The sequence below is a fragment of the Trachurus trachurus genome, assembly GCF_905171665.1.
Source record: "Trachurus trachurus genome assembly, chromosome: 17".
Classification (NCBI taxonomy): Eukaryota; Metazoa; Chordata; class Actinopteri; order Carangiformes; family Carangidae; genus Trachurus; species Trachurus trachurus.
Window position 1 is genome coordinate 25,991,100 of NC_139900.1, and position 144,179 is coordinate 26,135,278.

Consider the following 144,179-nt stretch of genomic DNA (forward strand, 5'->3'; position numbering starts at 1 on the left):
CCCTAAACAAACACAATATATACACTAAAAATGATATTTAAGTCATTAAGTTGTTAAAAGGTCAAACTACTTTTGTACAAATAAAACTCCTTGTTTATAATTTAACCTGGGTAAACTTCCACAAAAAGTGTAGAAAGTGAAACTAATAATGCAGAGTAACTGCCAGGAAATTAAGGTGTGTACAAGATAAGCTTTAACATTAATGTTGTGAGGGATTTCATTTTGAACTTTTAGTGATGAACTAAAACTTCAAACTTAATCAAGTCACCGAGGATAAAAACCTCTGATCTTTAAACTGTGGAAGTTGTAAAAAAAAAAAAAAAGCTTAGAGACAGGGACATATGCTGTTCTTCCATCAGTTTTGAGCAAAACAGAAACAGTAAAGTTAACTGACACTGTTGAATAAAAAGTACAAGTTGCATTTATAAAGGGCAAAAAGAGAGAAAATTGAAACCTAACCTAACAAGCAGCAGGGATACCAAGACAGAAAGCATCATCCAGATCAACAGTCCATATGGACAATGGAATTTTTAATCTTCTATTAAACACACACTGTAGGCTACTACATGCTGCAATCATAAATGGTGAAACTCATATATTATATAGATTCATGATACGAAGACTGAAATATCTAGTGTCTTTATTTCTTTGAATTGTAATGATTATGGCTGATATTTAAAGGTGTTCAGAAATGGCCTCCTAATAGCCTACAAGTTTCTACAAGTTGTGCTGGGCCTGTATGTGTTTTTACTGTGGTTATGATGTTCTGTTTATCCAGATACAGATCTAAATCCTACATCGGAGCTCTCTCCAACTTGTCTGAAATGCATTCTGGGATAGGTTGGGATCCATCCTAATTTGGGAAAAGAAGGCTGCATCTCTGGGCCGTAGTTGAAGGAGCCTGGGCCGTGGTGTGGTGATGCCTTCAAAGGACGCAGCCTCTGAATTGGGACACGGCTACGGTTTCTTCTGAAATACACTTCCAGTGGCAGGCATGCTGGATCTCAGTTGTCATGGTTATGATAAGAAACACTCCAGTTCTTACTCAAAATAAGAACTTGCTCAACTTCAGACAATGTTTGTTGTCATGGTTACAGTGTTAAGGTAGTTTCACATCAAGCACTGCTCTCCTGTATCATATTCATCCATTCACCACAACCTAACTTGAACCCTGACACTCTGTCTCTTTACATCATGTCACTGCTCCTGTCATAATCACTATGACCTCTAGATGTCGCCTAGCAACAACACCTAACTACCGCTCACAAGAAGCTGCTGCACAGATGAACTATGGGCTTGTTTTTGACAGGATAATCATTATCAGACAGTCTGGTTCCATCAGAATAGTATGAACCATAGAAGTTGAGATGTAGGCCTAAGAATATTTCATCTAGTGATTTTACCTGATGACAAATGGAAGCAGGCACAACAGGTCACTGATGGGTGGACGAGAGTGAAAATGACATGAATCATAAGGAACATCACGGGGAAGATGGTGAACAAATCTCAAAAACAACAATAGCCTTCACTTGACAGAGCTGTTCACAGGAATTCTAAATACATATTAGTGATGATTCCTCCGGCTCCCAGCCACTGCTCTGAGTCTGAGCTGCTTGTGTCTGGCTGTCAGCTGAGGGCCCCAAGGACCTGGAGCATAGACAACAAGTATTTTATCCACTGTGTCGTACAACCAGTGAACATAACATAACAGTATCAGGGAACACCTGTTACATTAAAGATTCAAAGTGTTTATTGTCATTTGCACAGTAGAAAAACAAGATTCCCTGGCAATGAAACTCTTAGGCTACTTTGTGTCCACATCACAAATGCCAGCATAAAAGGTATACAAACTATGTATAAAAATAGGCAATTGAAGAGCAACAATAATACAACAATAGTAATAATAATAATAATAATAATAATACTACAAAAAATACAAGATTAAAAGCTAAACACAGCTGGCGAATGGTATGATAATGTGTATTGTATGCCCAATATGTATAATAAATAATAAATAATGTGCAAACTGAAGGTGCTGTTGCATGAGGTAGTATGAGTGTATACTGTTTTTATTAACAATTATGCATAATACTGTTGAGCCAGGGGAAGAAAAAATATAAAAGTATAAATATACAAAGAGTATAGAAGTATCATGTATAAAAAAATGCATCGATGTAAAGAAAATCATAGAAAAAAATGTCCAAAATAAAGTTTGTTTTAAAGCCTTTGGCATTTCCATTGATGTCGGTGCTGTATTGATAAAGTTCCTTCAAAAAAAAGTGTAAAATTTGGTTTGCTGTCAGTCCATTTCTTTTTGTGGATATGAAATTTACCTAAAGATAAAACAAGTTGTACAATAATAATTAAATCATTTTCCATCTGGTTGTTTTCAAAGTAAAGAAACATGTCCTTTTCATGCAGCCTACTGAATGTCCAGTTTTCTTTTTAATATAATTTTGTACATTCAACCAAAACATTTGACAATATAAACAGTGAAAAAATAAATGTGCAATAGATTCATCACACAAGCCACAGGAATCACAAGAGTATTCAACATCAAGTTTAAATCTTTCTAATGTTTTTTTTTTTTGCTGGATATATTTTGTGTATATGATTTTGAAAGATAGGCTACTTCCTTGATCTTATTGTTTAGACAAAATGTATTACTGATCAACCACATTTTGTTCCATTCCACATCCCTATAAATAGGTATTTTTATTGAACAGACTAAAATCAATCAATCAATCAATCAATATGGTTCCTCCATTCAGGCACTTGTATTCATGCTGGGATTCTCCTTTAATCCATGCGGGCTCTCGAGCAGCAGGACTCTACCGTGTCTAAATGAGTTTGGCTTGACGTCTCCACGGAGCGCGAGCGTGGAGTAGTAGTGAGTGACGTGGAGCGGTGTGAAGGAGGCGGGTCTTTTACTACTAACTCCCCGCGCTCACTCAGCAGCTTCTTCATTCACCTTTCCCTTTGTCCACCGACCAGCACCGCGCGTCATGGCGCCCCACCGGTACACCCCGACCCACACAGCCGCCGTGCGGAGCGAGACCGCGGCTGGAGCCGGAGCCGCAGCGCCGGCTCTCTACTACGGTGAGTAGACTAGCCTATAGTCCACCAGAACCGATGAGTAGGGCTGACAGCTGGAAGGCAGAGGGCGATTCGGGTCGGTCATCTGAGCCCGAGGTTCAGCCAGGATGTGTTGTGTAATACATAGGTGTGATTAGTGCAATAAAGCTGACAGGTGATTGGATAAATTGCAGTAATTATTTTTGATTGACTTTTAATTAATTGCAGTTTGTTTTCACAACTTGTCACAATGAAACTGATTTTTCCTCCACTTTAAATCACTTCAATAATCAGCTGACTGACAGAGAAAACATCAAACTGCTCTGTTTGATTCTTCAGAGAGCTCGGGCTCAGTGGATCTGATGTTGATCTGAAGCATCTGCAGGCCTGTGCTGGGTGGTTGTTGATTTTCCACTGAAATGTTAAAAATAATCATCAGCTTGTTGTAGCAGGTTTGTGTGTGTGTGGTGTGTATGTGAGGTTTTCGCTCTGTTAGGTTTAATATTGAGAAGATAATTGTGTCTAAGACGCTGAGTACTTGTTGTCAGAAATTCAGTGCAACAAAAGATCTTGTCAGCATCTCAGCATCCTCTTTATTTGGACAGGATAAAAGGGGGTTATTTTCACAGATATGACACAGTAGAGTAGCTTTTGATTTGAACCTCAAAGAGCCCTCACTGTAATGACTGCATATAGATGCTGTAGGTGAGATCATTTTGGGTTTGCTCCCACAGCCGCACTCCTGCACACAGTAAAATTGCATTTGCGCCCCCGTGCTTGTTTGATTTATAGAGATTGTCTTTGTTTGACATCATCTCTCATACTGTTTCCACAGATACCGTAGGCCTGCATAGTGTGAGGGAAATCTGTGATGTGCAATAATAACATGGATCTTTATTGGGATGTCAGCATGACATGTAATGAATAAACACAGACAAAGGGTCGGTGGCAGGTGCAGGAAACACAGCTGAGAGGGATGGAGGCATTGTCACATGAAGCCACAGTCTACACACACAAAGTTTTCCTCCTCAGCTTGTTCATAATAGTTCACAGCCCAACGTTAGCAATCTACAACAGGTGAAAAATGCAGCTGGTATGTGATAAAGGATGCTAACTGTATTATTTTTTTTCATCCCAAAGGCTGTGTTGATGCTCACAGAGCTAGTACTGTAGTTGTTATCAGCTCCAGTTAAGAAAATCGTAAATCGTGTGAGGAAAATTATTATTTCCTAATTTGTTGCCTTTGAGTCAGACTTTTGCAATGTGTTTACTGCACTTGCAATATTCCCATATTGCAATGACGTGATCAAAGTGTGATCATCGGTCGACACTAGGCTACTTTAAACACAGTGTCTGCCGTTAGTGGTCTCTGAATCAGGACAATAGCAAACGATGACATCATGAAGGAGCATGGGCTCATGGGAGTTGTTGTCTTCAACATCACAGCAGATTAAAATGAATCTCACTTGAAAAGAATAATAATACTTTTTTTTTTTTTTTTTTTTACACATATTTCACTTGCTGTTGTTGTGTTCAAGTGAAATAGTGCAAGAGTGACTGCAAGCGTGGTGCTTTTAAACCTGAAATGCTGCTGCTGCACTGCATGGGGTGAGTGAGCTGCAGCTCAAGATAGTTTTAATAACACAGACTCATGATTCAAAGTGTGAGGTTCCACTTAACCAGTGCACACTCAGACATATGCACGGTGTGTCAGGTGACCCAAAGGACACGGTGCATTACTGTAATAACTGAAAAATGATTGCAAAGATGATGTAAGGGCATGACCTCGGAATATGGTATATAACACTGGCCTGTTCAGTTACATATTGTAACTTTAACATAGGAGTCAGTGGGGACTGGTTAAATTTTTGGAACCAGACTCATTAGAGGAACTGCAGTTTTTTGTACTAGAGTGTTTAATTTCTTTGTGTAATGAAGTTTAATAATAGCCAGTGACAACACTGCCACCAACAAAGGTGTCGTTGCTTTGGATTAACCATGACTGAGGCTATTCTCATCAGCAGCAGGATAAAGATTAGCTGAGTATTACTGCTCACTAATGCCATCAGCTGCCCTCAGGTCTGCTTTTGTTGACAAGCGTGTTTCTCACTCAACCTGCTGTACACTAAGAGGCCTGCACAGTAAATGAGTGTGTGTGTGACAACATCTAAATCTATATAAGATAAATAAATACAGAAATACATACAAATGAATTAGCTAGTAAATGTAAAAAATGGGATTCAGTGCTGTTCTTCTGCTGCTGTTGCTTTGATCAGTGAGATAACCACACCCCCTCATTTGAATATAACAGAAGAGCTGGAAAAATGTGGTGTTAGAACATAAATAAATGTGGAGTTTTAATTTCAACAATTTAAATTTCTCATCAATAAATGACTAAGCTATTTATTTACTGATATATTAATATTTTCACTTATATTCCTACATTTAATTTGGAATTGAATTCATTTATTTTAGGAGGATTTATAGCTGTAATACTTAAATACTTCATATTTGTCTTTCTCTGGAGTCATAAAGAAAAATCTGTTCATGACGATCATTAGACAGGATCAGTAAGTGATGACTGGTACAGCTCTATAACAGTCAGATCACACAGTTTAATAACGTCCTGAACTGCCAAAGAGGAAGCTCAATACACCGTGGTTGATTCCCTGCACGTGAGTTCACGTGCAGATGCATTACCATGGTTACAAAAACGATTTGCAGAAATAGATGCTTCACTTGTAGAGAACTTTGAAGATATAGCTTTCTGAGCAGTTCACCATCAGCTGATAGTAAGTCAGCTTTTCAGCTTCCATATTATTTAAGTCTCATTATGATGCAATGCGCATATCATTCTAAAACCAGGACTCTAGTCACAATCATGATTTTAGTTTTTTTTTTTTTTTTTTTACAATTTTAGTTTTCTGCTCTAGAACACTCACTGTACTCACTGCTGTTTGGTAAATGGGGCTTCATACATTTGCAGTGACACAAATGACTTGAAATCATCAAATGAGGATGATGTGATGTGCATTGGGTCACTGTCTAAACTCTGTAGACTAGTAGTAGACTACTAGTAGTTTAAGTTTCTATATCATCCATTGTCTTATTTTTCTCTACTGTTGTTGGTGTTGTTAGTGTTTTTACCTTCTGACTGTTTCCTCTTCCTCGTAACATCAACCTGCTAAGGGACAACAGATGGAAAATAGCCTGGGGTTACAACCTGGCACATTTTACATTCAAATGTTCATAAATATGTGTTGTCCCTTCATTCTTAAAGGGATAGTTCAACATATTGGCAAACTGGCCCATTGCCATAATCCCTATAGTTTTAGGAGTAGGTTCGTTACCTTCAATTCTTGGTGCAAGCTATTTTTAGAACGGCGGAGCAGAGCTGTGAGCTGCTCAGAGCTACGCTACGGAGGCTAATGGGATTTATTGGTTTCCCTCATCAAACTCATCAAATACACAATCCAACAACTCCAAAAAGCTCTGGTGGACAAGTTGCAAACACACCGGCAACAGCGACTACTGATCTGTACTGAGACTGTTGTTGTTCTGTCACCTGAGTTAAATGATGCTGCGGAAAAGCACGCTGTGGTCCGTCATCGAAGTACAGACAAGGTGCAAAGAGTTGATACTGAGCAAGATAGTTATCTGTAGTTTAGCTATACTAGCGAGTACCCGACCCAGTGCAGGACTCTGCTGTGAAGGTGGAGACATGCAGCGGTGGTGTATTTGCGACAATTAAAAAAAAAAAGAAAGAAAGAAATTTGAAGGAGCGGCGGCTAGGATTTAGGAATGGCGGCCTGCCGCTCCTAAATGAATGTAGAGGAAACACTGAATAATAATGGAACATTACGGGACATTACGAGTCTTTTTCGAGGCAAATGCAGAGACTGCTTACCGAAAAACTGCCTCCGACGGGAACGCGCATCAGCGGTTTTGCATGAATTTACTATCTCTTTAAATAAACACATTGAAATTGAAAGTACCAAACATACCTGTTGCTTTTTGTCTGGATAATATAGTTTGTTGACTGAGGGCTCTATATTCCTAGACTAGGTGCAGGCGGGGCGGATCTGCCTTGCGCTTCGCCTTCGCCTCGCCAACGGGGCGTGTCCAGGAGCAGTTTGCAATTTTCCTTCAATGCACGGCGAAGCGCATCCCGCCTCCTTCCCTCCCACCGGCGCAAGTGGCATAGAGGGCGGAGAGAAGGCATGGAGTGGGTTTAACACAGCCGAGTCCGTTCTTCACCAATCAAATGAGCTCCTCTCCTCGCCTTTAAATCTGCCACGCGCGAGGCGCAAGTTTGATTTCACCGTGGAAGAGGGAGGCAGCAGTGACACGGGAGGAAACTGATGTTCTGGTCCGGTCCAAGCTCGCAGTGTCTGGTCGCGCGAACAGACCTCACGGGCTGATGATGCAAAAGTAGTCTGGGAGGGAGGAGGTTATGATGTTATCCAGGTTTGCTCTGACATATTGAGAGCTGTTGCCCAGTAAAAAAACAAAAAAAAAAACACACACACACCCCTTTTCCATTAATAAAGACACTCATATTTAGTAACCTACTATTTAAACTCGTGTGCACAGATCACAACATAAACAAACAGCTGTGCGTAAAGGAGGCATCACGGAGCGTCTCTCTTTTTCTTTTTTCTTTAGAAATTACCTGAGATGGGAGATGTGAATATCTGCTCACTATATGATGCCGAGGCTGATTGTGGTTTGCTGTGAGAGATGATAGTTTATTTGTTTATTTGTTATGGTCGTGTGACGATGTGGCCGCTAGCCGGCTAATAAATCAATAAGTAAATAAATAAATATAGCGGATCATCGCAACGGCACAGTGCGTAGTGTCAACACAGCAGCAACATGCAGTCATCCACCCTCACTGTCCTGCTCTTGGGACATCCACGGCTGCTTTTTTGTCCCAGTCCCTCCCTGGGCATAGTTTTCATAGCACCAATAGCTTTTACACTTTCATATTGTTATAATAATAATAATAGGCTACTCACTTCAATACTGTAACATAACTTTACTATGTCACCTGCTAGCTAGCAAGTTAATAGTGTTGTTACTTGCTGCCAAGGAGGCCAGCAGATAACGTTAAGTTAACCTTGCTCTTTTTTTTTTCTTTTTTTTTTGTCACTTAACGACCGTAACCGAGTGGCGCACCAGAACTGCACGCACCGAGTCCCTCACTCCAGTGCAGTCCCACTCGCTAACGTTAACTAACTGGTCACCGCTGGTCTGAAGCTAACATTAGACTATTGTTCAACAGTTATTTACTGCCCACGTTACACTCTGCTCAGTGTGCGAAATACCCATCAATATTCAGGGGGGTCCCTAACTCGCGATTGTTGCGCAATACCGTTATTTTTTTTCTTTTTATACAGTAGGACTATAACATTAAAATAAGCCAAGAAAATTAGCGTATAGCATAAAAAGGAGAGGCAAAGTTGTGCACTACAATGCAGAAAGTAATTGACAATAAATAGACGATAATTAAAATAAATAAAAGACAATAATTGGCACCACACTGGCGCACTTGAACAATGAATGCCAGGTATAGGAGACTGGCGTGCGATCAGGGCGATGCAGAAACGAATAGACAATAAATAAAATACAATAATTAAAATGAATGAAAGACACCAAACTCGTGCACTCGAATAACAACCAACTGTATACATCTGGAGATCGGAGACTGACGTGCAATCAGTGCACGAGAACCTCAGCCTGCAACTATGACCGATCATGTAACCTTATCTAACCACCCATCTAGCAAATACGTTTAAACACAGCATTGAACACATCCACAAATCACATTCGTATAACAGGCCTCGAGTATGCTGAAGCAGGCTATAGCCTCTTACCATTACCCCATCTGCTTAGGTGTAAAAAAAAAAAAAAAAAAAGAGAGAGAGAGAGAGAGAGAAAAAGAAAAAAAACAGCGGCCAATCACCAGTGCTAGCAGCAGGGGAACGTCTTCAGAGCACTCGGCCTCAACTTCACTTTCTTCGGCAGAGGGTGGGAGAGGAACGGGATCCTCTGTTCTGATAGCGAGTGGGCTCACGGTATCTCTTCATCTCTGAGTGCCACCCTTTTGGATGTGAATCCAAAGTGTGCGAGTGATAAGTTACACTCTGATTTAGCTTTCGCTTGCTAGCCATTGTTATTGTGACTTCTCAACCAGCCTGCCGACGTCTCTTGCGCTGGGCTGGCGCACATGGCTAATTTGCATAATGCACAGGCGACATGGTTCAGATTAATGTTAAACGAATAGGCCTAAATGTTTTGAATTATGAATACTGTATGGTGATCTTAAAAGCATTTAATTGACCACAATAAAATTATTATATTATATTATATTATTTAGCCTATTTTTTGACAAGTTTTAGACCCCCCTCAGATTTTGCTTTTGAGTCTTTCAGGGGGTCTCAAGGGGTTAATCGGGGGGGTCCGACCCCCCCAAACCCCCCCGTATTTCGCACTATGACTCTGCTCCACTCCACCACCACTGTCTTGCATTCATTTTTACTTCAGCCTCTTTTTTCTTCTCGTCTTGCTCCCAGGTGGACTCTTCTTTTTCCCTCGGCTTCATTAGAAACTCCCAGTGATAAGGTGCATCATACAGGTTGACGTTAGATGGGATCAGGTCCGGAGAATGACATGGGGCCCCGTTAGGGGGGTTTCCTACTGAGATGTCATTGCAAATCGACGCTATACGACGATACGGGGAGGGGGGAGGGGTCACTGCGGGTAGCGCATTTTGAGATATTTCTGTCAATAAAACTGCCCTCGGGGGCCCCCTAATGGCTCGGGGCCCCAAGCAGTTGCCTGCCTTGCCTGTTCACAAGCGGCGCCTCTGTATCCAAATGTCTGTGTTGAATATATTTGCACATCCAGAGATTAGCTCAGGGAGGGGGGCACTCATGGAAGTTGGTTATCTTACAGTAGATGCAGCAGTTTACCTGCAGTGTTCCTTTTTAAGATGTTGAATTAGTTAAAGCGACTAATATTTATGGAGCCGACATGCGAGGATACACAAACATATCCCCAGTGTGGTGAAGGCACTGCATGGTGGTTTGATTCACAGACACAGATTCACAACTTCCTGTGACCTGAAAAAAGTTTGGAGCGAGTATGAAATTTCCTCAGACTTTCCCAGTCATGTAAAAGTCTCCTGTCAGTGGAGACATTTATATATTTAAAACTCTTCTTCTGTTTACAGACTTAGTATGAAAGTAAAGAAGCCATGGGAGCAGCACTTATATGAACATCAGTGTCTTTGTGTTCCGATTCCCTCAATGGTTGAATTTTAAAACTCTTCAGATTATTTTTTTTCTCGAAATAGAAAATAATATATAGAGGGTGTGAAGTAGAGGTCCACAGTGTGCAACATCTAGAATGCAGTAGTGCTGTGTAGAATACAGATGATTACAATGCTAACAAAAAAAAGCCTACAACCAGACATTTCCAGCACAGAGCTGTCACAAAGGCTCTCAAAACAGGTTCCAGACAAACACCAACTCCTTGCTGGTCTGAGCCAAGAACCGATTACACCAGGGGCTGGGGGCGGGGTCATCTGACCAACAGGACCCACCCCAAAGATAGATGTTATCAATATCTGACGTTAATTGTTACATATTGCATCAGCTATTAGTGTTGCACTTTTTGTATGAGGAAAAAGCTTTATAATTTAGTGCATTATGTAATAAACCATCAAAATGGATGTCCTAATTAGAAAAAACATTATATCATCAGAACAACATTGACTTTAATACCAGTATGAATCGTAAATAAGAATCAATTTTAAAAACTAGTACTGTAGGATGTTTCATTGGTCAAATCTAAATCAAACATATGAATTATAATAGAGAATGTGTTTGAAAGCTCATAGCTAGAGGGTTAGGGTCTTTCTGTGTGTCTGTATCTGGAACTTAGACCAAAGAGAGAACTGTGTTCAAAAAATGCAGCAGCCTGTTTTGTGTCAGTGCTGATCTAGTAACAAGACAAAAACTGCACTAAGCGATATCGGTGCACTGAAATGTTGGAAGACATACACATGCAATCTGGATAATTTTATGCAAATATTGTAGCAGACAAAAGACAACAAAAAAAACTATATTCCAGCTCCATTTCTTTAATGCAACACTTTCCTATAGTGGAAAGAAATAAATGACCATCAAAACTAAACCAACTAAAAACAGCGTAAATAATCTTTCACATCAGAAAATATATCTCTAATCATGTTTTTGCAATTAAAAAAAGAAGGCTATTGCCTATTAACGAAAAGATTTGAAATATTTCCAATATACAAGATTCACTTTAAACTTGATTTAAAAAATAAAAAATAACTTCTCTAGTAGCAACAATAGTTTTACCTCTTTACTTAAAAAGAGGAACTTTCATAGCTCCCCTTTAAGTTGCTAACTTAGGTTAGCATGCTAAATAATTAGCTTCAGCCCATCTTTTCACTTCCCAGTAGCCTATAGCGACTGACTGCAGTCTCCTCTGAGTGATATGACATGTTCATTTGCTCAGTGTTTACCCCAAACCACCTTATACCACTTTAAGAGTATATTTGTTGCTTGGAAACAGTTTGGCTTCAGACAACATAATACAGGACAAAACACATTCGTTTATAACAACTTTGGGAAAATAGCATGGTTGTGCAGTCTCTCTGACAGCGCTCAGTGAGGTGGGAGAGACAGGTGGAGGCTGGCGTGCTGAAGTCAGGTTCACAGAAAAGATGAACGTTAGAATGAGCTGGAGTTGGTCATTAACTCCTGGCATTTTCTTCTGTATTTCTCTCGCCTGGTCTCCTTGTGTATTAATGCTTTTCAAACCTCAGCCCTGTAATGCACAATCAAGTAATTGACTTCCTTTTTTCAGGACCTGGGCTTTCAGAATATTCATTCTGTAGTGGTGTCATGTGAATGTAGAAATAGCTATATGACCAGAAAAAGAAAGGAAAACAAAAAACGGAAAACAAATGTATTTGTTGGAAACACAGAAAATGATTATAAACTTATTTTAAGACACTAGGCTATATAGATACTCTTCGAGGTCTTAGGGATTTGGGGGAAAAGAACAAGGGTTCTAACTATGATACAAAATATATTCTTTACATTATTTACAAAAATGCCCCACTCGCCTGGCATGAAATCAGTGTCAAACTGTCTCGTTCCATATGAGGCCCATGTCTTGGTCTTAGCTTGCATAAAATGGTTATCTGTGCATTATTTATTGCGTTTACGGCTGATTTTCTGATAATCATGATCATACAAGGCAACAGAGCAACTATCTTGATGTAAATGAACACTCTTTGACACATTGTGTGAAGGCACACGGCCGGGTCTCATTTAGGACTTTGTCCCATCCTGTGATGGGGCAGGAGTCTCCTATTGGACACATATGTTTGAGGCAGAACTACTACAGACTACACACCAGTAGACTCTGTGTCCTGCTTTCAATAAAAATAAAGAATTACATCGCTATCATTCGGCATTCCGGAGATAGACACAAAAGAGTAAAAGAATACTCCACCATCATACACGATGGTACCGACCTCAGAGAGTTAAGTCAGAACAGCCAAGCATGTTCATAAGCAAATAAGTGTAGTGGGCTTCACCCACAGGTTTCTGAAGACAGGTTTTCTAGCTCAGAGTGAGCTGCTCCACTGTTGCCATCTTGCCTGGCTGTATGCCCATATCTCTAAGCTAAAATGGGCAAGGAGGTAGTGCAAAGCTACCAAGGATGAGGATGGTAGACACCAACACTTGCTAATTGAAATCATACAAACAAACCATGCACAAACCTCTTTCACATGCATGTATCTGTCCAATATTTGCATGAAAAGAAAGAGCTAACACCCCAAACACAGGAAGGACACGCTCAGTGACTCCAATTAGATGAGGTGATGGTGAGCAGACAGCTCATAGACACTGAGGAGCTGGCCAACTGTAACGGCATCCACCTGTCACTCACAGAGAAAATTGCACTTTAACCACATGCACATTTTAAATAGTTGAGTAATTGTCATGAAGAACACTGAGGGTGTTGGGCGCTGTGAACGCTGAACTTCATATCTCTGTAGAAAGTATCATCTGTATAGAAAGTAGATGCAAAAAGCCAGTTTGGAACCAAGGAATCAAGAAAGTGCTTTGTCCAAGGTGCCCGACAGAGCAGAGACAGCAGGATGGGGTGGTTTACTGTCAGTGGTCCCAACAAAGATAAGAACTGCAGACTGAGCTGCAGCTCTCCCCGTCACAGACAACAACGCCCTTAAAGCCCAAGTGATTTGGATCAAGAAGGTCATTCTGTGAGAGGAAGTCGGAGACATGCAGAGAACATTCTCCACTTGAGCAGAGTCAAGAGAAGAGTTTTTCAGGATAGGGTTTTTTTTAACATGAAGCAAGTGAAGCATTTATCACATTTACATTTACACTGTTATCCACAATGACAGACAGGTGAGTGACGGTCAACACTACAGCTTCACTGCACTAGTACTAGTACTACATCTATTCAAAGAGCAATATTATTTGCAGAGCTTGCTTAGAAATATTCAACCTGAATGCAGTCGACAGAAAAGGGGTAGATAGTGAAAAGATGTATTTAATTAACAGACAGAATCTTACAAAACCAAGAACTCCAGAGACAAAAACAGAAAATCCAAAAGAACTCAGGAGGACGAAAATGGAAACTTCACAGAGGGAAATGGGATCACAGCTCAGAGAGAAACTGGCTTTCCCCAGTAGGTCAATGGGCAGACTCAGTATGTTTACATGCACAGCTTTTAATTTGAGCGTCTTGTCAGACTTCTGTCCTTGTCCCAGTTTACATGCAACTGAGAGAATGGAATAACTGACTGTGTCCGCCTCCTCAGGCAGCAACATGCGTCGTTTCAGCAGGTTAATACGGCCCCCTGTCCTGTTGACTTTTCTGTCACCGAATAAAAACCTGAATACAAACAACTTGATAAGCTTAAAGAGCAACTAAACCCCTCAGTTTTGGCTGACGTGCATCTAAGCTGTAAATTAAAAAAATGTCTTGATTATGGGCTGGGCTCCAGGAGCCGTTAGATTCGACTCTCCAACAGCCCCCAACTGCTAGCCTTGCGTCACCAGGCTCTTCAGAGAGGCAAATAGTCTGGTGTCTGTTAACTGCATTTTGGTTCCCGTCTTAGTGGATCCGGAAATCACCAAATTCACCAAAGTAAAAGTGTTCACCAACATAAAACTTATAAAATAGACATTAATTTGTAATACAATAAAAGCAAAAGGTTAACTTATTTTATCAGCTTGGTGCGTTTATTTTGATTTAAAGGGACAACGAGGAGTTTTGGAAAAGCGAAGCGTTTTCACACTACATTTATGAGCCTCCGCGCGCACCGTGAAATTCTTTGACCGGCGCAAGACAGACTCATGTTTTCATTCATCAAGAATTAAAGTCAGAGGTTCGAAGACGATCACATACCGTCGTAGTTCCGACCATAAACGGCGATTCGGCGGCGTTATTCTCATGACTCGCCACGAAACCGAAAGTAAGGAAACGCTGGTCGGCTCGCCCAGCATTTCCGCCACCACTAATAATAACAAAATAACGATAGAGACAAAACGATATATTTATCAAAAATGGGCCCATTAAGAAGTGTGGGTAGCGTAGATTCATCCACATTAACGTGAGACTTTTTTATAACCAAATAGAAACTCCTCGTTCTCCCTTTAAAGGCCTGTCTCTCTTGCCCTGGTTCCGGTTGCTTATCAAAACAGCGAGTCAACGGCCCCAGACTCCTGCTGCCGTGCCAGGGCAGAGCCGCAAACGATCCGCATCCAGCGAGCCGTTAGCCGCAGGCAGCAGCCGGTGCTGAGGGGGCGGGGCTAACAGTGGTGGCTCGTGACGAAAGCTGCCTCCAAAAACGTCATCGACCTCCATCTCAGCCAATTGCAAAAGCGATTGTAATAGCCGGGTTTCAACCCATAGAGGGCAGTCACTCTGACATTTATACAACAAAATACACCAAACTGACTAAAATGTCAAGAGTTGGACCAGAATCGATCGACAACACTACTTCATACCCAAATATATTTGTTTTCAGCAGAAAAAAGTGGTTTAGGGGTTTAGTTACTCTTTAATAAATTCTCAACTAACCCCGACCAGACCTGCCGCCCTCCTTCCTTTCTCTCTCTCTCTTTTTTTCATAAAACACATCCTCTCACTGGTCACATGTTTTTTTTTCTTTACTTGGCCGGGTTCAGGCAGCTTCTCTGCTTCACTTTGTGTCTCTTCTGTTGTGGAGCATGCGCACATGCATTGTCCAGTTTCAGTCCGATTAATTAATATTAATCAATTTCCAATTGCATTATCTGGGTGTCTCTAAGACAAAAGAGATGGTTATTGACTTTGGAAAATCCCCCTCAACCATCTCTCCTACCTTCATTAGAGACCAGCCGGTGGAAATTGTCCCACAACATAAATACTTGGGCATTGTGTTTGACCACAAGTTGACATTTTAACACCAGGTGGATGCTGTCTGTAAAAAGGCCCACCAGCGGATGCACTTTCTTTGCAGACTTCGAAGTTTTAACATGGATAACACTTTTATGAGAATGTTTTACACTTGTTTTATCGAATCTGTTTTAACCTTCTCTTTTATCAGATGGTTTGGCACACTAACAGAATTGAAAGCATTGTCAAGATCTGCACTAAGATCACAGGTACCAACCTGGACAACATCTCTGACCTGTATAAGACGAGAGCCCTTGCAAAGGCCCAGGGAATTCTGGCTGACATGTCCCACCCACTTTTTAAAGAATTCCCACTTCTCCCTTCAGGTCGTAGATTCGCTCTCCCCAAGTGTAAGACCAATCGGCATAAAAATTCCTTTATCCCTGCGGCGATAGCCCTCATGAATTCTTCTTCTTAAATGTACCCACTGTATGAGTATTTATTTATCTACTGTGTGACATGTATTATTTTGTAATGTGTTGTTTATTTTTATTCTATTTTATTCTTTTTCTGCATGTGCGTTGGGTGTAGTGTATGTGTTGTCCACTGCTGCACAGATAATTGCCCCTTTGGGGATAATAAAGACTGTTTGAACTTTGAACTTTGAACCTTGAACTTAATCGGCGTTGGAGAACTCCAATACTAGTCGGACTAACGTGTTTACATGCACTTCAGTTGTCCAGTTATAGTCGGATTAAGGCAATAATTGAGTTTTTTCAAGTGTCATGTAAACATACTGACTGATAAAGACAAGCGGTAGTACAGAAAGAGGGAGGCAATGGGGACAGGACACAGGTAAAACACATGGGGGAGGGGTGGAGAGTCAGCAAGGTGGTGGTGTGTCCTGGCTCAGAGAGCAGCATAGTTGTTGTTGCGTGAGTTCTTGGTTTTCACTGTGACAGGGATCAAGGCTATCGGACACATTATATAATATCCTGGCCTTCATCTGTCTTTCTTCTCCTCTCTCCATCTTCCTCCCCTCCACCCCTTTCCCCACTGCTGAATAATCTGAATATATTTCCATCTCATTTTTTCCCCTACCTCTCCGTTCTTTTTGTCTTTTCATCACTTGTTTCTCTTCTTAAAAGTCCTCTGTGATTCTCAGAAGGACTGTCTGACAGGCAACCTCAGGGGCTCTCATCATCCCCGTCTCTTGTGCTTCCTTTGTAGACCCGTACACACTCTGCAAACTGTGTGTGTTTGTGCCTGCGTGCCTATGTGCGTGTCTCTCATTCAAACGGTCTCTTCTGTATCTGGAACTTGGACCAAAGAGAGAAGAAATGCAGCGGCCTGTTTGTTGTGTCTGTGCTGATCCAGGTACCAGTAACAAGATTAAGTGTAATCCAGGAAGGCCAGTAAGAGTGCTGACTAACTGACTGGTGAATGAATGTTATTGGTCTGTTATACAGAGACAAGGCTGTGTAAAGCCCTCAGAAGTGTGTCTTTTCTCTTGACAATGATGAGGTAGTAAACAGTCTACCACAACATTTTAAACCTCTCTTGCAAAGAATGAATTCATATTCAGCCAGTCTCTAGAGTTCCATTAATATAGGCTAAATGAATATGGACATACCCTCTGTGGAATCACCCACAGCTTTGAGGAGTGGTTTTGCAGCTCAGAGTGAGCTGCTTCACTGCCAACATCCTGCCAGTACCTGACTCCAACAACATCTGGATAATACAAACATCAACAGAGGGGGGCGCCTGTGCTTCCTAACTTTTTTTAACACCACAGAACAGTGACTCGCAGGACAATTAGGATATTCAACCTTAATCCAGGACATTGGGAGATTTTTTTCTGTGAAGTGATGAGATGGTGGAGAGCCAATCACGGTTTGGAGCATGTCAATCACCTGTTGCAATTAACCCGTAATTTAAATTTAAATGTTTGTTATTGGCAGTCATGGGGTCTTCGGTCCGTCCCAGCAACGTTTGTTTGTTACTCTTCTTTTGCAGCGGTGAGCTTGTGGGCCTGTCAACTACTGTATACAGTGCTGGAAGCAGGAGGAAGAGGCACAGACAGAAATGGCAAATTTTCCAGAATAAAATCTCATGCAGTGTAATGTAGATAACATATATGGGTCCAGTGTATAAATGGGGGGAAAACCGTGACATCCATCGTTCAGATTGTAGATTGCAGCGCTCACTCACTCGCTTGCTCGCACTCCCCCTTCCCGTTGGCAAAGTGACTCCGAGGACAAAAAGACTTGTTTACCAAGACTGGGACAACTGGGAGTATTTCAGGATCATGGAGCAATGAGATGAAGATCTAAACTTATCTTTACGATATGTCTACTGTTTACTACTCCTTCTTTTTTCCTTCCGCCTTCTTCTTCGTTGGTTTATTTAATTTTTAATTTTTTCAAAACGTGCTCTCTGGCTGGCTGGATTTTTCATTTGGGCTGCCGTACAAACATGGCGGTGCAAGATGGCGAGACCCTTGCTATATGTAGATATAAAAGAATAATTATAAGGCTACGAAAACCAAACAAATTTTACTTTATGGTGATTATACACTTATACAAATATATTCATGGCTAGTATATTCAGATTTTGCCAATAAACCTTGTTAATTATTACACACTGGACCTTTAAACCATGTGTCTGTCTTCTCATTTCTTTTTCTGCTCTTAAATTAGAAAAAATCAAGGTGGTTAGAGCACATCCCATGTGGGCATAGCCCGAAGGAGGGAGACTACCTTTACTGCATGTCTCTATCCCTGCTCCCTGTCTCTTCACTGTCCTATCTAATAAAGGAATAATATGCCCAAAGAACAACTGCTAAAAAAAATTAGCAAATGTGGAAATGGACACAGACTAAAATTCCTGCATGGATTAGGTTTTGTAGTGATGAGATGGATTGGTGATTTTAACGACACAATCACTGTTCCAGCAGAGCTGTGAGTATCACATGTACAATTACTTCAGTATCAGGCCAATCAGAGATTGATCTTTGACCCACATGAGAAAATTATATTTATACACCGACAAACCCCAGTGCTGCAGTCAGTTTAAAGGTTCTCTAAGTGATTGTCACTGCCATCACAGGTATGTCACATCATCCTGATCATCATCATTGATTAGTAGACACCCTGCTTTACACCTGTGCCCAGCCAGATATAAAGAGACAGTGCAGGTGAGAGGGAAAACAACAAAAAGTTATCTTGCTATCTGGAAGTCAGTGATGCTGAGGGAGACGGTGTGAGCTCTGACTGTACATTGCATAACAACCCTAACTTTGATGGCTGACAGGAAGCAGGAGGATGAAAGGATGCAGTGTTGTCTAAATGTTTCCTGTTAGCCCTGAGATAAAGCTAACCCTGAGAGAAGTTGTGTGTGTGCGCACATCTCCTTCATTACGTGTGTGTTTGTGTATGTGTGTGCTGTCTTATACAGTATGTGCCAGTTGTTACGGTTTGTGTGTGAGTGCGTGTGTGGTGTGAATATGAAGTATGTTGTGGCTGATGTTTAAATTTTGACAAGCTGCGTCTCATTTCCATATCTTCATCTTCGGTAACACTCAGTGTCTGTGAAGGAGGAAAAGAGAGAGGGAATAAATTAGTTTTATCTGCAGGTTCAGCTGTAAACTCACATACCGGACCGGTAGATCACAGTTGCACTATATAAGACTTTTTTAGTTTAGGTTAGTTTTTTCAGGACCTTTTACACTGGCATCATAAACATGAGCTTCAGCTGGTAGCAAAGTCTGGTAGCTCTGAGGTTTTACTCAACCTTTGCTTTATTTTTGTTGTGCTTTTGCATGTTTTTGTCGTATTTTGTCAACTACTGATGGATACTTCTGTGGGGAGAGGAGATTATTCATAGAAGAGCTTCTTTCACTGAAAATAAAGGAAAAGGAAGTCTGGAGGACGCCACCCTGTTCCACCTGAGATGAAGAGGTTTTAAACTTAAAACTTAAACTTAAAACTTAAAAGACCTTTATTGTCCTTGCGGAAATTTGTGCTGCACAGCAGCTCAACAATCATCACAGTCCCACTCAACACATATCATACTTAAACAAATCATACATTAAAAAGAAGCATCATACGTATAAATAAAAGTAAAAGTCAAGGTGTATGCAAGAGTCCAGGGATCCCGTAATGTGTGGGTGTGAGTGTGTGTGCATGATTAAGGGGGGGGGGGGGGGGGGTCAGCGCGAGTTGTTTAGTAGAGCCGTGGAGTGAGGAACAAAGGAAAACTTATATTTGTTTTTCCTGCAGCGTGGAACCCTGAAGCGTCTCCCAGAGGGCAGGAGCTGGTACTCCTCGTGTAGCACATGTGCAGGGTCCAGTGTGATTTTCCTGGCCAGCCTCAGGGAGTGCTCAGTCCAACTGTGGAGAAAGCCACTCTCCACAGATACATGTGGTTGCCATGCTGGTGGTGTAAAGGTTAAAGGCCTGGGGCCTCATTTATCAAACAGGGTGTAAAAGTGCTACTAAATTTGACGTATGGCGAAAAGCCAAAAATGGCGTACACCCAAAATATTTACACCCTTTTCAGCTCTATCAAACTGCGTACACACAACTCTCCGCAATTTCCATTGATAAATCACACCGGACCCAAGAAAAGTGTGGCTGTAAACACGCCTCATATTCTGCCCCCTAAACGGCCCAACACAACCATATATGGTCAATGCAAATCAGCACATGCATATTAAGTAGCCATGTGCACTCTGGAAATTTGTGGAGTGACGTCAGACGGTGAAGACAACGGACGGAGAGCGGAGAAAGAAGCGTAATTTCTCTGAAAGCGAGATACACAGCAGTATCAGTCACAAAACTCAGCTTGCATTGAAATGGGCTACAATAAAAACAAAGAACTCCCAAATCTGAGTGAAACAGAGAAGAAAGAAGAATAATCATATTTAATCTGCCCCTTTATCCCACAAAACCTTTTTTTTTTAGATGATGTGACAAATAATTTAAAGCAGGGTCTCCACTACCAGTTACCATTACTTTGCACCCCTTTCCACTAAGTTAGCTCAGCTCTACTCGGACTTGGGCTCGGTCTTGCTCTCTTTTTTCTCTCATCTTGTCAAAAGTGTGTACACACAAAACCGGGGAAAGAGCATGTAAAAAACAAACGTGTATCCACATTGATAAATGAGGCCCCTGGTGGAGATGAACTGGGTCCTCTCTGCCGTCCGTCATCATGGGAAATGTCAACTCTCTGTCAAACAAGAGTGATGAGCCAGAGATATTGGTGAAGACTCAGAAAGGAGACATCACACCAACGGTTGTTGCTGAAGTTCCATGTAAAGTTCTTCATGAAGTCGTTGAGGATACAGGCCAAACATCCTGAGGCACTACCATCATGTTTCCCTGATGGACTCACTGGGGGATGTGGTGGAGAGATGAACACTGAAGATGGTGGAGGCCATTCTGAACAACTGGGATCATCCACTTCATGGCACCTTGATGGAGCAGGAAAAGCAGCGGTGGTGGACGGCTCCTCTCTCTTGGCTGCAGGACGAAGAAAGAAGACCCTTTGTACCTTCAGCCATCAGGCTTTTGTATTCTTCTGCAAATGGTGATGAGCTGACAAACAAATGAATTTCCCTTCAGGGATTAATAAAGTAATTTGTATTCGTACCTATTCATAAAGGTGGCATTAAGGGATAACAAACAGGACAAACAAAACACATTCACTAATATGACAACACATAAGAAAGCTGGACTTGATTTCCAAAATGCATTATGAGTCCATACAGTATAGAGGTAAAGCTCCATACAGTATAAAGGTAGATGTTTGTATTAAAGCTCCATTCAGTATAAAGGTAGATGTTTGTACAGTATTAAAGCTCCATTCAGTATAAAGGTAGATGTTTGTATTAAAGCTCCATACGGTATTAAGGTAGATGTCCATGTGTAGTGTGACTTCACTGTTAATGGGGCTCCATCATAGTGGATGTAGACCCACAGTTGGTCCTGATTCTCATTACAGTCGGTCCTCCTGTATATAAGTCCACTTTACAGTTGCTTCTTTCCCCTCCATGAAACACACATGAACTGCCTCTTCTACGGTTGGAGTTCTGTCTGTCAAACAACATGTGGAGTTCTGCTTGAGCAGACCAGTCAAGTGCTGCTCACCTCAGCCTCTGTCAGCCCCCCCCCCCCCCCCCCCCCCCCCCCCCCCACCCTCTGTCTCCAGGTGTGGCTTTGATCTGCTCTGGCTGAAACCTGTTAAAAATCTGTTTATCTCTTTTCTTGCAGGAGAACCACACAAGTTTGATCCATCATTCAGAGGTCCAGTCAGCAGAAGGTAAGTCCACACCTCAATTCCATCAATCGGACTTCATTTGTATGGCACTTTTCATATGCCTTACAGAATAAAAGCTATGAAAGAAAACAACAAATCAACTCCAAACTCCATCCTCCACGGCATCTTTGCTAGTTTCTGACTGACACATTTTTATTTTCCCTTACAGCATCAATGTTGTTTGATGTTGACACATGTGTTACTGCCTGTGCTGGTTGTAAGATAGAGGCCAGAGTGCTGACTCACAGTAGGCCAACAAAAGGAAACACTATCTGCCAAAGCAGAGAGGCTGGTTCTTTTTTACATAGGCACTCAGTGATGACAGTGATGAGATGTTTCTACACCAGACAGTATCTGAACTGAAAAGCAGCTGTCAGTCAACTCAGCTGTTTGTACTGTCTCCTAGAAGACCTGTTCATATGTTCATATACGTACACTATGAAGTCCAGTGAAAACAGAGGTGTAGGGTGGTTTAGTTTTGCAATATTGAAAATGATATCACAGTATAAATTCCAACAATGTAAGGTTTACATCCAGATAGGGGTGTGTATTGGCAAGGACCTCACGATACGATACGTATCACGATACTTGGGTCACGATACAATATATTGCGATATGTTGCGATATCCAAATTGTGCGATATATTGCGATATTACATAGTTCGCTGAAAAACTAAGAATGTATTATGCATCTTAAAATCCGAGTTGTAGGCCTATATTTACATTAAATGATAGTAGTAATTCATCACCAAGTGAAAACTTTGTTAAAGCAGAAGTGAGTGATATATTTGTGTTAATATAAGTCTTAAATAGTTATATCTTCCGACAGCAATCACTTACATAGAGTGTTTGGACTGAAACACGGGTCTCTCAGTCACTCTGCTCTGCTCTGAGCCGAAGAGAAAACATTTATCGTATCCTACAGTTTTTATCCAATGAGGAGAGAGAACGGCATGCAGGGCTGTGTGTGCAGCCAAGGAACGCCGTGAATGTGGTGACGTAGCGACGAGGACTGTTATGGTGCGTTCAAGGAAACTCGTATTTTTCCGACCGTGAAGTGGTACCAGTTCGATCTGGTACGAGTTCACCGGTCGGAAGTTACGAGTGGCCGTTATAGTGACTTTCACCGGTAAAACAGGTCGAAAAAACACGAGTGGGTTGCCTGGAACGCTACAAAGTCGTAAGTTGTGACTTGAAGCTGTAATTTACCATTTCAAAAGCCTGCCTGGAACGCAGCATTAGCGAAAACGACCGGATCACTCACTTCTGCTTTAACATCTGTGTTTTCTAACAAGACAAACTTCTCAGTCTGTTTACCTCACTTCAATCTTTTGTATTGATGCAAAATGGGCAAATATATGCATCTGACAAATTGTTTGTATTTCATACTAGTTCAAATTAATTAAATACAAACATGTAGATTGCTGCACTCCTACAAATAAAAATAAAAATGTAGTTTTACATTTAAATAAAAATGTTAAATTGAAAATGAAATAACCTTATTATCTGAGACTGACATTAGGGCTGGACGATTATGGCAAAAATCATAATCACGATTATTTTGGTCAATATTGAAATCACGATTATTTACACGATTATGGGGGTGGGGGGGTACAGGATTTATAGCTTGACCATGCTACATTATTACCTTAAATAAACAGTGCCAATGTGTGTTTAAAAGTTTATAATTTTAAATATTTATTCAAAATGTATTTAAAACTTCTTTTTTAAGTTTTATGATCCAGCAGCAGAAACTATACAGGATGTTTAGCTTAACTTTTCTACATTATTACCTTGAATAAACAGATTTGGAGTAATTGTCATGGTTTAACTTATTAAGAGGGAGAATGGAGGCTCTCTGTTCCGTGTGTGTCGCTTATTGCGTCTCTGGGATGAAATCCAACCTGGGAAGATCAGAGCCTCCGCCCTGCTGCGCTGCCCCAGCTCTCGTCACAAACGCACCCCATAACTTTTTTTTTTTTTTTTTGACGCGCCCCATAAGTGATCTCTTGTTTATGACGGATTAAACTACACAAATACACGTCATGACATCGTATAATGTTATCCGCCGCTCTACAGATTGCTTCCTTGCCGGCTTTGTAAACACATGTAGCCTACGGGCCGGGGGAAGAGGAGGAGGAGGAGGAGGAGGGTTGTTGTTGTGCGGCCGCTTTGAGGAGACGAGCGAGTGTTTTAAATTATTATTTCCCGTTCATTCGTCCTGAGCGCTGCTCTCTCTTCACTGGCGCTGATTTTTAAACGCCGCCGTCAACACACGAGTGGACTCGTCCACAGCATTAACTGAGAGAGGAGTGCAGTGCAGGCGCGGGGGCGGAAGCGCGCATGTGTGTTTTTCAGAATAAAACACCAATAGACAAATAAATAATCGCTTATCTTCGATTACAGTGTTTTTATGATCGTGAGAAGCCAAAATCGTAATCACGATCAAAATTCGATTAATCGTCCAGCCCTAACTGACATAACCTGCTGTATATTTACACTCCTGCGCTTCCACGTCCTGTCTGGCAATAAAGGCTGCAGTCACACAGACTGCAGTCACACACAGACACTGGCAGTGAGAGACACTCGTCCGTCACACAAACACAACAAACAGCTGTGGATTTCCACGTGTGCTGAGCATAGACTGTAAAAAGAATGGACGTAGCGTCCGTGACGTCACCCATTGGTTTGAGGGAGTCTGTTTTGTGCCGCTACTACGGGGGTTTGAACCGCGCCATGTTGGATTCTACTTGCCATATTTGGAGCGGTGCGGCCGTTGGCCGGCCGAGAGCCCGACCACTGGCCTCGTAGCAGCGGTCGCCGGACCTGTCACTCAACGGTTCTGCTCCCTAATTGGCCAGAACTTTAAACCTAATAACAGTAAAACGGTAGAGTTTAAAAAAAATTCACCCCCCTCAGAGTGTGTGCGGGGGTAGAAACTATCGGTTGAGACCAAAAAAATTAAATGTACCAGGCTGTAAATATGTTTTTTTAAGCTGTAAAATCGGCTATTTTAACATGGGGCTCGATTGGAGTTGCTCCCTTCTGGAGCCAGCCCCCAGAGGAAGCCGAGGGGATTGCAGCTTTTTGAACGCGGAAGTGAGCTTCACTCCTCAGACCGACAACTGCCCCCTTGGTGCTGAGCAGTGAGCGGAACCTACCGCGGCATCTCGCACCACAACAACACCAGCTCCCGTTAGCTTAGCGGCTAGCGGAGCCTGTCGGCTCTACAGTCTATGGTCAGCTCTGTAGCATTAGCTCCTCCAGCTGGGCTGCAGCGCTCGCGATGCTCCGGTTCTACCTGGTTTCCGTGACATGGGTGAATGCTCGATTCTGATTGGCTGCGGGGTGTCCATTAAAAAGTGATAATGGACACCCATAAAGATGTTCCGGTCATATTGCCTGATTACGTTCTAAATATTACTGCGCTGGCTCAAACGCTTGTTGGTAACCATGGCAACGGACACTCGGACCATAACAACTTTTTTTCAACGCATTAATGGACTTCGCGGAAGCAACCGGTTCACGCCTCCGCGTCATCCATTAATTTCTAATAATGGACACCTCGTCAGGTATTATCCCTTACATAATATATACGATGTTAACGGTGTGTGTGTTTGTGTAGTCTTAAAGCAGAAGTAAGCGGAATATTTGTGTTAATATAAGTCTTAAATAGTTATATCTTCCGACAGCAATCACTTACATAGAGTGTTTGGTCCGAAACACGGGTCTGTCAGTCACTCTGCTCTGCTGTAAGCCGAGGAGAAAACTTTCCTTGTATCCTACAACCTTTATCCAATGAGGAGAGAGAACGGCATAAAGGGGCGGTCCTCTCTGTGTGTGCAGCCAAGGGATGCGCGTGAATGTGGTGACGTAGGGACGAGGGCGGGGACTGCGGTTGTTTTGGTGCTTTCTGGTAGCGTCAGAGCCTGCTCTAGCTTTAGCCAATCAGTGCGGGTTAACCTCGAGCCCCACCCAGGAGCTTTTCAGGGCCGAACGGAGTACCTACCCTGGAGTACTCCGTTGGCCCCCGTAAAAGTTCCTGTAAATGGCCCTGTGGGGGAGGTTCCTGCAGTGGAAACACGCACCAACGGGGCTGGCCCCGTAAAGTTACCCCGAAGTTCCTGCAATGGAAACGTGCCTTAAGAGAGACCCTAGCCACCCTCCTGAGAAAACCCTTCATTCATAACATTGGGCCTCATTCACGAACCGTTCTTAAGAACAAATTTGTTCTTAAGTCCTACTTACGAAGTTTTTACGAAGATTGTGGCATTCATGAATGTTTTCTTATCCAGAATTTGTTCTTAACTAAGAACAAAATCTAAGAACAGTCAGGAGTATACTTAAGCACTTTTAGGTGCTGAGACTTCTGCAAAAATAACCGATAATAGCGTTTTCTTTTGTTCTGCAGTTGTATGATATTATATGATTTGAATAAGAATTATTTTCTTATCTTTTATGATGTTTTTAATAATCAACCGAGACACTGGGAGCTTCCGCTTAATATATATATTAATAATAATAATTGACAAATAATTGCAGTCTCTTAAAAAACATTATAGACACTTAATTCATATCAGTTACTGCTGACACTACTAAATATAGCCTAAATATAAATATAAAAATATAAACTAAATATAAGCTTTTTGTTTGTTTTTTTGTTTCATTCCTGCCGCAGTAGCGCCACTCCACTACTAAAGTTCTTTTTACGTTTGGAGTCTGGTGCTCCCTCCCAGATTTTCATTTGAGCATTTCAACTTTCTTTCTCACTTCACCTTCTCTGCTCAGTGCCTGTGGTCTCTGTGTGCACACGGCCCTGCAGTCTCATGCCCTTTTACAGGCATTGATGGGGCGGTTACCTATGCTAATCATATGTCAATTAGACTCACCTGGCACACGCCCTCAACTTACGAGGAGTTGGCATAAGAACACAGCTGCGAACAATTCTGAGGCTTACGAACGCGTTGATGAATCTGACGTAGGGTTTTCTTAAGGAACCTCTTAAGAACAACTTAAGAAAGAATCTAAGAAGGTTCTTAAGAAGATATTGGTGAATGAGGCCCATTGTTCTTTTGGTCATGACCCACCACTCATGGGGAGGAACGACTAACCGGTAGATCCAGGACTTTTGGCTCAGCTCTCATTTTCCCTCATTCGTGAACAAGGCCCTGAGATACTTTGGGCAGAGACTCATTTTCTACCCTGGGTTTCCTACTGAGAACCATGGCCTCAGATTTAAAGGTGCTCATTTAAAGGGATAGTTCACCCAAAATTCAAATTTCACTAATTATCCACTCACCCTCATGTCGACTAAAAAGTCCTCCGTGCCTTCTCTGAGTTATAGGGGGGTCCGCGCAGCAGTATTTGTCCATATAATGGTTGTCAATGGATACCAACTTTCTTCGTCCAAAAAGACACACCAAAAAACATCCAAATACCTCCATACTGCTCGTCTGTAATGTCCCTCTTGTATTGAAGCCCCGACATGAGAAATTGTTCTGCCGGTCAGTGCACTGACACAGGAAGAGCAGCGAACCGAGACACTGGGAGCTTCCGCTACAAACAAGCTTAAAGTATAGACTTATTTAATTTTTTTCGGAACAATTTCTCATGTCGGGGCTTCAATACAGGGACATTACAGACGAGCAGTATGGAGGTATTTGGATGTTTTTTGGTGTGTCTTTTTGGACGAAGAAAGTTGTATCCATTCACAACCATTATATGGACAAATACTGCTGTGCGGACCCCCCCGCAACTCAGAGAAGGTACGGAGGACTCTGAAAATTCTCACAGCTCTTAGTCGACATGAGAGTGAGTAGATAATGAGTGAAATTTGAATTTTGGGTGAACTATCCATTTAAAGGTGGATTACCTCATCTGCAAATAGCAGCGATGTAAAACTTACCCCAGTCACAGGCTCATAGATGCAATTTATACCTCTGCTACACAATTATGTTTGAAATTACATCTTTTCAGCTTCACCACTAAATAAAATGTATTTTCTTTGTTGCTTGTGTGACCATGAATATTGAATAAAAAGGATGAGTCTTCAGTGTTCTATGTGCTGTCATGCATTTGGTCGTGTCTAATTTCACTGACACAACCACATCCTGGGTGTGTACCTCAGGTTTTGTCTCCACACCCAAGTGGAGGTAACCATGACGATGTCTCCAGGATATGTTGCAGATATCATTTTGGAGGGAACATAAAGCTTCAGGAGGATTTGGAATACTTCCTGGTGAATGAATCTGTAGTGCAATAAAACTAGAAATCAGACCTCAGTCCTCAATTATTTTACACACACAAACACACAATGAAGAAGATACAGTGTGGTGAACGCCCGCACACACATTTTCCTACACACGTATAATTTGCATCTATAATTGCATCTCTTCAGTTGTGTGACTGGGAGGAAATCTGCAGTTTAATTCCACCCCTGCTCTATTTCTCTCTCCTGCCTCTCCAGGAAGCTTTCTGTCCGACACACTCTTCTGTGGATTCTTTATCTTGTCCTTAGCAGGGCCACAGGAAGGGCTAATTAAACAACAAGCTGTATTATCTGTCATGTTTTCTCCTCATGATGATGTTCAGCTACACGCCGCACGTGTGTGTGTGTGTGTGTGTGTGTGTGTGTGTGTGTGTGTGTGTGTGTGTGTGTGTGTGTGTGTGTGTGTGTGTGTGTGTGTGTGTGTGTGTGTGTGTGTGTACAGTAACAGTTCATTTTGTGTCATGAATTCTGCTGTGGTTTATAATTCACTTCTACTTCTGTGTCTCTTCAGGAGCTGCACTGATGTGTTATGCTGCTTGATCTTCATCATTGTCATCTTCTCATATGTGGCCCTGGGGATAGTGGGTGAGTCAACACACACACACACACACACACACACACACACACACACACACACACACACACACACACACACACACACACACACACACACACACTACCGATGGTATGGAGAATTGTGCATGAGCGACATACATTTGAACATCAAACTGGACATATCAGTTATCACTGATGAACATGAATGTGAGCAGTGTTCACACTCACTATTGTGGTAAAATACAGTGTTTAAAGGGATAGTTCAACATTTTGGCAAATTGGCCCATTGCCATAATCCCTATTGTCATAGCAGTAGGTTTGTTACCTTTAATTGTCGGTGCAAGCTATTTTTAGAACGGTGGAGCAGAGCCATGAGCTGCTCAGGTCTACACTACGGAGGCTAATGGGATTTCTTGGTTTCCCTCATCAAACTCATCAGGTAAAGGTAAATGCAGAGACTGCCTGATGAAAAACTGCCCCCGATGAGAACACGCATCAGCGGTTTTGCATGAATTTACCTCTAAAACAACTCTGTCTGGTAACGTTCCGTTATTATCTCATAGCGTGGTGAATGTGCAGGTCACAACTTGTCCACCAAAGCATTTTGGAGTTGTTGGATTTGATGAGGGAAACCAAGAAATCCCATTAGCCTCCGTAGCGTAGCTTTGAGCAGCTTGCAGTTCGATTCGGCTGTTCTAAAAACAGCTTGCACCAACAAATAAAGCTAACAAACCTACTGCTATGATTATGGCAATGGGCTAATTTGCCAAAATGTTGAACTATCCCTTTAAATGTAACACATGTTTGTGTTTTGTTTTTTTTGTAATATAGTAATCCATTCACTTTGGGGGTGGTAATGATTTGGGGCTGGTATTGGAAAACGAATAGTGGCCTGCTGCGTGGGAGGGCCACCTGATCAGAAAGGTCCCAACCAATCCATTTAACACAAACATGTTCCTCACAGTTTTCCTTGCAAGAGTTAATTCAAATACTTTTCAATAGTCCATAATAATGTATGTTAAGTTTACTCCCATGGAAAGGACTCGTGTATTGCCTTAGTAACGCAGCGCAGTGAGCGCACCTCCACTTTGATGCGCACTGTTTTGCTGCTGCTGAAACAAAACACCTTCAATTGCTATTGCAGCAATAAATCTAAGAGATTTGTGGTGATTTTTTGTCTATATTTATTATATACATATATATGTGTGTGTGTTCGTTCAGTTGTAAGCCAGAACAAAATCTTGTTTAGAGCCACCAAAATTCTAGGGCCGGCCCTGGCCTATTATATCATTTTATTTATCTTCAAAAGAAAACGACTGAGAGCTGGTTCATTTTTGGAACTGTGAACTCAGTTCAAATGTTTAAAAAATGAACTGTGAAAGTGAACAAGTTCATTTTCGTCTGTGTGAACTGAACTTTGAATCAGTTATTTTCAAGTGTGAGCTGCGTGAATATGTGGTGTGCCCACATACACACAATCATGTCTGTGAACTTACTTTGTTGTGAGCAGACGCCATGACCAATAACGTTAGCTGAGGAGTGTAACACTTCTGTCTCATACACACACGCACACGCACACGCACACGCACACACACACACACACACACACACACACACACATGAACAGTGCCTCTTTGATCGGTGTCTCCTCTAGAGAATATAAAAACACACAAACACAGTTTTGTTCCTTTCCACTCCTCTTGATCTCTCTGGCTCTACACTGGAGCTCCACAGGAGGCCGTACTGACTACGTTCACATTCACCCCCTGAATACCACTTTAAATACAACTCTGAGGCTACCGTACTGCCTACTACATACTGCGTTATATATACTGTACTGCATACTGAATGTGGGATTCAGTATGCTACTTCAGCAGACCGACACCGTTCACACCGCAGTATGCAGTATACAAGTTTCCCAGAATGCATTTTGCGGCAACCGGTAGCGGTAGCTGTAAAACAGGCGAAAAGCTGTTTTATTTCCCGCTCTAGCACTGTTATTATGTAACTTTATTAAGTTTTAATATTTTTGTCATGTTCGTGTTCCAAGGATGAGGCCGTGTTGATAGCAAGTAACTTAGTTTAATGGCTCACGTTCTCAATAACATACATGTGGCTCAATGCAGTCTTGCTCTACTCTGTTATAAGGTACGGTAAGCTGACTACAAACCAGTACTGCCGCCTAGCGGTCAAACACGACACAAACACAAGAAAACGATCGCTAATTAACTTACCCGCAGGTTTTTAGAGGTTTACCACTGGCTGGTTAAATTATTTTTAGGAGATAAATGTTGGTCTCATTGATGAAATTTAACAATTGCGGCAGGAGCATTACGAGGGCTTAGAACCAAAAGGGCGTAAGTGACACCCTTTTTCTATGAAAGGGTTCTATGTTCCCCAGTCACACACATAACAGGTACATAGGAGCCGGGGAACATAGGGATGACCCCAGTAAGGCTCTCAAGGCATGATTCTGTCTTACTGTCATCACTCTTGTGAGGGCATACATTCAAAAACAACTCTGACTCATCTTTAACTTCTTTAATATGGATTCATCAGTTTGTTTCATAATATTCATCAAAATCTTTTCTGCCTCAGACAGTTCCATGTCTGCAGTTTTCTCAGTCATTTTGAATGCTGTTTAAGGGCAACAACTACACTTACGCCCTTCTGGCTCTGAACAAACATGTGGGTCCTACATGTATTTACATGTATTTTTCAGGGCCACGCCTATGGGGTGAAATTACTGCCATAACTCCACAAACCCGCAAAGCATGTTTTACTCACGCCCAACGATTCACAAACAAACTTAGTGTGTTTTGCAAATACAAAACATAATTCACAAACTAATGCATTTTGTTTCACAAATAAGAAATGCACCTATTGAATGAATACACCATGCTTCAGAAACAAAAAACATATTTCTTCAAGTAAAAGAAAAAAAATCCTTCAAGTATAAAAACACAATTCTACAACTACAAACACAATTCTACAACTACAACTACAATTCTGCAACTACAACTACAATTCTGCAACTACAACTACAATTCTACAACTATGTAACTGTCACGTGACTTTTGGCAGTAATATTCCACCCTCCGCGCTGATCCACACACTTGCACTCACAGCAAGACCTGTAATTCGCACTCCACAACAACAGGTGGTGCTGCTGAGTCAATAGGCCTATGTCACGGCACAGCTGATGGCGTGGTCGCCCACTGAGCAAAAAAGGTTGAAAAACACTGAGATAAAGGAATGAGCTATGAGCTATATAAAGAAATATAGATTATTCATTCCCCTTGGGAATAAAGTAGTGTCCGTCTGTTGGTCGGTCGTTCGTTATTTTTAATTTCATAGCTTTCCATGAACCGTGGAGTTCATTGAATCTTGAAGATGATCTGTCAGCTGATGTTTTCAGGCCACAGTTTGCTCTGCTGCCCCCAAGTGGCCAAAATCAATAGCCCCAGCTTTAAGTATTGAGGTCTGGAGAAATGTTGCTCATTATTAAAGGGATAGTTCACCCAACTCACTCATTATCTACTCAACCTCATGTCGACTAAGGGCTGGGAGAAGTTTCAGAGTCCTCCGTGGCTTCTCTGACGCCGGGATTCCACTGGATGCGGAACGATTCCGAAACGGGTCCGCTACGGAACGGCTACGTACTCCGACTCTGTCAACTCACACCGGTTCCGTCCGTGATGTTGATTGTTGCGGCTCCGCCGCACAGCGGGAACACGTGATCTCGCGATAAAGCGGGTTGTAGTTTCCATAAAGTGAACCACAAAATCAAAAACAATTAATTTAATCCAGAGGAGTAGTAGAGAAACAACTTGGTGCTGACCTGACTTGATTTTACAATCACTATCTCCTTGTCCGTGGTGTAAACGGGGTGAAATGATGTCTGAAAACCTCCGAGCTGCTGACTTCAGGCCGGTCGCTGCCCATTACAACGTTTTCAAGGTGTAAAGCAGGAAATATGCTCCGCTGTAAACATGGTGTATTTTATTTTGAAAATTAACCAGGTGTTTTATTTTGTATTTTGCCCGCGATTTCCTGTCATACACGACCTGCTCTGTGCTGATTGATGCGGCGTGCTCAGGCGTCCGGCAAAAATAGAAGCTCTGCGTATGTGTTGCGAGGGCTGCCGGATGCCGGTGCTGTTCCGGACCCACGACGCAGCGGACCCGGAGTCGGTGGACGCTCACACGGTGATTATAATTAAGACGTAACGGCTCCGCCGCCGTACCGGAGCGGATATGCAGCCGTTCCGCATCCAGTGGAATTTAGGCGTGAGTTACAGGGGGTCTCGGCGTAGCAGTGCATGTCCATATAACGGTTGCAAATGGATACCAACTGTCTTCGTAACAAAAAGACACACCAAAAAACATCCAAATACCTCGATGCTGCTCGAGAAGCTTCCGCTACAAAACAAGCTTGAAATATAGACTTATTTAATTTTTTTTGGGACAGTTTTGCATTTTGGGGCTTCAATACAAGACAGACATTACATACGAGCAGCATGGAGGTATTTGCATGTTTTTTGGTGTCTTTTTGTTACGAAGACAGTTGGTATCCATTTGCAACCGTTATATGGACATGCACTGCTACACCGAGACCCCCTGTAACTCAGAGAAGCCACAGATAACTCTGAAACTTCTCCCAGCCCTTAGTCCACATGAGGGTGAGTAGATAATGAGTGAAATTTCAATTTTGAGTGAACTATCCCTTTAACAAATGATCCAGACTAATTACAGCTAAGCTTTCTGATGAAATCTGCTTTGTCCTGTGCTGTATTTCCCAGGCATCCTCATAGAGCCCGTTGTTATTGTTTTACTGTAGCGTCAGGAGAGGGAAATATACAAATTCAGCATCATTAAATTCACTGATGATGTCTCTGAAGATTTGGGCCAGATGATTGTTTCTCTCTCCCCTGTCGTCTGGCTTTCAGCTGCTCACTGTGGGAGCTCTGCCTTTATTTCCTCGCTGTCTACGCCTCAATCACATTGATTGTATAAGCAGATAGAGACGTAGAGGAGAGGAAAAGAGAGGAGGGAAAGAAAGAGAGGAAGTGAGGAGGAGAGAGGCTTATCTGTAGTTTGTCCTTAGACACAGAGCGAGGTGTGAAACATCAAGGCAGCAGGGAGACAATAAAAGAGCAAAAGCTCTTTGTTGTTGGAGCTGATTGATACGTTCAGAGGTTCCTTAAGTCACAGCAGGACGTCGAGAAAGAAGCTGAATCAAAGTGTTTGATGTGAGCACCGGAAGAATATGATGTTCTGGAGTTTACAGCCCCATGAAAACCATCAGTAGAACCACAACAAGACCCGTCTGTGCAGAGAAAGTGAGGACTCTATCTTCCGCCCAGCACAAAGTGGCTGAGCTGAAAATGTTCCACATGAGACACACATTTAAAGGGATAGTTCACCCAAAATTCTAATTTCTCCGGGCTCCGTGCTGCACTGCATGTCCATGTGACGGTTGCGAACGGAGCTCACTTTTCTTCATCCAAAAAGACACACCAAAAAAACATTCAAATACCTCAATACAGTAGTGCTCATCTGTAATGTCCCTCTTGTATTGAAGCCCCAACATGAGAAATTGTTCCGAAAAAAAAAAAAAATTAAGAATTAAGCACTGTGGCTCGGCCGGAATCTTGCGCGATTTGCGGAGCTGTGAACTGGGTGTCAATGCAAATCGCGCAAGATTTGGACGGGCCAGGAAGAGCAGTGCTGGGAGCTTCTGCTACAAACAAGCTTAAAACATATAATTATTTAATTTTTCTCTGAACAATTTCTCATGTTGGGGCTTCAATACAAGAGGGACGTTACAGACGAGCATTGTGGAGGTATTTGGATGTTTTTTGGTGTCTCTTTTTGAACGAAGAAAAGTGAGCTCCGTTCACAACCGTCATATGGACATACAGTGCAGCACGGAGCCCCGCTGTAACTCAATTATAACTCAAATCAACTCAATTTTGGGTGAACTATCCCTTTAAACCTGATGTTGGAGTGTTTTGGTGGGTGTTTTTAAAAGTGGCTGAACTAGCTTTTTTTCTGGCCCAGTGCACAGCAGCACATGGTCAGAATCCACAGGAGGTAATGTAACAGCCATGACGACCTTGCTGTACACAACCTCATGTCAAAAAAGCTGAACTATCCCTTTAATGTCGAAGCTCCTGAAGCCCCTGAAGCCCCAGGGTCCAGTGGCACCAACAGGTCAATATTGATCCTGGTCCCATTGAATGACTTGGTCTCCATTAAGACCAGTCTTTTGAATAACCTTTATTCTAATCAGCTGTACGTGCAGGATGATTTTTGTGTGTGTCACATCTACTGAACCTCTTGGTTTTCGTTTCAGCTCATGTTAAAGCAGACACACCACGATACAAACGTGGGAGGTGCCTCTGGTGCTGCTTTGTGTGATCACACATGAGACATCTTCCAACAGAAACAGATTGAAAAAGACCTGTTGATTCTACTCTAATATAAATACATTTTTTAACCATTTTGCAGCTGAATGTGGAAACATTGGCACTTCAGATATGCAGGCATGGGCTCTGTGCCGATTCCGGTTCCTGAACCCAATTTTGAAGCGGCCGGTGCATTCAGACCGAAAGTAACCTTATCTTTGGACTCTGGGAAGAGATGCCAAGGCTGGGTTCACTCCAATGCCAGACCCAATAATTCGTAAATATAAGGATTACTGAGACAGCAAACATTTTGAGTAATGCAGGGTAACATTCTCAAACTTTGGTTCCACCTAAACTGTTGTAAAAGCTGCTGGTTCACCAGAAAGCACCCAGGTTCTGAGATGCCAGAACGGAACCAGAGCCAGAACTGTGTATGTCTGAAAGCACCAGAAGTGGAAATTTAAGGTAGAGAGGTGGAGGTATAGAAGCAGTGATGCTACATGGATGATATATTCTTGCTCATTTTGCTCACTAAGTGGTGGTCAAATGTTTTTTGTTTGTTTGTTATATTTACAGTTATCCCTGAGGTGAGGGTTTGAAGGCAAAAAGCTCCTAGACTGGGTGTATGCATCCACTATTTCGTTGTAGTCCACTGTACAATGACAATCAAGTCTATTCTATTGTATTCTGTCATTGTTAGCTCTCCTCTATGCTGTTATCACCACATGTTCAGCTTTTCAGCTTAAATCTGCAGACAACATGACTGACAGTCTCGAACGTTGTTCTTTTTTAAAGTACATGTTTTGGCTTTTCACGCCTTTATTAGAACAGTTGAGAGAGACAGGAAATGGGGAGGCAGAGAGAGGGGGAATGACATGAAGGAAAGGGCCGCCCGATGCAGGATTCAAACCGGGGCCGCCTGCAGCGAGGACTGTAGCCTCACTGCAAAAAGGAGCTGCAACCTGGGTAACAAGGCTGCATGGTCAATATAGAAGCAGATCTCCAGCACAGCAGCAAACCTCCCAACCAGCTGCTTGTCACTGTACATTTTCCATAGATCACAGCCTGCTTCACTCCTGTCTAAAAGCCTGTCTGTAAACTCTCTAAATGAAGTTGTTACTATAGAAACAGCCTAGATATCTTTGATGCTACACCTGCTCCTAGATGAGGCGTTGGATTTCCAGCCCATCTCAGCAACAAGAAGCCCAGACGGTGTAACTGTTAGACTGGACTTCAACGCCAGGTTATGTCAGAGTTGTACCAGTAATACCGCTTGGTGCAACTGCTGCTGTACAACACTCTCCCTGTCTCTCAGCATCAAACAGCAGGCAGAGCAGGTTTTTTTTCAACTTTATTGAAAGTTGTAGCAACAAACATTTCAGTCTTTCCAGTTCGTTACAACAGTAACAGTACAGTAAAGTTACAAATATATGGCAGTATAACAAAGGTTAAGAATAAGAGAAAACAATCAAACTAACAATAAAAGAAAATAATTTTTGTGACAGACCTCGTATCCCATGAGAATTATAATTATAATTGTTGTGACTGATTATTGGTTGAACATTTCTAAATATATGTTCATTGTTGATATACATTTCTCATTTGTAATTAAATTAAGATACTTAAAATAATAATCAACTTTAATCAAAAACAATTTAAATGATGGTGAAGAATTCTGAGATTTGTATTTATGGATATGAAATTTCCCCAATAAAATATAAAGGTTTACTACTGTATAGTACATAGTTTCTTTTCTTTGCATTCAAAATAAGTAATTATGTTAAGATAAGATATACTTTATTGTCCCAGAGGGAGATTCATTGTGAGCAGAAGTGCAGGTAGACTGTATCGTCAAACAAGACCACATCACAAAACAGCACATGGTAACACACAACAACCACCATGTTCTTCCCCTCAATGTTGATTTTATGTTTTGTTTTACATAATATATAGTTCTCAAGTTCTTTCCAAAATGTACTGCTACAGTATATGAACAACCATCAAACAGCAGGCAGAGCTTCTGCTTCACAGGAGGACCAGGATGAGCTCATCCCTGTCCCAACAGGCAGTCTCTCAGTCCCATTTGCTAGTATGATGTCACCCAGGGGTTCCATCACCTGGGGCTGCTCTCAGGTTTTTCTTCCACCTTTATGAAATATGTAACATCACCCAAACTATTCCATGTTTCACCAGAATTTGAACCATTTCAGAGCAGCTGACGCACAAACCGCATCAGATTTACTGACCCTCTTATATCATTAGGACGTGTTTGATTACAGATTCAGTCTGCGATTCTGTTTCAGCTGCCTCCACTGTTTCTACTGACCGCTGCTCTAATTTCAAGTACCTCCAAATTGTGTGCGTGTGCGCATGTCCTCATATCTTAGTATGACCTCATTGTTTCTGTATGTTAGTACGAAGCACTTCTGAGTGAGTAGATCAGAGCAGCAGACCATATGTGCGTGCATGAGTATGAGCATGTGTGTGTGTGTGTGTGTGTTACAGTGGGATAACTGGTGACATCATCTCATAAAGAGGATATGAATCTATTAATCCCCCTCTGTACACACACACATTGAAGCAAGATCTACAACCTGACTGAAACCCTAATGGCAGGTGGACATTGTCTTGGTTCACACACACACACAGACACACACACTCACACACACGGCGGAGGGAGGGACACACACACATACAGTATAACAAAAGCTGGTTCCAGAATCACATCCACTCCAGCTCCGCTACAACCAGACATGGATGACATCATTCACGATGACATCACCTCACTCGCTCACACACCCCCTGCCCGTACTTTTTACTTACCCCAAGCCCCCCCACCCCCTCTCCTCTTTCTTACCTCCCTCCCCTCCATTGCTGCCACACACACACACACACACACACACACACACACACATGAACCATTTACTGCTTTGTACATACATGAATGTTTCAGCGATGAGAAGGTTCTGGTACAAAGATGCTGGATGGGCACGACATTAAGGACGCTCAGATATGGACGATATTTATTGGTTTGTTTTTAGAAGTGTCTTCTTCCCGTCCAGAAAATATGAAAAAAAAAAAAAAAAGGAAATGTGATACATTACTATAAACACACCTCTTTATAATCTCTTTATATGCAGCTGATATAACATTGATTTGATGTAAAAATGTGTGTGATTTTCATTTTCTATTAGAAAAAAGAGCTTCTGTAACCATCACTTTACTTTATGCATAATTATATGTAATTATATATTCATTTGAATTATTTTAGCCCTATGGTACTACATTATTATTTCATCATTTTACAGTTATGCTTTTATTAATTTCCACCCTCTTCATGTGAAGCTTGTTGTGCAGGTCATTTTGTTGATGGAAAATATTACAAAGCAATTTCTTGTATGTAATGCAAGCTAATTTCTATTATGAAACAATTAATATTAATGAATGGGTAGTAGCAAAAAAAAGGTTGTAATTTATTCCACAGAGAGAGAGACCTCTCATTGATCATTAATGTAATCCTTTTGTTACTGTATGTCGGCATGTGAGTTATTAAAATGAACATTTTTATCTCTCTCTCTCTTTCTATCTCTCTGTCTTTCTTCAGCCTGGTTGCATGGAGACCCCAGGAAGGTTCTCCATCCTACAGACAGCTATGGACAGTTCTGTGGTCAGAAGGGAACAGCCAATGCGTAAGTGACTGTCAGTGCAGAACCCTGTCACATGTAGATGCTGGTTCTGATAAGATAAGATACCCTCACATCAATACCACTTCTCAACCATACTTACTCCAATATGATCCATTTTAGCATAGATACAGCTCCAGTAAACGTTATGGTCAAATTTGTGCTTCTACTTTAGTTGTGCTGCTGATCTCTTTCTCTGTGTAACAAATTATGGGATAGTACAGGCTGCTGAAACGTATAGAGTGTTTGACATGGGACTGACCAGATGGAGCTGTTTAAACATGGTCCAGTTCTCAGTAGATACTGTACTCACAAACCAAAATTACAACACTACAAGTATGTGGCCGTGCATTCTTGTGTGTTAATTTAACACCTGTACTCGTCCTGGTCTGTGACTGTGGAGCTGATCTTTATCCCTGACACCGTCGTGATTCTCCATCATCTCCATGTGACTGTACAGAAAAGAATGTGATGCAGCTCCAGTGATAAAGGAAGCAGCTGCAGCACAGCGATGAGGAGCTCACTCAGACAAAGAGCTGCTAACACTAAGCCAGCAGCACAGACTTGGTGTTTTCCTCTGGTTTACACTGCCATCTACAGGTGGTAACTTTCTGTTACATGCTTTATATCGTCAGTAGGTTTCAGAGCAGAGGATCCCACTGACTTTAGTAAAAGGCCCAAAGATTTTTTTTTACTACTTAGATTCATCTTGATTCTCCTATTTCACAGCAAACCACTGTGAACAAACCACCTCAGCACCATGGTAGTTGAAGTGAAAACACTTCTTCTCTGGCAGCTCTGTGTCTTTTATCCTGATTTCTTTGATTAAAGTTCTTGTGAGCTGAAGAAAACACAAGTATTTGTCCTAATGCCGTATTTATTACATCACAGACTGATGGTTCTTTATGTTTGTTTTTTTTTGCAGGAAGAAACCCATTCTGTTCTACTTCAACATCTTAAAATGTGCCAACCCAGCAATTCTCATCAACCTACAGTGTCCCACCACTCAGGTGATACAGCTGAGTTATCATGTCACTTCAGCCTGAGGCTAGATATATAGACTCCATTGTCATTGCACAAAGTACAACGGAATTCACTGTGCCATGCCTGAATAAAAGAAGCAAACAAATACACCACACGTGCATGTACACAATCGTTCGAGTGATAGTACAGAGGTGGAAAATAGTTTTTGGACACCCTTAAAATTTTAGCGGTTTTCCCTGCACATGTGGATCAGGATGCGGTCATTTCTTGCTGAAGAAACCCTTGGACATCCAGATCTTGGTTTGTCCTCCAAGCTGTTGGTTGGTCTGTATTTCTGCAGAGTGAAGGACTGCGTCTGCTCCATCTGGCTATCTGGAGGCAGCTGGACCCTTCCTGGCTGAGAATCTGTATCTTCAGGCGTGTTTCCTGCGTTAGGTTCCTTGTTTTAGCCATTTTTGTCTCTCAAATGTGCTGGCTTTAGCAGGGCAACAAAAATTGTGTCTCTTAATAAAAAGCACAGTCTTCATTGGTGGATCACTGGTACCAAAATGACCCAATACTCTAAATTTCTTATGTATTTTTATGGAACCAATTAATTTTATGTTTTTAATGGCATTTTTAGGATTATAAGACCTAAGAGTGATTCTTACTGCAATATTTCACAAATGCATGGGGTGTCTGAAAAATCTTTTCAACCACTGTACTGTATAAAGATAACATAAAATAATGATTAAAAAAAAACATAAAAAGAGCATTAAACCTGGAACAGAGAACACTAACCCACTTTTTAGACACTGCAAAAAAAAACAACAACAAAAGAAAAACAGCCTACACATTGTCCATACTGTCCTCTCTTGGCAGTGGTCACCAACAAAGTAAATGTTCTGTAACCCAGAGAGCCTTCAACATAGAATGCCCTCTGCTCTTGCTCAGCATCACAACTCATTGATGATCTCAATGAATCAGTGTCTCTAGACCTTCATTAATTCAGATTATCAATACCCTGGGATGCTGAGGAACAGAACTGTGCAGGATTTATTTTCTTTCTCTGACTTAGGGCAGATGCTCAGTTCTACAGCCCAAATTTATCCAAGTGTCTGGACCAGTTCCACATACATAGGAAATCTTCTTGTTGCCAGATTGGAGGGTGGTACTGGAGGGTGGTGACAGCTGAATCAGCCCAGATGTGGAAGTATATTAGCCAGCAAATGGCCTGTTTGGCTAGAGCTGGCTGCTAATTAGCATTAATGTCGGTCAGGTATCAGTGTGATCCATATGAACACAACAGTGGTCGATTTCTTCTCTAAATTAATTCAGGAAAATGATGTGTATGTGTGTATTTTATTCCAGATGTGTGTGCCACGATGCCCGGACAGGTTTGCCACTTACACTGAGATGCAGCTGCAACACAAGCTCAGCAGCAGCTACTGGGAATATTACAAACAGTTCTGTAAACCGGGATTTAACGACCCTGACAAGGTACAACAGTGGACAATGACACAGTGATAACATGAGAATTATGATGGGACACTGTGGTTAACGTGTGCTCTATGTTGGTTCTTCCAGCCAGTGTCTCAGGTCCTCCGAGATGAGGACTGTCCCTCCATGATCATACCCAGTCGGCCCTGTAAGTAGCCAACCTTGCTGTTCAGTGCTTTGTGATATCTGCATAATGTATGTTAGACATCCGCAAAGATTTTGTTTAATGCTGTTATGTCAGCACATTTGTGTGTTTTTTTTATTTGATTGATGTATGCATGTGTTTTCTGAAGTTGCAGTAGGCTACAGTTTCAGATGTGTGTGTTTGTGTGTGTCAGTTCTTCAGAGGTGCCTTCCGGACTTCATCACTCTGAATGGGACTGTGACTGTGGCGAACAGAACCAGGTTTAAAGACGCTCTGGAGATGCCACGCAGTGTCACTGAACTCCAGCATGCTGCCAAGTACTGACACATCTTCTATCTACACGATTAACATGTTTATGTTTTTCTGTTTGACGTCCATAGTAATGAACTTCTCTGCTTTATTAAAGGGGAATTGCCGTTTTTGACAATCTGGACCTTATTTCTAGCATAAAATACGATAATTTACTCACTCAGATATAACTTTGATGTCATTACGAGTCGTTCTGACGAAATAAGCTCCAGCAGAGAGCCGTGTATATCCATATAATGCAAGTCTACAGGGCAGCGCAATGCAGCCTCTAAATAACACATTATCTGCCACGAAATTCATTCATTTCACCAATATTTGTTATGATACACTAGTGCTATTCCCCTCTGAGTCCGGGGTTAGCTGTTATCAACATCCGAGGTCTGTAGGTTGACCTACTAACCTCTGACCTGGATGATGTCATCTCTGAGTAGTGAGGGTATTTGATGTGTTTCTATGAAAAATATTGTTATGTGTGAACATATTTTACAAGAGAGCAAATATTAAGCTGTAAAATATCTCATCTGAAGATGTGTATTAAAGCAGAAGTAAGTGATATATTTGTGTTAATATAAGTCTTAAATAGTTATATCTTCCGACAGCAATCACTTACATAGAGTGTTTGGACCGAAACACGGGTCTGTCAGTCCCTCTGCTCTGCTCTGAGCCGAGGAGAAAACATTTATCGTATCCTACAGTTTTTATCCAATGAGGAGAGAGAACGGCATGCAGGGCTGTGTGTGCAGCCAAGGGATGCGCGTGAATGTGGTGACGTAGGGACGAGGACTGTTATGGTGCGTTCAAGGAAACTCGTAACTCGTGTTTTTCCGACCTGTGAAGTTGTACCAGTTCGATCTGGTACGAGTTCACGGGTCGGAAGTTACGAGTGGCCGCTATAGTGACTTTCACAGGTAAAACAGGTCGGAAAAACACGAGTGGGTTGCCTGGAACGCTACAAAGTCGTAAGTTGTGACTTGAAGCTGTAATTTACGGTTTCAAAAGCCTACCTGGAACGCAGCATTAGCCAAAACGACCGGATCGCTTACTTCTGCTTTAAGATTCAGCTGATGTACACAGGTGTATGTAAACACACAGTATATCTCTGCATCTGTGTTTTCAGATGAGATATTGTGTCTTGGATGACCTCACTGAGATCTGGCTCTGTCTGTCCTTGATTCTCCTCCTCTGTCTGCATGTTCACTCTCATCTCTCTGCGCTCTGCAGGGGAATAACAGGCCTCATGGACACGAAGGAGCTGGGTGTGAAGATAATTGAAGATTATGCCAAGTCATGGTCCTGGATACTTATGTAATAACACCAACAACACAGAGAACAACATTTGATCTCAAACACACTACAGTAGGTCTGTGATCACCTCATCAGCTGGCCTGGGACCAGACTAATACTTGTTCCTCACAAAGACCTTTAAAGTCCAAGTATCAGCTTCTCGGGCACCATCACAGATCTGACCCACTAATCTTTAAATTATTGTCATTAAAAAATGATGTCACACATTTCATCCATATGGTTGTCATGGTAATAGAAAATGCATACTACAACAAACAAAAGGATGGAAGAAAGGGTAACACTTACAAGTACATAATTTTAAGCATTAGTTAAGCATTAATAAATCTGAATTCTTCACATAAATACTCATTAGTATGTTTATTAACACAGTGCTTATCAATGATGAGTAAAACATTTTTAACTGTGTTTATAAACTACATACTAATGAGTATTCATGTGTTATAAATGATGCATTCAGTAATGCTTAACTAATGCTTAATAGTGTGTTACCGAAGAAAGAGAGTGGATCACAGCTCTGACATAGAGTAAAGACAATGGACAGAATGCAGTACATGTTATTTAATACTCACAGACTAAAATCAGATATCAACTGGCATTAAAAAACATTTCAGAGTCAGTTTACTGTTCTTCCCTTTCCAGTTTAAAGTATAAATACAGATGTGAAGCTGACAGCTGGTTCTCTAGTATCAGTTCATTTAACATTGACCTGCATCCTGATGGAACTCTGTCTTGTTCTTCTTCCTGGTTCCACGTGACACTGACAGAGGTCTGCTCATATCCCTGACTGTGAGTCTGGTCTTCATCCTGCTGCTGAGGTTCACAGCTGGGTTACTGCTGTGGACCACCATCATCTCTGTCATAGTGCTGCTTGCATACGGTGTGTATTCAAGACTGTTGTCTAAGGCCTCCAACCTGAATCACCATTCTTATATACAGAGCCTTGCAAAAGTCTTTATACCCCTTGAACTTTTTGTCACATTACAACCACAAACTTAAATGTATTTTTGGGGGATTTGTTGTTCTGAAGTAGAAGGAAAATGAGGGTGTTCAAGGTTTTTTACATATCAAAGACCAAAATTAAACTCTGCCAGTTTTGCACATCTACACACTGCAATTTTTGCTCACTCTTCTTTGCAGAATAGCTCCAGTTGAGTGGATGGAGAGTGTCTGTGAACAGCAGTTTTCTTTACCACAGATTCTCAGTAGGATTTAGGTCTGGACTTTGACTGGGCCGCTCTAACACATGGGTATGCTTTGATGTAAACCAGTCCATTGCAGCTCTGGATGTGTGTTTAGGGTGGTTGTCCTGCTGGAAGGTGAACTTCCGTCCCAGTCTCAAGTCTTTTTCTGACTCTTAACAGCTTTTCCTCCAGGATTGCCCTGTATTTAGCTCCATTCATCTTCCCATCAACTCTAACCAGCTTCCCTGTCCCTGCTACCATTGTCCTTCTACAATACTTTACAATTATGTGCTTCTTTGTTTTGGTCTATCACATAAAATCCCAATAAAATACTTTTAAGTTGTAACGAGGCAAAATGTGGAAAGTTCAAGGGGTATGAATACTTTTACAAGGCGGTGAATGTATGCAAAGCCTCCTGTAAACATAAGGGTCCTCATTCCAGGTATGTGGTACTGCTCCATGGAGTGGTCCCGGCTCACACACAAACCAGGCTCAGACGTTGCCATCGTGGAAGTTGGCCTGCAGACTGATCTCCAGGTCTACCTTCAGCTCAGACAGACATGGATCATCTTATGTGAGTTTCTGTCAGCCAGTAGAATCCAGATCTGAGATTTATTGCTGTTCTGAAATCAAGAGTTTAAGTTTAAAGTTCAGAGGAACTTGGTTCTGACTCTCAAATGGACAGTTCAGACAATTGATGGTGGCTGCCAGTGAACATTGCCAGAATCAAGAATGAGACATGTTTGATGTTGTGTTTGTCAGGGGTGTCCATTGGAGCGACAGAGGTCTCCATCCTGGTGATGTTGGTCTTTTTGAGGAGGCGCGTCCAGGTGGCCATCGCCCTGCTCAGAGAGGCCAGCAAGTATGAGCTCCGATGAGCAAACACAAACACAGTCACAACAAATTCAACTCTGTGAAAGTCCACTGCTGCCAGAGGAAGAAAAATAAATACGTAGTGGAAAAGTTTATTGTTACAACAAAGCATTTTTCACATCATAATGAGTTAATTTCATTGTATTACAACATAAAAACATATCATGTTATAAAAAGACTGTTAAGATTGGTTATGACATGCAGTGTCTCATGTTGTTATAGCTGTCCTCAACCTCCTCTCAACAGCCATGAAGTCACAGCATGAAACACTGATCAATCTGTTTACACATTAACAGTTCAAATTGGTTCTATGAAACGGCTCATAAAGTCATATCATGGAATGTTTTTTTTGTTTTTTTTGTAATCAAAAAGTGAAACGTTCATATTTTCTAGATTCATTATACAGACAGTGTAAGATAATTCCAGCTCATGATTTCCAAAATAAATGTAATGTAAAAAAAAGTAGAATACATGGAAGTTTAACTTTTTAAATTTACCTGTGAACCTTTCCATGATATTCTTATTATATAAACTGCAACAGTTTATCCCAGTCATCCACCGTCCTCAGCCATATTATTAAGTTTATTCTCAGTGTACTGTTATTTCTTGCAAACATTTCATGTTTTAGCAATGAAAGTTATCATGTTATAACATGATGAGATTTAATGTCATAACGTAACACTCACACACACACACTCAAACACTGAATTCTCATTGACTCATATATGACTCATATCTGTTTCATGTCTTGTACAATATAAATACGTACATTTCTGTTTTGATCTAACTGCACTGCCCTGTTTCTATCTAAACACGTTTAGTTATATTTTTATACTTAACGTCCTTAGCCTATTTGTATTGTATTGTATTCTTTTTTCTTATACTATTGCACTGTTCTGGAGCCACTGCAATGGAATTTGGTTCAAATCCATGAAATCCAGTTTTAATCTTAGTCTTATAAATGTTTAAAAAAAAAAAAAAAAAAGTGTTTTAAGGCAAGGGAAGGCAAGGCAATTTTATTTGTGTAGCCCATTTTTACAAGCAGTTTGTCTCAAAGGGCTTTACATGGCATCATAACAACATGCTCTGCCCTTAGACCCTCAAGGTGATCCTGATCTGAGCTGCAACAATAACCTTTCACTGTTTATTTTAATGTCCTGCCTCTGTGTTTCCTTTGTTGTTTCAGAGCCATCAGTCACATCATGTCCACGCTGTTCTTCCCAATCGTCACCTTCCTCTTGTTGACTGTGTGCATCTCCTACTGGGCGGTTACAGCTGTGTATCCTTTACAGTGGTTCCAGTGACAGAAACACGCTATATGAACTCTTTGTTTGTCAGAGTTCTGCCACGCTCATGGTCACATTGAACTATGTATGAATTATCATTATACAGTACATATGTGTCTTTAACCAGCACTGTGAAACCAGACACCTGGCATCCTCAGGTGAAGCCATCTACAAAGTGATGTCTCCTAACGTGAGCTGCCCCTACACCAACAGCTCCTGCAATCCTGAGGTACACTTTAGTCCTCCATCGTTTACTTCTTCTCTTTGTTGCCATGGTATTTAAGGAGTGAGTGTATCGAGGGTTTACGGTAGTTTTGGGTCATACAGTATTTATCCATATTTACTGAAACACATTAACAAGCAGCTTGGCACATTTCCATCTTAACCTTCCTCTTCTGTTCGGGTCACCACTGACCCGTTTTCAGGTTTTAAATGCACACAAAAATTTGTTTATACTGTAGCATCAAGGCCTTTTGATTTTGTCAGGAACCTCTGTTTAAACAAAGTAAAACCAAAAATTCTAAAATGCTCTGGTTAAAATTATGACATTTGTGTTCTTAGGGTTGATTTCGACCTGGTTATAATAATAAGAACACTAAGAGAGAGTTAAAACTGAAATCATAAGTGCAAAACCAACTTTTTCATGGATAAGGAAGTCTAACAACGTAACGAAGAGATGAGAAACAAATGGAATGATAAATAATTGTTTTACAGCTGATTTAAGACTCTGGTCAGAACTGACCCTAACACCATAGATGGTAGCAGAAAGCTGACAAGAGGAAGGTTACATTGAAGACAAGGTGTACTGACAAAAAAGGTACAGGGGCCCACACCAAAAATATTAAAACCAATATGTTCGTGGATAAGGAAGCCTAACCAAGAGAAGAAAAACAAATTGGATGAGAAAAAAATATTTTTTGTGAATTTTACAGCTGATGTACAGTAAAACATGGGTCAAAACTGACCCAAACACCATAGATGGTAGCAGAAAGCTGACAAGAGGAAGGTTCAATTGAAGCCAAGGGGTATACTGACAAAAAAAGCCCAGGGGCCCACACCAAAACTATTAAAACCAATATTTTCATGGATAAGGAAGCCTAACAATGTAACCAAGAGAAGAAAAACAGATTGGATGAAAAAAAATGTATTTAGTTTAGTAATTGTGCAGCTGATTTAAAACACAGGTCAAAACTGACCCAAACACAAGAGATGGTAGCAGAAAGCTAACACAAGACGAAGGTTAAGTCCATTGAATGTGTCAGAATCAATGATATACAGTTTGAATAAATGAGATCCAGTTGTAGTGAGTGGCCCTCTCCTCTGTACTCCCTCTCAGACCTTCAACAGAACCAACATCTCCAGGTCGGCGTCGTGTCAGGGCTCTCAGTGTCTGTTCGCCTTCTACGGCGGGGAGACGCCGTACCACCGCTACATTTTCCTCCTGCAGCTCTTCAACCTGCTGGTCTTCCTCTGGCTGGTCAACTTCAGCTTGGCCCTGGAGCAGTGCACGCTGGCTGGGACGTTTGCAAGCTACTACTGGGCCAGGAGGAAGCCTCAAGATATCCCAGCATGTCCTCTCTTTTCATCCTTCAGCAGGGCCATCAGGTCAGCACCGAGCCTGCTGCACCCTGTTAGATCCTTGACACACAAACAGAGTCCTGTGTTTTAAAAGTGCACTGAGCTCTTCTTTGTGTCTGCAGGTATCACACAGGCTCTTTAGCTTTCGGGGCTTTAATTCTTTCACTCGTCCAACTGGTGCGGATCATACTGGAGTATCTGGAGCAGAAACTAAAAGGTTCACACACATACACATACTGTATACACACACACCCACACACTACTAATCTCTGTACTGATCTTGGCCATGTTTGATCACATAGGTGTGGACAACAGTGTGTCCAGGTTCATTCTGTGCTGTCTGAAATGCTGCTTCTGGTGTTTGGAGAAGTTCTTGCGTTACATGAACCATAACGCCTACATCATGGTGAGATGGGTTCAGTGCTTTACTTCTAAGCTTTGAGTAGTGTGAATTCAAGCTATTCAATTTCCTAGTGTTGTAGATTTTGTGGGATAGCTGTGATTTGTCTCCACTTTTGCCACCAGGTGGCGATCTATGGTAAGAGCTTCTGCAGCTCAGCCAGAGAGGCTTTCTTCCTGCTGATGAGGAACGTGGTCAGGTGAGGAGGCTGAGTGCTCTCATTCTCCATGGACAGCTCAGAGTCCTGGCTTTCATTGTGGTCTTTATAACAGTGGTTCTCAAAGTGGGTCCTTGAGAGGGTTCAAGGGGGTCCCCAACCTTTTCTCAAAATTTGTTTTTCAAGAAGTATTACTTTTTTTCCAGAAATGTCTTGCCATTGACTGTAATTTAAACACACATTGACTAAAAAAGTAATGTTATTCATTAATATTTGTGTATTTCTGGTATTTGTTTCAAAATGTTGTGTCAATGTAGGGGTCCTTGATGTACAAAAGTGAGGACTGCTTTATAATATGCAATATTTGATCAGTATTTAACATGTGAGTGGGATCATTAACACAGGTATGTCCGATATCCACTGGCAGCTTTAGCAAGTGAAGCAGGCCATGCCCCCCCAAAGGGTTCATACCTGCAAGAATCATATTTCACCCACTTTTTAAAAAAGATAATAAACTTGTTTTAAATGAATAATATTTGCTTATTTTCTTGCAAATTGTATGATGTGTGCCCAGTGGTTTGTCACTGTATCATTTTCAGAAAAAGTTCATTCATTTTCAGAAAAAGCTTCAAAGTTCAACCTCAAAGAACTGTAACAGTTCTTCTAATGATAGCTTCAGACTGGCAGACAGCCACTCAGTTGGGACTCAGACTACGCTGTTACTGTGTCAGATCAGTGAACTTATGACTCTGTCACTGCAGGGTTGCAGTTCTGGACAGAGTGACAGACTTCCTGCTGTTTATGGGCAAAGTGCTGATCGCAGGAGGAGTTGGTGAGTTTTTATGATCCACATCACACTGTCCATTGATGATGTTCTTCCTGCAACTCATTTTGATATTGTATGTGTGTGTGTGTGTGTGTGTTTTTCAGGTGTGTTTGCATTCTTCTTCTTCACTAAGAAGATTCCTTTCATCCAGGAGGAAGTGCCTAATCTCAACTACTACTGGGTCCCTCTGCTGGTCAGACTCACTCACAACATAGCAACATCCAACATTGAATATGTCCATCCTGCAATTCCTGATATATAGTTATGAATGATTTTTCATTATCAAGAACAGTTTTACATGATTATGCAGTATGTATGTAGGAAGTATCATCCTATGGTATTACGTTCTATCTAATGTTTTTGTCAGTGAGTTAATCACATATCCATATTCTGTTACATATTAACATTGGTTGAGGTGTTTTTTTAAAATGCATTTAAAGGGACAACGAGGAGTTTTGGAAAAGTGAAGCGTTTTCACACTACATTTATGAGCCTCCGCGCGCACTGTGAAATTCTTTGACCGGCGCAAGACAGACTCATGTTTTCATTCATCAAGAATTAAAGTCAGAGGTTCAAAGACGATCACATACCATCGTAGTTCCGACCATAAACGGCGATTCTGCGGCGTTATTCTCATAACTCGCCGCGAAACCGAAAGTAAAGAAACGCTGGTCGGCTCGCCCAGCATTTCCGCCACCACTAATAATAACAAAATAACGATAGAGACAAAACGATATATTTATCGAAAATGGGCCCATTAATAAGTATGGGTAGCGTAGATTCATCCACATTAATGTGAGACTTTTTTATAACCAAATAGAAACTCCTCGTTGTCCCTTTAAGGTTCCCCAAAGTTGAGCTTTAAGTTGGTTTTATAAGGTTCTAAAGTTGAGCCAATTAGCATTTAGGAAGTGTTCAAGACCAGGTTTGCATCTTTTTGATGTTGGCTCACTGTTTAGTGACGGCTGGGAAAAAAACAGTTTGGCAGAAAATCTAAACACAGAGAATGTGATGTACATTCTGTCAGCTGTGATCAGATGTGCAGATCCTGCTCCAGTTTCCCTAACATGTGTGTCTCTCACATCAGACTGTGGTGATAGGTGCTTACCTGATTGCACATGGCTTCTTCAGTGTCTATGCGATGTGTGTTGACACACTCTTTCTCTGCTTCTGTAAGTACGACATTGTCATTACTGCCTTTGGTACATTACAGTAAGAATTTGTACATGTAGATCAGCCTTTCTCAAATGGCCAAAAGTGGCAAAAGATTGGTCAATGGACCACTGGTGGTCCATGAGCGACCTCTAGTGGTCCGTGAGGTGACATGGTAACATATCATGTTTTAAAAGTTACAGTGTTTCAAACTGGCTATGACAAAGGTGTATGGTTTTCAATAGGAAGGCTGTTTTCACACATGGTGCGAAAATGATTTTTATTTTTATTTGTTTTTCATTTTTTAGCTCGTACAGTTAGTGTTCACATATTCATCTTTTCACTCTGGACCAAATACCACACCACTGGCGGGCTGTCATGTTTCCATGACGTCTGACCACGTACTATGTCATATTTAAATGACTGCACTGATGTAGATTAATGCAACTTAAATAGGCCCTAGTGTTATTACGGTATCTTTTTAATTATATAAAAATGACTGATAGTAATATATATTTTTTTTAAACATACAGTTAAAATGACAGCAAATAAACCAAACAGGTAAGATAATGATAAAGAAGAATTGAAATAAAAAATATTACAATAATTCATTATTATATCTAGACGTTTATGTTTCTCACAGCCATGATCGAAATGCACATGTTCTATCTACAACACAACTAGGCCATTTGTCTTCTCCTGTAACAGAGGAGTCTCCATCTCCAACAAACTGTTTCACTGATCATAGGAACATTATTATGTTCATTTGTTGAACTCATAATTATCTCTTTCAATTCTGGCTGTTTAACAACACTAACCTTGTGTCTTTTCTTTCTCTGTGATCTCTCTCATCCTGCTGCACAACTTCCCATCCATATAACTTCCTGTTACTCTACCACTGCTGTCCCTTTTTCCTTCCATCCATCCATCCACCCATCCAACCATCCATCCATCCATCCATCCATCCATCCATCCATCCATCCATCCATCCATCCATCCATCCATCCATCCATCCATCCATCCATCCATCCATCCATCCATCCATCCATCCATCCATGTTCTTATTCTCCTATACTTCCCCTTCCTGCATGCCCCTGTTTTTCCGGCCAACCAGGCGATGACTTGGAGAGGAATGACGGTAGTTCAGAAAAACCTTTCCTCATGTCTCCCGAGCTGCACAGAATTCTGGGGAAATCCAGTCATTCGATGTGATATCCTGTCTTCCTGTCGGCTCCACTCCGTCAGCAGCCAGTCTGCTCACTCTTAACTCAATCTGTGAGGGACAGCCACCTCTGGATTGACATCACCTGTCATAGTCCATGAGATGTTTGTGTCCCAGTACTGACACATATAGCACTGGATGGTTTTGGACCAGATCTTTGGAGACCATCGATTTTTTTTTTCTGCAAAGCTCAACTTTACAATGGCTGGTCTAGCTCACCATTACTAAACATGCTGAGACACAGGAAGGTAATTCCTAATGAGGTCTAACGTTTGAAGAACTCAAACACCGTGCCATCATGTCAGGAACATAAGGAACCAGTACAGAATCTGCAGACTTTTCACAACTTAATTCATTCTTAATAGAGATGGAACTCACCTTAAACCAAGGCAGCTTGATCCAGGACTAGGTTTTTGCTGGACTTTGTTTCTTCCGGAGCCTCTGCCATGTCAGCGACTTACTGAACTGATTGAGGAGGTTCATGACTCAATGCCGTTGTTGGTCTAACAGGGTCCTTCAAAGTCAGGATTTTGTTTTGTATTTGGGTTCAGTTTGTGTAGGAACCTAAAAACCTCATTTGAACTTCTGTTTTTGTTTTTATTCAATGTTCATAAAACTGTTGTGCAAAAACTTCAAAATGTGTGAAAAGTAGTTGAGCTAGAAACAAGCCTGGATGCAAAAATTGCTCCTCAACCTTGTGGTTGTCAAACGGACTTATGGTACTGTAAATTCATGCCTATTCCTATCCAATAACCTCTCAGTGTGTCACTAACTGCAGCTGTTCACTTTTTGTACACAATATCTGGGCACGAAGTAGAAAGTGCCACTTGATTTTACTAGTTTATCAGTGTACAGTATCAAGACATTTCTTGGAGCCCAGACTCAAACCCACGTGATCATCAGGATTCTGGACCTTTTTTTGTGACAGAACACAAGAGGTTAACTAAATTATGTTCAAGGGATGGATTTCAACAGAGACAAGTCATTAGGAGTCACTGGCTTGAAAGCTTTTGTGACAAAACCATATTAAAGATCTGGCAGGTCAAGGGTTAACACTCTGCTCAGACAGTGATACATTGTGGTATTGCCAGTGTCCAATAGACTCCCCCCACATCTCCATATGTATATACACTCTAACAAAGAGAAATGACCTCCCCACCCCCACCCCCACCCCATAAGGAAATACATCAAAGTGTGTGTTTTTCTCATTGTGCAGTGCTGGAGCAGGAGATGAACCGTGGTTCACTGGCTCGCCCTTTTCACATCAGCAACACCCTCAGGAAGACCATCAGTGGACGTCTGAGAAAAATCATGAACTCAAAAAGACACAGAGCCAAAAGAAAAAGGGGAACCCTTTCATTCACAGACTGTTAATTACATAGTAGTTACTTAGTAATTATGTAGTAATGTGAGGAAATGGCAGTTAAGTGGGCTGTTAATTATCCAGCAATGTGATGGTTTTGTAAAAAAAAAAACTGTCAGAGTAATGACAAGTTGAAGTAACACGAGTAAATGACTGCAAAATATTGGGTCATTATGAAGTCGGATACTGTTCAGTCACTGTGGGCTATACTACTTACTGTAACATTTCCTTATAATTACAAACCTGCCCAATACTTTTACATGACTTTACAAGTAATTATACTGTGATAACTCAACATTATTCTGACTTTACTTGACTGTCACTTCTTGGAATATGTTTCACATTACTGTACCACCAAATATGTACATCATCCTACTCAACTGTTATTTTCAATCTCTTCACATTACTATATAATAACCATGTTATTGTTAGTAGCTTGAAAAGTACATGGGTTGGTAACCCCAAAACTCTTGCCTTTTAAATGAACTTTTTTTTTTTTATCAACAAAGAGAAACAAATACTGTTCATGTCAGTGTTGCCACTGTTTTTTTGTTTGTTTTATTGTTTTGCTGAAACAATAAACTACATTCACTCTATGTCCAGGCATCACTTGTCCAATCTGTGGCAGCATGAATGTGCAATGGGGTCAACACAAATTCAACCTATACCAGAACATAATGTAAGCCATTTAATCCTGAGCCATGTTCACAGTTGCAACAGTGTATAGAAACATATAGATATGTTTCTATATAGGAGACAGAGACACAATGTTAATAGATTGGCCTTTGATACATAAGGCACTGTGAGGGACAGACTGTGTTATCTGTCATTTACAACAGTGATCCCCAAAAAGCACATTGCAGGGGGTACCGGAAGGGGTGTCGGAACAGCGGTGTGTCGGAGTGGAGGTGTGTCGGAATGGAGAGGCGTCCCCTGGGCTGACATAAAGGCTCAGGGGGTACACAAGACCAAAAAGGTTGGAAAACACTGGTTTACAACGTGCAACTCAACTATCATCATCAGTCAGACTCAGACTCCTCAGGACCTGTCAGCAGTTATCAAAAAGTCTGACTGACTAGAATAATATTGGACCTGTCAACATTTCTCCTTCAGCTTACACACAGATATGTATTGACTGTTGTTGTTTCAAGCTGTTTGAGGAGGAAAACCTCTCACATCACTTTCACGTTTCTCCATCAGCTTTGAATGAGTTCCCAGAACGAAGACTCAAGAACAGATTTGATTGATTCTTTGGTGTTTTATTGATGATATGAAGCTAAAGTTTGTTCGCACTTTGATCAGTAAAGTCAGATCAATCACCCTTGTTGAGTAATTTCATGAACACATCTATCAATCAATCATCTCCTCAATGATTATGATCATGATATTTACACTTTGATTGAAGCTCATAGATCCTATTAGAGAGGGAATTTTAACAACAACAACAACAACATTTGATCTGACAAACACATCAGTGTAAATGTGGTTCTAGATTTCTTTGTTTCCACAGTGAGAACAAACCTCAGTGATAAAGAAGCTCTGCTGATTTCTCTGTTAAGGCCCAAACAACAACACACAAACACATCAACACAAGTATCCAGCAAACATTTAGAGCTCAGAGAAGTTTCTATTTTCATGTGGAGAACTGTGGGTTCAGATAAAGAACCATCATCATGAGCAGTGATCTCCTCCACGGCTCCAGCTCCACCTCAACAAACTCAAACATCAACACAACAACAAATACCAAGAGGTCAAAGTCCCGCCCATGAAGTTTGATTGACAGGTGATCTCTGTGCAGAGCAGAGACACAACAGCAGTGAGCTGTTAGCAACAAACATGGAGACTAAAGAAAGTGATGAACTTGATTACAGTTTTTAACCAACTGCACCTTCAATGATCTTTGTCTATTTGAGTTTACAAAACTCTGCTGTGACTCCATCCCAGGGAAGTCCAAGTCCAGCATGTAGAGGCTGAGTGAATGTGGTCTGGACTCTGTGGAGGAGAGTCATGGTTTCAGAGACGCTGTAGAAGGACAGAATACCTGCTCTGTGATCCAGGTACACTCCTAGTCTGGAGCACCGAGGACCTGAGACTGGAGTCTCGATGTTGTTGAACATAAATGTGAACCTGTTGTTGACACAATTAAAATATAACACCCAAGAATTGTCATTACATCCAAATCGACATTCATCCGACCCGCCTGCTCTGCTGATATTCTTGTATGCGACTGCTACTTTAACTCCTCCTACTCTCCACTCCACCTCCCAGTAACAACGTCCAGTCAGACTCTCTCTGCTCAGGACCTGCAACCAGTGAGTGAATCTGTCTGGGTGACTAGAATAAAACTTATTTTTACTCATTAATGTTACTTTCCTGTTTCCCTCAGATAACACCAGACATTTGTGTGCTGTGTTTGGATCCAGTGTGATTTCCTGTGAATATCTTAAGAAGTCAGCTCTGGTCCTGGGCTCTGGTGGTGACAGTAAAACACCCACTTGAGTCACTGTCAGTGAGACGTTTGTCCATGTGTCTCTCAGAAGGTCCTGTAGTTTGTCTCTGAACTCTGACACAGCTGCTGTCACGTCCTCAAAGTATCTCAGAGGACGGACATGGGTGCTAGATGAGTGTGTAGATTGACTGAGTGCTGACAGTGAGGGGTAGTTGTGTAGAAACTGGGTGTGATCCTCTGTGTGTGACAGCAGCTTCAGCTCATCGTCTTTCCTCTTCAGCTCAGTGATCTCCTGCTCCAGCTTCTTCTCAAGCTCTTTGACTCCACTCACTTGAGTTTCCTGCTGGGATCTGATCTGCTGCTTCAGCTCAGAGCTTCTTTTCTCCATCAGACGGATCAGCTGAGTGAAGATCTTCTCACTGTCCTCCACTGCTTTATCAGCAGAGCCATTGATGGCCTCCACCTCCTGTTGAAGCACCTTCACATCTTTCTCTATGTCCTGGATTCTCTGCTGGATTTTCTGTCGACTCAGCTCCAGCTCTCTCTGCCTCTCAGTCCTTTCTGCTGCAGCTGAGACTGTGTCGTGGCCTTTATGTTCATCCACAGGGCAGAGATAACAGATACACTGCTGATCAGTGCGGCAGAACATCTTCATCACTTCATGATGACGAGAGCAGATGTTCTCCTGGAGCTTCTTGGACGGCTCCACCAGCTTGTGATTCTCAAAAGCCAGAGACTCATAATGAAGCTGCAGGTGTTGTTTACAATAAGAGATCATACATGTCAAACAGGACTTGACAGCTTTGCGTTTCCTCCCAGTGCAGACATCACAGGCCACATCTTCAGGTCCAGCATAGCAGTGATCAGCAGGAGCAGCTTGGAGTCCAGTCTTCTTCAGCTCCTCCACTAAAGCTGCTAACATGGTGCTTTTCACCAGCTCAGGTCTTGGTATGAAGTTCTTCCTACACTGAGGGCAGCTGTAGATTCTCTTCCCATCCTCTCCATCCCAGTGGGTTTGAATACAGTTGAAGCAGTAGCTGTGTCCACAGGGAATAGTCACTGGGTCCTTCAGTAGATCCAGACAGATGGAACAAGAGAAGGTCTCCTGGTCCAGATGAACTCCTTTCTGCGCCATTTCACCTCTCACAGACAACGACTGTCTGAGTTTCACTTGCTCACAAGTGAAACTAGTCTGAGCTCTGATCTCAACAACATGTGTCTGTGCAGTGAACGGGGCCTGTCAGCTCCTCCTCTTCACCACATGTTGGTTCCACCCATCTTCAAACTGTAGATCTGAAGGGGAGGGAACAAGGAAACACATCAACAGCTGTCAGATCATTGGAGTGGAGCACAAGTATCAAGGTTCAGGAAATACAAGTACTCAGGTCAAATACAAGTACCTGCAGTCTGTCAGTCAGTAGGATTTGAGTGTAGTCAGGGGGCAAACCCTAAGATTGCTATCTATGCTCACGCTTCTGGGTAAAGTTTGCCAACCTTATTTTTTTGTTAGAAGGAACCCCTAGGAATAATAGGGGTGTTGTCATCTTGGATTTTTTTGCTGGTGACCACTAGAGGTGCTATAACATTCAAATACTCAATTCATGCAGTTTATATGCATAATTTTCAATGTTCAAGATTTTATATTTAGGGTAATGGATACAAAACCAATTGAAAAGCAATTTTTAATTGTATTGGTATATTTTGGCCAATGTTGGTTAAAAAAAAAAAAATAACCAATATTTTTTTAGGCGTTTTTGACATACACATGCAGTAATAAGCATCTTTTTTTGCAATTATAATATTCAAGATTCTAACTAGTAATGGAATGTTATGCTAATTTAAGCTGAGGGTCTTCCAAAATTTTGCAGCAGCCCCCCTTCTGGAGCTAGAGCTCTGCACCATGCTTTTGCCATCAGTTTCACTTTCTGTGCTTGATTGAACAGTAGGCTATCTCACAAAAGTGAGTAGGCTACACCCCTGCCATTAAAAAAAAATTCTATCTTTTCATGGAACAACACTGAAGATATTACACTTTGATACAATGTAAAGTAGTCAGTGTACAGCTTGTATAACAGTGTAAATTTGCTGTCCCCTCAAAATTGCCCGACACACAACCATTAATGTCTGAACCGCTGGCAACAAAAGTGAGTAGGCTACACCCCTAAGTGAAAATGTCCAAGCAGGATTTGCCAGGGGTGAAATATACTCATTAAAAACGGTTTGGGAAAGTTACTCTGAGCTCATTGTAGATTTTGATGTTATTGTTAAGTGTGAATAAACACATTTTCTATGACGTTCTATGCCAAAAACGTCTATAAAAAGTGGTAGGGTGGATTCGCCTAATGTGGGACACTGCCTAATGTGGGACACTTAAGCTTAAATGGGTGTAGGTCTTCCTATAGCAAAAGAAAGTTAATGTAAATGTGGTCTCACACAAGCTGTGATATTGCATGATCAAAATCACATGACATCTCAAATGTCCAGTCATAGGTTTAGGAGGGACAGCCTTCAAACCGGAGGCACCCTGTGTGAAGACCACCAAAATGCTAGGTACTTAGGGTTTGGACAAAAATAATGTTAAGGCCATAATTTATTAAAAAAAACAAAATTATTGCAATTTTTTGTCAAAATGTGTTTATAATATGTTGATGCATTAAAATATATCTTAATATGGTGTAACCATTCTCAATATTTAGGATTTTGATCAACATTTCTACTGTCCCACTTTAGGAAACATGCTTTCCTAAAGCGGGACAGGTGGTTTTTCCTAATGTGGGACAGTGCTTTTCCAGGTAAAACTAATAGGTTGAACAATAACAATGGTTGTTTACATGGTTTTATTGTTATAATGCATTGTTTTGAATATTTTACAACAAAAGAAAATTATATTTATTAACTGGAAGTGGTCATAATACTGTTAAAGGGGTAAATGGCTCTGAATTTTTTTCTTTCTTGTTTCTAAATCTTGTCTTTTTTGATAATGTTCATGAAAAATGTTGTGTTTAGAAGTAATCAAAGGATAGCACATTACTGATTAATTAAATGGAATGTATTTCAGATCACAGTGGCAAAGAAGAGTAAGGCAATGAGACAGAATCAGGGAAAGAAAACATGGGAAAAGAAAGGAAAATAATCAAGCAAGAGAACTCAACCAGTGGAAAAAAGACAGGATGAGGGGAGACATTACTGAATATAGGGGGATCACTGAGGATGGTGGTGTCCCACAATTGAGGTTGTTGACCAGGGCTGGAATGACCCTAAGTCCACTCTGTAGTGAAGGGTCAAAGGTCACCTCCACCACACAATTGCTAGAAAACCATTAATACTATAGAAGATGAAGCAGAACTAGGACAATAAGTGATATTATTGAACACTGGTTTGCAATCTAGCATTTATCATGTATATTAAGATGACTTTTAAACAGACTTTTTAGTGTCCCACATTAGGAGCATGACTGTCCCACATTAGGGAACGGAAATTGCCGCAAAAAACTTTGCAATCAGAGTTGAAATATGTTTGGTATTTCTTTTAGGAGTGTGATATCAGAATTTTCTCTTTGGATTCCATTAGATCACAACCTAAGGATTTCAGAATGGTACAGGATGTAGATTGAAAGTGTTTGCTTCATATCACATACACCAGAAGTCTAAATTGCAAAAAATGTCCCACATTAGGCGAATTCACCCTATTTAGTATCCAGTATTGGCTAAAATATTACAATATGATTCAAAAAGGCTTTTCCATTGTTGTTTTATCTATTTCCTTAGATATACAATCTTTAATCTTGACAATTTTAGGCATACAAATTGTACAGGAAAACTGACCTATGATTCTAGCGCCTCTAGTGGTCACCAGCGAAAAAAAATCAAGATGATTACACCCCTAAAATTCCTTCTATAGGTTTCTTCTAACAAAAAAAAAAGGTTGTCAAACTTTACCCAGACATGTGAGCAAAAGCCCCTTGACTAATAACTGCATCTAACCTCCAAAAACAAAAAAGAAGCCGCGGCCCTACGTCATCACTACGCGCCGACAATACACCGTCGTGTCTCCCCGTCTCACACGTGAGTCGAGCTATAGTGTTTACTACCATTAAGTCTGTTTTTACCAACTCATATAATCTTATTTAACTGGTTTTAGCGACCTCTTGAAAAACGTTCACTTGTTACGACAAATATCGGGTTAGTTTTTGACACAGTTCCTGTGTTGCGACTGCGAGTAGCATGGACGTCTGTTAGGAACTCCTGTTTAAAACATGTCAGTTTAATGTTTCACCGTTTATTAACAACTATGTTGTCCTCATAAATCTGAGTCATGGGGTTTTCTTAAATCGTACAAGTTGGAGGTGACTTCGGTATACATAGCCTCTTTCTAACACTTAAATATCTCTTGTTTACTTAGGTTACAGTTTCCAGAGAAGGAGCACTTGCTATATAATCAAATTCCGGCTGATATCAACAGACCTACGTTTACATATTAATTAATTATTTGTATGGTAAATCATGTGGATGTGAAATTGACCTTCAGATCTGTATGATAACTGTCTTCTCACTCCTATTTCAGACAGAAGAATTAAGTCAAACACCATCAAGACCAAGACGTTGCGCTGATCACCTGCAGACTGTAAAGTGGAAGCTATGTTGGCAAAAGCAGAGGAAAAGAAGCCACAGAAAGGAGGAGGAAAGAAGAGGAGACACCCCGAGGATGATGGGAAAGGAGAAGAGAAAAAGAAGAGGGGAGGAGACGGAGAGAAGGGTCAGGGCGATGGAGGCAAGAAGCGGCTGGACGCCCTGAGTGTGGGCTATTTCCGCCGAGTTGGGGAAAGACTCGGTGAAGGCTTTGAAGATAATGAGGAGAGAGGTGAGGATAATTGTCCTTTCTGGAGATCTGAGGAAGCTGGAAGTTAATAAACGTTGGGAATGTGCAGCAGAAGTACATTATAATAGTACACTGCCACGTGAGAACAAAAATCACTGCTTCAGGCTTGAATTATAAAAGGAAGAAAAATCCTTCCTCTGCCTTCTGAAATCAGTGCTACAATATCTGCTATGAACAAACTACCACAGTGGGACTATAATTTAGTGCTGAACCAGTGGACTGCTTTGGTAGTTGATTTATCATTGAGTTATTTTTTTTAGTTAATAAGCAAAACATTCACTGTTTTTTCTTTAATCACAGCAAAGTGAATAGCTCTGGGCTCTGGTTGTTGTTGGACAAAAGCAATTGGGAACTTAAACTGTACAGTTTTAATGTTTTTTCTAATATTTTACATCCAAAACCATTGAAGAAGAAAAAAGGCCATTTTAGCCTTTTTTTTTTTTTTTTTTTTTACTGCAATCTTTATTCTTTATTACAAGTGTGTATCAGGAGTCATTCAACATAATTTGATCTGATCACAGAAGATAAATCGTGAATGTTTAGTATAATATTTGTGTAAAACTGTGCATGAACTGTATAGTGTTATTATGCAATCACTGGCACATTTACCGCAATGTGCTTTGTGCCTAATACAGATATTAAATGAAGTGACTTATTTTTGTGGCTTCATTTAAAACAGTCAAAGTCCTAGTTCAGAGTGAAAGTTTGGCCACATGATTTGTCACGTAGGAGCAAGTTAGTTTCTAAAAGCCTAAAAAAAAGTGATAAAATGGGCTGTTATTGATGTTTGCTGACGCACAGAGATGGATGGAACGCTCCCTCACGCTGCTGGAGATCGTGAGATATTCATGACTTGTGGTTGTCGTATTGTTGACATGCTGATATGACAATGTTCTGCCTCTTGCAGGCTTATTGCATCACTCTGTCAAAATATAACAAGCCCGTCTTACTGCCTCCCTCTGCCCAGCTCCATCATAGTTACATGTCTGACTCCAGCCCCCTGACAAAACATCTCATCTCTGTTGACACTTGTATTATTTTTTTATTTTTGTCTACCGTCTCCCGCAGAGATGTTTGTGGAGAATGTGCTCTCAGAGGTAAAAGGTAAAGCGTCATTGGTGGCGACGGACCAGACAGGGAGCATCACTCTGCAGCGACTGCTCCCACTCTCCAGTCTTGAGCAGGTGGGGGAGGTGCTGTCTGAACTCGGCGGAGAATCGGGCTCCGAGTTTCAAGCCGTCTCCTGTGATCGGTGCGGGGGCCACGTGGTGGAGAGTGCAGTCAGACAGATGTCCAGGTGGATTGGTGAGATTTAGTTTCAGAAAAAAGAAAAGAGGAGACAACGTTTCGAGCGTACTGCCCTTCTTCAGACTAACTCATACAGGAACCTGTCCCGTAAGGTCACATGATGAGTCACATGATCAGGGAAATATATCAAAAGTAAAAAAGGACATAGAAAATATACACATATACAATAATATAAAAATACAAAGAACTCCATAATTTAAACTAGATCAAGACAAATCAGGCCTACTGGCCGTCAAAAGAATCTATTTAAAAATAGAGGCTCCTCTTATAGGAAAAGGAATAGGAATTTATTTATTTAAAACGGGGACAATGCACAAAAACATTAATCTAAAACAAGAGAAGATGCCCTGAGCCAGGTTGTAGCAACATTTGCTAATTTCCCCCTGTAGTCCCTGGGCAGATAAGAAACAGACAGTTAACAATATATTAAGAATGTTGAATAAAAGTGATATGATCTGAAATATATAAAAAAAAAAAATAGACAGAGTAAACTAGCAAAAGCAGGGAACGAGCGCCAAATCATGAAATACACAATAGAATAAAATTAACAGCACATACTCTCTTATTCTCATCACAGATTCAAACACAAGCACACACATAGACAACAGTCCAACTATCTCCTTCCCCATCCTCACCCTCATCTAATAACCACACTCATGCACATATTAATAACCAGTCACATTTACATACACACTCACATGGAACTTAACAATGTGTGCAACCTTGCTTACTAAGTAATCAGCTCTTTGATAAGCATGAAAATGTATAGGAATTTGTACATAAGATAAATTCTGTGGGAAGGACATTCCACTGACTCATGACCACACATGAAAAAGAAGAGCTACCAAATTGAGTTCTACGTTGTGGGATGCTACACTCACCCCTTGTATTTAGGATGGCTATCTTAGATAGTTGCATACAAGGTTACTGTTTTGTTTTTGTTTTTTAGATTTAACATTTTTTTTTACATTTAATCATGTTTTGAAGTTAAAGTGAAACATGATTCAATGTAAAAAAAAAAAAAAATTTAAATGTTAAATCTAAAATTTAAAGTTAAAAAAAGGTAACCTTGTATGTAACTATCTAAGATAGCCATCCTAAATACTAAGAGGCGCCTCTATTTTTAACTAGATTTTTATGATGGCCAGTAGGCCTGATTTGTCTTGATCTAGTTTAAATTATGGAGTTCTTTGTATTTTGACATATTATTGTATATATGTGTATATTTTCTATGTCCTTTTTTTTACTTTTCTACTTACCACAGGGTTTTTACCGATATATTTCCCTGATCGTGTGACTCATCATGTGACCTTACGGGACAGGCTCCAAAATGTGGCGTCCTGTATGTATGAGTTAGTCTGAAGAAGGGCAGTACGCTCGAAACGTTGCTGATATTGTTGGATGTGCTACATAAAAGCACATAAAGGGAGCTTAAGTGTGCGGTCTCCTCTTTTCTTTTTTTTATCTACATTTATTTTTGAGGCCAGCACCTTTTTAATTCGATGGACCTTTCTACTTTTTGAGATTTAGTTTCAGCCCTCAAATTGGTGAAATCACATGAAACCACTGGTAACACCTCAGTCATGTTTGTTCATTTTTATTTATATTTTGTCTTTACAGAGAAGGAGGCGTCTGCTAGCACAGAAGAAGAAGAGGAGGAGAGTTGTGGCGTGCTGGAGGCCCAGGTGTTGGCTTTAAGTCAGGTGGTCAGAGACAACACCGCAGAGTTCATCCAACATGTCCACGGCTCACATGTGGTCCGCACGCTTTTACATGTGATGGCAGGCTGTGTTGGGCCCCCCCGGACTGAGTCTCGCCCAGGTACACACACACACACACACACACACACACACACACACACACAAACACATAGAATATACAGTTTCACTTGCATAATAGTGGGCGTCTGTGCCTCAGGAGACAGACTGGAAGGTCGGTGGTTGGGTTCCCGGCTCCTCTGTCTGCATGTGGACGTGTCCCTGGGCAAGACACTGAACCCACACTTGCCCCCTGATCTGTGCATTTAGTGTGTGAATGTGTGTGGGTGAGTGCGACAAACGGTGTAAAGCATTTTGAGTGGTTCTAGAGACTAGAAAAGCGCTGCTGTGTACACACTACGAGTCAAACGTTTGGACACATTTTCTCATTCAGTGATCGTTCTTTATTTTTTATTATTACACGGCTCTATTGAATGCTGCTCTCTGATTGGTCCAGCGCTGCGTTCTGCGGTCTGTTATTTCTGTATAACGGACCGTCGTCATGTATAACAGACCGTTGCTAGGGACGGCGCTCTGATCAGCGCAGCAGAGAAAAGAGAAACTATGCAGGATATTTACATTGTGTTTCATTTTTACCGTCATTAAACAGCTTCGGACTATTAGTGATGTCAGATAAACGACTTGTAACTTGTTACAAGGAGAGTGGAGGCTCCTTCACATCGCTGCTGGAAACCTGCTGGAAACCAGACCTGCATCAGAGCCTCTGACCCGGTGTCAGCTCTCCTCTCGTCTCGGTGGCACTGCGACTCCGCGACACAAACGCACCCCGTAAACAGTAAAGTTAATCTCTTGTTTATGACAGATACGACTACACACAATACACACATCTTAACACGTGTATGGTAATCTATCGATCCACTGATTGATTATCAAAGGCTTCAAATGCACGACCGGGAGGAGGCTCGGCAAAACAGCGGAAGTGACCGGTCTTGCAGATTCGCTAAATGCAATTTTAAATCGATGAAAGTTGTATTTTGATCAACATTATGTTTCAAATTAATTATTTCACTCGTAAACCGTGTAATAAGCGGGATAATGTACAGTTGGTCGGTTGTTATGGAGAAATAAACCCCTTCATGTTGAATGAAACCCCTCCGCTTCGCGTCGGGGTTCCATACAACCTGTCGGGGTTTATTTCTCCATAACAACCTCCGAACTATACATTATCCCTTACTTAATTTCTACATTGTAGATTCATAATAGAGACATCAAAACTATGAAGAAAACACACGTGGGACTATGTAGTAAACGCACAAGTGTTAAAGGGATATTTCAACATTTTGACAAATTTGCCTATTGCCATAATCCCTATAGAGTGCCGAAGCGGAAGCAGGAAGTAACGTCGCCATGGGGCTTCAATTCGGAAATAGCCTCCATGTAAGTGAACGGGAGTCAAAGTTTTATTTCGTGATCCGATTGAATTGTATCGTGAGAAAAAAATATGACCTCTTCCTGTTTAAAACATCACGTTTCATGACAAAAAATCAGCAGTTTTTCTTAAAACGGCAACAGAAGAATGTATTTTGTGTGACGACACTCTACGGACTACAGATCTGGTGTCCCACAAAAAATACGTCACCAACTGACACGGGAAAGGGCGGCATTTGGTGACGTCACCTACGCGACCTGTAGTCTTTCTGGTTACGGATTCTTCGGAATTTTATTTTACAATAGTTTTACAACAAACTGCTGATTTCTCGGCATGAAACGTGATGTTTTAAACAGAAAGAGGTCATATTTTTTTTCTCATGGCACAATTCATTCGGATCACGAAATAAAACTTTGACTCCCGTTCACTTACATGGAGACTTTTTCCGAGTTGAGGACCCATGGCGACGTTACTTCCTGCTTCCGCTTCGGCACTCTATAGCCTTAGGAGTAGGTTCATTACATTTAATAGTCCGTGCAAGCTATTTTTAGATCAGCGGGGCAGAGACGTGAGCTGCATGGTATTTCCACGTTTCCCTCATCAAACTAAATACACAATCCAACAACTCCAAGAAGTTGGTGGACAAGTTGTGACCTGCACATTCACCACGCTATGAGATAATAAATCAAAAGTGTGCAAAAAGCTGTCATCAAAGCAAAAGGTGGCTACTTCCAAAAATCTAATATATAAAACCTATTCTGCTTTCATTAAAACGTTTGTGTTTCTACATCTTGCCTTATGTGTTCCTTTATAGTTTTGATATCTTCAGTATGGATCTACAATGAAAGTAATGAAGTAAAGAAAACAATATTGAAGAAGAAGATGTGTCCAAACTTTTGACTGGTAGTTTAAGTGCAAGTCCATTTACAAATGGTCTTTTTTATACTAGAAGGTAATCATGGCTTAACCTTTGGACCCACCGTACCCATTTTAGTTTTCACTGTCACTCACCAAAACTCTATTCTATCTCTACTGCTCCTTATTCATGTAATTATCCAATCAGCCAATCATGTGGCAGCAGTGTGATGCTACAGGTCAGGAGCTCCAGCTAATGTGTTCTCAGTAATTTGTCCGTGGCGTGTTGTTGAGGCCAGACGGGCTGGTTTGAGTATTTCTAAAACACCTGCTCTCCTGAGGTTTTCACAGACAACAGCTTCTAGAGTTTTACAGAACCTGAACTGTAGGTACGTGTATGTGTGTATGTGTGTGTGTCACGGCTGCCGCTGCTGCTCCAGCTGCCGACTGTGCTGATAAACGAGTCAAATGATTGAACCAGACAACGGCAAATAATTTCCAGTTGTTTTTTAAGAGCTCCAGCGTCTCTCCCTCATACCTCATGTTGTATCGTTGCTTCACATCTCTCCCTCCCTCCAACCTCCTCCTTTAGTTCTGGTGGAGCTGAGACTCTCCCCTCAACTGACACATGAAGCTTTTCATGTTGACATGTTGACCATGCATCACCCACGAGTCGACCTTAACCAGACAGAGAGGGAACTGTCAGCAGTGTCTGTTTTTTTTTTTACCTCAGTCTTTACTTTTTCCTTTTATCCAAGAAAGGCAGGGAGAAAAAAAGCCTTGTACCGGTTTTCTTTGTCAGTGGTAGTTCTGTGAGGTCTGCCCAGTGTGTCTGGACAGGCTACACATCCAATATTCTTGTTTTTGGTTTGTTTCTCCAGGTGCCAAAGACCGGAACATTGCTCCTCAGCTGACAGACTTTGAGATTCCCACCTCATTTTGGTATGAGCTGAAAAGCCTCACGGAGACCTTAATGGAGAACGTCAACTGTGAGTCTTGTTTCATGAAAGCCTAGTACATAAATCCTCATCCCAAAAGAAATATGTTAATAGTGTGATGCAAAGAGAATTGATTGATAGCACCTAGATTTCACATGGAAGCTTAAATTGATTTATGATTTTGAAAGTATTTTTGGACATAGTTGAGAAATGTTTATCCAGTGTTGAGGGGAGATAGATAATGTCTCTTTCTTTTTTGGAATTACTTACTTTGAAGATTTAATTTTTCATTAGATATCTTTTTATTATATGATAATCATTTTCTCTCTACACCCACAGTTGAACAAACACTGCCACAGTGCTGCCTCCCTCCTCTTCTCAGCTCTGTGCTCCAGTAGCATTTTTCTTGGAATCAGAAAGACATATAGGTGTTTTTTAAATGCAAGGGTGGAGCCAGTAGGAAGTGCTTGAGGGGAAATGCTTTAGAATGGGAGGCTGGAAAAATTGTTTTTAGAATTTATGTGATGAATCCGACGTTAACGATTTAATATGGAGTCACAGTGAATGATCTACAGGGCAAATGCAGGGTGCAGGGAAAGATGTTGGTTTCTAACAGTGCTCCTCTACACGGGGATAAAAGGAAACTGTTTGTAGAAGTGTGTCCATTTGTTCACACAAAACACAGCACACAGTGTCTGGGTAACTGAGGAGAGAGAAGTGGCACTGTTTTCATATCTGTCTGTCCCCTCCATGCCTAACTCAGAGTGATGAAAAAATATCTTGTGGTTGAGTAAAGGCCTCTTTACATTTGGGCAAACTATGGTAAAGCTGAACACCAACAGATGACCAGGTGAACAAAGACAATCAGAACAGACATAGAGTTTATTAAAAACAAGGCTGTGTAACATACGTTAAAGGGATAGTTCAACATTTTGGCAAATTGGCTATAGTTTTAGGAGTAGGTTTGTTACTTTTCATTGTTGGTGCAACCTATTTTTAGAATGGTGGAGCAGAGCCGCGAGCTGTTCAGAGCTACGCTACGGAGGCTCATGGGATTTCTTGGTTTCCTTATCAAACTCATCACACAATCCAACAACTCCAAATTGCTCTGGTGGACAAGTTGTGACCTGCACATTCACCACGCTATGAGATAATAACGGAATGTTACGAGACACAGTTGTTTTTGGGGTAAATTTATTGAAAACCACTGATGCACTTTCCCGTCTGGGGCAGTTTTTCGGCAAGCAGCGAATGTGCAGGTCACAACTTGTCCACCAGAGCATTTTGGAGTTCTTGGATTGTGTATTTGATGAGTTTGATGAGGGAAACCAAGAAATTCCATGAGCCTCCGTAGCGTAGATCTGAGCAGCTCGCGGCTCTGCTCCGCCGTTCTAAAAATAGGATGCAAACCTACTCCTAAAACTATACGGATTATTGCAATGGGCCAATTTGCCAAAATGTTGCACTATCCCTTTAAGGTTACTTTACTAATATGAGTCTAAGATATAGTTACCTTTTCATACTAGTGCACAAGTCAGTAATACCAGTATGGAACGTCTCTGGTAATACTAGTAATAGTAATCAGAAAATGTCTCTTCCTCCTTTCCAGCAGGTGGTTTTGAACTGTACTATATGTATTATAGGTGCTTTTAGCTGTGTGACATGTTGACCCACTTGTGAAAATGGGGTCAGGGGTTAGTTCAGGTTCATACTTTTATCCCAAATCTTTCTCAGCACTATTCTAGAGCTTTAGAGCATTTCTGCAGTGACGCAGAATAAAAAAAAGTAACCGCAGGGCATGTCTGCCTTTTTGACACTGAGTCGTTAGAAACCTCGATTTCAATATACCATGAATCTGCATGTAATGTCATTGTCCCCGTCTGTGCAGATTAAATTCCACCATCCCCCAAATCACTATAAAAATCCTCATACAGCAGTTCTGTCCAACAAGATGAAAATTACCAGCTCATTAGCAGGGTTTTACCATATGATAAATTGTGTATAAAAATAGGATTGGATTTAGATTCTTGCTGTTTCCCTCCAAGATGTGATAACACTGGGTGGGAGGAGGCTCTTATGGGTAAAGAGCAGACAGATAAGACCATGAGGCTGTATAAACCAGGCGATTAAGAATCTGCTTTGCATATATTTTATTAAGGATGAACTTGTGTGGATGTAAATATACTTTTAGTTTTGTTTGCCACAGGGCTTCTTTGAATTGGCAGGAAGTGTTGAGTATTTCCCTCTGGCTCCTTGTCTGTGTCCTATCCAGTGAGTGTGACAGATGCCGTGGCCAGTGCAGCGTTCCAGACCATGTTGACCGTGTGTCACCGAAAACGGCCCAAACTCTGCAAACAGCTCCTGACGCGTGTCATGGAGTACCTGACGGGCCGCAGCGCCGCTCCGGGAGTGAGGTCAGAGGCGACTGTCAAATTCCTAACAATACATTCAATTTTTTTTTATTTTTTTTTAAAGGGACATTGTGTAACTTCTCCTGTTATCTATTCACGAAAATCGATAATTTTGTTCAAAAGTCTGTTTTTCATTAATCAGTAATCCCCCCATCAACAAACTGAAGTGTTCCTTTCAACTCTGAATGAGCCGTTCATATCATTCATATCTACATGGAGCGGGTAAGCTCGGTGCTGCTGCCATGTGGTGTCGCCATGTTTTTACGTTCAGTGGCAGCGTGACGGTAGGAAACCACGGAAACTCACCGGAGACACCGGAGCTGTCGGCTCAGGTCGAGGTGGCGTCTGTGAAAAGTCACCGTGGTAACGCAGTGAGGAGGAATGGAGCGTTACACTGATGCTGCATTCACCTGCAGTCGGGCAGACGGCCGTCACTAACAAACCAGATGTCATTTTAGTCACAGAAGTCAAGAGAAAGCCGGTAAAACGTGGGTCGGGTAAACAATACGACATCGCCATGACAACATATCGTTTCGTGTATTGTTTTGCCTCGTGCTGACGGACCACTTGTTTACACTTGTTTATGCCGTTACGTGCAGCGGCTGTCGTCCGTCTGCCGTCTGCCCAATTTCATGTGAATGCAGCATGAAAAATACGATTGAGTTGCTTGCGATATACAACCACAACGCTAGATGGGAGTAATTCCTACACAATGTACCTTTAAAGATTAAGAGTAATTTCCACAGAACGTGACAGGACGTGTTGTGTGTGATTTCCCTGCAGTCCGCTCCTGGTCTTTCTGAAGGATCAGGCCTCCAGTCGCCTCATCGAGACCATCATACAGCTCTCCCACAAGCCCCTCCTCCGCGACCTCTACAAGAACCATCTCAAGGGCCAGCTGGTCGACCTGGCCCTCCATCCCATCGCCAACTTCCCTGTACAGAGGCTGACCGCAGCTTCGGCCAAACACAAGCTGGTAGGCCAAAACCATCTGGCGGAGCAGATGGGCGTGATGATTTCATAACCGTGGGGATAACTGAATTCTCCCCCGTGTGCTCCCCTCCCTCCCTACCTCCCTCCCCCCCTGTTTTTGCCTCTGCAGTTCCCGAGGTTGTTTGATGAGCTGGTCCAAGGTGTGGAGGCCATCCTAGCAGCAGGTCACATGGGGGTGATCGTCCAGCTGGCAGAGAGCTGTGCGGAGAGCGAAGAGAGACAGGATGAAATGATGCAGTGTCTCCTACGTGTAAGCCCTCAAGGAGTGTTTGCTGTTGAGTTATAGGGTTCCCGCGGGGTCTTAAAAAGTCAGCATTGAATTTATGAATTTGGAAACAATACCTTAAAGGAGAATTCCGGTCATTTTTGACCCCTAAATCGTTGTCCTGATGGTCACCCAGTGTTGGGAGGAGCAAAAAACGCGACTAAAATTGATGCAGGCAAACCAGAGTTACACCATGGCTACACGGCGCTAGGGATAGCGACAACGCTAACCTAAGGGGGCAATTCTTTCAACCACAACAAATACTCAAAAAACAATCAAATATCTACGGTACATGACTGGAATCCTTATGACACACCACTGAACTCATATAGTGTACAGTATAAACAGTATAAACTTGTGTTTTTGCATGTAATCACCTCAGACAGCCGAACTCTGAAACATCCTGGAAAGACATTACTATCCGATCACAGAGCGCCTGCTCTCCCCGCCACAGAAACAAACACTTTTTCCTTGTTGTGATGATTTCTTTACAAAAATAAACGGTCAGAGATATTTTGGACATTACCACTGCACTGCTCCACCGTTTATTTTAGTAAAGAAATCATCACAACAGGGAAAAGGTTTCTGTGGTGGGGAGAGAAGGCGCTCTGTGATCGGATAGTAATGTCTTTCAGAGTTCGGCTATCTGACGTGAGTGATTACATGCAAAAACACAAGTTTATACTATTTATACTGTACACTATATGAGTTCAGTGGTGTGTCATAAGGATTCCAGTCATGTACCATAGATATTTGATTGTTTTTTGAGTGTTTGTTGTGGTTGAAAGAATTGCCCCCATAGGTTAGCGTTGTGGCTATCCCTAGCACCATCTAGCCATGGTGTAACTCCGGTTTGCCTGCATCAAATTTAGTCGCGTTTTTTGCTCCCCCCAACACTGGGTGACCATCAGGACAACGATTTAGGGGTCAGAAATGACCGGAATTCTCCTTTAAAAGACTTGATAAAGTCTTGAATTTTAAAGTCTGGGTCTTAAAAGTTGTGCTGTATTTAACTTCTCCGTATTGCATTTTCCGTCAAAAGTTCCGTTTGTCAACCGTGATTATTTTGATCAAATAAATAAGAGCGGCAGAACCCATAATTACGAACGCAACACAGCCCCGGGGAATATGCCCCGAACACGTCACTGAAGACCTCGCGCTACTGGCGAGTGAAGCAAATGCGGGTACATTTTTTAAGTGGCAGGTGAATTTGATCAGCCCACATAAATATTGTACTGTGGAGTTTATATGGTATTATCATACAGTGAGATTGTGATATCATGATGCCTTACGATGCAATAAATATCATGGGCTTGTTATTGAGGTATTGTAACACTGTGAGATTTTGATATTGTTACATCCCTAGCAGAGCACAAAGAGCAGAAAAATATTGGGATGATACAGTTAATCTACAGTAAACGCTCTGAAATTCAAGGATGCCATTTTTCTTTGCCGGTAGGGCCGAGAAATAGGTATTAATTTTTGATATAAATGGTCTTAAAAAGACTTGAATTTAACCTGAAGAAACCTGTAGGAACCCTGTATATACTGTAGGTCCATACAGGTCTTGAATCAATGTAACAACGCCCTTGTTTTCATTTATTCATCCACCTTTATGACTGAGATGACTGAAACCCCACAACCGCTTTATAAACTGCTGCTCGATGTGATTTACTGATAATGGATGTATGGATGTGTCGGCCCCCAGGCGTTCCACTGCGCTGAGCCCGGCTCGCGGCACGTCAGCTGCCTCCCTCTCTTCATGTCCCTGCTCACCTACGAGGTGTACTACAAGTGCGACGCAGCAGAGGGCAGCACCCCCACAGAGGTGAGTCCGATCCAACCAATTAACGACCCCCTCCCCCGCAGTGTTATCGGTGTCGAATAGCTGTGGATTGTAAATTGTGGTTTTCTCTCGGTTCTTTCCACAGGTCCCTCTGTCCTCCATCTGTTACCACGGCTCCCGCCTGGTCCAGGCTCTGGCCAAGTTCAAGGAGCGCTCGCACCTCCTCAGCAGCCTGCGCACCCTGAACCACGCCGACCTCCTCACCCTGGCCTCCGACCCCGCCGGCAGCCACGTCCTCCAGGCCCTCGTCACCACGTCCAGCGACAAGGGGAGGGGCAAGATCCTCAAGAGAATGGAGGTACGATGCAGGAGCGTCCACGCATTGTCACTCAAATGATTAGTCCAGACTCATTTGTTTAACCTCCCTGTTGTCCTTCTGGATCAAATTGACCCAATCTGTTCCCTTCCTCCATCCTTCCTTCTTTCCTTCCCTTCTCTCTTCCTTCTTTCCACAATCCTTTTTCCCTTCCTTCCTTCCTTTTGATCCAACTGACCCTCCATCTTTCTTTCCTCCCTTCTTTCCCTTCTTCCTTCCTAGAATGAATCTGTTCCCTCCCTCCATCTTTCTTTCCTTCCTTTTTCCCTTCCTTCTTTCCACAATCCTTTTTCCCTCCCTCCCTCCCTTCCTTTCTTCCTTCATTCCTTCCTTCCTTTTTGACCCAATCTGTTCCCTCCCTTCTTCCCTTCCTTTTGTCCTTCCTTCCTTCCTTCTTTCCCTTTGTCCTTCCTGCCTTCCTTCCTTTTACTTTACTTTATTTGTTTATTTGCTCAGGACAATGCATATTAATGGACAGTGAGTGCAAGAGTACCCACAGTAAATACACCGGATTTCGCACATGTGCTAAATTACATCTGTAGTCCCCAAAACAATACCACAAATGAACATAGAAAGTCCAAAAGACAGACTTTCTTCCCTCTCCTTCCTTCTCTCCCTTAGTCCTTCCTTCCTGCCTTCCTTCCTTCCTTATTTCCCTTTGTCCTTCCTGTCTTCATTCCTTCCTTCCTTCTTTCCCTTCATCCTTCCTTCATTGACCAAGGTGGACAACAGGAGGGTTAATCTCACATTTTGGAAAAAAAATAAATACAGAGGCTATGCCCACACACTGATAGTACCACAGTGATTTTTATTGCACACAAACGTTTTCTACCTGTTGGAACAATAGAACACACATTTATATATAAACATGAACCACATGAGTCACAGGTGTGTTAATGTGTGGTCCAATTGGATGAAAGGGGGCAAACCTGAAGGTGAGGGGCACAGCCTTCGACTTACAGTTGCCTCACTGTGTGTTAAGACAGTGGAAAAATTTGACAACCATTCATAAATACAAACAATGACATATATTATTTGATAGCCCAAATATATCTGCTAATCTCACATCTGAACATTTGTCCTACCAGGGTCTGTACATCCAAATGGCCTGCTCCAGGTTGGGCAGCCGGGTGCTGGAAGCCATATGGAACAGTGCGTCAGTGAATCAGAGGCAAAGCATCGCACAAGAACTAGGTAAAAAATGACACATTGTGCTGTGGTCACTTTGCATAGAAGGTTTAACAGGCCTCAGCAGTCTTTACTGAACAACTCTCTTTAATATTTCCTGTTTCTCTCCACTTTTCCTGTCAAACTAAGGCATGAAAATATCTAGAAATAGAATTGCACATAATATCAAATGTATGTTAATTAATTTTTCCTTTCCTTTCCCATCTCTACCTTTCAGTTCCAAGTGAAAGCCAGCTGAGGTCCAACCAGTTTGCTCGTCACGTGTGGGCCAAGTTCTCCCTCTCCCACTTCATACACAGGCGATCCCACTGGCAGGAAATCCAGACCGGAGAGTCCAAGAAGCGGAAGCTTTTCAGTGACATTCTGGAGTAGAAAATAAATACTAGAATAATCTTTTATTGTTGCTTGCTATATATTTCGACCAAAATTAAAACAGAGAACGACTCTTATCTTTGTGACCTGAGCTTTTCAATTCATATAGTCATAAGGGATGAAGTTGGCTGTATTAGAGTCGGAACCAAAACTGGCATTAGGTGCGAGAAGTAATATTGCCTGTAGGGGGCGCTAGTGCAGCATTTATTCTGTGACTCCTGTTTTCCCCATGTTCCAGGTTCTGAAAAGAAAAGAGCAGCACAAGCACGTGTCATCAGAAAGTCGCTTATAAAACTCTCTGATGGACAGTCTGATGCAGACTCACAACAGTCGTTACTAATCCTTTCTTTGTTTTGTGTGTTTTTTCCCATTGGAAATGTTGTCTAAATCTCAATAACAGAGATAGCACACATTATACATTATGTTATTGGCCCATCTCAGACATTTGGGGGAAAGAAACAGATGAGCATCTAACCGACAACATTTGAAGCTGCACTTTGATTATTGAGTTCCTCTAAATGTCGTGACTCCAGATAATTCCTTCACAGGAGCACAAACACTGTCAGGCTGTTATAAAAATCAATCTGCGCCTCAGCAGTGAGCTGCTTTTGTCGCAGGGCCTGTTGGAGACACATTTGCTAAGTCACAGAGGATAACATTGATTAGAAATTGATTTGAAGAAGGAGGACCTTATCTCGGCAGATGCTTCTCAGTGGAGAGGAGGCAGCGAGGCCGAGGAACCAGACGACACGTGTTGTCAGTGTGGGAACAACAATAATGAGCAGCACACGCCTAGGTAATGGGTACAATGTCAGTATGCAGTTTACCATACTGGACCTATCATTTAATAACCAACCATATAGTATGCTACCACAGGTTTGATAAATACATTTTAACAAAGACATTCAAAGATATTTTTCTACTTTTATTTGTACAAAATAAGAATAAATAAGCAGATGATTCAGATGTCACATATTCATATTATTACATCAACACATCCAAAGAAATATATTTCCTATTGCACTGCATTACATCAGAGGCGGCTCTATTTTCTGTCAGTGTACAGAATGTAAAGCAACGAGAACCACCTTTCACTAAAGCATGACTGCACCTAGAGACCAACTTAAAGAGAACTTGGCACTGAAGAGGATTTAAAGGATCAGTTTGCCTGAATCTTTAGAAGAAGAAAAAACACCACATTTTTTATATCCCTGTTACATCTGATAGTTTTTATTTGGTTTTATGTTGGAAAGTTTTGATGCTGTATGCCCCATGAATACAAATGAGGTGAATTATCATTACTACTTCTGTGGTGTTGAAAGAGCCCATCCAGATTCCAGAGATAATTTTGTCTTTCGGAGACGTGGCCTGACCTTTTGCAAAATTATAAAGTCACAGCTATGCACATATTTCATAGTCTGCATTTATTCACACTCCCATAAAAATGAAATGAATCCACTTGAGCTATTGATGCTGTAATCATGAATTTTGTCCATGGCCTCACAGCCCTAATCCACAATACTGTTGACCTGCCTGGTAGCATAGAGAACACATGATGGTCTCCTCCCTCAGCTGCGCGAATCTTACTGGCTCAAAATGAGTGGTTGTGCAGTATTTAAATGCCTCGAGGCCATGCCTTGTAATTAAATCCCTGAATTTAAAGCAATAGTTTGATATGCTTAACTTAGCTTAGCTTAGCATAAGGACTCAAAACTGTGGAAAACAGCCACCCTGGTTTTGTTTAAAGGCAACAGCACCTTTAATTCTCACTAATTAACACATTTGATTTAATTTGTTTAGTTCACATGTAAAAGTGTGAAAGGAGCATCTATTATTCTGTGGGGTTGTGTGATGGACTAAATGTTGGCAGGGAACAATAATTATCCGTTGCCCGAGATATAGTTGCTAATGATAGTTGCTTGGCAACCTAGTGGTGACATTTCTAGGTCTATGTCTGAAATCACACCCCTATTCACCTATTCTCTTGTTCCTGCTTTGTGCCACAGACATCCAATAATTTCCAGCATACTGAGTATAGATTGACATTTTTGGACATAATCATAGATATGGAGGGAGGTGAATCATTATATTAAGGTTTTTGATTTGCATTGATTATATTTTGTATATTGCATGGATGTTCTTTTACATTATATGAATAATTTAGCCATTATACAGTGTGCAAATGTCAGAATTTGGACTATAAACAATTGTGAACTAAATAATGAGTGATTTGGGACTTATTAGACATTTAACGTGTAAATTAGGGTGCTCTTCAGTTTTTCAGACATTTGTGAGAGTGTATCGACCTATTCTGTGAACTTTGCAAGAAGGTAAATAACTGAGTTTACCAAAATGTCAAAGAGTTCTTTGGAAGAGTGTGGTTTTATGAGTGTTCAATCATTATCCAAGACCTTCCCTATAGTAGGGAGGTTAAGCGACTTTTGACTTCAAGTCATGATGCAAAGGTCCCCTTTGGCATGGAAGTACCTTAGGGTCATACAAATAAATCTATCCAAAGACACAAGTGAGATCACACTTTGTATCCGAAATAAACACGTTTTTAAAATGCCTTTTTTTAATTGAGAAAACGCATGTTAAAAGCACATTCCATTTAGAATGTCCATTGCAACTACAATGTTTTCAGCTCCTGGATGTTATCTACAGCTTATTTGTGACATGATTGCAATATTTCAGGATTGTTTCTCAATTTGAATGATGAACAGGGATCTAATGCCTTTCAATCTGTAGGGCGGACTGACATAGGAAGCCTAAAGTCCAGTCAAGACATTCCATTATGGCTCATTTGAAATAAGAAATAAAGATACTGTAACATCATGAGATTGATAAAATGAGCATTAACAAGCATTCACAAAAGTAAAAATCTGCCAAAATAATGAAGCTTACCAGTTTATCAACATTACTATAAGAGAGGATCTTAGCCAGCTATACTGCGCAGGTGAAATAAGTCAGTCCTAATCTTATGCTTTATGTGAGAGCTGCAAACCTAAACTTCTTTATATGTACATAAAAGCTGAACATGGCTTATTAAGGGCGCTCTACACTAAAATCTGTTAGTTTACTTTAGGAGCACAATGTAAAATGATTTCAGTATCAGGTTATATGAGCCTTAAATAATGTACAGGGCCCATTTTTACATTTGAGAACAGTAAAAACATTTTTCCTTTGACTTTAAGTTGACTTCTAATATGACCCAGAATGGGTCATACATGTAAATTCAACTTTTTAAAATCAACATACACAAGCAGTAACTAGTTATAGGTAGGCCTATATTTTGACCAACACAATATTTGGCTAATTGGTCTTTCCTGACACTACTGTGATATGAATTACATCTTATTATTTAACTACTTGTAGGCTATATTTGTTGCACTCCGTCTGATGTTCAACAAATCAGTATCAGTATAGTTTTATTAATGTTTTTACATTAATAAAGCCCAATATCCTGTCACACAAGCAGCTCCATGTTGTCATAGAAGCTGTAGATCTCATCCAGGAGCTGAAGGCATCGGGGGATCTGCGAGTTTCTATGGACATTCTAAATGGAATGTGCTTTTAGTATGCGTTTTCTCAATTAAAAAAAGGCATTTTAAAAACGTGTTTATTTCGGATACAAAGTGTGATCTCACTTGTGTCTTTGGATAGATTTATTTGTATGACCCTAAGGTACTTCCATGCCAAAGGGGACCTTTGCATCATGACTTGAAGTCAAAGACCTATTTTTTGGGCTTAACCTCCCTACTACTATTAAATCCAGGGGAGACTATGTTGAGATCAATACTAATCTCATGAAGGCATCTAGTTATAGTCTTGCCATTTGTCCTGAACATATGGCTTTGCTGTCACCTTTCGACCTGCTATTAATCCACATTACTGGAAATGTAAGGGAGCACTGCGTGAGGCATTAAAGGGATAGTTCACCCAAAATTCAAATTTCACTCATTATCTACTCACCTTCATGTCAGAGGTGTGAGAATTTTCAGAGTCCTCCGTGCCTTCTCTGAGTTACGGGGGGGTCCGCGCAGCAGTATTTGTCCATATAATGGTTGTGAATGGATACCACTTTTCTTCGTCCAAAAAGACACACCAAAAAACATCCAAATACCTCCATACTGCTTGTCTGTAATGTCCCTCTTGTATTGAAGCCCCAACATGAAATTAAATAAGTCTATGTTTTAAGCTTGTTTGTAGCGGAAGCTCCCAGTGTCTCAGTTCACTGCTCTATGTGTGAGTGCAAATCTCTCGTGATTTGCACTGACCGGCGGAACAATTTCTCAAGTCGGGGCTTCAATACAAGAGGGACATTACAGACGAGCAGTATGGAGGTATTTGGATGTTTTTTGGTGTGTCTTTTTGGATGAAGAAAAGTGGTATCCATTCACAACCATTATATGGACAAATACTGCTGCATGGACCCCCCTGTAACTCAGAGAAGGCATGGAGGAAAATTCTCACAGCTCTTAGTCAACATGAGGGTGAGTAGATAATGAGTGAAATTTGAATTTTGGGTGAACTATCCCTTTAAGGCCATAATGAGGCTGATTTGAGCCCTCCTCTTCAACCACTTTCACAGTCACTTGGCCTGATGGTTCCTCCTGCTTTGACAAACCAGCACTAATTACATGTGCTTCATTCTGAGCGGGATGCTGAAGCGAGCCCGTTCTGGCTCATTCTTCACTCCCTTTTGTTGTTTTGTTATTATAGCTCTGTGCATGTATAATCGGCTCTGTGTGCTCAGGAGACAAAGCACAGGAACAATGACCTTTGGTGTACAGAGCCATTGCTGCTTGAAAACACATCACACAGCTTCCCCAGGGTTTCAGCAACACTCCCTTCAGTGCCACTCAATGTCTGGCCACACCAGCGAGCGGCCATCACTGCAGCCTTGCACATGCCAGAGTCTATCCCCAGTTACACTTCACAGACCATTTCCAATATTACCTTCCAGCTAACATGCCTACACCCACACCTCTGGAAAAATATGCATCTCATTAGATGCACAGCACTCACTGAAAATAGTCTTGCTTTGGTGCAAAGTGAGGAGTAAGTTCGACAGGCTTTCACTGACACGCAGTAGGTGGTTTCTCGTCTTTCAGGCTGCCTCTGTCTTCCCTACTCTCGAAAAATATTCTTTTTTGCCCGAAAATCACAGGAAATGAATGAAGAATGAGTCAGCAACAGAATAACAGAGAGAGAGGGAGGATTTCTGTCACGATTCGTGAGACTGATAGGGTGTCACGAAAAGAAATTCTATCATATTGTCCTGGTTTCCCTTTCTATTTCCTGCGGGCGTCTGTGCAGCTGTCAAATGTGTGCTATTATCTGACAGTTATCTGACCTGTTTAAGTGTGATAAAATCCTTTTTGTGTCAGTTTCTATTCAATGAGTCACATTGTATAAAATCTAGCCTGCCTCAATTTGAAGAGTTCACCGTATCTCTGTTCATCACCATCTGTCTCTTATTCACCTGCTGGCTTATATAAAAAAAAAAGTAAAAACAAACAAAATACCTCCTCTTTCTGCAAATCAACATAAATATAGGACATATGAGATGCCAAAGGACTCTAGGACTCATCGTCTCCTTGACAACAGTCTCCAAGCAACCATTACTCCTCAAAGCATTTCTCCAACCCCGTCTCTCTCTGACTCTCTCTCTCTCTCTCTCTCTCTTCAACCCCTGTGTCTCTCTTTCGTCTTCTCAAGAGTCCCCCCATCCTATCCACTCCAGATAGTTACTGTAGCAGCATCAGAACCCTGAAAACCGCAGCCGTCTGATGTGATCTCATGTGATTGGCTGTAGGAAACAGTGCTCCCGCTTCTGAGCCTGAGGCGCTTCGCTACACCTGCTAAAACTAGCTCGGAGCAGACAGAGTGGAGGCTGACTGAGATGTTTTCATACTTTAGTTGTGCCATTATTTTTTGGAAGACAGTTCAGTGCATCAGCTGAAGTGATAACTAATCAAATCCCAATTCTAAATAAATCATTAGCTGTATTAAAGTATTATACATCGTGGCGTGCAGACAAAAAGTAGACAACTACATCCAAACAGACCGGATATGTGGTCTTTTTAATCTACTCTATTGATTGTTGAAATGATCTGCTTCCAGGTTATGGTTTTAGGATACTATTTTTAAAAAATACACTGAGGGTGGATCTTGCCAGCAATTTTATATTTTCAAAATTCAAGGGTATCACTTTTCATTAATGACCTTGTTACTGACAATCCATACATACAGCATGCTTTGTGGATTACTTAGAAGTGGCTCTTAACTCTCATGCCCCCTCCCTGCCTTTAGGAGGCCCCCAACTGATGCTCCCTGATGCATAAATTCATGGCATCCAGACCCAAGGAACAGTTGTGGGGAAACTAGTAACATGAGGAGCCAACCTGAATTGTATTTTACCCTTTTCTTTTCTTTTTTTTTTTTTTTTTTTTTTACAAATGGAAGACACAATAAAGTTTGCTATTTTGACAGGCAACTGGAAACTTAGCAGCAAAGTCATCTTGAACAAGCACTGGAGAAGCCTCTTGACTTGGACAAGTACAAGAGGAACAAGCTATATCAACATAACAGCAGTACAAAACACCAATTAATAATATCATTAGTCACGTCTGTGTTAGACGAGTCACAATATCTGTGAACAAGGTTCGTTCAACAACTAGTTTTTCCCTCTGGCAGCCCCTCACACTGTGGGAACCATGTAATAAGGACATCAACTCCGGAAAAAATGTGGTTTTCTCTTTTCCAATGGTCTGAGTAGCACTCCATTGAAATCTACATATTTTTAACACGTGTGATCCAACTTAACAAAGTCACACCACAGAGCAGCCTGTACCCTTCTGCTTCTACCGGGGGGATTGTGGAAAAACTGTGGAGGAGCCTATAAAGAAAGATGAAGTTGCATCAGTTGTAACACCTGAACTAGGCTATATGTGTTATGACAGAGAGTAACAGAAAATTTGAAATAAAGCTAATAGAATAGACTGTTGAAATGTATTATAGATAATTAAAAAAATCAGACAGTTGAGCTAGTTATCTAAAAGTAATAGCTCTAAATAGTTAGCGAAACAAAAACACTATAGTAATGAATCACTAAAAATAGTGCAAAGATGACAAGATTTTTTTAAAGACATAACAGCTGAAATGGGAAGTTTAAAGTTGTCTGATGTAGCTTCTGTGTAAGTGTATGGACTTGACCAAACCAACCTACTTGTGTGTGGAGAAAATTAGCCTACTAACAATATCCAAATACATTTATAATGTTTTACCACTATCCAGTTTAAAGTCAGTAAAATATTAGGAACAAGTCTGGTGGTGTTGATCAATAAGAACTTTAGTTTATCTTATAGGATTAAAGAAAACAAAGCAAATAATGTGACAAAACTCATCTTTTCTGATCTTGTTGGACAAATCATCCTCTGTTTTGGTCTTCCCTGCTGGAATCTATTTTTGACCTGATGATTTTTGTTTCAGCCTGATTCAGCATGATTTTACTGCTTAGTCCTAAATGGGACAACTGTCCTAAAAGGACATGAAGCAGTCTGAGGCCTCGTGACTCATCTGATAACCTGTCACGCCATCCTTCAACCTTGTGATGCCTGTAATGAGACAATCATTTATAGCGTTTAAAAAAAAAAAAAAAACAGGACAGGACCCTCATTCAGGATGTCAAACAAAAATTCATTTATTCTTAGTGGAAAGACGACAGTGTTTAGTAGATGGTGACAAACAAGTGAGCATGTGTACGTGACGTTGCCACACTTGACGAGATATCCAAGCAACGTTTCCAGAACGTTCTCTTTTGGGTCACCTGTGTGGCCAGCCCCCACAGAATTCAGTCTCCACACACATGATCATGAAAAAAAAAAAGAAAGAAGAGGAAAAAACGAAAACATCAAAACAGCCACAGGTAGATTTTTAGGTTTGTCTTGTTCGTCCTTCTGTGCTTCAGGAACACGCGTGTGCTCCATGACTCAGCTTCAACTGAAGAAAAGTTCAGTCCGGTCATCCCTGGTAACGTCTCAGTCTTTAGAGCCGCTTTGACCTTCTTTTTTTATTTCTTTTTTTCGCTCCACATCCTACAGTAAAGGGTTCTTTGTGCTGACCACCTGTGATGCATTCAGCGGAAATATGGCTTGGGAGCTGATGTATGTAGCAAGTATAAAAGTCACAGATGAATGTATGCCGTCGGTGGTATCAAACACTTGTTTCAAATCAGTACAGGACACAAGAGGTGGATGCAGTGTGACGACTGTGGCTAATAAATAAAGGGTCTTGCCTTTGATGGCGTTGCTAGAGACACTAGCTAGATTGTGCATTAGCTATTGGCCACTGAGGTACAGTAAATCCAGTATCAAGAAATTGTAAAACCTACAGGGTCATGTCTTATATCGTCTACTCGGCATGCTATAAAACAAGGTCTACAATAGGTTTACATTAGATTGCTATCAGTCTATATAATCAGTGCGTGCTACTTGGGTGCGTGTTTACTTGTGACCCCCCCACCCACACCTCCTCTCTCCTCCCTTTAAAGGGATAGTTCACCCAAAATTGAAATTTCACTCATTATCTACTCACCCACATGTCGACTAAGGGCTGGGAGAAGTTTCAGAGTCCTCCGTGGCTTCTCTGAGTTACTTGGGGTCTCAGCGTAGCAGTGCATGTCCATATAACGGTTGCAAATGGATACCAACTGTCTTCGTAACAAAAAGACACACCAAAAAACATCCAAATACCTCCATGCTGCTCGTATGTAATGTCCGTCTTGTATTGAAGCCCCCCTAACCCTAACCTGAAAAAAATTAAATAAGTCTATATTTCAAGCTTGTTTTGTAGCGGAAGCTTCTCGAAGCTCCTCTTCTCGGTTCGTCAAATTTGGACGAACTGGGAAGAGGACAGACCCTGGTTAGTCCAAATATGAAGCTTCGAGAAGCTTCCGCTACAAAACAAGCTTGAAATATAGACTTGTTTAATTTTTTTCGGGTTAGGGTTAGGGGGGGCTTCAATACAAGACGGACATTACATACGAGCAGCATGGAGGTATTTGGATGTTTTTTGGTGTGTCTTTTTGTTATGAAGACATTTGGTATCCATTTGCAACCGTTATATGGACATGCACTGCTACGCCGAGACCCCCTGTAACTCAGAGAAACCACGGAGGACTCTGAAACTTCTCCCAGCCCTTAGTCGACATAAGGGTGAGTAGATAATGAGTGAAATTTATATTTTGGGTGAACTATCCCTTTAAAGCTATAGTGCGTAACTTCTATCGCCCCCTAGAGGATTTCTGCGTTATTACAACAATAATCAATATGGCGTATGGCCTGGTGTAACCCGCCCCTCCCCTCCCCACCGCTACCGTTTGTCACTCTTTCTTCGCCAACAGACCTTCTGCTGAATGGGAAGGCTTTTTCTTTTTAGTAGGATCCACTTCTCAACCTCTTGGTCGCTTCTTCGGGTTCTCCGCCATGTTGCTTCTAGCAGCGCTCTCCTCCCCCCTCCCTTCTCATTGTCAGGTAAAACCCAGTAGTACGCGTTATGCTGCGTTCCAGGCAGGCTTTTGAACCCGTAAGTTACGACTTCAAGTCACGACTTTGTAGCGTTTCAGGCAACCCGTAACTCTTGTTTTTCCGACCTGTTACCCGTGAAAGTGCACTATAACGGCTGTTAAACTCGTAACTTCCGACCCGTGAACTCGTACCAGATCAAACTGGTACGACTTCACAGGTCGGAAAAACACGAGTTACGGGTTGCCTGGAACGCACCATTATTTCCTGTGCGCCAGCGCGGAAATGTCGCCCAAAGACACCAAATACAAAAAGAACAAATACTGAAAAATACCACGAGGTGTTAGAGGAGCCGAACGGCTTAATCAGCGTTGTATCATCTCCTCTTGTATTGGCTTGGGTGAAACGGATATTTACAGACACGTAGAAGTTACGCACTATAGCTTTAACCAGTTTGTATCCTTTTACACCTCGACACCTCGTCTCCTTCCTGTGCCTCCATAGTCACCGGCTCCTCCCGACTATCTACCTTTCATCACCTTCTCCATCTTTTCACCCCTGCTTCATATCTTTCCATCCAGTGTGTTTGTACATGTGCGGGAGTGTGTCTCTTTGCCTGCGTGGACTTATGTGTGTGTGTGTCACAGTGCACTGAGGTCATGGCAGGAACGGGACTTCTGGCGGAGGATCTTGCTGCCCCGGTGACGGCTCATCTCCCGGTAGCGTCCCCTGTCCCGATCTCGGTCTCGGCCGTACGAACGTGGGACCAGCCCCGCCAAGAAGCGTTTGGCCCGGCTGGTCAGGCTCTCCCTGCGACCCGCCCCGGGGTCTCCGTCGGTCCAGCCGGGACCCACGCAGTCGCCCCTCGCCGTCCGAACCGCCGCCTCCAGCAGCTCGTTGGTGCCGTGGTCCAGAGAGGCTGAGAGCTCCAGGTAGAGGCAGTCGAACATCATGGCGCTGGATTGGGCCTCTGGTAAGAGAGGAGAGGAGAGGAGAGATTTTTTTTTAGAAAATGCGCCTGGATGGTGCTCATTCTAAATAATTGGGGCTTCACAGACAGGCAGATGCAAATGGCAATTACAGGCAGCAATTTGAAATGTAAGGACATTAGATCCTGAGGCCAGTGAACCATCCACAGCATGGTAACGACCCCAGCTGGTGCATCACCACAACACAATATCTCTGCATCGACAGCTCACTCAGGGCTGTTTGAGAGACTCTGTTAGACTCCTAAGTGTTACTTTGTTACTTCTTACGCTCCAAATTGAGACAAATGGATTAAATCTACAGCATCTCACTTTGTCAAGAAGTGGCACTCTGTTTATTAGTGAGCTTTGGAAAACTTGCGTAATAATGGTGATGATGAAAGAGAGATAGACAAAGACCTTTTCTGTAATCGTGATGTATTACAGTGGATAAATACACAATAGGCGGTCTTTATGCTTTCAAGCTAAAAATTACAATAATTTGTTTACACGCTGAATGTTTTTTCTCTCTGTCTGTCGACCACACATTCTTTATCAATGAATGGAGTTTGCTCAGTTGTCATGGAGATGGATTCCTAGACATAATGGCATATGACATTTGAAAGCGCTTGAAAAGACTGGGTTCGTTTTAATCACATCAATATTTTCACCGAAAAATCTACAGGATCTCCACAGTTAGATACTGTAAGACCATTATGAGCTTTTCTGAGTCTCATGGGGAACGAGTCTTCTGGGGAATCTAGAGTAAATGAATCTTGAGCTAGGATTGTTTACTGTAAAAAAGTCCTAAAAAAAGTTACAGATGTAATTGTAACAGCTTCTGGGCTTGTGGTTCTGCAGTATGAGACTGATATTTTCCTGAGAGACGGGTTATCACTGATGTTTCCCTCCATCGAAGGATACTGGGGTTAAAAGGTCCTACAACATTTGGGTGACTCAAATTGCAAATGAAAAGCTCTAAAAGCAAGACCTTGCCTATATTCCCGCATAAATAGCTACTAATATAAAAAAAACCTCTGGTTTCTTTATAATAGATTTTTTCATTTAAATTTTCATTTCATTAAAATTCCATTTTCAGTTCAATGAAAAGCCCTTTATTACACTAACTGTTTCAATTAGCATCCTTTTGAAAGTTTGCCTCAGCATCAGTCAGTAAATGAACAGAGAGCACCAGACAGGCGGTGAGGGCAGGATGGGGTTAACGTTGCCACTAGCTGAGTTGTGTAAGCTCAAATCTCTTGGCTGCAGCTCAAATGGGAAAACGTTTTCTATCTCAATGTGACTCTCCTGGATAAGGGCAGGTGACTAAATGTGTTGTTGACAAGGCTCAGTATCTCAGCTAAAAACGCTGTTTGTCCCTGGTCAAACAAGAAAGGCTATGATAAGGAAAGCTGACAGATATGAATCATTTTGCAACAAATGGGTTTCATTCTCTGCTTAAAAAATAAAAAATAAATAAATGTTAGGTTTGGCTTCATTTCTGCCAGTCTGAGAGTGCAGCTCTGTGCAAGTGGTTTCAAAGCTCACTATCAGAATTCATAATAAGAATTCTTAAAACTTAAACGGTCTGAACTTCAAAGGAAAATGTTGGTGGTTGATGAATTTTGTAAGGATTTCACAGTAAAAAATTTTCCAACCTTGGTTCTAGTTTAGAAAATGTATTTAAAGCAGAAAGAAATATTGTGGAAATATGATAAAACAAAAGTACTAATGAGCTACTCCCAAGGGGGAAAAAAACACAGCACATTAAGTGAGATAAGCTCTTTAAAAAGCTCCAATAATGAATAATATCATAAAAAACAAGTGGCTTCCTCATGTGATTTGAAAAAGAAAATGCCAGAACAATGGAGGGGACAATGTGGTCCTCATTTACAGTAAACTGGGTTGGGCAGAAATCTGGACACAAAAGGAGACCAACACTGTAATCTGGAAACTACAGCAGCTCTCCTGCAGGTCGGCCATATGCTTACTGTCTACTTTCATGGTAAACTGACCTATACAACCAGCATCTCTGTTGCTTTTTTCTAGTGCAAAGTAACAGACTAAGAGAATTTTTAGTCAGAAAACAGAGTCTTATGGATCTGCAGACGCCCTTGAATTACAATAAACTGGCAGGTGATTTTCCTATTGACACCTCCAACTCCAACCCCATATTTAACTGTCCTTCAATATTTTACTCTTATACTCTTTTACGGCTTGCAAATTAAAATGCAAAAACGTTGAAGTAATACTGTAAGTTAGATGTGAATACTGCTGCTATATTTTACACCATCTTTGACCTGTTGTACTTTATACACAAGCTGTCGAGTACAATTAACCATCAAAATGAACTGTTCAGGTACATTCATCTTTATTTTTACTCCAGGTAATGAGGTAGTCTGAAACCTATCTAATCAGTTGTGACGTTGCCCTTTTGACTCTCAACAAATACCAAGCTGTTCCTTTGTGTCTCATATCTTAACAATTAAACTCAAGCGTTGGTGCTTTCATCTGTGAAAAAAATACGACATGTTCTAAAATAGCTGGAGTTTCCTGTAAGACCAGACAGGATGATCTCGTTTACATTTTCTGGAGCTGTCTTCACAAGCTCTGGAAGAAGCTCGTGAACAGACCTTGAATTTGGATTTTTTTTTTCTGGCAAGGTTAAATATAACAAGGTCCTTTTTTCCAACTATTTCGAGAGCTTTCTGCCACATTTTCTTCAGCAGGGGATGAAGTTTGCTCAGTTGGCATGGAGATAAATCTGTTGACAGTGGATGAGCAAACTCCATCTGCTGATAAAGACCATGTGACACAGTTGAAAGCTACAGAGAAATTAAACATGTTAATTTGGTTTCTGTCGGCTGCATTTACACATAGACAAATATACTGTATGTGTTACACAAGTGTTACAACAAACAGTACTCGATTTGATCAGGGTGTAATAATCCACCCGCAGAGCAGCTGTCGACCCACAGTGCTGTCACCTAATAGTAGGTGAGGTAGGAAAAAAGACAAATCCCAAATCAGCTTATCCTAATACCTGTGACAGCTGATTGAATTGAATTGAGTCTTTATAACTTGTTCAAAGAGTCTTTGGGAAATTGAATTGAACTGAAGAGAGGAGAGGAGAGAAGAGGAGGACAGGAGAGGACAGGAGAGGAGGAGAGGAGTGGAGAGGAGGAGAGAGGAGAGGAGAGGAGGCAGGGGGCCACCCAAAGGCGGTCACAATGTAAGGTCCCTCCCTGTGTGCTGACAAGGAGAAAAGAAACAAGGGATGGAGAAAGAGACTGACGGAGAAAGAAGTAAGAGCAGCATTACGCTGAAAAGGAAGAAACATGTGAGTCACGAAGAAAAGAAAAGGGAGATGCTGAAAGGAGATGACAGGCAAGATGGCACAGGAAATGAACTAGCAGGAGGAGAAGGAGACACACACACACACACATACACACACACACACACATACAGACAGAAATGACGCTGAGTAAGCAAACCAAGCCAGAGTGCATATTAATCAAAGCCCTGTGGAGCCGGGCCACACCACAGCCATACTGAGCAAATGATAAATATGTTGTCAGTGTGACAGTGAGTGTATCATGGTGTTAAGGAGGGATGTAGCAAAGGGGGGAAGGTGAGACATAGCAGAATAAAAGTGTCACTGTACATGCCATAAAAAGACTTTATGACTTCAGCTCTCTCAGCCAGGCTCCAAGTTCTGGTCTGGCCACACAGACCAATCAGAATCCACTGTCAGGCTCAGATAGCAGAGAGAATACATGCGGTCTATCCACAGAGAACATAAGAACATCCTCGTCAGGCGCCACGGGACAAGAGAGGACTATTTCCATAATGCTGACCACATTAATGCTTTTTGTTTTTTCATAAAGAGAGAATGTGCTGAGTCCAGGCATCTCTTATTATTCATTCCTCACCTCCCGCCGCCCCCCCACCCTCCTCCTTCCCCTCGTGTCATTAGGTTTAAACCGAAGCTGTGACCGAGTCGGCAGCAACGTGCAGGCGCCGATGTGTACAAATTTTACACTTGCCGCCTCCCTTTAATTGCACAACAAAGCAAACCAAACAGGATTTGACCCACACGATCAACACAGGAACTCGCGCATTTCTCACACGCTTTTCCACACTATCTTGTGAAAAGCCTCCAGACTGTTCTCACTCTCAGTCGCACCATTTCAAGCCGGAGGTTAACCCTGCATCCAAAGCCTAACCTGAACCTTGAATCTAACATCATTTAAACATTAATCTTGTTTTAAACTCTTATCATAATACTCCTTCTTTTTTCTTCATCATCTTTTACCTACAGTAACATGACTTCTCAGGCCAAAAGGGTTATGAAGATGAAAGCAATGGAAATTCTACAGACACAAATCTTTAATACATCTTAGTGTAGTGTGGTGTAGGTCCAACATCCACTGTGGGCCCACGTGTTGTCACTTTCTGATATGTATGTGACACTTGATGAGTCAGAATGAAAAGTGAACTAATATTCATTTTAGATCTTTTTTTTTTTTTTTTTTTACTATATTATGCAATGTAATCAGGCACAATTATTTGCATGCAGTCTAATGTCTGTAGTGTTCTCCAGTCACTGTGTGAACAGTCCTGGAGAAGTTTAAATGCTAAACTGTGGGGTTCAAGTATTAAAGCATTAAAGTGAATGACTCGCTCTTTGAAGCAGCAGCGACGGTTGAAGCATCATTCATGTTGTGGCGGGCCTCTTCTTTATCTGACACAAGCTGTGACACAACATATTGAAACAATGTGCTTCATAGGCAGCGTGAAACAAGCTTTACTGCTGTGGTGTATTTTGCCCATTACTGACTGATGAAGTGTTACTGCTAATACGCAACAACACCTAGCGCGCACAGAGCACCTGCGTCCCCTTGAAGCCATCTATCTGGCCTTTCTATTTAACTTCACTTCAATCTCCACCAACTGAAATATCAGGGACTTCAGCTTTTCTAAATGACTCTCTAGTCACTCATTTACTTCACCGCTCCGCTTTTTGGGATGATATAGCGTATCGTTAGCAGTCCTAGCTTCATTGCTGTGGTTTTATATGGGGGGTTCAGCCATTAACCTTAAAGGGACAACGAGGAGTTTCTATTCGGTTATAAAAAAGTCTCACGTTAATGTGGATGAATCTCCGCTACTCACACTTGTTAATGGCTCCATTTTCGCTAAATATATCGATCTGTCTCTATCGTTATTTTGTTATTATTAGTGGTGGCGGAAATGCTGGTCGAGCCGACCAGCGTTTCCTTCATGGCGAGTTATGAGAATAACGCCGCAGAATCGCCGTTTATGGTCGGAACTACGATGGTATGTGAACCTCTTTGAACCTCTGACTTTAATTTTTGATGAATGAAAACATGAGTCCGTCTTGCGCAGGGTCAAAGAAATGTACGGTGCGCGCGGAGGCTCATAAATGTAGTGTGAAAACGCTTCGCTTTTCCAAAACTCCTCGTTGTCCCTTTAAACAGCCAAAAGCAAAGAATAAAGAATAAAGAATAAAGAAATAAAGAAATACCTAAAAGTAAAGGAAGGTTGGAAGTGCAGGCCGAGAGGTAACCTCAAAATACTTTAAAGGGATAGTTCACCCAAAATTGAAATTTCACTCATTATCTACTCCCTTATGTCGACTGGGGGCTGGGAGAAGTTTCAGAGTCCTCCATGGCTTCTCTGAGTTACTTGGGGTCTCGGCATAGCAGTGCATGTCCATATAATGGTTGCAAATGGATACCAACATGTCTTCGTAACAAAAAGACACACCAAAAAACATCCAAATACCTCCATGCTGCTCGTATGTAATGTCCGTCTTGTATTGAAGCCCCAAAATGCGAAATTGTCCCAAAAAAAAAAAAAAGCTTGTTTGTAGCGGAAGCTCCTCTTCCCGGTTCATCAAATTTGGACGAACCAGGGTCTGTCCTCTTCCCAGTTCGTCCAAATTTGACAAACTGGGAAGAGGAGCTTCGAGAAGCTTCCGCTACAAAACAAGCTTGAAATTTCAATTTTGGGTGAACTATCCCTTTAACATTAAAAGCCAAGTGGACACTAACAGGCCAACATTACCTTCCTATCTGGTCAGATTCTTGTGAAGAGTCATAATTTAAACATTTACTATATTTGGTTTCAGAGAGTTTCTACAAATGACAAATGAGACAGTTTAAAGTCTCCCACACCCAGCAGCAGCAGCAGCAGCAGCAGCAGCAGCAGCATCGGTGGTGTCGGGAGGCAATTTAGCTTTTTCTGAACAGGCACAAAAAGCCACAATTTGACAAGATAGGCAGCTGGTCTGGAATGTCTTTGAGAAAAGAGCTACAGGACCCTCTTTCATTCTGGCAGCAAGAGATGCAGACACCTAGTATCAAATATTTCAACCTGAGGTTAACATCATATAGAAAAGCCATTGCGCTTGTGTAACACTTGACACACAGACTCCCTTTGTAAAAAAAAAAAAAAAAAAAAAATCCTGATTCTTAATGTTTAAAGACTCTGTGTTTCTCTCACGGGCAGTATAACCGGCCCCGCTCTCTCTCAGCTCACCAACATCCATACACTCACATAATGCATCACACAGACAGACTCCCATTCATGCACACACCCTCCTTATACATTCTCCCTTGCCTTCCTCTTGTTCCTTTTATCCCAGTCTGTGGTATGAGACAGCGTCACTGACATCAAGCAGCAAAAAGAAAGCAGAGAGATGTGTGGAGTGTGCGCGCCTTGGCTTGCTTGTACCTTTGCCGTGCCGCCCGTGTGTACACAGGCAGTTGTGCATGTATGGCGAGTACAAACATAATGACAGTAACAGCAGCGTCCTGTGAGAGGGAGATAATTCAAACAAAGATGTGCTATCTGTGGGAAACAAAACAAAACACACACACAAAGAAAAAAAAAAAAAACTAGCGGATCCGAGGGACACGGGGAGATGGAACCTCTCCAGGGGATTAGATAGGGAAGGATAAGGTAGGTGATGTTTGTAACTGCAGAAAAATATGAGAGTCTTTATGTTAGACTTAAAGCTATGGTCTACGATCTGAAAGATTGATCATTACTATTAATGTAATTTAGACGGTGGTTATGGCCCTATAGTACGACAAAAGGCCCCAGCGTTTTCGTTTGGACGGCCAAAACGGATTTTTTCTGAAATGATGATGTCATACCCCCCACCGCTCTGTAACCTGAGACACACCGCTACAGCAGCTACACAGTGACAGTCTATGGACGTAACAACAACGGCCGACTAACGTCAGGTCGCTCAGAAGCTGCGGCTGAATCGCACCTGTTTAATCATCACTGATCGTCATATTTACTCTTTTTTTTATTTTTTTTTTATTTATAGTGCAATGCAGGTGATAAACAATACAAGTGTGAAAGTGTGTAAGACGGGTGAAAAACAAACATATATAGCAACACAGGACAAGACGTCGTCATATTTACTCTGACACGACTCCCTGTCAACATTTAATCCCATGTTTGAGTTTGAATACAGCAGGGGACTTCTTCTTCTTTTGAATTTCAACAGGGACTTTCCGTCTTCTTCTCTGTCTTACGTGTTTACAGCGCCACACACGCTCCACACACGCCTGGAGTATGTACTACAGCGTTTTGGGTCGTTTTCACTGGATCCGTGTGGACGCAGATATTTCTGGAAACGATGCCGTGTTTACAGAGATTTTTTTCAAAACGATTAAGAAAAAGATCGGATTCGGTGAAGCCGCGTATTCGTGTGGACGGGGCCATAGAATAGAATAGAGTAAAATAGAATTCTATATTCATCTTCACACTCTGTCACTGAACAACATATAATACAACACTGAGCCAAAACTGACCAATAGGAGCCATGCGGCCCGCTGAAAGCCCCACTAGGATTCAGAGAAGCACAGTACAGGGAGACTGGACGCGAACAACACATCATCGTTTGATTGATGGAGATAAAGCTCTGCCAAGATATGAGCCTGAGAAGCGATGCTGCTGATACAACTGAGTTTATGTTGAACAGGTTTTTATCTTTGGAAGTTGTGACTGTGAATCCAACATTTTACTCCGCATTCAAAGGTGGCGCCGTGTTTGGTTTCTGCTGGCAGGCTTGTTGCTCTGCTGTGCAGGAGGGGGTGTGTTGTTAGGAGGGCCATATGAGCTGTGTGTGTGGGGGGGGCTTTTTTTCAAATCTTTCTCATGGTCTTTCAAATCGTAGACCATAACTTTAATGATGTGAGACAGTCACAAAGCAAATGTGTGCTGTGGGAAGTCAGAAATTGCAGGGGTGACGATGAGAGTTTTATTATTATTATTGTTATAGGTATCCAAGTATATACAGTATACCGATGAATACAAATTCAAATCAAGGTTAAAACTCTGCTGTCACTCTTTTCCTCCCTTGTCACTCTGCAGCAACTTCCTGTTTGATATGTGCTCCATATAAACTCACGCATAAGGTGCAGGAAAATTACAACCTGCCCGTGGTCTGATCTCCCTTCAGAGGATTTTTCAAGCATCACTAAATGGATTCAGTTCAGCACTGGGTTTTTCGTCTTCAGTGAATTTGTTTTGCCAAGGCCTTGCTTCAGTGCTGTGTGTCAAAATGTAGCAAGTCTGTAAAGCTCGCTGCCCAATGTGATATTTACCACAGTAAAGTGAGCTCTTAGATCTGCAGGATTTATTCATACTGCAGTAGTTGCACCACAGCAGCTCTCACACTCCAACCCCAGCACCAAAAACCCACCCACCCTCCTTGGATTTTTTCATGTTTTATTTTTTACTAGATTGAATCCCTTTTGATGGAATTAGGATTTCTTGACAGTGATCAACCGACTGAATATTCCTCAGTATCAAAGTGAAAGAAAATATCATACTCTTTTATCTGAATTAAATAACATAACTGCAACAAGTATTCATCCCTATTATTATTTAATCGGGGTAACTTTGCCAGAATTTTACACCCATTTATTATTGTGATGTCATTTTTTTGCAGACATTTCATCAGCAAAAGTCAAGTTAACATTTCAACTTGGCGATGCCACATGGGATCAGCAAAGTGATTACAGTTCATCCTATAGAGGGGAATGAAAGTCGGCAATCATCTCAACAGCTGCTGAGACATTTCACTCTAGCAGCCTGCTGCTGCTGCTGCTGCTGCTGCCGCTGCCATAAAAGTCAGGGATCACTACAGTCATTCAGATTCATCCTCTAGGAAACACATGGCAATCTAATGGCTGTATCTGTTGAGATATTTCAGTCTGGACTATGGAGTGGTGGACAAACTGACAAACTGACTGACATCAACAGATCATAAAACAGTTTTATGCTTGGCTGGATGGGATTTCACAAATAAATCATGATGTATGGATTGACGAGGTGGCTGCAGATGCTCAAATTAATCACAAGACAAAAATAAATCTTCCATCGTGTTTTTTTATGTTATTTTTGTCTGTGTTCTTGTCTTGTTGCAGCGTCTTCTTCTGCTGTGATTTAGCGCCACCCAACTGTAAAATTAGCACCACTCCTTCATCTTGGCAAAGCGACTAAAGTTAGTGGATGGAAATGTAGAACCGTCCTACTGTCATCACAGGAGACCGACTGTAACAATGGGCAGCGATTGGAAAGCTACAGGGTTGAAACATCACAGAAAAGAAGTAAAACCCAATTATTCCATTTGCTGTTCTTCAGTTGAAATGAAGCTTGAGGTTTTTTCTTTTTTTTTAAATAGGAGCCAATGAATGTTTGACACTTTTGTGTATTTAAATTGCAAAGCTGTGCAAACAGTGTAGAATTAATTAGAATATGTTTGATTTAGGTCTATTTGTATATTTGTTATCTTTCTGTTTCTATTCATTATTTGACGAACAATCCTAATCGCACTCAGATTCAGTGTTAGAAGTTTAAATGGTTTTTTTATTGACTGTATATATTTCGACCACTTAAAACAATAACAGATGATAGTATTTTCTTCCCATAAGGAGTTTACCAACGGAGCATTTATCCTTGGATGCTGTAAACAGTGAGGAAATTGATTTTGCTGATCAAAGATAGATCCCCCCAGAGTCGTTCTAATGGAGATGAAGTCGGCTCGGAGGAAGATTTATGGTAAAATACCAGGAGAGAGAGACAGATGAGCCAAAACAGAGAGGGACAGAAAATAGGGTAAATACATGAGATAGATGAGTAATTGAACAGAGCACACTACTAGGCCTACTACTCTCCTAGGGACAATGTGAGTATGCGTGTGTTTGAGTACCCATTAACTATAGGCTACATTTGCATTTTGAGTGTTTCATACTCTTATACATTATAACTAAAAGAGAAAGCATCAACAACTACCAGAACACTGTGAAGAAAAGACATTTTCCATTTGGGAGTTTGAGAGGCTTTATATACAAGAAGAGAGGGAGTGCATCGCAAATGTTTTTTTTGTGTGTGTCTGTGTTTCTTTCCTTGCATCATTCACGCAGCAGCCTATGTTTGCTCATCGTTGCTTATGTCTGGGCAGAGCCATAAGCCCCATTCCCCCTTGGTTACTGTTGCTAGGTCTGTCAACCTTTCAGTTCGCACAAGGCATGTGAGGTATGCACTTTATAATGATAGCAGTGGCAGCTTTATCACCAGAAACAGGAGGTCGAAATCAGACGTTACATTTTCCTTTCAGGCCTTCGACTGTTTGATTTTGCAGGCTGAAATGACCACGGCCTTTTGTGGATTTTGTTGTACTTAGCTATCTAATCAATCTCATTTTCCCAGCAAAACTAGCTGGCATCAGCTGGATTGTTAAACGTGAGAAACCTGCTATTAAAAGCCGACTGATGCTCTTTCCATTGTGAGCCGTGTTTGCCTTTCTGCTGGGGCTGAGGACACTCATATCCAATAACTGCATACCAGCTCCATGGATTAAAGATGCATAGTAATACACAGTGCAAACAGTAATAACTGACCTTGTTTGCAGCTGAAGCTGACTGATGAACAGTTTTACATAAGTCATCTTTATGGAGAACTTATTTCTGGGCTGCAGTACCACAAACGGCCACCGAGATAAACTGGCATCAAGGCCAGAGAATCAAAAGCAAACCTGCTGTGTCAAGTTAGAGTTGCTAGGCTTTGACCAGACAAGAGTTCAGGTGGGGTGACCAACATCCTCTTTTACCTGGACATGTCCACTTTTTACGCCCTGTCCGGGGCGTCCGGGCGGGTTTTATAAATTCATGAAAATGTCCGGGTTTGGGGCATCGCGTGGCGTAGTGGTTAGAGCGGGCACCCCATGTATAGAGGCACAGTCCTCGCTGAAGTCGGCCCTGGTTCGAGTCCCGCATCGGGCGCCATTTACTGCATGTCATTCCCCCTCTCTCTGCCTCCCCGTTTCCTGTCTGTCTCAACTGTACTATCTATAAAGGCATAAATGCCCCCCCAAAAAAAGAAAATGTCTGTTTTTCATGTGACCATTAAACATACTTTACTGGCGCTTTGCACAGAATACTCCGGTATTTTGTTGCATCTCTGATGTAATTCCCGAGAGGCTGCCTCGATCTGTATGTGCGGCTCTGCGACGCACTTAGTATACAGAGGGAGCAGACGTTGGAGCAGCGTTGCCTCTGCTCACATAATGCCGAAGCGCAAGTGTAGCTGTACCAGGGCGGACTGGACATCTGTGTGTTCTGGAGAAGAACGGCCGGTAGCCCAGGACGGCCGGCGGCTGCCTCGTAGTCACTGTTTTCCTTTTCTTTTTTCTTTTCTAAATACCCGACAGCGTGCTTATCTGTGATCAGGGCCGGCCCAAGAGTCCATGGGGCCCTAAGGGGCCTCTATTATTGCCAATAATACTGATTATTGATCATTTACACACTAACAAATTAAAATTTTTCTGTCGTCACGGATCATCATCCTAGCCTGGAATTTCTTTTTTAGCCATCTATGGTTTTTAATCTGAAATGATATCAAATTCAGCCAAAAGTACAGCCTGGGGTTGATTTAGGTTACACTTAGCCTATTATTCGAGGTGATATTAGGCCTAGTACTAAATGTCATATGGGCCTACTAAAAGTAACAAAATAAACCAAGAGCCAATGCATTTGCTGAAAACATGTCATAGCCTAATTTCTTTTTGGTTTTAAACAAACTGCAACACCAATGTGAAACAACAACTTAAAGTGCAACCACAACCCCCCCTCCCCCAGGTTGACTGGAAAATCAAAATATGGTCACCCTAGTTCAGGGGAGTGGTTTGTGTGTAACAGGTTCAGAGTAAAGACCAGTGACCTTTCTTCTACCTACCCTCTGAGCTGATTTCGCGGGAGCGGACCAGGTCGCTCTTGTTGCCCACCAGGATAATTGGCGTTTGTGGCTGAGACTCCCTGAGGAGGAGGCGGAGCTGGGCGGTGCGGTGGAAACTTCGCCTGTCAGTCACTGAGAAGACCAGGATACACACATCACACTGTAAAGTAGACAGGTCCTGGGAATATAAACACACACACACACACACAGACAAATTCATTAATAAACCAGAGCAGATTAGCACTGCACACAGGAGTGACAGCTGAATAGGTGTGGAATGTCAGGTAGCCACAGCAGGCTACACAAGAGCCCTTGGACGCTATTGAACAACATTTTAAAACTATTGTCTCCTTCCTTGAGTCCCTGTTCTGTTGTTGTAGCCAACATTCCCTAAGCACCGGTTATTGGTTCTTAAAACTGGTTCCAGACCAGCACCAACTTCTTGCTCGGCCAGAGCTAAGAACCGGTTCTTCCAGGGGCTGGCAGCAGGGTTACCTTAGCAACAAGACCAGCGCTAAGATATACAGACACGTTATCGCTACGTATTAAGTTTGTTTATCAATGTAAACACAGTTGAAGCTAACTAGCTGAGCTACAGGCAGTGGCTAACAGCAGCTAAGCTACGGCGAAGACGGCTGCGTTTTCCTTCTTTTTTTTCACCCGGGTTTAAAGTTATCGTTAATTAAAAGTCTGTGCTTCCACGTCGGGTCCGGTGTTCAACACCCGCAGGTCGGACCGGGTTGTCTAACTGTAGCAGGCAGCAGAGACAGGAGCAGCTCCTGGATGGGGAGTGTGGCTCGACTTGGCTCCTAACCAGTGGAAAAGCAAAGTGGTTCTTTGGAGGCACCAGAGTTGAACCAGTTAAGCAGCGAACTAGCACCAGCACTGGAACCATGTGGAAAAGAGGTGAGAGGACATCAGTACCGATGCCAGGCGGCCGGCACTCAAGTTTTTATCACTGTCCCATGAGAGGACGCAGAGGCTTTGCTGAACTTGATTGTATGCATGTCACGCTTCACTTTGAATCTCCTGACCCTTTTAACAGTGACCACCAAAAATCCCATCGGGGCTTCCTGTCACAGAGGCTCAATTAGCCCGAGTGGCTCTAGCAGAAAGAGCAGCTTGGAACAGCCTGGGACCATCTTTGTCCTCTCTGGCTCTCTCTCTAATTGTGTCAGCTACGTTTACGTTGCATCGAAGGTGGTTCATGAGTCATTGCAAAGTCCTCCTGGCTCTACCTGAGAATTAAGGAGTGTGACTGAGCCAAAACTTGACAAAACATCATATACATAAACCATTTGAAGTGATTATACCATCCCATTAAAGCTGCACTGATATATATTTCATTTGCATAACAACAGAAAGGGTCAAGTGAGTATGACTTCTTCTAGTTCTTAGTGATGACCTCACTGAGAATCGTCAGTCTCACTACCTGCTCATTACCAAACAGACACAGTTATTAACTAACTAGATTACTTGCATGACCTAAAACACCAAATACAGTACAAGTAATTAAAAACAGCATTCATCTTATATCAACAAATGGAAATAAATCACATGAATATGTATTATTGGAAGAGGATTACTCATAGTGACAGACCCACAGAGAATTTTGATGCAAATTTGTGGTTGCCCTTCATTCGACAGCGCACTCTAGCTCATTGTTTTGGTTTTAGGGCATGTTAACTCTGGTTTTATCCACATGGTGGATTTGTGTTGAATTTTATCATAATTGCTGTGTGAAGTCTTGAGTAATGGCTCCAAAGGGCTTCTTGAACACTTGAAGGGATTCCCATGAGTTCCCATGGGGAGACATTGTGTTAAGGCCACAATCATATTCTCTGAGGTCACTGTGACTGTCACTGGCCTTGACCTTCAACAACCAAAATATAATCAGTTTGTCTTCAAGTCTGAGTGAATGATTTTACCAAATTTGAAGAAATTTCCTCAAGTTTAAGAGACGTTATATTCCCAGGACCTAAACCACATTTTGTGAGGTCATCATGACCCTGACCTATGACCTTTAACCAGCAAAATCCAAGTGGACATTTGTGCCAAATTTTATGAACTTCCTTCAAGGCGTTACTTAACTGACTTTGGGCCTGATCTACTAAAATCCCAGAGAATGGGCGGTAAATTGCGTGCTCGAGAGGGAGGAGAGGAAAGGAAAGTGTGGCATGTGTAACGGCGCTTAAATTACACACACCTGGAAAACTGCTACAGTTGGCTGGAATGACCCGGATGCGAGGAAATTAGATATAAGAGCTTTAGCCTTGGCAGGCCGATAAAAGAAAAAAAGCGGTGCCAGTTAAGACTTGCCTTTCAAACGAACTACATAAATAAAGATGCACCACAATCTGTTTCAGGTTTGGTAAATCATGTTGCATTTGCTAAATAAATCTATTTGCATCTACTACCAACTAACCCAATTTTGCACGTTCTGGCCTAAACACCCATATTTGCATATTCATCAAGGCAAACGCGCTAAATGCATCGCATATGCTTTTTTGCCCGTTTGAGAGACACAATCCTCAGTGCACCCGGTTAGTAGATCAGCTTGCCCATTTTTTTGCGGGTGACATCAAGTTTGCACATGTTTTTATACAAGCAAACCTTTAGTAGATCAAGCCCATAGTGTATTCACATGGCCAAAACTGGGTTGCAAGTGACCTTTGAAGTCCAAAATCTAATTTGTTTGTTCATGAGCGGCAGTGACATTTGTGCCAAATTTGAAGTAAATCCATCGAGGCATCACTGAGTACAGGACAGACTGATGGACAGGCCAAAAACTATATAATTTGGCTCTCACCAGCACAGAGGCATAAAACATACTGACAAACCCACTGTATAGCTGTCCATTAGCAGACAGCAGACATACAGACATACAAGTGAACAGCTGAAAAAAGGTGTATCTTTACTGTACCTCAGTACGTGCTGTAGTGAGATAGAAGTGAATAGAGATCTTACATTGATTGACGAAGTGACCAGAAACACGACTCCAGATAATGTTGCTCCCTGCTCTTGGATATATACACAGCCAGAAAAACTGTTGTCGTTTTAGACAGGAACTTTGCTAACGTGTTAGGAAGAGGTGACAGTTTATTCCATTTCCAAAAACTGCAAAAACTCCATGAAGACAGGGCTCACAGAAATATTTATCCCACTCTGTCTGAAAAAGTCATGTCATGAGCCTGATCCAGAGATCTTACAAAACTACTCCTCCATCTTATTTTTCCTGTTTACCAACATTTTACCTAATCCAGCATGAGAATTTTGATGTTTTTGAAAGCTTTGGCATTTACACTATATTTTAAGTTCTGTAATTTTAGCATATGGCCTGTGTTGAAAAGGCTAAAACAAAAGATATATAAAGTTGGACAGACATAATCAATACAAACTATTTTTTCTCACAGACAGAAACCTGAGACCAGACGCTACAGTTTAAAGCCAGTCGAAGTCACACAGTAATGTTCTCTGTCAGTGAAACACAAAGCCAGTATACAATACAGGAACATTACCCAGAGGGTGACTGTATAGGCTACAAATGAAATATAAATTGTTACCACTGTGTCAACAAGATATTTTAGTTCACTGTTCACAGGGTAATATAAAGTTCACATTACAGACCCAGGGCCTTTCCCCTTGACTGCTCTGTAGACATGCTGCTCAGAGGGGAACTAGTCAAATTTTATTAGTGGGCCAGTTTAGCTTTAATCTATAACTTTCACATTGTATTATTTCTAAACATCGCCTGATTCCATCAAGTTGTATTTCAACTGAAAATAGGCCTGTGAAGCCAAAAACAGTGGTGACTGAATCAATACAAGAACATGGTATTCCCACCAGATAACCTAATCTGCCTGCTAGCTTTAGACTGTGCATTGTCTGTGTGTATGTGAGACTGTGTGATTGCCCTTGCCCTACATCCACAGCCCTGAAGGCAAATTCCTGCCCTCCAGAGAGTTTCAGACGCCTAAAAAATTCACACTGTCTCAAGCGGCCAAGTAGTATTGGATCAGACCCCAGAGCAGGAAATTCACGGGAAGTGCCTTGGCACTGTCTGCTTGATGGAGCGCAGGAAAAGACAAGGAGGAGGGAAAAGAATGAGGGAGGGAGGGAGGGAGGCACTGGCGTGGACGGCGACTCCACCACCTGTCACCGTCTGATTGAGGGATGAGGAGGAAGAATGAAAACAACTACGCACGGGGAGATAAACAGAGAGAGGGAGAAGCTTATCTTTGCAAGCAAGGGAGTACCAACACAGAGAAGACATCGATTAGTTTGATGGAGCGTTCCTGGAGGAAAACTGTGACCAAGTAAATACGCCTCTCTCTATCAAACTGAGGCAGAGCAACCCAGGACAGTGCCAACTCCCTCACTCTCGCTTTCTCTCGATTAAGCCTCTGTTCACAGAGAGCAGACCATCTGTCAATAACTACTCCTCTCATTCACAGTCTAATACACAAACACAAAAGCCCACATATAGTAATAAGTGAATATTAATATTTTAATTAAAGGATAATTACCGTTTTTTACAATCTGGACCTTATTTCGCATAAAATATGATAATTTACTCAACCAGATAACTTTGGTGTCATTACAAGTCGTTCCGATGAGATTAGATCCAGCCGAGAGCCGCGTATATCCGTAGGCTATAATGCGAGTCTACAGGGCAGCGCAATGCAGCCTCTAAATAACACATTATCTGCTGCGAAACTCGTTCATTCACCAATATTTAGTGCTATTCCCCTCTTAGTCCGGGGTTAGCTGTTATCAGCATCTGGGGTCTGTAGGTTGACCTACTGACCTCTGACCTGGATGATGTCATCTCTGACTCATTCTGATAATAATCATTCCACTTCGGCATTCGTGTCCATTTTTAGCGCAACTAGCCGGAGCTTTAGTGAGTCCAGGTTGAGGAGAGGAAGCCTGTGGAAGCTGAACTTCATCCAGCTGCTCATTTTGTTCTGACAAGTCAGAAACACGCAGAAACGAACCGTAGCATTAGCGGTAGCAACAAGCCGCGCCGCGGAGATGACATCATCCAGGTCAGAGGTCAGTAGGTCAACCTACAGACCCCGGATGTTGATAACAGCTAACCCCGGACTCAGAGGGGAATAGCACTAGCGTATCATAACAAAATATTGGTGAAATGAACGAGTTTTGCAGCAGATAATGTGTTATGTGTGGTAATGCGCTGCCCTGTGTTCTCGCATTAGGCTATACGGATATGCGGCTCTCGGCTGGAGCTAATTTCGTCGGAACGACTTATAATGACACCAAAGTTATCTGGGTGAGTAAATTATCGTATTTATGCTAGAAATAAGGTCCAGAATGTAAAAAACTGTAATTATCCTTTAAGCCGTATTAATGACAGAGAACTTTCCTGGCTTATCAGGCCATTTTCTATGTGATGTACGTTCACCGTCAGGTTTCACTTGACTGCAATTCTGGAAAAAAAAAAGTGAATGCATGTCGTAAACTTATATTTACTTCTATTGATACAGGCCATTAGCCTGACAAGCCAGACTTGAAATGTCTAGTCTGGCAACGACCGGTAGACCTCGGCTCAATCCAGGGGGCGGGATGAAGGCTGTCTTTCAAACTGCCTCTGCACCAATAGGGTAGCACTACGACTGTTTAGAGCAAAGAGCAGGATGACGGAGCAAGCTGGTAGATTAAACTTTTCCCATATCCCGTCGGCAAAACAAATACATCCTTCTTCGAAATGAATGACTTCAGTGCAGTTTCTTGCTCAACTTTTAAAGAAAATGACAAGTTTAATTCTTTCAAAGTTGATGCCAACGCCGATTCAAACGATTCCTTTGCCAAAGCCATCTTGTCATGTTTTTCACCGTCACAACTAGTATGTCGTCATCGCGTTAAGCCCGCCCAACGACTCTCTAAATAGATAGAGCGCTGTGACTGGTGAACACAAACGGTGTTCTAGACTCAAAAAGTTCCTATGGCTCGTTTCTAGATGGACCGCTGAGCAAATACATTTGCTGCCGCTAGGGTGCGTCTAGATTTCTGGGCTAACAGGCCATTGAAATTAAGAGAAAAAGATCTTAAATGACTGTTTTCTCAAACAACTTCTTGTCTTACAACAAGATATCAGATGCTTAATTAACACAACATTTTCTGCCACAACTAAAACTGTTGGTCACTGTTAATTAATTATTACACAAGTGCATTAAATAATTCAAATAAAAGATTAACCAGTGTGATACTTAACGCCTGCTGTGTTTTTCCTGATTTGAAGACAGTGGGTCTAAGTCGAGCGGTGATGTCACATCTTTTCATACACCAGTTAGGACTGCACTATACTGTATTTGAATCAAAATGTGATGACAGCCTTATTTGCATATGTTTCCAACACTGTAAATTAAATCTGATCAAACCACAGTCCTGCTGATGGTGGTTTTTTGAGTGTTAAAGTACTAATAAGCAACAGTGTTCTGTAATTGACATTTGTAGTTGCTGAGGCAGCCGTTGCCTCCGCCCAGCAAAAGTTATAATTTCTGTTTCAATGGTATTTTATGAAATGATGGGCTTCCAGCTTCATGGCACCAATTTGCTTTGATGGGTGAACCTGACAGGCCTGAACAGAACACTGACCTCAACCTCATCCAGCATCTTTGGGATGATTTAAAACACTTTCTGGATGTCATGCTGCGTTATCACAAAAAAACATCACGGCCAAACCTCTCTAATGCTTTGGTGACTGCATGAAAGTAAATCCCTGCAGCCAGGTGCAAAAATCCTTGCAGTCTATAAAGAACACCACCATATCACCATATTAAAGCTCACTGGTGTTTAAAAATGAATGTTCACCCATCACATATTGCTGTAATGTTTATTTATCCCCTTATGGTCGATTATGTATGAACACTGATTTACATTTTGAAATACTCAGGCTGTGATCCTCATGCTCATACACAACCAGTTCACTACAGAAACAGAGATATCTGATTGGTATGCAAAGTCACTCAGTCAAGGCTGACTCTTTGTTGAAATTATGAATAAATAATGGACTTATTTTTGGTGGGGGGGGGGCGGGTGCTTTAGGCTACATACTGGAATGCCTCTGCCAAATGTCTCATGTTGTTGCACACTATGTATAACTGTGTATCACTGTCTGTCTTACTGATAGCCTCTGCTTATGAAATCCAACCTCCAGGGCTGAATTTCATTTTTGAGGGCATGACCATAGAAATAAGCATTTGTCGTAAGAAGGATCCCACTTCAAAGATGCCAAGCAGAATTTTCCATCAGAAAAAAAGTATGGTGGGAAAAATTACTGGCAAAGCTCTTTCTAAATTGCCCTGAACATGTCTCTGTCACTTTTGTTCTGCAATATGGGTGAAATATAATATACCTTGCAGACATTTTGTTCTGACTCTTCTTGCCTCAGTTTCTCACTCTCTTTGAACCCAACTGGTGTAATCGTTCAGGCCTTCACAATGACAAATGTTGGTTTTCAACAATACAAAGTTCACAATACAGTCAGACAAGTCTATCTTCTCCATCTGTACAGCGGGGGTCACAGGCCAGGCTTTCTAAGAATTAATTTTTCGGCCACTTCCTGTTTCTGGCACAGCTGTAGATAAGAAAACACATCCAATAAAACGAGATAGATTTTTTTATATAAAGGAGTGGACCACCGGGAAGCGGCAGCTGAGTTTCCCGCATCACAAAATGGCAAAACCCTGAACTGGAATGAACTTGGATTTTCATATGTGCCACGTACACAAATGCACACACATACATACATTACATTAACACTCAAAAACGCACTCAAACACCAACTTGCTGGGGCCAACACTGCATCAGCAGCCATTAACCGTGAGGACAATGAATCACTTATCAGACATCATTTGCATAACATGTAGTGGCTCTGTGAGCACTCAAACTATTATTCCTTCCAGTTGTGGAAAAAAGGCAGAAAACACATCATATGACCCTTTTTTGTGCATGATTATGTTTGTGTGTATGTGCATACATTCCTCACTACACAACATGCTCCTGAAGTAGTGCAATTGCAATCTATTGGCTCCCAACTTGTTTATTTTGCTGGACAACATACATAAGCAAAGCAGCTTACAGCCCTAGCAGAAGGTCAAACCCATCCCCACCTGCTCGCACACACGCACAGATAAATACATAGACACTCATGCTACCATTTGGCTTTATTATAAGTAAACACATGCACTGTATGCATCTGCCTCGTTGGCTTTCTGCTCTGTCTGTCTGTCTGTCTGTTTGACTGCCTGTCGGAGCAAAATGAAAAAGCAGGCAGATCAATAAAGAGGCAGAGGTGATGAACGAGGGGAAGGGCAGAAAGACAGAGAAATTGAAGGAAGAGAACTGAGGATCAGGAGAAAGAGGGCAGAAAAGAACGCTGCTGTGTAGCTAAGTCACAATCTGATAATAGGATGACGACGCTTAGCACAGATAGAGTGCTGAGCAAGTTTGTTTGCTCTTTTTCTTCAGTTCTGTGGCACAGAAACAACACTTCCCTAAGGAAACACATTACTGAGGCCATCTGGCCCGGCACAAGCGAGGCCATAAACACGCATATACATGAGCACCGCGTGAGCAATGACCACCAATGACCACATCATGCAGCTGACATCAAAGCACAGACATAGTGCACCATGCAGACGGTGCACACATGAGCGAAACCCACCTCACACACACGCACACACGCACACACGCACACACACACACACACACACACACACACACACACACACAGGAGGGTGTGGTAAGTATCCCTGCATGACCCAGATTCAAGATTTATTATGACAGCATGTAGAGGCTCCACCCTAGTGGTGTGTCCATCAGCAAATCCCTGATTCCTTACTGGTTACAGGGATGCTGATCTGTTGTTGACCTCTGACCTCCCTGTAAGAGAGGTGGAGGAAGGATGAAAAGGATTTCCCCTGAGGACACACTGAGTCATGGAATAATAATTAAAACATTTTGTCACCTCTAAATTAAAAAGTTACACGTTTGATTTCTCAAAAATTATATATATTTTGTGCAGAGCTACTCCATTTATCTTGTGCATTAATGGCCTCAATTAAAAAAATATTCTAAAGTTTCAGCTGTCAATCAGTGCTTGAAGTGTACACAGGAGAACTAATTATCTTTTGCTTCTTTTACCTGTTGCATCGCTGCTTTGTGACTGAGATTAAAGGATATGAATAAATCGTGAAATTTTGTGCAATCAGAATCCTCAGGGAGTTTTGAAACCCCTGAAATGATTCATTTCCCTTCTTTCATCCTAATGTTGCAGCTCAGCCTTCGTATGTGCAGTATGTTTTACATTGGTGTTCAGTTTGTCATCGTCCCTTTCCACAACCTAATTAACTGTGCTGTGTCTTGATAAAACCAAGCCACTGTCCATGGTGCTGAAATAACAGATACATTTATCCAAACTCCTCATCTGACATTACATTGTCCTGTAAACAAAGTCCTTCTAGGACAATATAGAACGTCTCTGCTGTAAAGCAAATATCATTTTAAGAGACATATTGTAGCAGTGTCCTGACAGCAGTCTCCTAAAGAGGTAAAGTTGCTGTTGTTAGGGTTAAATGTTGCTCATGAATCTTTGGTGTAATTTGAATGTTGCCGTGCACCAAACTGTTGCTTAATTTTGAGTTGAGTGCCATTGAGTGTTTCAGTTTCCTCATTGGTCATTGTCCTCCTTGAAATAATTAAAATTTAACAAGCCTTGTTGGTTGCTGACAGACACATTTAGCCACTTTTTCCTTTTACAACGGAGCACCTAGTGACTAATCTATTTGAATAAACCCTAGCATCAGGAGGAGATGTTCCATAGGTTTCTTTTCACAGACATACCATGTGGCAGCTGACCTGAATGAGCATTTGATTTCTGAATGATTATTTTCCAAGTAAATACAGCTAAAGTTAGAGCACAGCAGTTGTCGTTAACTGATGTGTTTGGTGATTTGGTCAGACGACCACACAGTTATAACATTAGGATATTAGCAGTGAAGAGCAGAAGCTTGTAAATGGTGAATGCATGTTTGTTTACACAGTTTTTTTTGTTAAAAATATGGTTTTATTAAAAATACTGAGTCCTTAAAGTATGAATTAACAGATAAAGGGCTGACACTAGACACTACTCTAAGACATGGTCTAGTCATAGTTTTGTTCATGTCTGAACTTGATGAAAAAAAGAGAATGTTTCAAGTTGGCTTACTAATGTCAATTTCTACTCATGTTTATTCGCATTCAATTCTAAGTCATTCAAAACTATTGCCATAACGAGTCAGCTTTGCCTGGCAAGCTAGTTGACACGGTCAGCGTCAGGTCTTTTAGTTATCTGATGCTGAGTCTACCTTCGTAGGAGGTTAGTTAGCTAATAGAGTTAGCATCAGAGCAACCGTAAGAACAGAAACAGAAAAGTAGGCTAATGGACGAGAAAAGTTGTCAACCTAAAATGTTGAACTTTGGGGGGAAAGCTTAGCAGAAGAAGTGAAGAGACCTTTTTTTGTTTGTATTATCAGTAAGACATAAAATGTAACTTAAAATCTGTCAGTGAAATTCTCTCATGAAATGAAATGTTGTTTGCACATAAATATCTAGTAGTATATCACAACTCCTTTGTCTGAATAGTTTCCGTGAGCTCTGCAATCCGCCTGATCTTCAAAACTCCATTTAAACCTGCCATAGGATTTTGATGGTAAAATAATCCCTTGAATACAGCAGAGCAGTTCCAAATGGGCTTTTCTACTTCCTTTATTCTGGTTCACACAGAGTGCTCTATACAGATAAATTGAGCAGTGACTCCCAGCGGAGGCAAAAAAACAAACAAAACTGTTAAAGTATAATAGCTTATGTGGATTAGGGCATTAAACAAGACACTGTAAATAGTCGTGAACTCTAATAAGGCAGCAGAACAGGGAAACAGGAAAGAGAAAAATGTCCAGGGAAGGAAGTCCCTAAACACAACGCCAAGATCGGTCTGTTTTCCAAGAAATGGTTGGTGGAACGATGTTTATTTTTCCCCTCTACTCGAGGAAAGGAATGTGGTCAAGCAATAATTATCTTCCTCCAAATTACATCCTGGAGTTTTTCCCTAATTTGCTTTGGCAAAATAAATGATCCATCTTTCAGTGGCAGCTAAAAACTCTCAACTGTGCACACTGATAAACACACACATACTGTACTGTGCATCACTGGCCTACATTTAAGCCTAAGGCTGCACCTTTTGGTTGTTTTTAATAAATATTTTAATTGAAAGCTATCAAATAATAATGTAAACTTAGACTGAGTCAGGCGAGGAATAAATTCAGACATGCATGAGTGCACAGACACTGACATCAGAGAGAGCAGTTGGAAAGCCCCTCTGGTCTTTAATGACCTCAGTCTACCACTGACCGTTTAGGACATACATTACACAACCAATGTCAAACTAAAGGCGAAGGACATCATGGGCCAGCTAGGTCAAGGCCAAGTGTGCCAGTGTTTCTATTTTGAGCACATGAATGACTTATTTAAACCATCCAACCCCAGTGACGTCAACAACACTCACAACATCCCGGCGTCTGGCAGAGCAGACTCTCCAGCCTTCTGTGTGTGCTGTATTGTTTTACACTTTTGACCATACCACATGCTATATCTGCAGATACACACACACACACACACACACAATCACACCTGTCTGTCAGTAGAGTAAGTGCCCCAGCTCTACACTTGAAGTCTGCTGTGTGCACCACTCCCTGCATTGCAGCTGGGAATATTGCAGCTCCAGATAGACCTTCATGTGTCAATCAACTGTGAGTCAATCCAAACAAGCACTCGAAGGAACAATTGCTGGGTGTGAATGTAGCATTTTTCCATCTTGTTTTGAAGGGAATGACGAGGCGCTGATCGGGGCCGGCCAGAGAGCGGATAAAGCCCCACAGCGTAGGATGCTGACTGTTCTAGCATGATCTTATGCGTGAGTGAGTGATTAAGTCAGCCCCGTATGTGCATACGTGAGTGTGTGTGAGTGTGTGTTATGTGTCTGTGTGTGTTGCTATGGTAACTTGGGTGTAGGTTGGGATGCCCCATGGAGAACACTTGCAGCTTGCTGCAAGGCCAGAGGCTCTGCCTTTTGGGACTGGGAGTGCTGGCGATTAATGCTGTGTGCCAGTTGAAAAGCCATGACATGTGTGTGTGGTAGGCAGCTGGACAACATCTGCATGAACATCTGACTGTTTGAGCGTGTGAGCGTGTAAGACCTTGTGCTTAGAATGTGTTTGTGTGCAAGTATATGTCCTCCATTTATGGGCATTACCACAAAAAAACGCAGTAAAAACATGAGCTTGAATTGGCAGATGATTTGGGACGGCGTCCAGTCCTCTCTGCCTTCCCCCACTGAAGCCCTGGAGTTATTCCAAGCTTCCCACTGGCCTGCGTCTGTTGCTTCAGCCTTAATGGCCTGCCTTGTATTAACACGCACAGAATAACAAATGTAATTAACTCTCAGTGAGATTTAACCATGGCAGAAAAGGGCCAGTGGAGAGAGGCACTGCAAGCACTGTGCAGAAACGGGCAACAGAGAGTGAACTGATGAGGAGATTTGGAGATGATGACGGCTGCAGGGAAGACAGGGCAGCAGAATTGGGGGTGAGAAAGGCAAAATAACGCTTACAGAGGAAGTGAGGAAGTGAAGAAACCAGTTTGCCTCCAGTGGACTTCCCCAGAGCTAAATGTAGCTGTGTGTGAATAATTTAACCCCAAGGGGAGAGTCCCTAAGGGGTGAGTGGACATCTGGATTCGGATGCATCAGGGATGATCCACCCTACACACTAATTAGAGTGCTCTACCATTTCATCATCATTATTAATAGGTATTAATGCTTTTTCATTTGGCAGGAAGCGCTAAACAACATGAGGAGCTTTTTGACAAGCTGTTACTGCTCTCTGCGGCTAAAGTTTCTTTTTTTTTTTACTGCTCAAAAAGCATCGCCTCTGGGTTGTATTAAGTCATTCACGCTGTTCAGCTCAAAAGGTTGATGATGCATAGCCGCAGCAATTTTAGCCCTCAACCAAGTTTCCTGTAGATTTGAATTGAAACAGTGAAGGTTAACAAAAGAGTCATTTCCATTTTTCCGAATGAGAGAACTTCAAAAAGCTCAAGTACAGTGAGCACAGCTGCTCCTTCAGGATTTCCTGTACGGTGCAGCACACAGACGTAACTGTACGAACGCACTCTCTTTCCTCTCCAATACACACAGATAATTCACCCATCACGGAAATCGAACAAATGGCTTTTTCCCATTTCCTAAATACAGTGGAGGGTATATCAAAACCAAGCTCAAAGAGAAAGAGGTCACAGAGCATGAAAACACACTGAGCCAACCCTCGGATGACCCCTGGACATTTTTGTCCACCTCTCACACTTTCCCAACTCCCCACAGTCAAATGACAGGTCACTGGGGCCTGATTTTTGGCAAGGAGGTTTATCTTTGGGTAAACTCTGGATGTCCCAAGTTTCAGAATGAAAGTCCATTTTTTGGACCTGTAATGAATTTTTACCACACCCATGACCCTTCGCTGGACAAAAATGTCCACCTCTGTCTATGGGTTTTTCAATGTATTTTTGTGTTGATTTTGGCGGCCCCTGTGGACGAAAGCGGTGGTGTTTTGCCGGAATGAAGACTACATTTCCCACTGTCATGAAGACGTTTGTCTGGCCGACGCATGTATATTCGTTTTGGAAACGTCGGAAAGAAGATGGGACTTGCTTTGAAAACATTTTTTTTAAGCAGCTATCTGCAGCATGCATATGGATGAGGTAATGTATCTATTCGTATGGTTTGGTCAGTGGTCCGACCCGACCATGCCTTCCAGAGGTATAGAATTAGACTACTTAGAAATAGCGTATCTTCACACTGATGGGCTCATTTGCTGTTGTAGGTAACAGAGACACATCAGCAGAAACCAGAGACTTTTGCATATCCAGTTAAAAGCTCAGTACAGGGGCTTTAACATAAACATTTTAACTAATAGATATCACCATGAAACTCCCCAAGTTTATCACTCACATTAAGACAAATGTTTTTTGTATTACAAGTTTGTAAAATTTTATGTTTAAATGTGTAAATGGGGCAATATCTGATGAAATATGCATTATGCATATGCAATGTTTACATACATTTCCAGAACAGAAATCTGAACAACGGATATAGCCACTTTCAAAATTCTCGTTTTATTTTGTTGACATATTAGAGTCAGAGGTTTTCACTGAGGGGATTTTGGATATCTCTTTTTATCACTCTGTAAATGAGAAAATACTGTCACCAGCCCTAAAAAATCAAATTTCGCTTTTTTTGTTTTTGTTTTTTTGGAATAAAATGTTGTATGAATGATATATCAACAATCCCCTTTGTAAAAACCTTTAGAATATAGACAGGAATAAAAAATAAATAAATAAAAGCATAGTATGAGAAATCATGTGTTTTTGCAGCAAAAACAACTGGCAAGGAAGGGGTTAAAAATTTTTAAACCCATGTCAAAAGTGATTTTCATGTTTAGTCAAGACCCAGCCCTATATGTATCACAAATATTTTGGGAGTAACTGATCTTCAATGTCTCTCACTGTATGGACATTTGTGTACATTGAAGGGTTATCTGAGGGTTAAATAGTATGGGACGAACAAGAGAGAACGAGTGTGAAGAGACTCACCGGTTTCCAGTTGTCGTAAATGATGACTTTGCTGTCTTCATCGTCAACTGTCACTGTGCACTCGTAGCCCTCACCTGCAAGCAAAACACCAACGTCACTCATACAGTGGTGAGATAACATGTCAAAGCAAAAATGTTTACTGACACAAAAATGTGACATCATACACTGTGGAGACAGATTATTCATACTAGTGCCTGAAGTGAAATGTCAGTGATCTCAAATGGTGCCTGAAAATGTTGACAAGTTAATCTGGGTCTTAAAAGATGTCACTGAGCTGAGCTTCAGCAGAAACATTCAATTGACTCAGTGAAGATGTTTAAAGTCCTCTTTCTTTGCCAAGTGACATATTTGAAAAATAGCACTGCAAATCAATTTATGACACTTCTGATTCTTATCTGAACATTTTGATGTTTTTAGACTCTAATTTAGAAGATAAGCCTGGTGATATTCTACATTATTGATACTATCAACAAAGTCCAACGTAAAAAAAAATCCAAGATCAACAATGTTTTAGTTAATTTTAATTCTTGTTGACACAGCTGCTAATAAAGATCTTTAAAAAAAAAAAAAAACGAAAGACAAAAAGGCCCAGCTTCCCAAAACACATGGGCACTGGTTTTTAGCAGATGTTACTCAGAATGTTTTAAATAGTGAGTTTTGGGGGACTTAACCAAGCGGTAATTTAAAATAGGCTACATTTGGTGAAATATTGTTTCTTTGGCAGCGATGTGGGGACATGTGGCATTGACTCAAAATAATCACTGCTGGTGCTCACTGATGTATTTTTAATAGTTTTGAACAACAGTGGAGGTCTGTGACACAGAGAGAGACTGTGACTACACAGCCACTTCTGTTTGTAGAATCAGTTCAGCTGGATGTGGTCACTTCATGTGATTTGCTGACACTGACAAAAATAAAAACACACGGTGTTACCAGACGTATCTTTTAAAGAAATGTTTCTTCTAGTTTTAGTTATGACAAATGTAGTGTTGATGAACCCTGTCTTTTAAATTGCTCCTTTCTCAAGAACTGCTTGAAAAAGACTAGACAATCCACTATGATGAATGACATGGCTATTTCAAGGTGACTCCTGTGTTAATCCTGCACCGTCTCTTACTGATAATTACTTTTTGAAGACACATAGCCTATTGATTGATGAGCATCTCTCGAGTCAGGGGACTGATATGAGGCCAGAGAGTTCGTTCAAAACCCAATGAAATGAGAGTTTGATGGGTGAACAGTGGTTTTACTGTTTGGGATTCTCAACATAAATCCCATAGAATAATTTAGCAGACTGCTAAAATCACTGCGCATAATAAATACACCATCATGGAAACATGTACAAGCTGCATGGACAAAAGTGGCTTTTCTGTCCATTTATGATGCATGAATCCAAGTGTACTACATGGACAGTAATGAATACTGTATGGTTGTGCGTCAGGGGCAAGTCAGCTGTAGCTATGCATGAGGGAGAGCTGTTGCCTCTTTGTGACACTGACTTATCGATTGGCTGGCTGGATGGTTGAGGACCAGAGCTGATTATCCCTAGTGTTGCAATTAGCTGTATGACAGGCCTACTGAATGACGGAGAGAGAGGGCTGTTTTCAGACTGTTTGAACAGAATTGAAGGAAAATACCCCCAAAAGGGAAAATATAATCATTAACTTTCTTGCAGAGCTCAATGAGAAGTTCAGTAACTCTCATATTTACATGAATTCAGTATAAAGGTAGAAGCTGGTTAGCTAAGCTTAGCATCAAACCTTGAAATGCGAAGAAAACGGAAACAGGTTACATGTCTCTGAGAGAAAACACCTAAAATCAACAATATTTGTATAAGTTACATTATGTAGCAAAGGTTTGTTTTTTGGATAGCTTGGCATAAAGACTGGAAACAAAAAGAAACGGGCTAACCTAGCTCAGGGACTAGTGGCCAGAAAATCTGGAATATAATATCTCCCCTGAAGGAGGTTAAAATTTTACTTTTGGTTTTGGTTCATTTTCGTTTATTTATTTTTAACTGACAGGATATAGAGCTCGTTGCTGTTTTTACTTTTTTGACAGAGCCAGGGAGGCATTTTCCACCCAATGCCAGTCTTACGCTTGGTTACAATCCACACTTCCTAGACTGTAAGGCCCAACCAAAATATGGTAGTGAGGATTTTTACAATTTTTTTTCACCAGCTGTAACAACCCATGCTGTTGCTTTGCACAGCTTGCACAGTCATCTAGCAACTGACAACACTAATTTTTTTTTTAGCTTTTATGGTACACTAAGCTAGTGGGCTGCTAGCCCCCGCTACACATTTAGCATATATGGGAAGATATTTGTAACCTGATTTGTTTTTCGATTGAACCTCCACATGTATTGTTTGGCTTCACTGACAACCCATCTTCTAAAGAAAAACAATACTATATCATCAATCTTATTATACAATTGGCACATTCATAAATGTCGTTACACTAATCAAAAACCACTTTTTCTTATTTTTGAAAATGAAGCCAAACAATACATTAAGTCTATTAAAAAATCCATCAACATGAAAGCTATAAAGACTTTGAATTTATGTACACTTTATAATGTTTTTGTATGAAAGCTTGTCTCGGCATTGTCTGTATTGAAACCCCCTGGCGATGTTCTGTTGGTGTATTGAATTGTATTGCACCATGATGTCTTAATAAAGTTTCTAAAAATAATAATTAAAAAAAATAAAAATACACATTTAGCATATGTAGATATGAGTGGTACCAATCTTCACATCACCCATTTCTGGGAAAAGCACAGAGCATTCCAAACTCCATTTTTGGATGGATAGTGAAGTTTAAGGCTGAATGAGAAAAGATAAACGAGTGTTTTTCAACCTTGGGGTCGGGACCCCACGTGGGGTCGCCTGAAATGTCTAGTAATTGATAATAAAAAAAACACTAAAAAAGTATTATTATTCTTTTTAAAATTATGATTTAAAAAAGCACACACTATACTTTCACTTTCTCGAATATAAATCAAGTTCAAATGAATAAAAATATCTGAGCTGACTCATCTTGATTGGCAGCCGCGATCAAAATGGGGGTCAAAATGGGGTCACAAGCCAAAAAAGGTTGGGAACCACTGAGATAAACTCTTCACGGGCATTGACCTTCCAAGAATTTTGACCACTTTAATTCCAAGTGTCTGAATGATTTTCTCCAAAGCCAATCATTGAGGTTGATTTAAAAGGTTATTTCAGTCCTACCACACACACAAATTCACCCCAAAACACAGTCCACCAATTTCGGCAAGTGTCGGCCATTACCACATGCTTGTGTCTCAGAGTCTATAGAGAGGGATCTGTCCGACTGCCCAGCCAAAGATAAGGCCAGCGATGATTTGCCCACGCCATTCTGTCCCAAAAGCACTATTCTCAAAGCCCCGCTGTGGCTGTGGTAAGCCGGCTGAGCGACTGCCGACTGACTGAAGGACTCATCCCGAGGCACCGCTGTGTCACTAATAGGCAACGTGGCAGGTTCATCCAAGCCCGGGATCCAATCACAGTCCTCGGACACAGCCTCTTCCCTCCGCAGCTGGTGTTTTAGAGGCAGGGGTGTGCTCCCTCGCCGGAGAGGGGGTGCTGTGGTGAGAAACATACTGTACTACAATGACAAAAAAAAGACATACAGTATGTGTGAGTGTACAAGGAACATCACATGTATAGGATTATTCTTGCAGCACTTTAAAATAGCCATGAAGGTCCAACCAGGCAACAGATCTACCTGTAACACTGTCTATTCTGGTAAATGTTATCACTGCCGAATGGGGGGGGGGGGGGTGTTGCCGCTGTGTGCGCCTATGTATGTAAAGAGGGGGGGAGGTGATAACAATGGAGGTGACTGAGACAGATAAGTGACAGTGTGAGAGAAAGATGCTGATGAAGACGCAGAGTGTGTCAGAAGGGAAACCTAGGGAGACGGTGGTGTTGATGGGTGGGAGGGGTGCAGGTGGTGAGATGAGGGAGACACAAGACAGAAGGAGCAGCTGAAAGGATGGCAGAAGATAAGAGGATGCTAAAAGACAGCAGGTAGATATGGACACATGCAGGGAGAGAGGAGAAGACAAGACAAAGAGAAGAGAAGAGGAGGGAGAGGAAAACAGGCTGCAGCTGTGTGAAATAAGGGCATAAGAGTGGTTAGGTGGCTGTATACTGTACAGTGTGTACACCATGAGCGCAGCGTGAATTCACAAACAAATAGGTCAGAAACATAAAGTCCTGATCTCCATCCCTGGTTACTTAAACAAAAAAAGAAAAAGCAAAGCTATAAAGGAGGATGTCAGCGGTTTTCTCCAGGACTATAATGTGGCTGAGGGAAATGTGAGTATGTATGTGTGGTTAACTATGCGCATGCATGTGCATAACTGTGTGTCTGCAGTCGCAGCAGGTCAACCATAGACAACTCTCATCAATATTAATACAGCAATTAATCTAGCCTCTCTGACACCCCAAGGCGTCTGCAGCCCAGTGTCTGCCCGGCCCTGGACAAGCTAAATACAGTCTTGGTGCTTAATTAAAGGGGATTGACACAATAACAGGAACATATTAGAGTATAATACCATCCAATTAAGCACCACCACAGAAAGTCTCACAGATTACAACGAGCTGGATCAATGCCTCACTAACCCAATGTCAATAAAACCTGAGGATTATGAGTTTAACAAAGTTCACTGTGAGGCTGTTGTATTGGAATGCATTCAGTTCAAACTTGCAGGTGTACATGATAAAATAGCAAAATTCAGTATACTTTGTTATATAGTATGATGTTCTGTAAAGGCCTAGTGATGTAGTGTGATATCATATTATTTACTGGCATTTTGCAGTGTGATGTGAATAACTGTAATAGTGTTTCCAGTAGTTGTTGTGTGGTGTAGTGTTGTCTAAATCATTATAATATAATATAATATAATATAATATAATATAATATAATATAATATAGATGGATATTAGTACAGTACAGTCTGGTATAGTCTATACTAGTATAATATGGTAGTCTGTAATAAAGTATATTACAATATAGCGTGATATAGGACAATATGGTATTACATATCTTGTCACTGCTTGTAACATTATACTATCTTATATAGGAGGTGTAGTGGTATAGTATAGTATACAGTATTAGCTTATTGTCTATATGGGACAATATGGTAGTACAGTACATATCATTTTCGTGCAGTTGAGGTGTGGCACTGTTATGTCCAGACACACACACACACACACACACACACACACACACACATACGGGTTTATATGGTTTAGATGGACATTTTCTCGAAACCCGTCCGGTGGTGGTTTAGCTGGACTACCCTTTCCTGAGGTCCTAGAGGTTTGGGAGTTAAACTAAAGTACTGCAAAAAATCTGAAAAAAATTTAGCTCACTTCAGAGTTCAGATACACCCTACACAACTCCATACACACCACCCTGATAGTATTGTGGTTTATGCAGACAACACGAATATGTGGCTTATAAGCTCATAACAAACATTATTAGGTCTTTAAAGGGCAATGATGTCACAATTTAAATGACTCCTCATTAACATAAATACACAAACCTGACAGCACACAACATTAACAGAACAGTCATTTTATTATCAATTAACTGCTGTTACATGGAAATACTGCCCATGTATACATAATATAACATATCAAATAGTGAAATAAACATCACTATGTGAAAATAAAGTGTCAGAGCACTTAATCTAGAACATAAAAACACAATAGAAATAAAACAAACAAAAACAAACCTCACACATAGTCACTTTGTCAACAAAAACCCAACCCACAGGCAACTGGCAGCCTGCCACACATAACCCCCCCCCCCCAAAAAAAAAATAAAAGCTTTACTGCAAGATTATTTATATTTATTCTGACTGACCCATGTTGAACAGGTGGCATTATTGAATATATTAGGGCATCAAACACCAGAACACCACTGAACCCTGTGGAACCCTATAGCTTCTCTTTCTGTGACTGTCTCTTTGCAGCTATTCCTCTGTTTCTGACAAAGTCCCTTATATTTTGCACTGTTCTTTGTGCTAATGCAGAGCCTTCTACCAGCTTGCAATGACTGCATTCGTTTTTGGTGGCCAGTTTTCCTTTACAAATGTGACCTCTGAAATGCCGCATTACTGCAGCAACCTCAGCCTTAGACCACACTTTCTTCTTTGGCACTCTTCTGGACTCATCGTCTTGACCAGCATCTTGTCCTAGAAGATATACAAAGTAAAAGAAAAAACATTACACATACAAAACATGTATTGGCTGGTTGAATCAATCAAAAACAAAGTTCAACTAATGAACAGATTCCTGTTTACTTGTTTCTGTGATGAGCATTCTTGAATACTCAATTTTCAGTTGACACCTGATTTAATATCACCAACAAAATTTGTCCAACTTTGATGAATCTTAATATTTGCCAAACGCCTCAAAACAGTTTAATCTGTGCTCAAAATCAAACAATGTTTTCAGATACACTATATCAGAAAATGGAAAACGGTGTTCAGGACATGTAGCTCCAAAAAAAGGTTTGTGTTTTCCAATAATTTCAACATTCATAACTCCATAAGATGGTTTAGATATTAAAATTTGGATATTGCATACTGCAAGTACTGCAAGAATTACAGTATTGACTGTCTGTGGATTCAGCACTTGCAAAATGACTAAGAACAAAGACAAAATCTAAATGAAAAGCACATTACATTACACTGTAGATGTAACTGCAAAATCAAAGTCAACAAGTGAAAGCCGGCGGAGACGGCGGCTGGGCGCATCAGCAGAGCGGGGCTGGTTTCAATGGCCCTCATTTATCAAACTTGCGCAGGATCTGGTGTAGACTCTGGTGTAAATATCAGTGTACGCCAAGTGTCACGTGTGATTTACTAAAAGTGTGTACGCTGCTGATTTCGGCGTAGAACCGGCGTGGTGGTGATAAATCCGGCGGCTGAAAACGAGCGTCATTTAAATGTCACGCCCCGATATATTCCTGCTTTAGAGGCGTCGCCCTGCCCCTTTTACGACATGGAGACACAGAAGACGGCCAAGAAGAGGGACTTTACTGGCATTACCGCGTTGAACAGGGAGAGGGCGGCAACATTAAATATCTGGACATTGACTGCGTTTACATGCACTTCAGTACCCCGATTTCAATCGGGTTTTTTAAGTACCCCGAATTTGTGTTTGCGCATGTAAACACCATTTCCCGATTCCAGAAATCGGGATAAGCTCATATCCCGATTTTGAGAAACCCGATTTTGCTGCCCGGAGAACTCCGAAAGAAATCAGGATACTGGAGCATGTAAACACAGTACCCCGATATCTGAAAGCTGCTCAGCCAGCTGACGTAACTGTTACCATAGATACGTTACGTACAAAATGGCGGCGACAACAAGAGCGCATTCTGGAGCAACGAGGAGACTATTAAGTTTTTTTGTTAGTTTTTTTCATGCGAGAAAGTAACTGTTTATATCCCCAATGTGCGGCCGGTTTATACAAACGACGGCTGTTTAGAAGTCTGCTACGATGTTTTCCGGAGCAGTGAAGCTCCCCGTGTGTGAGCTGTGACCGGGACAGGTCACAGAGACAGCAACCCCATCTCCTGACGTGCTCGCCGGCCAGAACACTCCGTCACCTCGGGAGAGAAGACGGTCGTTAATTAACTTACCCGTAGGTTTTTAGATGTTTACTGCCGACAGGTTATATTCTTTTTAGGAGATAAATGCTAGTCTCATTGATGAAATCTAAAAATTGTGGCAGTTGCCTTAGTCTGTTTGAATGAAAAGTGAAGCTTCATGTGTGTATTGGAGGAGCAGCGCTGCCTGGAGGCTCTGTCGCCTAACGTGTGTACAGAAATCACCACTTTTACATCAATAAAAGCATGTTTTACAATGAACCGATCAGTCTGTATTGAATTTACCTTTCTTTTATTAAGTTATATAACATGGCAGCATTTTTAATTTGTAAATTTTCGGACCTATATTTCCTAGTAGTTGTGCTTCCTGTTGTAAATAATAAACATGAATGAAACACACATACGCACGTAAGACGCAGTAATCAGAAACCGGGATACTGTATTTATCATGTATACAGGGATACTGAATAACCGGGGTTCTCAAACTTCATGTAAACACCATACCCCGAATTTGATCAATAATCGGGGTACTTAAAAAACCCGATTAAAACCGGGGTACTGAAGTGCATGTAAACGCAGTCATTGATAGATTGATAGATTTTGTGATTGATAAGCGTCATCCCGGTGGATGGAGGCTGCAGACGCACGTGTCACCGACCACGTCAGGAAACCCAGCGATCTCATGAAATGCTCCTGCAGTTTACTAAACACAAGTGATTGAGGAGAAATCATAGGCATATTACTGCTGCGAACGCTACTTTATAACCATCAGTACCGCTGGCATGGTTCGGCTGATGGAGGGATGTGAAACACTGGCCCAATCTCCCGCTGACAGGTCCCGGTGGCGAGGGAAAAAAAACACTCCGCCACGGAGATCAGCCCCCCCGCCCCCGGGGGCTCCGGTGTCCGGCAGAGAGAGAGACTGAGGAGCTGTCCGGTCATGCTCTGGTGCAGGAGATGTTGGAAGTTTGTGTGTGTGATCTAACAATAACAGGTCTGTCATTGACTGTTTCTGTTTACACAGCTGATTAACGAGCATCTGTCACGTCGTGGTTTTTAATTCATCTCAGTTGCTCAAAATAAAAGTCGAGTTAAATTTTCAACACGGACTTGGTTGTAGCGTTTCTCTTTTTTTTGGCTACTTTTTTATCTTTTTATCAATATAAACAACAACAACATGTGGTCCACATCGCTGCGTTATTAGACTATGGTTTAATAATCATTCTGACACAGCAGCACTCTTTCCTGCATGTTCTACGCTGGTTCCAAATGTGCGTACACCTGGTCAGAGCTGGCGTGGGATCTGTGCGTACCGTACGCTCACGCTCAGATTGATAAATGCCGATCCTTGCGGTGAATTTGGTGTACACCCATTTTTCTGGTGTACGCAAGTTTGATAAATGAGGGCCACTGAGAGCAGAGAGCAGACCGGGGAGAGGGAGAGGCGGCGGCCGCCGCGGCTGCTGCACTCGCGCTGCACTGTGACTCTCCCACTCCTCACAAGCTCCAGACTGACAAGCTACCGGCAACACAGCGCCTCTGTCTGCCCTTTCAAAGTAAAAAGCCGCTGTCTGACGTTTAATAGCGGCGGGGATGGTTGTGAAAATAGATGCGGTGGTGCGGGGCGGGTCAAATTACTTCAAACTAGTGCGAGCGGAGTAAAACAAACAAACTAGTGCGGACATTTAGGAACCGAAAAAAAGGATGGAAATTCAAATGGCTTCTTTTAAGTTAGATATTTGACAGACATTCACTCCATCTAAATTAATAGAAAATATAAGATGTGTTCAACTGAGCAACAACTGTGAGAGTCTCAGCTCTCGGCTTCTAGAGGACTTAAGATGGCGTTTTTTTCTCACGAGAGCTAAATTGGGTACTCCAATAGGGTTAAATAGAAGTGAATATTGCATATTATTTCTCAAAAATGTGGTTTTAAGACCCCTTCAACATCTGAAACAGATATAAATACCAGATGGTGGATACTTTAACATAGTTTGTATTTTTATCTTACTTTGTGTCTTTGTATTGCCTTTCTTGGATTTTATAGCTTGCTTCAATGTCTTTTTATATGTTGTGTAAAGATGCGTTACAATCAAACTTACTTTCAGAGAGAGGGGCAGTCTCATTCACTGTGGAGGTCACTGATGACACTGCTTCTGCAATATACATAAACGTTTTTTATGGAAAAAATACATTTGATCAAAAACAACTGTAAAAGTAACTGAAGAAGTAACTTACCCAAATCTGCAGCATCATGGACCTGCTCCGTAGCTGTAGAGTCTGTTGCAGCATCCACAGCCTCTCTCGTGTCACACTCTGTGAATGCTGTGCCACTGTCATCAGATTCATTGTCACTGTCCTTGGCCTCAGTGTCGCTTACTGCGATTTCACCTAGGGGATGGTGTTAGTAAAAGTCTTATGAATAGCACAAAACTAATTAAACTACAAAGCAAAACTGGACCTAATGACATTCTAAATATTTTTAAGATACCGTATATATAAGTATCATTCAATGCCACAGTTCTGTAACTGGCACCATAGTGTAACATGATGAGATGCCAACTTTGTGGCCATTGCTAACCTAACAATCTTGACTGATCGGTATCATGTGTTGACAAGACTTACTTAGCAACTTAGTGAAAAAACAATATCAAAATATCAATAAGTGCTAATTTCTGTCCAAACCTTCAATTTCTATCTCATCCAGGGATTTCCCCTGCATGCTGGAAAGATGTCCTTTCTCCATTGATAAAAGCAGTTTAGAAATCTTGGCCAGCTGTGTTGTGGGAACTGGTAATCTGTAGAAGTCCCGGTGAACACGGATGTCATGTCCCAAGAAATCTGCGACCTGATCAAGTTCATTATTTTTCAAATTAAGGACCTGAGAAAGTGTTGCAACATGTTTCCTAAGTTGCGTCGACCTGAGATGCTCAGGGTGCTTTGCTCCACACTGGCTTGCATGAACACGCAAACAGTCCTGCCCTCTGTAATGGGTCATTGATTTAGGTCTTGCAAACAGGAAGACATTTGTGGCACAAACACCACACTCAGTCCTTTGACTGGTCAGTAATGAGAGAGCACCCACCATCCTTGGTGTGAGCAGAACTGCAACCTTTCTGCCCCTTTTCCCCATGATTTCGATTCGGCTGAAATAGTTGCAGAGCTTCTGTTCAGTCTTTGACAAACCCATGGCAACATCTTCATGGAGCTTTGTGTTGTCTCTTTCATGGAAACTTTTGAGGCGCATTTTTGAAACCTCCCCAGCTCGTCTTCGATTGAACACAATGATTTGTGCAAGTGTAACTTTTGCAAGTTGAGCATAGTTCTGAGTCGTGGCATTCTCCTTCAAGTTGCAAAAGGCACTTTCTGCAGATTTCTCAAGGTACTGGTGAAGAATGCGAACATCTTCAGTGAAAGGTAAAGTTGATGGCTTGTTGTACTTTGCATCACTGAGTGTGTTCAAGGCACTGTGAGACACCATCTCAGACCACTTGGAGGAGTACAACTTCTTGAATGTGTCAGTGGACTTGATCAGTTCTTCATGTTCTGCCATGAGGGCCCTACAATGGATAATGTCACAAATTTTGTGCAATGTATGCCCCAATTTCAATGCAAGGCTTGGTGCTCCATACAAGTGTTTTTCTTCATCAAAACCAGAAACTTTCTTTACAGCTTGCACAACCCTCTGAAAGTTAGCAGGTTTAACAGCCTCCTCCAGGTTATGTACTGAGAAGTCTGTGCGCAGACATAACAACAAACGCCCGACTTCACGAAGCTTCTGTCGCATGTATTCGTACTTCGTAGGGTCTTGTCCATGTCTGTTGAAGAGTGATTGGGCAAACTGAATAATAGACAGGTCATTTCTCACAGCTGAGGCAACCTCATCCTGTTTCATGGCACTAAGGAGCTTCCAAACTCCAGCTGAGACCTGGTGACAAGATGCAGACTCTTGAGCAACAGCCAAACCCAGTACTTTGGTCCTCCCAGGTTGTTTTTCCAAATCTTCATCTTCTGGCTTGCAGGGGCATCTGCGGACATGTCTCCAAAGCTCTTTCCGGAGGTACATCCCTTGACAGTACATACAGTGAACAAACTTTCCTGCCACTGCTTTAGCCTTTGGTTTTCTCTTTACTTTCAGTGGACCTGCTCCACCTTGTAAAACAGCAGTGTTATGTCTAAAATTTCCCTTATTCCTCATTTTTTCTAACAATATTTTACGCTCCTTTGAGTGCTCAGGGAGGGAAAAAACACGTACAACTTCTGCATGTGTAGTGTGTGTCTTCAAGTGGCGAGAAATTTTGCTTTGTGGTTGACCACAAATGTAACAGTAATTTTTAGTGCTCATAGTCAAATGTGTTGATTCTTGATTGTGAGGCTCTGCTTGCTCCTCTAGCCTTTTCTTCTTTTTCTTTGGCGAGGTTTTTAGAGAATTTGCTGAACCTGATGTTTCTTCAAGGGGCGGTTGACCTTTTGATGTACTGGGCACAACTGGGATGTCTGTGTCTGACCCATAAGATGTCCCAGCATCAGGTGTGACTGGTTTTACCTGAATGTGTTCATCGTTAGACCGAATAGGTATGAAAGGTATACTTGTGTCTGAATCTTCATCATCATCTTGAAACTCTGAGTCTGGTATGTAATCCTCATCAGACTGGTCCTGATCATCATCAGATATTGGATCCACATTGGAATGTGGTATGCTATCCTCATCTGACAGCAGTTCATCCTTAGAACCTTCAGAAAGCTGTTGCTCCTGAAATGGTGAGACAACACATTTTAGTTATGGACACTTTACATTCACTTTAAAATTCAAGACAACCTAAGTCGATACTTGCCTGTGATGGGTGGAGGAGATCATCATTTGGAAATCGTCTGAAACAGGTTTTATGCCAGACACCTGAACAAACTGTAACACATTTTTAAAGTATTAATGTCTGTTGCCAGTCTGTTTACATTGTTCCTCTCCAAAAGTAATGATTTGGAATACACATAAACTGCAAAAATGTTTCATCCCAAGCATGACACTCTCACAGATTTTGTCAGTGCCAGTGAAGCAAAACAAACTGTGTACCAAGGATGAGTGGTTAATTATACAGTACATTAGAATACACAACATATACTAGGTACATGGTTAGGTACATCTAAATAAAACAAAAAGAAGAAGCATTAATTCAACTTTCTGATCATTTGAGGCTTCAATTCAACTCTGTTGTTGTTGTTGTTGTCGTCTGTGTTATACAGAGAAGTGTTTCTAGTATTTATCCCACCCTTAATGTTAAAAAGGGAGAAGACAAAAAATTAGAAACATCTCTTACTATGACAAAACACAGCTCAGCAGCACCATAAACTTCAGCTTCCAAAATGATCAGAAAGTTCAATCAAAACCTCCAAAAAGAGTTTCAGCAAAAATATCACAACTATAATTCATTGCAGGACTGTTGTACGACACTGCATTACACACCTGCAAACTAGTCACCTTTTGGCTACAGTCACCTTTTTTATGTCAACCAGGGTAGTAGAAGTGAATGAAGAGGGTTTTAGTTTTGTATGTTGTCACCTTTTTCACTACTCCAGGGTTTGTAGGTCTGGCATTAGTTTCAGATATACCCAATACCCTGCAAACGGAGTCTGTTTTCACCTACTGTCACTAGCCATACAAAATAATGCTGCATATATCTCACCTTTGCACTTATAGCCAAGCCACTTTAAGGAGGCTACAGGTCCCACACACTGAAGGCATTTCTCCAAGGAGGATACTGTTGCACACACAAGCCGGTGATTTTGACACTGTTGGCGGAAAATATTTCACATTCACATTTTGACATCTTGAAAGTCCTAAAAGAGCAATTCCATTCCAATGCAATATCAATGTGACACACAATTTTCCTTTCCCCTATTGAGAACTGAATCCATTTGACTTGAACAAGTGAAATGATTTTTACTTATTTGTATTGGTCCCAGATACAGGGAACAAAAGAACATGAGCTCAAAATTACAACAGTGTTGAATGTAAATTTGCCTTATTTGTTAAGATCAGGAAAAAAAGAAATTGCTAGCTTTGGCTTGTCAACATTTTCAGTTATACTAAGACTGACTCAAATCTGGGGATTTAGACTTAGAAAATATCACATGTATTGCTCCTATAGGAATAGATCTTGTTTTACTTCCCATTTATTACTAACAACACAGTTCCCATCGACCAGATGTAACCAACTTAACATTCTCATTAAAGTAACAAACAGATCAAATGCAGGTTGTCCAAGTATTTTTGAAAATCAAAATGATGTCACGGGAGAAAGGACCTTGTTAACTGTATGGACCTCCTAAGTCATATTAGAGTGGATCACTGCTTTATACACACACACACAGAATCAAACATTATACTGACCTACACTTTCAGTACATGGCCCTTACATACCATTGTCCATATAAATCATATCACAGTCAGGTGACTGCACACACACATACACACGACGAATTGTATTTACCTTTCCATGCCCGCTGAGTGGACCAGGACCTGGACTTGTCTGAATCTGGTCTTCACATATCTGGATCCGACTGCTCTCAGCCATTAACTATAGCAGATAAAGCATATGGGAAAGAGGCATTAAAAACACAGGCACTGAGAATGTACCACTCAGGAAGATATGTGAGGTTTGAATAAATGGGAGGATCCCACATTCATAAAAAGAATGTGAGGAAAGCTGATGAAGATATACCTCTTCAAAATCTTCAGTTGGGGATGTCAAAATGGTAGTCTCAGAATTTTCCTGAGGTATTTCCTCATCAGGATCCTACAAAAAGAAGAAAATATGGCACCATAAATACCCTGAAGACAGATTTTTAGATGTGTAAAATAATGTAAAAGAGGCATCATGACTGTGTCTCATTAGTGTTTTGTGATAATTCTTCTAAATCCTAAATCTGTATCAATGAGTTTTGAATAAGATCTTGTTTTACTTCCCATTTATTACTAACAACACAGTTCCCATCGACCAGATGTAACCAACTTAACATTCTCATTAAATTAACAAACAGATCAAATGCAGGTTGTCCAAGTATTTTTGAAAATCAAAATGATGTCACGGGAGAAAGGACCTTGTTAACTGTATGGACCTCCTAAGTCATATTAGAGTGGATCACTGCTTTATACACAGACACACACAGAATCAAACATTATACTGACCTACACTTTCAGTACATGGCCCTTACATACCATTGTCCATATAAATCATATCACAGTCAGGTGACTGCACACACACATACACACGACGAATTGTATTTACCTTTCCATGCCCGCTGAGTGGACCAGGACCTGGACTTGTCTGAATCTGGTCTTCACATATCTGGATCCGACTGCTCTCAGCCATTGGCTATAGCAGATAAAGCATATGGGAAAGAGGCATTAAAAACACAGGCACTGAGAATGTACCACTCAGGAAGAATGTGAGGAAAGCTGATGAAGATATACCTCTTCAAAATCTTCAGTTGGGGATGTCAAAATGGTAGTCTCAGAATTTTCCTGAGGTATTTCCTCATCAGGATCCTACAAAAAGAAGAAAATATGGCATCATAAATACCCTGAAGACAGATTTTTAGATGTGTAAAATAATGTAAAAGAGGCATCATGACTGTGTCTCATTAGTGTTTTGTGAGAAGAAACATCCACTTGAACTGTTTTAGTAACTTTGAAGGCCAAATGACTACAGTCTGTAGACTAGTCCATGACTATAAAAACTATAATCTTTGAATGTATGTCAAATTATTAGATTAGTATATGATTCCTTCCTCCATGCTAGAACTTTGGCTGTATGAGTGACTCCGTGCCTTTATAGGTCCTAAATCTGTATCAATGAGTTTTGAATAAGATCTTGTTTTACTTCCCATTTATTACTAACAACACAGTTCCCATCGACCAGATGTAACCAACTTAACATTCTCATTAAAGTAACAAACAGATCAAATGCAGGTTGTCCAAGTATTTTTGAAAATCAAAATGATGTCACGGGAGAAAGGACCTTGTTAACTGTATGGACCTCCTAAGTCATATTAGAGTGGATCACTGCTTTATACACACACACACAGAATCAAACATTATACTGACCTACACTTTCAGTACATGGCCCTTACATACCATTGTCCATATAAATCATATCACAGTCAGGTGACTGCACACACACATACACACGACGAATTGTATTTACCTTTCCATGCCCGCTGAGTGGACCAGGACCTGGACTTGTCTGAATCTGGTCTTCACATATCTGGATCCGACTGCTCTCAGCCATTGGCTATAGCAGATAAAGCATATGGGAAAGAGGCATTAAAAACACAGGCACTGAGAATGTACCACTCAGGAAGATATGTGAGGTTTGAATAAATGGGAGGATCCCACATTCATAAAAAGAATGTGAGGAAAGCTGATGAAGATATACCTCTTCAAAATCTTCAGTTGGGGATGTCAAAATGGTAGTCTCAGAATTTTCCTGAGGTATTTCCTCATCAGGATCCTACAAAAAGAAGAAAATATAGCATCATAAATACCCTGAAGACAGATTTTTAGATGTGTAAAATAGGGTTGTTCGGTATACCGGTACTAGAGTGGTACCGGGGTACTAACGCATTTAAAACGGTACCATACTGCGCTTAGATGGGACCGGTACTTTCATTTTGCGCCGCCGGCAGCGGTGACGTCGCCGCGTGAAGTCGCCACATTGTAATTTGAGCCGAGGCGAGCGAGTGAGCGAGCCACAAACGAAGCAAGGTGCTTTTATTATTACCGTTACAGCGCCACCTGTCCATGTGCCTGTGTTTGTGTGTGTATCTGTGTGTGTGTGCGCCGCGCGCGAGAGAGACAGGCCGCCACAGCCTCGTAAATAAGTTTCGTTTTTACCGCGGATCACCACTGGCATGCTCTCTCTGTCTCTCTCTCTCTCTCTGTGTGTGTGAGTGAGCACAGCGAAGGAGCGCTACGCAGAGATGAATTAACGGAAAGATATTGCGTTGATGGGGGTGGGGGGAGCAGAATCAATCTGGTCTGGGAAACAATAGGTGTGTGTGTTTGAGTAACATGAACGTTTGTGTTTCATTCTATAAACTACTGAGAACAATTTCTCCCAAAAATTACAACTGGTCAAAATAACAAAAAGAGATGCAGTGTTTTCAGACCTCAAATAATGCAAAGAAAACAAGTTGATATTCATTTTTAAACAGACCACTAATGTTTTAATTTAGGAAGAGTTCAGATTAATATAGATGGACAATTTAATCCTGCAGCAGCAGTGATTGTTTACTGATTTACTGATTATTTACTGATGCATATGTTATAGTTATAAGATTTTCTATTAAAATAAAGCCAATAATGACATTTTTTGTGTTCTCTTTTTATGTGGAAAAGTACCGAAAAGTATCGAAAAGTATCGAAAAACATGTTGGTACCGATACCGGTACCAAAATGTTGGTATCGTGACAACACTAGTGTAAAATAATGTAAAAGAGGCATCATGACTGTGTCTCATTAGTGTTTTGTGATAATTCTTCTAAATCCTAAATTTGTATCAATGAGTTTTGAATAAGATCTTGTTTTACTTCCCATTTATTACTAACAACACAGTTCCCATCGACCAGATGTAACCAACTTAACATTCTCATTAAATTAACAAACAGATCAAATGCAGGTTGTCCAAGTATTTTTGAAAATCAAAATGATGTCACGGGAGAAAGGACCTTGTTAACTGTATGGACCTCCTAAGTCATATTAGAGTGGATCACTGCTTTATACACAGACACACACAGAATCAAACATTATACTGACCTACACTTTCAGTACATGGCCCTTACATACCATTGTCCATATAAATCACATCACAGTCAGGTGACTGCACACACACATACACACGACGAATTGTATTTACCTTTCCATGCCCGCTGAGTGGACCAGGACCTGGACTTGTCTGAATCTGGTCTTCACATATCTGGATCCGACTGCTCTCAGCCATTGGCTATAGCAGATAAAGCATATGGGAAAGAGGCATTAAAAACACAGGCACTGAGAATGTACCACTCAGGAAGAATGTGAGGAAAGCTGATGAAGATATACCTCTTCAAAATCTTCAGTTGGGGATGTCAAAATGGTAGTCTCAGAATTTTCCTGAGGTATTTCCTCATCAGGATCCTACAAAAAGAAGAAAATATGGCATCATAAATACCCTGAAGACAGATTTTTAGATGTGTAAAATAATGTAAAAGAGGCATCATGACTGTGTCTCATTAGTGTTTTGTGAGAAGAAACATCCACTTGAACTGTTTTAGTAACTTTGAAGGCCAAATGACTACAGTCTGTAGACTAGTCCATGACTATAAAAACTATAATCTTTGAATGTATGTCAAATTATTAGATTAGTATATGATTCCTTCCTCCATGCTAGAACTTTGGCTGTATGAGTGACTCCGTGCCTTTATAGGTCCTAAATCTGTATCAATGAGTTTTGAATAAGATCTTGTTTTACTTCCCATTTATTACTAACAACACAGTTCCCATCGACCAGATGTAACCAACTTAACATTCTCATTAAAGTAACAAACAGATCAAATGCAGGTTGTCCAAGTATTTTTGAAAATCAAAATGATGTCACGGGAGAAAGGACCTTGTTAACTGTATGGACCTCCTAAGTCATATTAGAGTGGATCACTGCTTTATACACACACACACAGAATCAAACATTATACTGACCTACACTTTCAGTACATGGCCCTTACATACCATTGTCCATATAAATCATATCACAGTCAGGTGACTGCACACACACATACACACGACGAATTGTATTTACCTTTCCATGCCCGCTGAGTGGACCAGGACCTGGACTTGTCTGAATCTGGTCTTCACATATCTGGATCCGACTGCTCTCAGCCATTGGCTATAGCAGATAAAGCATATGGGAAAGAGGCATTAAAAACACAGGCACTGAGAATGTACCACTCAGGAAGATATGTGAGGTTTGAATAAATGGGAGGATCCCACATTCATAAAAAGAATGTGAGGAAAGCTGATGAAGATATACCTCTTCAAAATCTTCAGTTGGGGATGTCAAAATGGTAGTCTCAGAATTTTCCTGAGGTATTTCCTCATCAGGATCCTACAAAAAGAAGAAAATATAGCATCATAAATACCCTGAAGACAGATTTTTAGATGTGTAAAATAGGGTTGTTCGGTATACCGGTACTAGAGTGGTACTAACGCATTTAAAACGGTACCATACTGCGCTTAGATGGGACCGGTACTTTCATTTTGCGCCGCCGGCAGCGGTAACGTCGCCGCGTGAAGTCGCCACATTGTAATTTGAGCCGAGGCGAGCGAGTGAGCGAGCCACAAACGAAGCAAGGTGCTTTTATTATTACCGTTACAGCGCCACCTGTCCATGTGCCTGTGTTTGTGTGTGTATCTGTGTGTGTGTGCGCCGCGCGCGAGAGAGACAGGCCGCCACAGCCTCGTTAATAAGTTTCGTTTTTACCGCGGATCACCACTGGCATGCTCTCTCTGTCTCTCTCTCTCTCTCTGTGTGTGTGAGTGAGCACAGCGAAGGAGCGCTACGCAGAGATGAATTAACGGAAAGATATTGCGTTGATGGGGGTGGGGGGAGCAGAATCAATCTGGTCTGGGAAACAATAGGTGTGTGTGTTTGAGTAACATGAACGTTTGTGTTTCATTCTATAAACTACTGAGAACAATTTCTCCCAAAAATTACAACTGGTCAAAATAACAAAAAGAGATGCAGTGTTTTCAGACCTCAAATAATGCAAAGAAAACAAGTTGATATTCATTTTTAAACAGACCACTAATGTTTTAATTTAGGAAGAGTTCAGATTAATATAGATGGACAATTTAATCCTGCAGCAGCAGTGATTGTTTACTGATTTACTGATTATTTACTGATGCATATGTTATAGTTATAAGATTTTCTATTAAAATAAAGCCAATAATGACATTTTTTGTGTTCTCTTTTTATGTGGAAAAGTACCGAAAAGTATCGAAAAGTATCGAAAAACATGTTGGTACCGATACCGGTACCAAAATGTTGGTATCGTGACAACACTAGTGTAAAATAATGTAAAAGAGGCATCATGACTGTGTCTCATTAGTGTTTTGTGATAATTCTTCTAAATCCTAAATTTGTATCAATGAGTTTTGAATAAGATCTTGTTTTACTTCCCATTTATTACTAACAACACAGTTCCCATCGACCAGATGTAACCAACTTAACATTCTCATTAAATTAACAAACAGATCAAATGCAGGTTGTCCAAGTATTTTTGAAAATCAAAATGATGTCACGGGAGAAAGGACCTTGTTAACTGTATGGACCTCCTAAGTCATATTAGAGTGGATCACTGCTTTATACACAGACACACACAGAATCAAACATTATACTGACCTACACTTTCAGTACATGGCCCTTACATACCATTGTCCATATAAATCATATCACAGTCAGGTGACTGCACACACACATACACACGACGAATTGTATTTACCTTTCCATGCCCGCTGAGTGGACCAGGACCTGGACTTGTCTGAATCTGGTCTTCACATATCTGGATCCGACTGCTCTCAGCCATTGGCTATAGCAGATAAAGCATATGGGAAAGAGGCATTAAAAACACAGGCACTGAGAATGTACCACTCAGGAAGAATGTGAGGAAAGCTGATGAAGATATACCTCTTCAAAATCTTCAGTTGGGGATGTCAAAATGGTAGTCTCAGAATTTTCCTGAGGTATTTCCTCGTCAGGATCCTACAAAAAGAAGAAAATATGGCACCATAAATACCCTGAAGACAGATTTTTAGATATGTAAAATAATGTAAAAGAGGCATCATGACTGTGTCTCATTAGTGTTTTGTGAGAAGAAACATCCACTTGAACTGTTTTAGTAACTTTGAAGGCCAAATGACTACAGTCTGTAGACTAGTCCATGTGATGTCTCAATCAATTGGTAATCTATTGTTGACAAAGACACACCTCCTAAAAATCTTCAGCTGTGGATGGCGAAATTGTGGCAACGTGATATCAAAGAGTTGAACCAGTTAATGGCCAATACAGCCAACACACTTGAAGCCATTATCGAACCCATCATGCACACTTCATTTCTGCTACCTGCATTTGGTAGGTGTTGCTGTATTTGTACTGCATGAAAATCTAACTTACCTGATCAAAGCTTTTAACAAGACCAGTTGATGCAGCTGTCGAGGGCTCCGATATGGATGACACCTCATCCTGATGCCCCTCCATAGATGTTTCTTTAAGTGCCTGGAGATTTTAATGACAGATATCAGACTGATGAAATCAAGTAAAACTAAATGTTCTAATACAATCAACATTTTTCATGTGTGTATGTGGCAGACAGTGTAGATGTATTTCGCTAAATCAACCATGAATTTGAATTACTGTATTTAATGCACTATAAATTATGTTAAGGACAAAGTAAGATAGAATATGTTTATGTATGTGAATTTTTGTATGGCAAGAGGATGTCCTTTATGAGAACTATGATTTCCACAAAGTATAATAATTTGGACCACCTTGCATCTCCATGGCCAGTCTGATTCACCATAATTATAGGTGATCTCGTCTCCTGGACTTATGTCACGTGTTGCAAACAAACACAGATGGGGCTTTCCTTCCACTGTCAAATACTTCATCTTGGCATTGGGATTTATATGATCATCATTTACGAGCCTTCCGAGTGACCCATCTTCTTTTGCTGCATCAACACTACAAAAGCAAAGGAAACGCATGAGTACAATGAGTACACATGAGTTTATAATTTGGCACTATAAATGTGCCTGACTTAGAACAACAATATAAATCAACAATCAACAATATATTCTGAAAAGTAGCTTATGACCACTGTATATATTCAGTGAAACAAAAAAAAGTGTAATTTAATTCTGATTAGAAAAGGCGATGACACAACACTTACCACCACAGTTTTCCATTAAAACGGAACTCAAACATGAACACCTTCAGGCTGTCATGGTAAAGTCTCTGTCTGCTCTCACATTCTTGCCTACTTATTAGTTGCCCTCGATATTCCAACAGAAAATCTCCTTTTTCAAATGGAGCAGAGGTGAAGATACCACGACCTAGTTAAAACACACATAACAAATAGACAAAAAGTAAGGTGAAATATTTAAACTTAAATCATGATAACCAATTAGAGGATTGCACTAACCTTTAAAGGCACTGATGTATCTGGTGTCAAGTCCCACTTTGTCCCTTCCAGTACTTGCATAAAATTTTGCATCCTCTGTGGGATTTATGCGTCTACGCCTCAGCATGTTTTCCTGGCATGGGGGGCAAGCACAATGTTGTCTTATTAAACCAACTCCGGTTATCCCCTTACAGCAGACATCCAAACTATTCCACAAAGGGCCATGTGGCTGCAGGTTTCTGTTCCAACCAAACAGCAGCACACCAGACTTGACCCGATCTCAGTCTTCGGATTGTTGATTGGTCAATCTGTGTGTTTTTGATCGGTTGGAACAAAAACCTGCAGCCACACAGCGCTTTGTGGAATATTTTGGACACACCTGCCTTCGAGTCATTGTTTGATTATGTATTGTGTGATGGCCATTGGCCCCTTGAAATTGCAGTTTGTAGTCTGTATGACTTCACATTGAAATTATGATATTAACATGAACAAGGGCTTGGGATTTTATCATTTACAATGCTTGTGTTATCAGAGGGTTTAAACTGTTCCATGATTATTTAACTAACAAAAGGCAACTAACTAGGCTAAGATCTCTCTTTAGACCAAAAAAAGAGAGAAAACTTTATAACAAGCATGAGACACGTTAGAAACTGTGTTCACAATGTATACCTGTCCCAGTAGTCAGGTAATTTAATTCACAGATTGACTTTTTTCCCCCCTACATTTTGGGGGGGGGCCTGGGTGAAAAATAGTCCCGCACGCTGTCTTAATTTAGGCCGGTGCATATTCTCATTTGTCCAGGTCATAGTATTTCAGAGGAGGTTAAATCGAAAGCAACTGGATTTAGTTATTTGTCTAGGAAGACGTTTCACCTCTCATCCAAGAGGCTTCATGTAAGCATCTGACCAGGCTGCGGATGCGTAACTTACATGAAGCCTCTTGGATGAGAGGTGAAACGTCTTCCTAGACAAATAACTAAATCCAGTTGCTTTCGATTTAACCTCCTCTGAAAGTCTTAGTTTAGAGAAAACTATGATTTAATAAAATGATGCTGTGACGCGCTTCCCTCCTTCAGACAAAATGTGTGTGAATGTGTTTTCTTTTCCTTTTTTTTTTTTTGCGAGCGAGTGTGATGGCCGAGTAAACCATAAACACCCATCCGAAATAAACGCCGGGTCAAACATTGCTTTCCTGGTTGCCAAAAAATATTCTATGCAAATATAGCCTCCCTAAACACAAACAAATAACCTTAAACGGATTGAAAGGGGTGTCTAGAGACATTAAAGACGGCCGAGGACCGACGAGACGCCTCTGGGCTGGTTGCTCCTGCCCGGTCTGTCCTCCTCTCATCCGCACTTCAGCACCTGTCCTGGGCTGCACCGTGTCAGCTCGGCTCGCTCCTCGTTTTAAATGACTTTACTCCTAGTGTAAACAATTTACTGTTCTGATCACTCATATCCGTGTTTAGTTAGGCAATACGTTGCATTATTATTAGTTATAGCTACTTCAAAAGTAAAGGACGGCGGAGCGAGCCAGGCTGTAGCCCAGGACAGGTGCTGAAGTGTGGGAGAGGAGGCCTCGTGCCTACGACCGAATCACAGCCGTGCTGATATACAGTACAACATGACACCCTCTCGTGTGATATTGCTTAAATGAACGCCAAAAAGGGCACAGTACTGTGTACAGATGCTATGGTTAGCCGAATTAGCTTTAAGCTAAGTCGGCAAATATAAGCTTTAAGCTAATTCGGCTAACGTAGCAAGCACGTTAGCCGCTACTTGCTACGTTAGCCGAATTAGCTTTTTAAAGCTAATTCGTAGCATCTGTACATGGTAATGTGCCCTTTTTGTGTTGTAAAATTACAACACAAAATACAAAATCATCCTCACCAAAAACATAATACTGTGTACAGAGGCCATGGCTCTAGTAAAAAAGACTTACCGAGCACAAAGCCACTGTATTTATAAATATATATGCTTACCTGTGGTTTCCTGGTAATCCTCCGATGTCGGCATCATGGATGTATTATGGTCGGCATCCTGCTGGTCTTTAAAAAGGGGGCGTGTCGTGTTGACGCAGCTTGGAATTGACGTCTCGTACCACGTGCGTAAACCAGCCAATCACAGCGCAGCCCGCCAAATTTCACCATGTGTATCAGAAATGTGTAAAAAACGGCAATACCGCTGTGTCCACTGGGCGTGCTGTGCTATACACTGTGATACACTCAAAATCAGGTCAAGCGGTTAAGAAGGACTTTCAAAATAAAAGAGAGGAAATGTTATTTAGACGCTACTGAGTGAAGATACACTGTTTGATTTAGGCGGACATTGGCATAGTCCGTGTAATCCCCTACTGTCCGCGTAATGTCGGCACGTAGTCAGGTGTATTGTCCGTCTATACCGTATAAACAAACACACACACACACACACACACACACACACACACACACACACACACACACACAGACCATACGCCATTCACTTAGGTGGCTCAATTAGGTTAATTGAAGGAGCTAATAAATTAAGCATGGCCCTCATTGTGCGTGGCGCCCAGGGGAGCTTTTACACGCAACGACGGGAAACTGACCGCGGGCTGAGCCAGTGTGTCAAGGGTTAATCTCGTTCTCTCGCCGGGCTGTCGAGAAACTGGGGCAAACAACAGCGCACAATACAAAATTAATACTACAGGCCATGTTTTCATTCTTCCGTCTGTGCAGCCCAGTTACGCTGGCTGCTGGTGTAGTTGCATCTAGTTTTCTACTTTTAACTGTTTCACCCTACTGCTTATTAGACTTCATCTGCGACTGTGTCTGGGATATATAGGCTACTGTATGAGGAACGACACAGAGAGAGAAATTGATGGATTGATCACCTTTATGAACTGTATAAACACTGTATAGACATCACAGCAAAGCCCCCAACCATCTCACATTAGTGGAAATCCATATAGAAAAATACAGACAAATGATATGAAGTTTACTATAAAGTCGGTGAGTTGCACAGACACACTGGGAGTCCCTGTTATATTATTCAAAAATCCCGACCTCAGAGTAAAGATCAACTCAGTGAATTCCCTCACACACAAACAGACCTGGAGTAACCCAAGTGTGCAACAGAAAGAAAAAAAAACAGTTCAGACTCAGAGCTCGTGCTACCCCCTATGATACACACTGAAGGGTGTGTGTGCGTGTGTGTGTGTGCAGCCTGAGTAGTAGTGTGTGCAGTAGTCCAGTCTATTGTGAGGAGCGCACGCGGTGGGTTCAAGAGGAGGAGGAGGGGGTGCATGGAAAATATGCGTGTCCTTACCTGGTCAGCCATGGTTGTCAATAAGTCTTCTCTTTATGGAACAAGTGCTGTGGATGCAACCGTCTGTGCCGCCCGGTTCAAGTCATCTGTGCCCCGCTACAGACCCGGCATCACATTCACAACGGCGGTAACAGACGGCGCACAAAAGAGACGCACCACATCTCATTTAACATGATGTTATTCTTCCTACTCCGGCGCGTAAAAAAAAAAAATCACCCTCTGCTTTTGACTTGGAAGAAGAAGAGGCGCGGCGCATGGAAGATTGCACAAGGCTGGCTGGTGGTAGTAGTAGTAGTAGGGCGGAGGTGGAGGAGGGAGGATGGAGAGGTTACACCTGCGTCTTCGTTTGGAATGAGAGGCGACTTCTTGCTGAAGGAGGAGGAGGAGGAGGAGGAGGCAGGAAAGCCATCAGCACAACAACACATCCCCTCCTGTCCTCTCGCTGTCCCAACGGCCAGCAGCGACTGATCCTCTCTCCCCACCTCCACTTAATACCTGCATCTCTCTCTCTCTTTCTTTCTCTCTCTCTCTCTCTCTCTCGTAAAGTGTGTATTGGGCTGCGCGTCCTTGAGTGAGTGTAGAGTGATGGTGATGATGGGGTCCTCCCCCCTCACTTCTCTCCTGCAATATAAATATAGTTAAATATAAATAAATATCAATATAAATAGAATAGAGTTCCTTCAGTGTTTGTCAAACAGCAGCTCGGGCTTTCCCGGTGTTTTTCAGTCAGGTCTGACGATTATGTAGGCTGTGTTTATGTGGCTGTGAGATGAAGTGACCACCAGAGGGAGGTAGAGAGACGCCTCGTTAATATGGTGCTTCTAGGGCAGTGGTTCCCAAACTTTTTGTGGCCAAGGCACACCAAAGGACAAGTAAAAATCTCAAGGCACACCTATTGTTCAAAATAGCCTTCATAACACGTGTTATCACTTATATCATGTAAAATATCTGTAAATGTGCATAATTATTTAATAATGCCAAATAAAATGTGACAAAGACAACTAGGTTACATTACTCACAAAATCATATTTATTAACAAAATATTTTTAAAAAATTAATTTGAAACTTCATCAAATTAGGCTTCATCAAAGCAGCAATACAACCATTTAAACCAGACAGGTCACAATAAGGCAAAGGAAACTTAGCAAAATGTCATCACAGAGAACTGTCAATGCAAGGAAGCTGCACCGTCCATGGTCCTACAGATTGATCAGTATTGAAACATATTGTGCGAAATATGGGGTTCTCTTTGAGGTTTTGTTTTTTAAGAATTGTTTTTAGGTATAGAGTTTGCCTCTGTATTATGAAATGAGCGCATACAAAGTACTGATAGTAAATTAAAAATAAATATTTTTTGTGTAGTTGTATATTGCAATAATAATGTATGGTTGTCACAAAATCCCACAGCACACCTGGACTTGCCTCACGGCACACCAGTGTGCCTCGGCACACCGTTTGGGAACCACTGTTCTAGGGAACGATTGGAGGATTGATCCTTGTACTACTGTGCTCCATGTTATAAACTAAGAGACCACCATCAAATAAAAATGATCAAAAACAGATTTTGATAAAGTTGATGGACATTTATGTTGTCTGAAGGATTTAAAGGGACACTCCACTGAGGTGTGTAGTAAGGATGAAGTCTGGAAATAGTGACTTCTGAGCTCTCTGAATTAAAAAATAACCCAGATAGAACAATTCTAGATCACTCCACAAGACGCAAATGGAAATTTTGTTTTTTTTTAGAATTAAAAAACCTATAAATAAACTATACCACAGTGCACACAAGCTCAACATCACCAATGCTAAACTCTTAGCTTGCAGTATAATTTATTGCGGGTAAGTAGATCAGTTTTTTTATGTTTGAAAAAAGCACATTGAAAAAACCCACATATGAGGGAAACAGAGGTGTTAAAGAGGAACTATATACATGTCATACCTTAACTATGCTACGTTTTCACCATAATCAAACAGCTTTGGAGTAATTGTGATGAAAATTAAATTAATTAAATGACTTAAACACAGTAACTATCTCTTGGCGACACAAACACACCCCGTAACCTGTAATCTCTAGTTTATGACAGATAAGACTACACAAATCTACACACCATAAGGCATTTATGATATACAGTATAAGTTATCCATGCACCGCTCCATGGATTGCTTTCTCGTCGGCTTTGTTGAAAACAAATGCACATGGCCAGGAGGAGGGTTAGCATAACAGTGATAAAGCAATTAGACTTGCATAGTTCCCCTTTAAAACTATTTTTTCAGTTGAAGGACTCATTCCAGCATTTCACAACAACCTACAAACAAATGTGGGGCATGGTGTGTGAAAGACATAAGCATTTAGGTCTTCCATACACAGAGTGTCTAACAAAAAAAGTATCAGCATATTTCCATTCTACATGCTCTCTCTTGGACTCTCTTTTGTAAGTGCACATCACGTTCCACTTTTTCAAAGACAATACCCAAAGCTATTTCAGCTGTGACCCCAAAGATTTTCATTGTGTTTTAGTGGGTTTCTGTGCTGCATTGGGGACATTCCAAGGTGGCTGTTATTATTACTTTTATGCATTTAATCCCACAAAATAATGAGATCCTTGAGCGTGGTTCAGATGTGCATATCTCTGAAGTTATGGAGGAACTTGCTCCTAACTCACACCATGACTCAGCAGTGTTGGAATCTCACTGTTTTATTTGACAGTAAACTCAGTTTCACTAGTCATACAAATTCAGCTGTAGTGTCAAACCATCACTAGACTCTAGAAACTGTCAAGTCCTAATTTCTTCATGATTTTAACTACTGAGACACAGTCCCCTCTTTTTGCATCAGTCTTAGGACTGATTGATATGCCATTGCCCCTATAGCCTACATATTTCAGTACTCTGTGATGCATGGTCAATTCTCTGATGTTCACAATTGCATGTATTCTGTCTGCTCCAATGTCCTGGCATGCATTAATGTTGCATACTTTTTTTTCTCCATTCTCTCTTCACTGTCTGTTCTTGAATAAAAATAGAAGGCCAATCTTGAAACCCCTAAAATTATAATTACGGGGTATGTCTTGTACAAGAGACCAAACACATGATAAGACAATGTGTGTTTTTTTCTGATATTAAAAACTCAAAAAAGTAATGTCAAATAATAATACGTTTCATTAAGGATTGCTTAAACTCATTTTCTATTTAATTATCAATTTCCTGCCCTGCGGTATGAGTGATAATTATGTTTGAAGGTACCTGGATAATACTGCAGGGGATGATGTATTCACATCAAGTATAAACAATTAGTCATTTCCCAAAAGCCCATTGCTCAGAATGATTACTTGGACTGCACAGTTCTTTGAGGTCAGCAAATCTTTAGAATAGAGTTGTCGTTGGTCACGAAGATCCACTGTTTTACTTTTAAAGAACTATGTATTCCTCCTCAAACTGTCACAAAGTTCATGTATATGATGGGGTATGATGGCAATCACCTTTTCAAAAACAAGATTATCCCATATTAGTGACAGTGTAGAAGATATAGTGACCGAGACATACTGTTATGACCCCATACATGCATCATATTTCTAACTGCAAACTTGAAAGTTTCAATAAACAAACTAATAAATAAATAATCAATCGTGAAAATAATCTGCTGGATTGATGTTTCTGAGCATCCTGATGTTTGGTTTCACTCAGCTATCAAGTCCATTACCACTGCTGCCAACATAACACCCCTCTGTGACTGTGTGCATTAGCTAACAGGAGACTCCAACTGAAAAATTCATTGGTGCAATTTGTTTATAAAACCTCTCTGACTGACAACATCTCAGCCCCGGATCAAATCTGTCAAATAGATTATTCAGATTATTTTCATTTTTTGCTTATGAGATGTTCTGATGTTCTGTATGTAATTATTTTCTGTGAGGCGACCTTGAGTGCCATGAAAGGCGCCATACAAATAAAATCTATTATTATTATTATTATTAAATATCTGACAAAGGGTCCTGTAAGGTGTCAGGGTCGACTTTAAACCCTGTCTGGTCACAGCTCACCCTTCTTTAGCTGCAAAACACTTTGAGATTTCAAATGTTTCATCTGTCGCTCTGTGATTTGAAGGGTTACATTTTTGGCATAATGTGTATGCAAAAGGTTCTCTCTCAATGACACATTTGCTAGAAATGCTTTTCGTGCTGCCCTTTGTTGTTGTTGGTGGTGGTACATCTTTAATGTTGTTTGCCTGCGAGCCAAAGTTATCCCGTAAGTACCACAAAACATCACATTGTTAAATGTTTCTCGTTGTCCTCTGTCATTCTTTTTGTTTGAGTTCCTATTTTTTTATGTAGTACCATACACATCGCATAATGGATGTATTTGTGCAAAGCTGATGATACGCATTGACACATTTGTGAGGACACAAAATGTTTAAGACATTTTTGTCCAGTCTCAGTACCACGTGGGAGCAGAACATTTTTAATATTAATCCAGGAAGCTGTGCTCTACTCCTTCTTCTAACAATCAGAAAGACACTGATCTCTAAACTCCAGGTCGGGGACAGTGGAATGCAGCTTGGCAGTGATGTCGAGTAGTCTGTTTGTCTGGAACAGGAGTCAGGAAACGGTTATTTATTACTTTTTTTTTTTTTTTTTTTTTTTTTTCAAAGGAGGTTAAATCGAAAGCAACTGAACTTAGTTATTTGTCTAGGAAGACGTTTCACCTCTCATCCAAGAGGCTTCATCAGTTCATGTACGCAGCTGACCAGGCTGGGACTGGTCCAACTATCTGGTGTGGAGACTCACTATTTAACCTCTTGTGTGGGCGTTTCACAAGGGTGATGATGTCACTGGTTCCCTTTTGTGCTCCAAGTGCCAACGACAGTAGTTGGAGTGACAGTCGTTGGTGGGAAGTTGGTTTCGACTTCGTTAGTGCCCTATTGTGTTCTAACGACAGTCGTTGGAGTCACTTGCCACTTGTGAACAGTAGTTGTTCTTTGAGGCTAGATTGTTGAGTCTCCTGGGAAGGGATGAAAGGGCAGCATTGTAAATTGGAGATAGGTGGTGTCTCAGACCTCCTCCCCTGTTGAGGGTTGGTTTTTCTACTTTTACAAAAATGGCTTCTTTAACTCCTCTTTCAAACCATCTGTCCTCTCTGTCTAGGATTTGGACATTGCTGTCCTCAAAGGAGTGGGCTTTCTCCTTGAGATGTAAATGAACAGCAGAGTCCAGTCCTGAGGAGTTTGCTCTCCTGTGTTGGGCCATGCGTTTATGCAGTGGTTGTTTTGTTTCTCCAATGTAGAGGTCTTTGCATTCCTCGTTGCATTGGACTGCATACACCAGATTGCTTTTGTGGGTGTGTGGTGTTCTGTCCTTGGGATGTACCAGTCTCTGTCTGAGTGTGTTGCTGGGTTTGAAATACACAGGGATACGGTGTTTGTTAAAGATCCTCCTGAGTTTTTCTGATACTCCAGACACATATGGAATGACTATGTTTTTTCTCTTGTTTTGTCTTTCTTTCTCAACCACTTTGCTGGTTTTCTTTCTGGAAGCAGCTGCAGTTTTCACAAAGGTCCAGTTAGGGTAACCACAAGTTGTGAGGGCGCCTCTCAGGTGCTTGTGTTCTGCCCCTTGGGCCTGTGAGCTGGTGGGCACGTTATCAGCTCTGTGTTGCAAAGTTCTGATAACACCAAGCTTATGTTCCAGAGGGTGGTGAGAGTCGAAAAGTAGATATTGGTCTGTATGTGTGGGTTTTCTGTATACCCCAATGTGGAGGCTCCTGTCCTTTTTCATATGGACGTCACAATCTAAGAAAGGCAGACTATTGTCCTTGACATCCTCTCTGGTGAACTTGATGTTTTTGTCCACTGAGTTAATGTGTTCGGTAAAAGCTTGCACTTCTTTGGTTTTGATTTTAACCCATGTGTCGTCCACATACCTGAACCAGTGGCTCGGTGTTGTTCCTTCAAAGGAGTTTAAAGCCTTGTTCTCTACCTCCTCCATGTACAGATTTGCCACAATAGGGGATACTGGTGAACCCATGGCACAGCCATGTTTTTGTCTGTAAAATTTGCCGTTGAACTGGAAGTATGTGGTGTTCAGGCATAAATCCAGAAGCTGGCAAATATGTTCGGGTTTGAGTTTTGTTCGGTTTTGCAGGGAGTTGTCTTGTGTGAGTCTTTCCCTTACTGTGGCCGAAGCCTCCATAGTTGGAATACAGGTAAAAAGAGAAGTCACATCGTAGGATACCATCGTGTCATCTGGTTCCATTTGTATGTCCCGGACTTTACCCACAAAGTCTATAGAGTTTTGGATGTGGTGTGGGGTGTTCCCCACCAAAGGAGCCAAGATATTGGCTACGTGTTTGGCTATGTTGTAAGTGACCGAGTTTATGCTGCTGACGATGGGCCTGAGCGGGGACCCTTCTTTATGGATTTTGGGGAGTCCATATAGGCATGGGATTGAATCCTGGGGATAAAGCCGGTAGTATTGTGTTTTGTCAATGACCCCTTCTTTTTGTAATTGTTGTAGACATTCTATCACCTTCTTTTTATAGCCACTGGTCGGGTCTCGTTTCAGAGTTTCATAAGTGTTAGAGTCGCTGAGTAGTGTAGATATCTTAGCCTGGTAGTCAGTTGTATTGAGCACAATACAACTGACTACCAGTTGTATTGTGTGTGTGTGTGTGTGTGTGTGTGTGTGTGTGTGTGTGTGTGTGTGTGTGTGTGTGTGTGTGTGTGTGTGTGTGTGTGTGTGTGTGTGTGTGTGTGTGTGTCTGGACCTTTGTGAAAACTGCAGCTGCTTCCAGAAAGAAAACCAGCAAAGTGGTTGAGAAAGAAAGACAAAACAAGAGAAAAAACATAGTCATTCCATATGTGTCTGGAGTATCAGAAAAACTCAGGAGGATCTTTAACAAACACCGTATCCCTGTGTATTTCAAACCCAGCAACACACTCAGACAGAGACTGGTACATCCCAAGGACAGAACACCACACACCCACAAAAGCAATCTGGTGTATGCAGTCCAATGCAACGAGGAATGCAAAGACCTCTACATTGGAGAAACAAAACAACCACTGCATAAACGCATGGCCCAACACAGGAGAGCAAACTCCTCAGGACTGGACTCTGCTGTTCATTTACATCTCAAGGAGAAAGCCCACTCCTTTGAGGACAGCAATGTCCAAATCCTAGACAGAGAGGACAGAGGGTTTGAAAGAGGAGTTAAAGAAGCCATTTTTGTAAAAGTAGAAAAACCAACCCTCAACAGGGGAGGAGGTCTGAGACACCACCTATCTCCAATTTACAATGCTGCCCTTTCATCCCTTCCCAGGAGACTCAACAATCTAGCCTCAAAGAACAACTACTGTTCACAAGTGGCAAGTGACTCCAACGACTGTCGTTAGAACACAATAGGGCACTAACGAAGTCGAAACCAACTTCCCACCAACGACTGTCACTCCAACTACTGTCGTTGGCACTTGGAGCACAAAAGGGAACCAGTGACATCATCACCCTTGTGAAACGCCCACACAAGAGGTTAAATAGTGAGTCTCCACACCAGATAGT

At 41.4% G+C, this 144,179-nt stretch overlaps 4 protein-coding genes across 5 annotated transcripts; 2 read left to right on the forward strand and 2 right to left on the reverse strand.

Annotated features, from left to right (window-relative positions):
• Positions 1 to 3,005: 3,005 nt before the first annotated feature.
• On the forward strand, positions 3,006 to 53,031 carry LOC311000611 (choline transporter-like protein 5-A; the record flags this gene model as incomplete). Its single annotated transcript, XM_083991351.1, has 22 exons — positions 3,006 to 3,099; positions 21,801 to 21,849; positions 28,625 to 28,698; positions 38,682 to 38,766; positions 39,686 to 39,770; positions 41,095 to 41,223; positions 41,311 to 41,371; positions 41,562 to 41,685; positions 42,899 to 42,982; positions 43,747 to 43,859; positions 44,606 to 44,737; positions 44,926 to 45,025; positions 46,223 to 46,315; positions 46,464 to 46,551; positions 47,659 to 47,927; positions 48,023 to 48,117; positions 48,203 to 48,306; positions 48,426 to 48,499; positions 49,219 to 49,289; positions 49,388 to 49,476; positions 50,371 to 50,455; positions 52,874 to 53,031. 22 exons carry the CDS (start codon positions 3,006 to 3,008, stop codon positions 53,029 to 53,031), a joined length of 2,256 nt encoding a protein of 751 aa, XP_083847477.1.
• A 1,409-nt stretch (positions 53,032 to 54,440) lies between these two features.
• Positions 54,441 to 56,604, reverse strand: LOC311000612 (tripartite motif-containing protein 16-like; the record flags this gene model as incomplete). Its single annotated transcript, XM_083991352.1, has 2 exons — positions 54,441 to 55,488; positions 55,801 to 56,604. The coding sequence occupies 2 exons, from the start codon at positions 56,602 to 56,604 to the stop codon at positions 54,925 to 54,927; spliced, it is 1,368 nt and encodes a 455-aa protein (XP_083847478.1). The 3' UTR covers positions 54,441 to 54,924.
• A 2,876-nt stretch (positions 56,605 to 59,480) lies between these two features.
• nop9 (NOP9 nucleolar protein) lies at positions 59,481 to 74,148 on the forward strand. Of its 2 annotated transcripts, none has more exons than XM_083991757.1 (12): positions 59,481 to 59,533; positions 60,033 to 60,329; positions 61,416 to 61,652; positions 63,276 to 63,476; positions 66,539 to 66,646; positions 68,868 to 69,009; positions 69,790 to 69,982; positions 70,109 to 70,249; positions 71,973 to 72,092; positions 72,196 to 72,408; positions 73,515 to 73,620; positions 73,832 to 74,148. In XM_083991757.1, exons 2-12 carry the CDS (start codon positions 60,107 to 60,109, stop codon positions 73,984 to 73,986), a joined length of 1,839 nt encoding a protein of 612 aa, XP_083847883.1. In that variant the 5' UTR covers positions 59,481 to 59,533; positions 60,033 to 60,106; the 3' UTR covers positions 73,987 to 74,148. The 2 variants fall into 2 exon arrangements, with proteins under 2 accessions (XP_083847883.1, XP_083847884.1); XM_083991758.1 differs by lacking the exon at positions 59,481 to 59,533 and adding an exon at positions 59,540 to 59,726.
• Positions 74,149 to 84,154: 10,006 nt separating this feature from the next.
• rem2 (RAS (RAD and GEM)-like GTP binding 2) lies at positions 84,155 to 115,087 on the reverse strand (the record flags this gene model as incomplete). The annotated part of the gene is made up of 4 exons (XM_083991763.1): positions 84,155 to 84,483; positions 96,761 to 96,938; positions 111,467 to 111,540; positions 114,757 to 115,087. The coding sequence occupies 4 exons, from the start codon at positions 115,085 to 115,087 to the stop codon at positions 84,155 to 84,157; spliced, it is 912 nt and encodes a 303-aa protein (XP_083847889.1).
• Between the last annotated feature and the right edge of the window lie 29,092 nt (positions 115,088 to 144,179).

Coding starts and splice junctions, on each gene's coding strand:
- nop9 (XM_083991757.1), top strand. CDS start 60,107: ATGTTGGCAAAAGCAGAGGAAAAGAAGCCACAGAAAGGAGGAGGAAAG. Junction 63,477..66,538: donor CCGGACTGAGTCTCGCCCAG/GTACACACACAC, acceptor TTGTTTCTCCAG/GTGCCAAAGACCGGAACATT. Junction 73,621..73,831: donor AAGCATCGCACAAGAACTAG/GTAAAAAATGAC, acceptor TCTACCTTTCAG/TTCCAAGTGAAAGCCAGCTG.